General features: G+C 45.0%; 1 protein-coding gene and 2 long non-coding RNA genes across 3 annotated transcripts; 2 read left to right on the top strand and 1 right to left on the bottom strand.

Moving 5' to 3' along the window:
* Positions 1–58,235: 58,235 nt before the first annotated feature.
* Positions 58,236–89,524, top strand: LOC115300391. The gene is made up of 4 exons (XR_003912632.1): positions 58,236–58,300; positions 62,665–62,703; positions 72,164–72,253; positions 89,389–89,524. It is a non-coding gene; the product is annotated as an uncharacterized LOC115300391 (long non-coding RNA).
* Positions 89,525–93,973: 4,449 nt separating this feature from the next.
* On the top strand, positions 93,974–95,258 carry LOC115300392. Its single transcript, XR_003912633.1, has 3 exons — positions 93,974–94,051; positions 94,667–94,788; positions 95,233–95,258. It is a non-coding gene; the product is annotated as an uncharacterized LOC115300392 (long non-coding RNA).
* A 14,088-nt stretch (positions 95,259–109,346) lies between these two features.
* LOC115297530 lies at positions 109,347–142,309 on the bottom strand. Its single transcript, XM_029945718.1, has 3 exons — positions 142,207–142,309; positions 141,661–141,782; positions 109,347–109,968 (listed from the first exon to the last, which is right to left on the bottom strand). The coding sequence occupies exons 1-3, from the start codon at positions 142,307–142,309 to the stop codon at positions 109,441–109,443; spliced, it is 753 nt and encodes a 250-aa protein (XP_029801578.1). The 3' UTR covers positions 109,347–109,440.
* Between the last annotated feature and the right edge of the window lie 1,870 nt (positions 142,310–144,179).

The following is a 144,179-nucleotide window of genomic DNA, read 5'->3' as shown; positions in this document are numbered from 1 at the left end:
GCTTGGCTGCAGACTTCCGGTGACGTTCAGGTCTGCCCTGTGCATCTCCACCTGTCTTTGGACAAGCAACTTAGTGAGACAATGTCTTTTCATGGCCGGCTTTAGGAGTGCAAAGGGCAAAGAGAAACACACAAGGCCTCCTGAAGGCTCAGACTAGGGCTCACCATTGCCAAATGTGTTTGGTTTTCCATTGGCCAAACCCAGTGTCAGTTGGAAGGAAATTGACTACCCTCACTGCAGTTGAAACTAAGTGAACTCACTTTAAGAAGAAAAAAAAGAAGAAGAAGAAGAAGAAGAAGAAGAAGAAGAAGAAGAAGAAGAAGAAGAAAAAGAAAGAGAAAAAGAGAGACAAACTGAAGAACAGAGAACAAACTGGCAGTTGCCTGATGGGAGGTGAGGGTTGAGGGGGATTGGTGAAATGGATAAATGGGATGAAGAGGTGCAAATTTCCAGTTACAAAATGAATAAGTCACAAAAATGAATAGTACGGCATATATATGGAGAATATATTTAATAAGATTGGAATATGGCTCTTTGGTGACAGATGGTGACTACATTTATTGCAGTGAGTGCTGAGTAACATATAAAATTGCTGAATCATTAGGGGTGCCTGGGTGGCTGAGTCAGTTAAGCATCAGACTCTTAATCTCGGCTCACGTCATGATTTCACGGGTTCCTGAGTTTGAGCCCTGAGTTGGGCTCTGAACTGACAGCACAGAACCTGCTTGGGATTCTCTGTCTCCCTCTCTTTCTCTGCTCTTCTGATGCTCATGCTCTCTCTCTTTCTCTCTCTCTCTCTCAAAAATAAAATAAACATTAAAAAAAAGAATTGTTAATCACTATGTTTTATGCCTGACACTAATATAACACTGTATGCCAACTATATTTTATTAAAATAAATAAATAAAGTCACTCAGCAAAGGGCAGGAATGCAGGTGATCCTTGAACAGCTCAGAGGTTAGATGCTCTGAGTCCCCCATCCCTTGCACAGACAAAAATCCCCATATAATTTTTGATACCTCCAAAACGTAACTACTGATAGCCGAATGTTGACCTGAAGCCTTACTGATAACATCAACAGTGAGTTAACACATATTTTGTATGTTATCTGTGTTATATACCATAGTCTTACAACAAAGTAAGGCAGAGAGAAGAAAATGTTATAAGAAAATCATAAGGAAGGGGGCAGGGGGAAGGGACCACACTATACAGTATTTATCAGAAAAGATCCGCATCACTGTGCACCTGTGCAGTTTGATTCGTGTTGTTCAAGGGTCAGCTGTCATTCTCATTCAGGCAGGACTTGAACTGTGAATAGTGATCCTATACCTCACAGACAGTCTTCCCCTTTTTGAATCCTCTGCTTCCCCACGAGCAATTCACAAGTCATAGTTTTACAAAGAAGCTTTTCTGGTGACTGACCTTCTCTTGTCTATGAGTGCACACTGAATGCCCATAAAACATCCCATTAGTCATCTGGGGGCTAGCCAGGGGTGCTGTTCTAAAGAAAAATTTAGTAATGGGAACAACTGGCAAAAACACACTTGGTTTGCGTTGGTTGACAATGTGAAGTAATGCATGACTCAGAGCAAGAATTTGGCCCGGTAGGAAGGATTTTGAGAGACGCAAGGCATTTTCAAAAGGAGAGGCACATCTGAAGGAGAAAAAGGTTTTCTATGGGAATCATCATTCCCTTACCTTTTACGTCATCCTAACTTTTTAAAAGTTTTATCTATCTATCTATCTATCTATCTATCTATCTATCTAACTATCTATCTAGTAATATCTACACTCAACGTGGTGTTCAAACTCATAACCTGGAGATCAAGAGTCTCATTCTCTTCTGACTGAGCCAGCCAGGCATCCCCTCACCCTACCTTTTATAAGGTGAAGTATGAATGATCATGTTTATCCAGTCAGTAGGATGGTCGTATTTCAGCCCTGTTTTTTAATCCCTAATTTCTAACTGTCTTTCCATTATTTGATTTTAATTAGAATAATGGCACAGCACACATAAAGATGTCTTCAGAATGCTTTTGTAATATAGACATTCACAGCAACCAAACAACTGATAAGTTTCCTAGATTCAGGTTTCCTTCTTCAAAAGTAGAAATACACTCCCTACAGAGGCTTGTATTCGTATCTGAAGAAATATCACCCAAGGAAACAGTAACCAGAAGATTTCATTCCAGGCAAGAGGAGACCTTGGTCACTGAGGTCTGTGGTCTCCTGGCAAATTGCTGTAAGTGTTTTGTCCATTTCATATGAAAAATGGAGGAGCAGGCATTTTAGCTCTGAACTGGGCTGGATCCAGTTTCCAAGTTTGTATCCCAGACCCAGGAACTCTGGCCATTGATCTGAATTAGATTCTGATAACTGGATGTTCACTGAGCCTTTCCTTATTTTACAGATGCTGAACAAGGAGCCCAGGGGCATTCTTCAAATAAAATTGAATGAGATTGGGACTGAAATCTAGGTCTCCTGATTTCCCAGATGAGGGCAAGATTCTGCCAGTCACCTCCTGGGCCCTCCTTATGCTCCTAGAGTGTTTCCTGTCAGCCTCTGTGAACCCAACTTCCCAGAACCAGCATAGGAACCTTGACTTCAGATAGAACTTGTTTCAAATCAAAACTGCCACTTATTTGCTGGGTGTCCTTGGGCAAATCACATGACCTCTCTGTGCTCCTATTTCTTTCTCTTCAAAATGAGGCTAATGCTATCTAACATGCAGTGTTATTGGAGAAGCATGTGGAGTAATGTATTGCACAGAACCTGACATGTAAGACCAGGGTAATAGTCATAACAATTAAGTGACAAATGACTGAGGTCTGTCCAGGGAGTATGTGTGCACAGAGCACTTGGTGGAGGGCTGCGGCATGATCTTGCCTGAGACCCAGGTGGGCTTCTGGACTTTTTCAGACCTGGGACAGCAGGACACAGTCTGCTCAGTGAGAGAAGATATGGCGGCTCCCAGCCCTGACAAACACCATGTTTGGGGACTTGGAGAAAGCAATAATTACCCTGCAGCACACCCTCACCCACCCTGCTCAGGCTGTTGTCATTAATTTAATGACTCAGACTTGGATAAATGTACTATTTGGAATGGAATACGGAGACTGATAATGGATCTTGAGATTCAGAGATTTCCCTGGGGATGGGGAGATAGATTTCCCAAAAGGTAAATGGAGCTGCACCCCGTAGAGATTGGAAGAATAAGATGCCTGATGGAAAGGGACCCTGCAGGTGGGGCACAGCTGGGAGAGGAGAGTATGCCATCAGGACCCTGCAGGCAGCAGCCTGGGGGCAGGGAGGTGTTTGGGAAGACTATCTTGGCCAGTTCATTTCCCTCTCCAATGTCCCCTGAATTACCCCCAAATCCATCTGGCCAATCCGACCCAAGCTTGAGGGGTAATACAATGGAGAACGAAGTGTAAGGAGAATAACAAGAAGCAAGACATGCCTGAATTGTCCTGGAGGTAAACAGTGGGCTCTACACACATGCCCACCTCCCAAGGGTAAACACGCACTATGAGAGTTAGCACTGCTGAAATCCAGGAAGCAGACAAGTATCTTCTCCTGCTTCATCCTGTCTCATGGTTTGAGAAGTTCTTCTCTTGCAAAGTGGAGTCCATCCTCCATTGCTGTGGAATCCTACTGGGGCCTGTCTTCTGGCCCCTCTTTTCAAATGGCACCGTATTTCCCACTGGAAATAAGGAAGACCACTTATTCAATAACACTGCTTTGTTCAGTCATGGCCATACCTCTCCATGACTACACAAAGAATGCAGAGAAGCCTGGAATTACCATCTGTTAGTATATCATAACTCTCTCTTAAGGAAGAATTACTATAACCTTATTAAGCCTCAGTTTCCCCAACCGTGAAATGGAAATAATAGCTCCTATTAATGGTTATCAAGGGGTTTAAATGAGCAGTTCTGGCCTCACTAACACACCTGTGCAGTACCTGGCACATGGGAAGGTTACTGTTGGTTTCCCTCTTTTGTGGCTGAGTGAATGCCCACCAAGGTCAACTCTCTCAGTCTACCTATAAAGAATGAGTGTTTCCAACAACATTATGAGAGGAGCTCAAAGCTGGGGGCCCCAAGGAAATCTTTGTCCAAAAGTACCTAATGGAGGCTCTTCAGAAAAGATATGTGCCCAAGAAACTGTGGGAATAAGGCAGTGTTGTTTCCAGAAAGAAAAAGTCACTGGTTGGAAAACCAAAGTAGTTGGATATTGTTCAAATTCCCCCAAACTGTGTTGGTTTCTACCACGGTGCAGAGCCCTCAGCAGACATCTATTGTGAGCGATGGATTAAAACAGACTGAATGAGACCTTAAAAGAAAAGGAACCCCAAAGTAGCTTCCAGAGGGGTGTAAACAGCCTTACCGCCAGAGCTTGGAGATGGGGAGGGCTCCCAGAGGGTCAGGGGCTAATGGAAGAATAGCGTGTGCTCCAGCCTCTGGAGCTCTTTTTAAGAAACTATTTGCAGGGTGACCTTGGTATCTCCAACTCTAATGAGCCCTGACCTCAGGCCAGTAGATTGGGAACTCAGGCAATGACCTCCCCCAAGGCCAGCCAGTGCTGCCCAAGTGGTGGGCAGGTGGCTCCAAACTCTCAGGATTCAGCCTTCAGGTGTCTCTCTTCTGGAACAACTCCTGATGGGCTCTGCTGTGGATCTCAGCATGTTGTCCTCTCTGTGGATAACTGGAGGTTGTCAAAACACAAGCTGGTCCTCCTTGGCTGCTGAGTCCAGGAAAGGAAGGAGCAGAGGAGTCATGGACATGGCTCTGAGGGTTTTTGCATCATCTAAGAGTTCAATATTTAGAGCAATATTGATTCGATTTATCTAGTGTTGTAACGTTCCATTGGTTGCTAGGCAACAGAGTTCTTTCTTCTCTGTTTTCTGGGTGGCTCATGGGAGTTTAACTACCAAAGAGATTACTTTGTGTATATGAAACTAAATGGACCATAGATGCCATACATAAGTGGAGGAATACTGTTTTACCGGGCAGTGCTAAGACCACGTTTCCTATCACATCTCGGTAATTGCGATTCACCCTCCAGAACAGGACCATTCATATTCACATTCCCTTACAAGATACCCACTGAGAACAATTTAACACAAAGTTGGGCTGATGCATAAAACCCTGGGTTGTGTGCTTACTATTCCATCCTCATAAGGTTCTAACCCGTGCTGGGACAAGGATAGATTTATCCCTCCCCGTTCTGGTCCCCTCCCCATCCCTCCGTAATAACCAAAAACAGCAACCTGGATTATAAAGGGCAAATTCAGGTTTGCGCTTAAACCCTGGCATGGCTGGATCTCTCCTCATTTCTCGGATCCCATCTTCTCCCCAGCTCAACCTGAAATCTCCTTCCCTTGTTCAGATGCTCTTTTGTAAGTCCTTCATACTGACGTTCACGGTTCCTTTAAAATCCCCAAGCAGAAGCAGCAGGCAACTGAGGACTGTCAGCTTGGGTTGTATGGTTCAGTGACTTGGCATTAATGACGTTTATTTTGGAACCTGTGTGATGGCCTGACCTATTTTAGGATCTCCGCTTCAACCATACCTTCCTCCCCCATTTTTCTAATTAGAAATGAAGGCAAAAGAGATTGTGGGAGAGGTTGGATGGGAGAAGAGGGAAGAACGTGGAGCTCAGCGGTCTAGTTGTGACATCGGAAACTGCCCAAGTTGGCCATAGCATTGTAAAGGTGATCTGCTGGAAAGGCCATGTCCACAAAATGGGAAGAGGTTCCAGGGGCACTCCTGTGCTCAGTTTCCTGGGTGTGGCCACAGAACACAAACCAAAGGCCACATTGGGTATTTTTCAGCTTTTTCCTCTCTGGAAAGACCTGTTAAGGAGAGGTATGGTCTTATTCTTCCAAAGAGAAAAGCTATCTGGCATAGAGAAGCGGGGGCGGGAGGGGGGCGGTGAAGCACACACAGGCAAGTAGCCAACTCTGCACATTTACGGAGAGTAGGAATGTAAAACAGATGTTTTGCAGGAAAATAAACCATTGCCCTGGGAGCATCATCATCGGCCTCTGGAGAATAAGGTTTCTCAGATCCAGGCAAATAACACAGTAAGTCACTGAAAGCTGCACACTCATCATAACCAGCTCTGAGGAATGGCCCTTCTGGGTCCCCTGGTCCCCTGTCTCCACATCGTTTTTTTTTTTTTTTAATTCGGCTTTGTAGTAGCCAGGATACCTCTGAATAGATGTTATTCTGGCTCCCTAACTAGGAACGAGGTGTTCTCACTCACATCAGAGCTTCTTTCGTGCCACGGAGGGTCAGAACAGCAAGTCCTGGCCCCCTAAAAGGGAGGAGGTGGCTTCACGAGCCTTTTCCTACTGACTCCAGTTGAATAACACTGAGAGTTATACCAAAGCAAAGGACCCGAGCCACTCTGTGGAGAGCCTCACAAAATAGTTGAAACCCTCATGGAGCCAATGGGGACGTGAGGGTCATTTGGTATGAAGTACCCATGCCAGGTGCTGCTGTAGGCAACTCAGGAACCCTTCAATGGCTATCAAAAGATTCTATGCTTAAACAAATAAACCAACAAAAAAGTAGAAACAGACCCATACATACCGAGAAGGAACTGATGGTTGCCAGAAAGGAGGGCTCTGGAGGAAAGGGCAAAATGGGTGGAAAAGCTGGGTACCAGCTTCCAGTCATGGGGATGGAAGGCACAGCATCGGGAATACAGTCAAGGGTATCGTACAAGCGTTGTACGGCAACAGATGGTGGCCATGCTTGTGGTGAGCATGGCGTGGTGTCTACACGTGTCTAATCACGCCCTGTACACCTGAAATTAATGCACCCTGTCAACTATACTTGAGTTTAAAAAAAAAAAAAGCTTATGTGCTTGAATCACCTGGGACCTGCCAAGGGAATGAAAAGAATTTAGAAAATGTGGGGGGGGGGGGTGCGCAGCATTGCACAAGAAAGAAGTCAGACGTGGGATGTCTCCTCCCACTGGGCTGGGATCTTGGAAACATGTGCATGTTCCTTAGAGTCAACAGACCTCAGCTCTATCTAAGGACGGCCATAAACATGAAGGGCCAAGCAAGTCTTAAGAGAAATAAAATACAGGAACAAGCGTCCACCATGATAAGTCATTAAAGCTGAACACGTGACACGTGCGCACAGCAAACTGTTCCCTCAAAACCAAGCCCACAGAACACATCTCATAATTTATTTAAATGAATAGTTCCTGTGACCTGTGTAGTTTATTGACAAAATCAGAAACAGTACTTTTTCTAGACACTCCACTTTGCCTTTCTAAATCTTCCCTTAGAATTTCACATGGCAGGTAGGCACTGATATATTTTGGGTCCCAAAATATTGTTTTAGAAAAGCAAGCTCAAAATATCAACTTGTCAGACATTGTCTAAAGTTATTAGCCTATCTGGTGGATGCTTTGTGGAGGCTGGCTGGAAATTTGGTCAGATATTTTCCCCTCCTTTCCTACTTATTTCTTTTCTTTACTGAATGTGTTTTCCTGAGACTGTGATGCACATATTTATAATTAGAGCAGGAAAAATGGGGAAGGAGGTGATTAGTGTTCTTTCCCTATTCTGGAAAATGCTTTCATCTCTAGCTTAACAGTGCTACATACTGAGAGTCTGGAGAGAATATTGAAGAAAAAGGAGAGAAAGTACAAGAAGAAAGAGAGAAAGGTGGAGCATGAGGAGAAGGGGAAGAGGAAGAAGAGGAAGAAAAGGAGGCTCTTGCAAATTGGAATTCCAGTTCTCAGACCAAGAAGGTCATCAAAACTGAAATGGCTTGCCCTCCTGTAATTCTGTCCTGCTGAAAGAACAGACCTTTTTCTACATGGAATCGGGTTGAACCGAGGAATGTTGTGCCTTGAAATTAATTAGAATAAATTAATTTCTTAATATAACCTACCATCAATCGTGAAAAAAACTAAAGGCTGCTAATATTACTGTGCTGATTACAAAGAGTGATCAGAGGGACATCCGCAGACGGAGCCTACACGCAGGTGACTTTAAAAGACATGCACCCTTCTGATGGTTGGATCACAGCCAACCAGCTAGTAACTGCTTGGTTGCTCAACGGAATTCAGCTGGTTTGTTGTGAATATCACCCATGCTCTGCCTGGCTAGCGTTGTCACTTTGGAGCCAGTTTGCTGGGTGCAATCTTCACTGTTCAGCCTGAACTCAGATGGTGGGGTGGGTGACTACCACTGGTTTAAGCTGGGCTAAGGAAGTCAGTGGAAGGAGAAAGTTCACAGAAACTCCAGCAGCCAGGAGAGGATCAAACGAGGGCTGCCTCCCAGCAGCTAACTCCAATTTAAGTGGGAAACTGGATTGAGACAGTGGAACCGCCAGAGAGAAAACCACGTGATTCTAGAAAATTCCATCTTCAAACATGTCATAGGAACGTAGTTTTTCCCCAGGCCCCAGTGTTCTGGATTCAACCCTAGAAAACGGGAAGGAAGCGAGGCGGCCTGATGCCTCCGCGTGGGGATCTGGAGAGGCGGGATTATTATTCAGTGACATGTCAGCGCTCTCCTCCACACGGAATGCCATTTCTATTTTTGTAATCCTGAGGTTTTCAGGAAAAGCGCTTGACTGACCTTTTGTGAGGGCCAGGAGAAGGGCGGAGAAGTCCATTGAGAGCTGGCTGCTTATTCTGAACAGCTGGGATAGGGCAGGAGTGACATGAATGTCGACGTCCATTTCTGGCGCCTCGCAACAACACGGCTCCAGGGAGAGGTAGGGGCAGTGACTCTTTTCTAATTAGTCAGAGAAGCTTTGGATGGCAACCCCAGGAGTCCCTTATCCCAAAATATCACTTGTCACAGGAGCACACCAGCCACGGATGCATCCTGCGCGAGACGGATGGGTGGTGCCTCGTTCTCACTCTCCTGCGGGGTTCCCTTGTCAGGCTGCTCCAGTGATTTAGGGCACCATCGGTGGTGGCCCTGATCTGATTCACCACTTGGTGATTCATCTTTCCCAACAAGTTATCGCTCCCGTTTTGTAACGCCCTTCCATTCTTCTCCTTTGAAGAGAGACAAATAGGTGATGAAAGCCAGGCTTGGAAACAGAATTCTAGCTTTTGGGCTGCCAGAACTAACCCGTAGTAAGAAGGAGAAGTGAACACACTATCAGATCAATTTCAGGGAAGACTATGCATATTGACAAAACAATGCCCTTTTGCATCTAATGTGTTGCTTTTATCATTTTTCACATTGGCATAAGTCCAGTGAACATCCATGGCAACATATGAACAAGTAAGTGGATTTCTTAATCTGAACATTATGATTATTTAAAGGTAAGAGCACTTTTGGGGGGTGCCTGGATGGCTCAGTAGGTTGAGCATCCAAATATAGGTATCAGCTCAGGTCATGATCATAGGGTCATGGGATTAAGCCCTATGTTGGGCTCCATGCTGAGCATGGAGCCTGCTTTAGATTAATTCTCTCTCTCTCTCTCTCTCTCTCTCTCTCTCTCCCCCTCCCTCCCTCCCTCCCTCTGTCCCTCTCTGCTCACATGTGCTCTCTCCCTTGCTATAAAATACAATACAATAAAATAAAATAAAAGTAAACACATTTTTCCCCATAATATTTTATTGTCAAATTGTTTTCCATACAACACCCAGTGCTCTTCCCCTTAAGTGCCCTCCACCATCACCACCACCTCTTTAAAAGAAAAATTATATTTGACCCTTAAGCCTATACACATATCAATATATTGAACAATGCATTTCTTTTCTAAAAGGTATTACTTCCTTTTTGAATTCTGTTACATATTGTCCATTTTGGCCATTAGAATTACCTATGCTTCTTATTTTTACAATATTTTTAAGCAATTTATATTGTGTTTTTACAGCAAAAGCAATGCACATGCATTATAGTAAACTTAGAAAAAATGAAATTTCTGGCTAATATAAAGGGAAAAACGTATATACTATCACACGAAGATCTTCATGATTCCTAACTTGTTGAATTTTATGTATTTATATATAATGTAGATATTATTAAAAAAAAAAGTGACACCTGGGTGGCTCAACCCATTGAACCTTTGACTTTGGCCTAGGTCATGATCTCATGATTCCTAAGTTCAAGCCCCACATATAGCTGGCTGTTGTCAGTGAGGAACCTACTTGGGATTCTCTCTCACGCGCTCCCTCTCCCTCTGCCCCTCCTGCACACATGCTCTCTCAAAAAAATACTTTTTTAAATAGAGAAAAATATATGTATATATACATACATAAATTAGGATCATCTAATACAAGGGTAACACAGTAACATTTTTCCTTTGTCTATGAATGACCTTCATCCTGGCCACCGCTAATCAGCCTGCAATGCGGATCTATCTAGAAGGAGTTTCTTAGAAGAAAATAAGAACAGCGCTGTAGCAAAATTCAGCTTCTGGAATTCAGAATGAGGGCTTTGCCGCAGACAATACCTTGCAATCCCAGGCATTTTCTTAAGTAAGTTTTGCCTAAATCTTGTCCTCTCCTCTATCCCCACACATCCCAAACCAACGGTTTTAATCATCCAGATTAGAGATCTTAAGAGAGGTCTAGATGGGAAGAGAAGAGGGGAAATCCCACCCTCCAATGGAGATGTGCCAACGCCCCCCCCCCCCGGCCCCGTCTCCCCCCCTTCAGCCTGAGAAGGGCAGGTACATAGATAGATGAAGGTCATGTGAAGAGCACAGAAGACTGTGTTAGTCTGTTTAGGTTGCTCTAATAAAAAATACCACAGCCTGGGTGGAGGGACAAGGGAGCTCCCTGGGGTTTCTTTTATAAGGGCACTAATCCCATTCATGAGCTTTCTACCCTCATGACCAATCACTTCCTAAAGGCCCCACTTCATACTACCATCACCTTGGGGATTGGGTTTCAACCCATGGATTACAGGCATTGAGTCTGTCACAGAGGCCCTGTGCATTATTCCTCATTTAGGCCTCTTAAACATGTTTCCCCTGAGGCTGCCCTTGCGTTGCACTGGGGTGCAGTCTCGTCTATTTAGCTGTAGACCATTCATCAGGTAGGGAGACACCCCAGGGTTTGGGTCTCCTGGGCTGTCCTGGGTTCCCGAATAACAAGGACACAGAGTAGGGGGCCAGATGCCAGGGATGTGGCAGTGCAAGGTGGGCTAGCATGGGCCTCCCAGGCTAGCAGGCTGGATGGAAAACGGGGGTCAGAAGTCCGGAGATCATTTTTTATACAAAGGGTATCAGAGCACTGACTTTTTCGAGCTCATAATATTGGCTCAGCTCTAGGTCAACTGGACAATGTCTGTGAAAACAAAAAATTCCCACAAAGGGCAAATGGTTGGTAAATTTCCTAGGTCCTTACCTGTCCTAGAATATTTTGAGTCTCTTTTCACCCATGAATTAAAAGTCAGCCAGGTTTAAAATCCATGGATCAAAACATTTTTTCCTGTAAAATTCTGTTTATTCCAACATCTTTTGATTATTATTTCAACACCTCTCGGCATTTCATATTAAAGGGTAAAAGTCTGAAGCTGACCTTATTTTTTATTATCTTGAGGGGAGTTTTATTTCTTTTCTGCCTGGATATTTGTATTTTATATGGCTTACTTTAATTCTTAGAATTAAGAATAATTTTTTTCCAGGCTATGAATGCATGGGGATTGCCCGTAATACAGCAAGGCATTTCAATCTTTAAATTCAACGTTTGTTTTTTTTTCAACTGGCATATAGATTCATATAGATTCCTTAAAAACCTTTCAATGTTTACACTTTATTCCACTTGTTCTGTTTCTTTCCTCTAGAAAATTTAATCTTATCTTTGTTTTGTGTCCTCCATCTCTATCTAATTCTTCTTGCTTTTATCTATGACTTCTTTTCCCCTGAACTCTGAGAAAGCTTCTCAAGTTTGCCTTCCACATTCTTGAGAGATCACTTGGCCATGTATATCAGTTTCTTTCATTTATTCCTGTAATTTTTCTTTCTCCTTTTTGTTTTCTTTTATCTCTGCTAGTTAAATCTGAATTTCATCCCATTAGACCCTTCACCTGTACCACCTCCTTCTTAGGGCTTATCAAGACCATGCCTTCTTGCAACTGTTGCGGTTGCCAAATGTTTTCTAAAAAGTTCTTTTTGTCCTTCCAGTTAATATTTCCAGAACTGTATTTCTATATTGAGTTCACTGAGCAAAGCTATCCTTTCCTTACCTGCAGTGTGTTTTCCAACTGGGCTATGTTGCTTTGTTCTAAAGTTCTCATTGTGAAAACAGAAGAGTATAATCAGAGTTTCTCAGTAGATTTTGCATGAAATTCTTTGAGCCCTACCCACAAGCTCCATAAATGTCAGGAGATCTCCTTCTTTAATCTTACCCTAGAAGGAACACTGGTTTGTAGAGCTCTCTACATTTTTTAGGATCTGATATACATTTATCTCAAGTCTTGTGGAGTTGGTTTGTTTGTTTGTTTTGATGTTTATTTATTATTGAGACAGAGAGAAACAGAGCATGAATGGGGGAGGGGCAGAGAGAGAGGGAGACACAGAATCCAAAGCAGGCTCCAGGCTCTGAACTGTCAGCCCAGAGCCCGATGTGGGGCTCGAACCCACGAACGGTGAGATCATGACCTGAGCCGAAGTCAGACACTTAACCGACTGCGCCACCCCAGCACCCCATGATATGCATTTATCTAGTCCTAGCTCTTGTTTTCTCCCATCCCCACAGCTCAGCCCTATAATACTGAGAAACAATGAAGCATATATTTATTGATTAGAAAGTAGAGACAGTAAAAATGAGACCCAAAGTTTATAATGGCTCAAATAGAGTGGATACGCATTTCTAACTTATTTAAGAATTCAAGAGTTCCTATGCAGCACTCGGGTGGCTCAGTCGGTTAAGCATTTGACACTTCTGACTTAAGCTTAGGTCATGATCTCATAGTCATGAGGCTGAGCCCCACGTTGGGCTCTGCATGAGCATGTAGTCTGCTTGGAATTCTCTCTCTCTCTCCCTCTCTCTCTGCCTCTGTCTCAAAACTAAAATAAGTAAATTAAATAAAATAAAATAAATAAAATAAAATAAAATAAAAAATTCAGGAGTTCCTGAAAAACAGGAAGCTCTCCTCCACATAGTGACTCAGAGATTCAGGCTCCTTTCATTGCTATTCAAAAAATAGAGGAAGAGAAAGAGAACAAGGAAGAGGCATCATCTTCTCTAAAACGTCTTGGCCTGGAGTTAGTATAATTCATATCCACTCCCATTTCATTAGAAATAACTAATTCTTGGGGCACCTGGGGGGCTCTGTCGGTTAAGCATTCGACTTCGGCTCAGGTCATGATCTCACGGTTTGTGGGCTCGAGCCCCATGGTGGGCTCTGTGCTGACAGCTCAGAGCCTGGAGCTGCTTCAGATTCTGTGTCTCCCTCTCTCTGACCCTCCCCCACCCGTGCTCTGTCTCTATCTCTCAAAAATATATAAAAACATTAAAAAAAGAAATAACTAATTCTTGACCATATTAACTGTAGGGGAAGCTGGAAATGCAGTCCAGCTGTGTGTTCAAGAGAAAGGGAACACTGGCTTTGGTGAATGAGTCCACCATGGCATTGAGACCAGGGCCACCGGCACACAGCCGGGTAGACTGCTCCTGCCTCCCTCCCCGTCAACTCTGCTTTTCTTGGCTGCAGAAGCTACAACTCTCGGCGCAACTACTGTGACTTCTTGTCCCCTTACTTCCTGGCTATTTTGAGGAAGACACTCCTCCTATCCCAGTCTGAGGCCCTGGAATGCAGACTTTATAACCAGGCCAGGCAGCCTGAAGACATGCTAGAAATTAATCAGAGAAAATAAACAGGAGAAGAGGACGAGCCCAACACAAACGAATCCCTTTTCTTTAATTACTTGGGAACACACTTCCATCTTTCTCTGGCGGCTGAGGCAGAACAAACGAATCTCACTGAGCTAATGTACCTCTAGCTTAATAGTTCTCAAAATGTGGTCCTTGGGCCAGCGGCACCAGCACACCTGGGTACTCATTAGAAATGCAGGTCTTCAGGCCCCACTCCAGACCTACAGAATCAGAAACTCTGGGAAGGAGACCTGGCAATCTGTGTTTTAACCAGCCCTCCCGGTGATTCTGTTATGACTGCTCTGACTAATGCGTGGCTGTGACCTGGGCCATAGCAAAGTACCCATCATCAACTCATGGCACTTTAGTCGCAAACAAAACACTTAAGAAGGTATATTTGGCATTCAAATCTTGCAAAACTGAAAGGATAGAACAATGATAGTAAACCTCACTCTTCTGGTTGGACTGATGGGGGAAACGTAAAACTTAAGCCTTTGTTAAAGAGGAAAGTTCCAGCACACATGATTTATCACCTGTTTGTTTTCTTTGACACTAATCAGCTAATTCTTTGTGCCAGATCAAAATGATCATCAATAATGGAGTCATACAATATCTGATGTGAAAGGATCTCATGGATTGTCAACTCCATCTGCCCATTTTATAAATTGGAAAACTGAGGTCCAGGAAGAATAAATGGCTCTTCCAAGGCCCCACCTCTCATCAGAGGAAGAGCCACAAGTAGAACCCAAGACTCCTAATTCCTGATCTGGCTCCCTTTCTGCTAATATCATCTTATGAGATCCTGTTTGGAAAGCCCTCCGAAACACATCAAGTATAAAAAGTGGCTGTGTTATATTAATATTGAATTGGGTCCAGATAATTTGAATTCCAAATCTTAAAAAGCCAAAGTTAAATGTGTGTGCAAATTTGTTCTGTAAGCCTTGTCCAAATGCAAATAAAAAATGAATGAACAGTATTGCCTTAGAATTATAGAACACTTCGGGACATTGATATTGATATTAAGAAATGTAATGGAAAAGCATCAGACAGCAGCCTCTGATATCTCCTTTTCATGGTTTCCTCTAAAATGCCTGTGATGTCATAAAAATCTGAGAGAAATGTCCACCAAATGTAAGGTCGGTATTTCTGCATAGAGGAAAACAGTGTGCAGATTCCTATACCTTATTTCACAAAGAGAGAGAGATACCCATGCATCATAGAAGAAAGTGGGGAGCCTTCTCGCCCCCCCTCATCCCTCACTGTCTATCCCAAACTTATCGCAAAAGCAACAAGGTGAACAGCATAAATACTGTTGTAGATGACAGTAGACAGGACACGTCTTCCATGTCCTCCTGCCCCTGCCCCACCCCATCGTTCAACACCCCTTGGGACACTCCGACTCCCACGAGGCTGACTGAGTCCGAGACTTTCCCTTTCTTAGCCCAACAAGAGCCACACACTGCTCCTAGTGTCCTTTCCAGGTCACTGATCAATGGAGTTGAGTGCCCCTGGCTTGGTTTTACTGGGGGTCTGCTTGCTGGGGCCAGTGGTCACGGCAGCCCCACATGGCTGGGGCGGCCCCTTCCTAGGAAGAGCTTTCCTCCCAGGTTATCATTTAGGTTGTTAGCTGGAATCGACTTCTTTCTGCTTTAACTTTATCACTGGCTTAGCTGGGTCATTGAATTGAGAATCTTTTTCTTTTAACACCTTTATTAATTATATAACTCACATACCAACCAGTTTCCCTATTTAAGGTGCACATATCAATGGTTTTAGTGTATTCACAGATCTGTGGAATCATGAGCACAGTTATTTTAGGACATGTTCACCACCTTAAAAAGAAACCCTATGCTCTTCATTTATCACATTCTCAACAACCATTAAACTACTCTGTCTCTACAGATTTCCCTGCCCTGGAAATTTGATAGGAATGGAATCATATAGTCTGTGGTCTTTTTGTAATTGGGTTTTTCCACTTGGCATCATGTTTCGATGGGTCATCCGTGCTGAAGCATGGGTTTATTCCTTTTTATGGCCGAATACTATTCCATTGCATGGATACACCACCTTATTCATCTGTTCATCACTGGATACACATCGGAGTGTTTCTACCTTTCAGATATTATAAATAATCCAATTGGGAATATTAGAATTGTCATCTAGTCCAAGGGAAAAGAAATTTTGCATAAGGGAATTACCTTAATAATTGGCCACGTTTACATTGTTTAGCATACTCGCTCAACAAATGCTGAGCACCTGAAAGATGCAAGCCAAGGTAGGAGCTACCGTGAGGCTGTAGTTTTGAAAAATATTTGTAACAGTAGCAGTGAGAGGACTATGTTTTCCAAAGCCTTTTGACATTACCCAGGTGACCCTTGAGATAGTGCTCTGAAGTCAGTACTGCTAGTCCTGTTTTACAGAAGACGTAGGCTCTGAGGACTCAGAATAACCCATCTGGTGAGTAGAAGACAGGTCGGAGAATCTATCATTCAGTCTCATGTTAAGATATGTTTTCACCTAATTTTTATAGGGAAGAAATCCTTTTAGGGACATTTTCTTACAATAGTAGAGACTTTGGCATCTCCTGGTTCTTGATCAGCACATCTCTTCTCAATTTCAATTGCTTTGTTTATACTTTTATAAATATACTGCCTTTTGACTTTATCATCCAGTTTGTTAAGGGTTATCCCCTCTGGTAGCTGTTCATGGCAGAAAGACTGGACCAGAAGTCCTCTGAGAAGTCTGCTATAAATCAGTCATAAAGGTTCTGAGGCTTTTCTTCAGTGATACAGAGTGATTCTACCATTAAAATAATGTTTCTGGGGGCCTTTGGGTGGTACACTTGGTTGAGCATCCAGCTTCAGCTCAGGTCACGATCTCATGGCCTGTGGGTTCAAGCCCCGTGTTGGGCTCTCTGCTGACAGCTCAGAGCCTGGAGACTGCTTCCAATTCTGTGTCTCCCTCTCTCTCTCTACCCCTCCTCCACTAGCACTCTGTTTCTCCATCTCTCAAAAATAAACATAAAAAATTAAATAATGTTTCCGGGTTTTGTTTAAGTTCATTTATTTATTTTGAGAGAAGGAGTGCATGTGAGAGGGGCAGAGAGAGAGAGGGAGAGAGAGAATCCCAAGCAGGCTCCATGCTCAGCACAGAGTCCAGTGCAGGGCTCCATCTCACAACCATAAGATCATGAACCAAGCCAAAATCAAGAGTCAGACACTTCACCGACTGAGCCACCCAAGTGCCCCAGTGTTTCTGGTTTTCTTACCAGTGACTCCCTTTCCATGAGATTTTCCATGGCAAATCCAATAGAAATGCTGATTCTGGGGGTTCATGTAGGAAGACTTAGAATGACTGGAAGCCAGGGGCCCACGCAAGTGAACACCAAGGAGGGTGGTGTGTTTGCTAACGAGGTACTGTCATGAGGTACTGTCATGAGAAAGGTACCCACCAGAGAGAGGAAGTGAGTAAGAAGTCAGGAGCCAACGACATCGGGCCGAGGTTGGAGAGAATGTCAGATGCATCCAGTGGGCTCACGACAAGACCCGTGGATGCATCGAGGTACCTGAAGGTTTATTTAAGTGTGTCCTTATTCCCTGGTAAAAGGCAGAGTTGTCCCGCAGAAGAAAACAGGGCACAACTGAACATCCTAGAGTATTACTGAGTCTAGTTTTCCAAGTTCAGTTTTTAAGGGTATTATTATTACCAACTTCGGTGCAGAATTGCTACCTTGTCGGCTGAAAAAAAAGAAAAGAAAGAAACAATCTAACTGTCCATTATTTGGGAAAGGTAAACAGTAAGTTCATACACTGGTTAGTTGAACTATTGGTTCTTCAAATGATGGTGGAGACCTACACGTTTTTCTGAGAAGATACTCATGATACAGTACTGATTTGTTTTTCAAAGCTTGTTAAAAAAAAATGTCTGTAAGAAAAAAAGTTCAGAGATACAGAGAACAGATTAGTAGTTGCCAGAGGTGAGGGATGGAAGAAATTAATGAGCTGTATTGTTTTGTTTAAATAAATAGAATAATTTATATATATTTTAAAAGGTTACAAGATGCCATGAATATTATGCCATTCAGGTAAAAAAAAAAAAGTGTGTGTTTGTGGATATGTGTGTTTACGAATGTGTGTGTATATATAATTTTATGTCTCTAAGTATAAAAGGAGTATTGAGACTTCTTGAAATTTAAAATTATATTTACCAGGACACCTGGGTGTCTCAGTTTGTTAAGCATCTGACTGCGGATTTTGGCTGAAGTCATAATCTCATGGTTTATGAGTTTGAGACCTGCATCAGGCACCATGCTGGCAGTGCGGAGCCTGCTTAGGATTCTCTCTCTCTCTGTCTCTCTCTCTCCCTCTCTCTGAAAGTAAATAAACTTTAAGTTATATATACCAAAATTAAAGTTACTTTCAGGATAAGAGGGTTTTCAATGAGTTTTTTAACTTTTAGTTTTTTTATAATATTTCACCAGTATTCTTATCCTTAAGACTTACTAAAGGCTCACAATTCATAAAATAGTTTGCTTTAAGATAATACTATTTATTGGGCACCCACCAGCTGTACATAATTTGTCTTTTTTTTTTTTTAGTTCTTTTTAAGTTTATTTATTTTGAGAAAGAAAGAGACAGCATGTGCAGAGGAGGGGCAGAGAGATAGGGAGAGGGAGAGAGAGACTCCCAAGCAGGCTCCATGCTGCCAGCTCTGGAGCCAGATGTGGGTCTTGAACCCACAAACCATGAGATCGTGACCTGAGCCAAAACCAAGAGTCGGAGGCTCAACAGACTGAGCCACCAGGTGCCCCACATGATTTGTCCTATTGGAATTTCACAGCAATTCTTGGAAGTATAATACTTTTTACCCCCAGTTTTTAAATGAGGCAACTAACCCTTCAAAATGTTAAGAAATTGGCCCATGGCCCCACGGCAAGCACAAGGCAGAGCAGGGACAGTAGTTCAGGACAGTCATGCTCCCGGTCACTGGACTGAGCTGCTGTGAAAGGCAACCAACCCGGGCCCTATGCAGGAAGGACTAGCACAGCATCTGCGAGCATAATTTCCTGTGCTATTTATTCTCCAAAGCCATAATGAGCAAATCATTAGGAACTCAGATCAGGCTTGACAAGAAATGTTCAGCACTCACAGGCCTGTTCAAAATTGAGTCATTCAATCCTCTTTATGTACGGATATCGGATCCTGAAGTGTCATCATGTCTGTCAATTCTTCGACCTTCTTCCCATAGAGAAGCAGTATCTGTGCCTCCTTCCCCTGAATCAGAACTGATCTTAGTGATAGAACAAAGAGAACACACTGGAAACAACACCCTGTCACGATACCCTACCAAGGCTTCCATCTTGCTCACTGGGACGCTCCCTTTTGAGTCCTGAAGCACCTGTGGCCACCCTGATAGAGGAAACTCAGGCCACGAGATTGGTCCAGCAGATGTGCCTGCTGTGAACCCAGCCAACAGCCAGCAAGGACAACCACACACTTGCGTGAGGATGTCCCCACACGATGACAGATCATCTCCTGCTTGGAGTCTTCTGGCTGAAATGGAGACACCGTGGGTCAGAGACAAGCCATCCCTCTCTACTTCCTGACCCACGGCTTTCATAAGCATAATCAAACAGCTGCCCATGCCTCTGAGTTTTGGAGCATCTGCTGTGTGGCAGTAGCTGTCAACACACACATCAGCTTCTGTGTCAGCCGGTTCCTTCCACAGCTGTCCATTTTACTGAATTCTTACCAGGTGGATTTAAGGCTTGGGGACTATTTGGACAGGAGTTATGGGCTCTGATTTCTTTTTCCATAAAACTGGGACAAGCGGCAAGCTCCCTGAAGGCAGGAATGAGTTTGTCATTTCGACAATTGTGTTTCAACAACAGCCACCGTGCCCGGAGCCTACGGGTAGGCTGCTTCTGCTATCTATCACGTTGGTTAAAGCCCCTCCAAAACTTAGTGGCTTAACATGAGGGTCGGCAAATTATGGTCTGCAGGCAAATCCAGACTGCCAACTCTTTTTGTAAATAAAGTTTTATGGGAACACAGCCACACTCATTTATTTACATAGTGTCTACAGATGCTTTGGCTGCCGAGGCAGAATTGACTGGTTGCAACAGACTATAAAGTCCTTCTTCTAAACCTAAACTCTTCACCATCTGATCCTTAACAGAAAGTTTGCCAGCCCCTGGCTTAATGCAGTGATGATTTGTTATTTCCCCCAATTCTGTGGTTGGTTGGGCTCGGCTGAGCAGGGTTTTTGTTCTTGTTTTTGTTTTTCTTTGCATGGTCACTGATGAAGCTGCTTTCTTCTAAAGTCAGGATGGTGCTAGAACATTCCAGGTGGTCCACTTGCATGTCTGGAGCTTTAGCACTGTCAGCTGGGGCATCTTGATTTTCCACCATGCAACCTCTCTCTGGCTTCTCGATGTTCATTCATCTATTCCAAGTGTCTTCATTGAAACTTCCAAGAAAGAACAAAAGCAGAGGCTACTAAGCCTCTCAAGATGCAGGTCCAAAACATACTCTTGCATTCTGTTGGCCAGGGCAGGTCACAAGTCAGTAGAGAAGAAAGGAGAGCAACCCTCCACTCTTGCTTGGAAGGAGCCCCTTGGAAATACAGTGCGTGGCCATCTTTGGATCTACCACATAAGGCATGCAGTCAATATTCGCTGAATGAATGCAGGAGAGCTCACAAAGGCACAATAGTAGAAAGAAAAATTATCTATCTAGGAAGGCCAGGTCTCCACCAGCTGTCGGCGCTAACAAAGGGCCAGTGGAGTGGAAGAAATGCACAGGTACTGGGTGAGCACAGAAAGACAGCAAGAGAAACCAGGAACATAGTCAGTAAAGCCATCTGGGGATGGGAGGCTGCAAAGGAGAAATGGAGGGGAGATCAGATACCAGGTCTACATGTCAGGAGACATCAAATATCCTCAGAACAAGCGAGAGAATCCGACTCTGCCGGTCAATGTCAGACAAGAGCTAGCACGGTGACTGACGGGGAAGCAAAGGAACAGACTTTTGTGGGTTTCCGCAACACGCAGACGAATGTACAGGATGGCCTTCTACCGTATTGGTGCTATGTCAGACCAGAGGGCTGAGCTCATAGATGCAATTGCACAGGCTCATGAGTTGTAGCATCTGACAAAAAACAATCTTAACTTAGTTAATAGGCTTGAAAGAACCTGTTACCACCCAAGAAAAGAACATAGCGTCTTCAACAACCATGAAAAAGCATTACCTTTCAATGGTGGATGTAGGGTTGCAACTAACAGGGCCAACAGCTCCGCTGGCACAATGATCGGAAGAAGAAGATAAATCTTGTTGTTTATCTCACTTAATTCTGTGAGGAGGCTAAAATGTCCCCCATTTTACAAAGAAAGAGACTGAGGCTTGGTGAGATTAAAGAATTCTCCCACGTGAATGTAGTTAAGATACAGAAGAGGCAGCATTTGGACCTGGTTCTGCTGGCATCTGAAACAGTCACGTGGCTTCCCCATGGAATACAGAAATTCCCATGTAAAGAAAAAATTAAATATGGGGCTCTGTCTGCATAGAAGAGTGTGTTTCAAAATATGTCCCGAGCAATACTAGTACTTTGAGATGATCCCCAAAAATAGTGATGCCAAGGTAAGTGAGTGCGAGAGCTGATACAAGGTAGAGTCCCCTTTTGAAAGTCACATGATCACCCATGTAATTAGACAGAAATCTAACATCTGAATCTCTTTATATTGTCCACTAATACCCTGAAGAACTGGTGTTTTTAAGGAACACATTTTGAGAACACATCTGCATGGTTCAGTCGGTTAAGTGTCCAACTTCAGCTCAGGTCATGATCTCGCAGTCTGTGAGTTCAAGCCCCATGTCGGGCTCTGTGCTGACAACTCGGAACCTGGAACCTGCTTTGGATTCTGCATCTCCGTCTCTCTCTGCCCCTTCCCCACTCATCACACTCTGTCTTACTCTCTCTCTCTCTCAAAAAATGAATAAACATTGAAAAAAAGAAAATAGAACATGCTATCTAGGAAGAAGCAGTGAGACACCACTATTTTTATAATCTCATTAGATATGTAACCGTGGAGAACACATTTTTGGCAACCACTAGAATTTGGAGTACCCAATGAAGGCTGAAACGGTTCTAAGACAAATAAAAAGAGACCTCATTCTTCACAGTCTAAAATAAGCTTATAAATCTTGCTGCTACACTAAATTAAAATATTAAAAAGCCATAATCAGGTTATTAAAGAATAGACCTTTTGGGCCTCCCAAGAGTGGCTGTAGGTATCAACACTAGAGACACAGCATTGTATCCAAAGGACCACCACTCCAGCATTTTGCAGAAACAGAGAGCCGATCTGACCCAGTTGATCTGGCCTGTCGCAGCTGGCATGAAGTTCATCTCTCCTGTCGGCTCTGTGAGGACACATGAAAAAGTCAGGCTCTTTCTATCTTGCCACATTTACATAATCCCAGGAATTTAGAAAGGGCAAGGTAATTCCTGGTGCATTGCTGGTGGAAACATACATGTTGCAGCTGCTAGGAAAGACAGCGTGGAGGTCCACCAAAAATAAAAAACAGAATTGCCATGGGATCCAGCAATTCCACTTCTGCATATGTGCCCAAAAGAATTAGAAGCAGGGACTCAATGCAATATCTGTACATCCGTGTTCACAGCTGCATCAGTCTCAGTAACCAAAAGGCAAAAGTAACCCGTGTCCATGACAGCTGAATGCATGCAGAGAGAGTGGTATATACATACGATGGAATATTACTCAGCCTTAAAAAAAGAAAGGAAATTCTGACACCTGCTCTGGTGCATGAACCTTGAGGACATTGTGCTTGGTGGCATATGCCAGTCACAAAAAAACAAATACCCTATGATTCCACCCCCATGAGGTGCTTAGAGTAGACAGATTCATAGAGACAGAAAGCAGCGTGAAGGGTGCCAGGGGCTGGGGGAAGGGGAACGGGAGTTCTTGTTTTGGGGGTAGAGAGTTTGAGTGGCATAAAATGGAAAGGGTCATGAGATGGACAGAGATGACGGCCACACAGCAGTGTGAACATATTTGATATCCCCAAACGGTTCACCTAAAAATGGGTAAGGTGGCAAAGTTTTTATTATGTATAGTTTACATCATAAAAAAGAAAGAACTGATGTGAGGGCTGGATTGCATTAAATTGCAACTAGCAAGGGAGAAGGGAGCCTTTCTCCGCAGAGGCTGAGCCCTAACCCCTCCCTCGGTGCTCCTGGCTATAATCAAACAAGGGCAGTACAGAGACCTTCCATCCAGGCCCCGGAACTGCCCTTGCAGAGGGCGGAGGTGGGCAAGTCCATTCCCGTGGCAGTGGGCACACGTTAGTCACCTGCCCATGGATCCCGCATTCACACCCGGCAGGGGGTAAGGGTCCCACACGTCTAACTTACCGCTAGCCTTACGGTTCTCTTCCTGCAAAGAGGGAGGTTTCACGCTGAACAAAAGAACCAGTTTAAACAACAACAAAGAATTGCTTCAAACCTAATGAGGATCAGGTAGTGAAAGAAATAAGAAGCTGGGTCTCTCCTTTCTATTTCCTCTTTTTGCCATGAGAACAAGGCTGCGCTCCTGACACCTGGCTCTGGAAGGGACCCAGGATGGATCAGCCTTTGACAAGGGCTCGTATGCACCAGCCTTTGGGCTAACTGGTCCTTGAAACCTCCTAGGCCCTGTAAGGTTTGTGTTAACCCCACTGATCTTCCCCCGCTGCCATTTGTTTGTCATTTTCTTATAGATTTTCTCCTCTTCAGACCAGCCTGGAAGGAAAGAACACTTCTGAAGTAATGGCAAGGGAAGGAAATGGTCATCAAAGCGGCACCAAAGTGCCGTTTTACCACTACGTAATTGAAAGGAAGGAAAGAAAGAAAGAGATGGTTTTATGAAACTGTGTTGTAACTAGAACACTCAAGCATCCCCTGATAGCATTTTATGGAGGGGCAACCACTCTGACAGCACGGTGGCGAGCGTCAGGAGCAATACAAATAGGGACACCTGGGTGGTGCAGCCTCAGACTCTTGATCCCAGCTCAGGTCTTGATCTCAGGATCGTGAGTTCAAGATCCAATCTGGGCTCCACGCTGGGCACCAAGCCTACTTAAAACAAAACAAAATAAAAAAGGAGTAATACAAGTTAATACACCTTTTCACTCAAGGGACTAGTTTTCAAGAAATTACTTAGAAACAAAAATCTATATGCATTAGAATAAGGATCTCAGAATAATAGCCAATTTTTTTTAATTTTAATGTTTATTTATTTTTGAGGGAGGGAGAGAAAGCGCAAGCCAGGGAGGGGTAGAGAGAGGCAGGGGACAAGGATCAGAAGCAGGCTCTGCTGCCACCATGGAGCCTGATGTGGGGCTTGAACTCACAAACCACAAGATCATAAACTGAGCCAAAGTCAGACGCCTAACTGACTGAGCCACCTACATGCCCCAAATAATATCCAATATTGAGAAACTGCAAATAATCTAAATACCTAATGATATTAGAATAGCTAAATAAGGTATGAGAAATTAGTGTGATGGTATATTATACAGCCACTAAAAATAATTATGAAGAACATGTCACATAGAAATTTTCTAGTAAAGCATTAATTAAGAAATTCAGAATTTGCATTTATGTATATACTCTGATTATAAGTATATAGTATATAGAGACCTACTGGAACAGAACTGAAAATTGAAAATTGTTATCATAATGAGGATGGTAGAATTATCACTGACTTTTCTTCCTTTTCAAGATATTTTGTTGAAATTTCAAATTAAACATTATTATCAGAATGACTTCAGAGCCAAGAAGCACCACCAGATTTACTATCATTCTCCATCATGAGACCCAATTTTCAAAGATTTATAACTCAGATCTTTCAATATGTGTGGATCACACAGACAGAGAGAAATATGAAGCAAATACAGGCCTTGAAGGATTCATATTTCAAGTACTGTGTTCTAGACTCAGCCAGGCATTGCCAGGAAGCACGAGAATGTAACAATGTGGTACTTTGGAGCAGAGTTTAGTACTCTTCAATAAGTTGAACAGCATTACCACGTGACCCAGCAATTCCACTCCTAGGCATATGCCCTGAAGAACTGAAAACAGACGGCCAAAGAAAAACTTGTACAAGTGGGTTCATACAACACTATCTGCTGTAGCCAAAAAGTGGAAACAATCCAAATGTCTTTTAACTGATGAATGGATAAACAAAATGTGGTTTAGCCATTCGTGGAGTATTACTTGGCCATGAAAAAGAGTGAAGAACTGATATATACAACAACACGGATGGACCTTGAAAACATTATACTAAGTGAAAGAAGCCAAACACAAAAGGCCACGTAATCTGTGATTCCATTTATATGAAATATCCAAAAGAAGTAAACCCACAGATTGAATGGAAATCAAATTTGTGGTTGCCAGGGGCTGGGACAAGAAAAAGGACATGACTGCTTAATGGGCATGAGGTCTCCTTTAAGGGTAATGAAAAAGCTTTGGAACTAGATAGAGGTGATAGTTGCATGGCATTCAGAAGGTACTAAATGTCGCTGCATATACACTTTAAATTGCAAATATGGTGACATTTTTTGTTTTGTATATTTTACCACAATAATTTAAAAGAAAAAGGCAATGCTGGTCCATGTCCTCAAGTTCATGACTCCTTAGCCAGGAGGTAGGTCCATAAGAATAGTAGCTTTAGGTGTATTCACAATGCCCAGAACAATGCTTGGCACACTGTGGGGCCTGGGTAAGCACTTGCAGAGGAACAGGAGGGAGAAAAGAAAGATAAGACCTGAGGGAGGAAGAGAGGGAGAGGGTGGCCTGGCGTACATGTTTATTGAATTAAGCACCTTATTACAAACTATACCTTAGAGCCACATGTTCCTTCCGAATAGTTTCAAGGTTATATTCACATCTCCTCCTTCTGGAGTGCCTTCATTAAAATTTTAACATGCTACAGCCATACTCTGTCCCTGGAAGTGCTGGGCACTCGCGTTGAATAGACAGGTTGCTGTTCCCCCAAAGACATGTGACAACTATAAAATGCAGTTGCTGGTACTGAGCCAGGTATGACTTTAAGCAAATCACTCACCTACTCCCTGACTCGTCCATCCACGGGTAGAGACCGTTCTTTGAAAATGACCTTAATACCCCTTGTAGCCCTCGTGCAATTCATCATCTAGTGGTTAAGAACGGCCTCTCCTGAATCTAGTTCTAGCCCTGACTTCCCCTAGAAACCCCAGGCCTTCCCTTCATGGCCAAACCAACATCTCAAAATTAACGTGATCAAATGAAACTCTTGACCACCACCCCCCACCAGCCTTCTCCTCCCGACTTCTCCCCTTTGGAAATACTGCCACCATCTACCCACTTGCTCAAATCAAGAGTTTGATGTTCCTCTAAATCCTCAGTTGGTCTCTCTTTGTCTCATCCTTTCCATCCATCATCAGGATATCTGTGTACATTTTCCCTATTGCAATCCATTCTCCATACCAAGGTCAGAATTTTACTTTAATAATTAATTCTGGTTGGACCACTTACTTGCTTCCCCAGCTTCCCATTGTACATATAAGAAAATCCAAACTCCTAAAACAGGAAATTCTTGTGCACTGTTAGTGGGAATGTAAACTGTACAACCACTGTGGAAAAATGTATGGCAATTCCTCAAAAATTTAAAAAGAGACATATTGTTTGACCAGTAAATTCCACTACTGGGTTTTTATCCACAGAAAATGAAAATACTAATTTGAAAATATATATGCACCCCTATGTTCTTGCAACATTATTTACAATAGCTAACAGATATTTGGAAGCAACCTAATGTCCGTTAATAGATTAATGGAGGAGCGTTTGGATGGCTCAGTCAGTTAAGTGTCCAACGTTGGCTCAGGTTATGATCTTCTGGTTCATGAGTTCAAGCCCCACATCAGGCTCTGTGCTGACAGCTCAAAGCCTGGAGCCTGCTTCAGATTCTGTGTCTCCCTCTCTCTCTGCCCTTCCCCTGCTCTTGCTGTTTCTCTCAAAAATGAATAAACATTAAAAAAATAAAAGTAATAGATAAATGAATGAAGAAGATGTGGTATGTATATACAGTGAATTATTACTTAGCCATAAAAAAGAATGATATCTTGCCATTTGCAACAACATGAATGGACCTAGAGTTTTATGCTAAGGGAAGTAAGTCAATTAGAGAAAAACAAATACCATATTATTTCATTTATATGTGGAATCTAAAAAAGCAAAAACAAAAAGCAGATGAATAAACAAGCAAAACAAAACAAAAGATTCTTAAATACAGAGCACAAACTGGTGGCTGCTGGAGTGGAAGTAGGTGGGAGAAAGGGCACAATAGGTAAAGGGGATTAAGAGTACACACTTCCACTTATGAAATGAATAAGTTCGGGGCGCTTGGGGGCTCAGGTGTTTGAGCATCTGACTTCGACTCAGGTCATGATCTTACTGTTCGTGGGTTCGAGCCCCGCATTGGGCTCTGTGCTGACAGCTCAGAGCCTGGAGCCTCCTTCGGATTCTTCATCTCCCTCCCTCTCTGCCCCTCCCCCACCCATGCTCTGTCTCCCTCTCTCTCTCAAAAATAAATACACATTAAAATAAATAAATAAATAAATCACAGGGACAAAAAGTGCAGCACAGGGAATATAATCAATAACTTTTTAATAACATTGGTGACAGATGGAGAATACACTTATTAAATTGATCATTGAGTCATGTACAGATTTATCAAATCAATATGTTGTACACCTGAAACTAATATAATATGGTATGTCAAATATATTTCAATTTTAAAAATCCAAACTCCTGACAATGCCATGGGCCCTTTATGACCTGCCTCTGTCTCTTCTTAGACCTCATTTCCACCCTGCCCTCCTCTTTCTACTGATCAACCACACTGGCCAACTCCTTCCTTTACTTGGGTCTTTCCACTAGTCATTCTTTCTCCCTTTATGCTCTCCACCTTCTTGGCTCCTCTGACTTGCTGATCCCAACCTAAATATTACCACTTCAGAGAGTATTTCCACCACTTACCCAAATTATATGACTTCATCAACTCGCTGTACTTGAATATATGCATAAAGCTTATATTTCTTCTTAGATTATTATTTATTGGATTACCTAGCCTTTATTTATTGGTGTATTAGAGTTCTCCAGAGAAACAGAACCAATAGGAAATAGATATAGATGATGATAGATAGATGATAGATAGATAGATAGATAGATAGATAGATAGATAGATAGATATACAAATAGAGACAGAGATATAGGTTTATTTTAAGAGACTGGCTCATGTGATTATGAAGGCTGTGAAGTCCCACAATCTGCCATCCACAAGCTAGAGACCCAGGAAAACTGGTGATTCAGTCCAAGTCTGAAGTCCTAACAGCCAGGAGAGCCAATGGTATAAATCTCAGTCTGAGACCAGACAAAGATGAGATAAGATGTCCCAGTCCAAACAGTGAGACAGAAAAAAAGGGTAAATTTCTCTTTCCTCTGCCTTTTGTTTTGCTCAGGCCCTAAGTGGATTGGATGATGCCCACCTACATGGAGGAAGGCAGACCTACCTTCCTGAGTCTGCCAGTTCATATTCTAACCTCATGCAGAAACACTTTCACACACATACCCAGAAATAATATTTAATCCAGGCACCCCATGTGCAGTCAATTAACACATTAAATTAACCATCTCTATTGGATTATTACCCTTTTTCTGCACACAATTTTAAGTCCCATGAGAGCAAGAACTTTGTATTATTGACTTCTATGTCTCCAACGTCTATGCCAGACACATACTAAATGTAACAGTTATCTATTGCTGTGTAACAAATTATTCCAGAGGTTGTTGCATAAAATGACAAGAAATGTGAATTATCTTATACAGTTATGTGTGCCAGAAATTTGGGAGTGGTTCTGATTCTAGGTCCCTCATGAGACTGTCCACATACTGTTATTTCTATGCTGTCTTCTTGGTTATGTAGTTTAGTCTTATTCACTCTGGTAGAGGACTACATTCTGGTGAATACCAGGAGGCCATCTTGGAAGCTGGCTACCACACTAAGTGTTCAATTAATATACAGTTTGACCCATTGAACAACACAGGTTTGAACTGCATAGGTCCACATATACGTGGATTTTTGGGGATAAATATGGTGAATTTTCTCTTCCTGATGATTTTCTTAATAATATTTTTTCTCTAGCTTACTGTATTATGATAATACAGCATATCGTTCATATAATATACAAAATACATGTTAATCAAATGTTAATATTATTAGTAAGGCTTGCTATCAACAGTAGGCTATTAGTAGTTACATTTTGGGAGAGTTGAAAGTTATGTGCAGATTTTTTTACTGTGTGGGGGGTCGGTGCCACTAACCTCTGCATTGTTCAAGGGTTAACTAAGTGCATTTGATTGTGATTCAATAGTAAAAAAAATAATAAGTCTAAGTGCTTGGATTTATGCTGTGGTTCTGACACTGGCTAGCTGTGTGGTTTGGGCAAGTGATTTGACTCCTCTAATCCTCAGTTTCCACATCTATAAAATAAAATTGCTTTAAGTATTAAATCACAGATTCGATGTAAAAGTGTTTCACGTAATGTGAAGCATATAATAAGTGCTCAACAAATGTTGGTTATTTTTTATTAGAGTTACTATTAATTCTTGGCCATAAGACTCCTCCTTAATAGTCCTTGTGAGGATTCCTTATTAGGAATTAGGAGGCCATAAGACTCCTCCTTAATACTCCTTATGAGGAGAGAGAAACTCATTCATCTAGAGAAAAATGGTCAAGTCAATTTACCTGGGTGAGAAAAATCCAAAATGTTTTCAAGATTGCCCTGGAAGCAAGATAATTGGCAACAGACTATTTTAAAATTTACTGGGAGATGGGGTGCCTGGGTGGCTCAGCTGGTTAAGCATCTGACTTTGGCTCAGGTCATGATCTCATGGTTCATAAGTTTGAGCCCCACGTCAGGCTCTGTGCTGACAACTCAGAGCCCGGGTCTGCTTCAGATTCTACGTCTCCGTCTCTCTGCCCCTCCTCTGCATAGGCTGTGTCTTTCTCTTTGTCTCTCAAAAAATAAATGTTAAACTCTTTTTTAAGATTTACAGGGAGGAAAATATCAAGGCCACTGGTGAAAAATGATATTTGGGGAAATTGGGTTAAGAAACCAGCTGAACACATGCTTGGGTCCTTCCTGTTACACAGGAAGAAACAGAAAATCAATACGATCACTGGATATGAGAAAGTAAAGTGTGCCATTGGCAGACCAGAGACTTTCAGGGATTCATAAAGAAAGAGAAAGCATATGGGTTTTCTGTGGATAACAGAACATATTTATGTTGGTCACTGCCCCCAGTTCTTGGCACAAAACTCCTGAAACCCTTGCAAATCCCTAAGTGATAAGAGCACCAGCAGCATCTTTTGGTCTAATGAGGTGACTCTGGGTGGGCTCCTGGATGGCTTCTGGTTGGGGATGGTCACTAGAAAGACTGAGCTGTGATTAGAAGCTTGGCATTTTCAGCCACACCCCACATCCTCCAGAGAGAGGGGAGATAAACTGGAAGTTGAGTTAATAACTGATCATGCCTACATGAGACAGTCTCCATAAAATCCCGATCCTAGGGGCTTCAGAGAGCAGCCGGTGAACGGACACATCCGGACAGGGAGTGGGGATGCACCCCAACTCCACAGGGACAGAGACTCCATGCTCAGGACCCTCCCAGACTCTGCTTTATGTATCTCTTCAGCTGGCAGTAGATCTGTATACTTTATCATGTCCTTTAATAAACTAATAAACATATGTGAGTATTTCCATGAGTTCTGTGAGCCACTTTAACAAATTAATTGACCCCCAGGAGGGGATCATTGGAACCTCTGATTTATAGCTGGTTGGTCCAAAAGACAGGTGACAGTCTGGGTTTGCCACTTGCCTCTGAAGCATGTGTGTATGGGGGAAGGGTAAAGGGACAAGCTGGTGAACTGAGTCCTTGACCTTTGGGACCTGATGCTATTTCCAGATAGATAGCGTCAGAACTGAGTTAAATTGTAGAACAACCAGTTGGTGTCACAGAGAATTGCTTGGTACAGGAAAAGCTCCACACAATTTTATGACCAGAAATGTCAGAAGTGTTTGTGTGAGTGGTAAAACAAAAAACAAAACACACGGTATGTAGACTGTGTTTTTCCCAGATAGTAAAGACTGGATTTTTCATTTGAGGCACAGTCATATATATTGTTGGTGGTAATATTAAATGGTAAATAAAGCCTTTTTTGAGGGTTCTGAATGCATGCACTACCCCCAAAAATGTTAATATGCATTTTATTTAAACTGTTTCAATACTAGGAATCTATCTTAAAGATATATGCTAAAAGATGTGCCAAAGAATTACCTGTGTGTGTTTGTATGTAAGTATATTCACCAAAACATTTCCTTATAATTGCAAAAAATTTAGAAACAACCAAAAGGTGTAGGAATGGGTCATTATTAAAGAAAGAAATTGTGAACAGACCCCTTAAATACAAAGAACAAACTGGTATTTGCCAGAGGACTGATGCGTGAACGAGGTGAAGTGGATTAAGAGTGCATCCATTGTGGGCTCCGGGCTGGCTCAGTTGGTTGAGTGTCCAACTTCGGCTCAGGTCATGATCTCACGGTTTGTGGGTTCAACCTCATATCACACTCTGTGCTGACAGCATGGAGCCTGAAGCCTGCTTCGGATTCTGTGTGTGTGTGTGTCTCTCTCTCAAAAATTAAACATTTTAAAAAAATTAAAAATTTAAAAGAACATATCTATTGTGATGTGCACTGAGTAAAGCACAGAATTATTGAATCACTCTATTGTACACCTAAAATGAATACAACACTGTATGTTAATTTTATCGAAATTAAAAAATAATTTTAAAAAATGAAATTATGAAATACCATGCATACATGAAAAAATATAAAGAAGCCTCATATGTACTTGCAAAGAAAACTCTTCAGAATTTAATATTCCTTAGTTCTTACTATTATTTCTTATTTCTTCATATTTAAAATCAGGTGAAAAGGGCAAACTGTGAACAGTGGACAAAGCATGTAGTGCGACTTTTGTAAAAATAAAGTCACATACATAGGACTAAACATAAATACATGTCAACATGTTCCCAAAGTTGACAAGGGGAAAAATTCAAAAACTTAAAAATCAACCTATTGGTAGTGGTGTATTAGCCAGAATCCAGTCAGGAATCAAAAATCACAAAAGTTATTTCAACACAGAGAATTTAACAAGAAGAAGGTGTTCACTAGGTAACTGCAAGTTTTGACAGAGGTAGCAACGACAGAAAGCAGATACCACCTCCAGGGCTGGAGGAACAAAGAGAAGAAAGTGGAATTATTAAAACATCAGAGAACTTAAGAGGAGTAGCCATGAGGCCCCCAACCCCTGAGGAGGGGAGCCAGCTGATGCTGGTGCTTCTGAGGGGGAATACTGAAGCTCATCTTCAAGACCTGGAGAAGCTGCAAACTGGATTCAGCCCCGACTTCAAGAAGAAACCACCACTGCTGGGGGGCACTAACAAGAAGGAAGTCCACAGGGCACAGACAGGAAGTCCACAGAGAACAGACAGGAAGTCCGTAGGGCACAGACAGGAAGGAGCCGTTCTCTACTTCCTTCTTCCCCTTGTAGTTCCCCTCTAGTGCACCTTTGGCAGAGCCTAACAGCGATTCCTGCTCCAGGATCACAAAACTCTGACTAAATACTGGAGTCAATGACTCCACGGAGAATCAGAATGATTCCGGTAGTGAAGGGTCTTCCTGAGATGGTGTTGACAAGGCTTTGAGACTCAAGGCAGATGTTTTTGCATTCTCTGAGATTAATGAGCAATTCTCTTCAGCAATGAGTGAAATGCATATAAATCCATGGACCATTATTCAGAAGCAAGGTAGGGCTGGAAGCTAGTAATTCAATTACTAAAGGTAACACTTCTCCACTCAAAACAGTACATATTTCCATTTCTGTGGGAGGAAGAGTCTTTTATGTTTAATTTTTATCAAGCTGTGAAATGAGGTTTTAGCTGTGGGTGTCTCATCGATGCCAGCCATGCTCAGGAGGCTCTGTCTCTCCAGTGTCTTCAATAGTATGCCCCCACAGTGTCCCCCGTAGGCAAGAAAGATCACACGGCCTAAATGAGAGAGCAACTTTTTGCATAAAAACTTCCCAAAGAGCGTTTTTTCCTCACAATTTTTTTCAATGTTATTCATCCTAACTTCTCAGAAAACCCCATTCAGTATCAGTAATCAGTATTAGATACTCACCAAAAGCATATCTAAATAAAGGCTCCAAAAGGGAGCTGACTTTACTTTTACATACTATGCTAATGGGATTATGGGGTGTGTGTGTGTGTGTGTGTGTGTGTGTGTGTGTGTGTGAGAGAGAGAGAGAGAGAGAGAGAGAGAGAGAGAGAGAGAGAGAGAATAAAGACAAGGTTCATAGTTTTGCTTTTCCAAGATACCCCAAAAAGCCAACTGAGACTTGAAAAAATGAATTAAACAGCTCTTACAAATTTCCCTTAAAACAAAGAAATTGATGTGCATCAGAATAATATCATTCTATGAGTCAGCCCCTTGAGTTTCAGTGTATTGGGTTAGGTCCATTTTTTTTTTTGTTTGTTTGGTTGGCTGGTTTTTGTGGGGTTTTTTGTTTGAAATCAAAATAATGGTAAATTAGTGCTATCCACACCTCCAAGCATGGAACCAGTGAAGAACTAGGAAGGGCAAAGGTCCTCTTGTGTTTTCCACAGACCCTCTTGGTCTAAACATTGTATGCTGACATCCAGAGAAGTGAAGCAATCTACCCAGAGTCATACAACTGCCAAGAGGCTGAACTAAGCATAAACTCCAGGTCTCCAAGTTCCCTGGTCAGTGCCACATCCAGCGCCACACAGGATTTTCCATCTTAGTGAATGCATATGGAACAAAAAGAACATGAAATGTTCACCCTGAGTTCCTTTGGGATCAGCAGACTACGTGTTAAGAAAGAAATAGAAGATGCATTGAGACTACAATTTAAAACCCTAAAGGTAACTCTGAGGAATTAGAGATGGTTTCTCAACTACTTTCAAAGAATGGGTCCTATTAAATGAAGATTTACTGACTTCTTTGTCGAGTTCAGGAATGTCATTCAGTGTCAGGAACTGTGATAGAATAGCTATGCTTCAGCGAGTAGTCAGCAAAATAAAACTCAGAGTAGAAGGTCATAATCTTGTGGAAGGGAAGAGAAACTAGCAAAGCTGCATTGTTTGGAAAAGAAGGGAGGACGTTAGCAACTTCGGCGAAGATGAACTTTGGGGAAGAAAAATGTCTCAGGGGATACTTAGATCACTGGCTAAGTTGCATGTAATAGAAACTCCTGCATTGGTTACAGGAAGGTTACTGGTGAAACCAACAGACACCAATAGTTCAATGTTGAACATCATTTCTCACTAAGGTAAAATTCCAAGGCAGAGGTTCCCAGTCAGTGGATGACTGTTCTCCATGTGGTGTTCAGGAACTCAGACTTTTTTTACCCTGTGGGTCTGCCACCCTCTAAGGCCTTTGAGGTTTTTGTTTCCAGCTGATGGCAAGAGAATAAGACACTGGAGAAGGCACACCCACTTCTTTGAAACTCAGAAATGATACATGTCACTTCTGTCCACATTCCAATGGCAAAAACATGTCACTGGATTCACAGGGGTTTGGAAAGGAGACCAAATTGTGGTGTGTGACTAGATATGCTGTAACATCCCTTCCCCCATTCCTCCTACAAAATCTTCATTGACATCTGTATCACTTCTTAAACTTCTGAGAGGCTGGATTATCTGGGGAAGAACTTGAAATCCTGTGACTGGAGTGAGGTGGGAAAATCAGTCTGTCCAAGAGACCAAGGAACAAAATAACAGCTGACATCTGGCTCACACGTATGTGCAGCACACATCTCGTGGACACTTTTGTGTGTACATATCTGTAGCAGCTCTTCCAAATGAGCCCAAACTGGAATTCAGAGCCTAGCAATTTCGGGAACTGGTTCACTGGACATTGATTATACATGAGTTGCCATGTAGTTGTGTAGGGGTTATAATTTTGACAGGAGAAGGAGGGAGAACTTTTGTTCAAGTTCTCCTGTGGAGAAGTAGGTGGAAAGGAGGATAATGAATAGGCTGATATGGGAACTGGCCCAGCCAGGCCATGTGGACATGTTTTTAACCCCTAGAACAAGAAGACATAGGACCTGAAGCTGAAGATGCTGTTTCTGTAAAGGTTGTGTTTCATAATGAATGGTAGGAATGCACTTCCTGGACCCCTTTTATCTGAGTCTAGTGATGTGACTAGTTTTGACCAACAAACATGGGAGTAGAAGTGATGTATGTCAACATCAGGGCTGAGCACTTAATTCCTGATGAAGATGTGCCCAGTCCCGTGTTCCTTCTGTCACAGTAACCTGCAATCTTCAAGATGGTAACCACCCATCAGCCTGCGCTCTTGCCTGATTACATGAACAGGGCACCACTACTGATCTGCAACAGTCGTGTAGTTAGAAAAGAGTTAACCATTGCCATTTGGGGCCTCTGGGATTTTGGAGTGTTTGTTATTACAGCATAAACAAACCTCCTTTTCCTGGTACAAAGGTCCTTGTGAGACTGTGGAATTAAAATGTGCCATTTTCACAGCAGAAGACCAAGTATAACACAGAGTAGATGAATGGGCATTCTTCCTATTTTTACTTCCAAAGACACCAGTAACTCTACAGTAGCAACAGAACAGTGGTATTGTTTCCACCATGCCCAGCAGAGTGGAAAGAAAATCATATCCTCAAGGATCAAGAAACAGGTAAAACCACCATCTTTGATGATGATGTGACCAGGATGTTTCCACTGCTCGTTGAGCTCACTGCAGCCACACACTCCCACAGCTGCTTCCAAGCAGGAATTCCAGTGATCCTTATCTTTGTTTCACTTGTTTCTAGAGGCAAAGGTCCAGGAGAGAGCATCCAATTGGCTGAGCAGAAGTCATATTTTATACACAAGAAACAACAGGTGTTGGCAAGGATGCAGACCAAAAAGAACCCTCGTGCACTGTTGGTGGGAATGCAAACTGGTACAGACACTGTGGAAAACAATATGGAGGGTCCTCTAAAAATTAAAAATGGAACTACCCGATGATCTAGTAATCACACTGTTGGGTATTTCCCCAAAACTACGAAAACACTAATTCAAAGAATACATGCATCTGTATGTTTGTAGCAGCATTATTTAAAATACCCAAACTATGGAAGCAGCCCAATTATCCATCGACAGATGAATGGATAAAGAAGATGTGATGTACACACACACTCTCGCACATGCACACACACAGTGGAATATTACTCAGCCATAAAAAAGAATGAAATCTTGCTATTTGCAACACCAATGGAGTTAGAGCACAAAATGCTAAGTGAAGTAAGTCAGCCAGAGAAAGACACATACCATATGATGTCATGCATATGTGGAATTAAAAAGCAAACAAACAAATGATCAAAAGAAGAAAAGAAAGAGAAAAGACAAACCAAGAAACAGACTCATAGCTATAGAGAACAAATAGAAGGTTACTGGAGGGGAGTTGGATGGGGCTTGGGTGGATGAGGAGGATTAAATAGTGCATGATAAGCACTAGGTAATGTATAGAACTGATGAATTGTGATATTGTACACCTGTAACCAATATGACACTGTATGATAACAGTACTGGAATTAAAATTAAACACTTAATAAAATTAATAGATAAAGAGACAGCGGGGGAAGGGAGAAGGGAAGTCACATGTTTAATATTGGCACCAAGGAGCCAAGAGATAGTGTGTCCCCATTTTCCGTAGACAGTACCCTTTGATCTTCCAACATCACACTCAATAAGAGAGTTCTCCAACACAGAAAATGACCCGGATACTAGAAAGCAAAAATAAAGATGACAAATATGTTTACAAAGAGATTCCATAGGTTTGCTTTGACCTTGACCCTGCCCCTTCCCACCCCTGCTCTATTTTTTTCACAGTTGGAATTCTCAGCCTCAGATTCTCCTACCATAGGATTTTTTTCTATAACAGCCTTTGTGGTTGAAAAGAGACTTGTGTATTCACAACGTATAGAGGAACACAGAAGACCTTTTGACTGGGAATTTCATGACCCACCTTAAAGATGCCCATTGGGTTCAAACTATGCCAACATGTAAATACCTTCTTTCTGTAAGGTGGATACTCCATGTATCATTCTGCCCTCAATTCCTTCAGCTATAGGCCAAACAACTTTGAACAAGTCAACTTTCCAAACACTGGATCTTTGCACCTGCAAAGGAAGGTTAACAATCCCTGTCTTACGAGGTTGTTGTGAGAAGTAAATGTACCACATGTAAGAGTGTCTGGCAAGGTGCCCGGCACATAGGAGGGTCTCAAATATGGTAGTTCATTTATCCTCGCTAAAATTTTACAAGCTAGTTAGAAAGACCAGACGCATCTTTTCTGTGAGCTGAAAAGGAGTTTTCAAATCATGCTTTTTGGGAGTTTTAAAAATGGATTCAGCTGCACAGTTCCTCTTTGCAAACACATGGAAGCCAAAAATGTAAAACAAATAAGGCCAAGCTGTTCTGGATGAAGCTGTGGAGAAGCCAAAAGCCTGGCCTGCTTAAATGATCTACATCACCTCATACTGTCCTCGCTGTATCCATGTAGCAGCCCTCCTACCTCCCACTGAGCTGGAGGGCTCCATGAGCACAGGTAGAAAGCCAACATCTACCCAAAACATTTATTCTACAGATGTGGAAAATGAGGTTCAGAGAGAAGTAATTTGCTCAAAGACTCCATAAGAAGATTGTCGCCTTTTGAAAGTCCGTCACTGCTGATACTTAAAAACTCATCTGGATGATGGATAGATAAGTTATAAAGCAAGTACAATAAAATGTTAATTGTAGAATCTAAGTGTGGGTATATGGGTGTTCACTGTAAAATTCTTCCAGCGTGGCAAAAATTTCTATCATACAGTGTTGGGGGAAATCTAGAGGAGAAGCCTAAAACTTCGTGGTCAAGAGGCAAACTGGGTTTCTAGAAAGTAAAAAGTTCACAATTATCTACTTAAAGCTATTTAAATATTTATGTCTCTAAATTATGCAGTCATGTGTGGGTAGATTTAAGATTTTTCCTTGGGGTGCCTGAATGGCTCAGTCAGTTAAGTTTCCAACTCTTGGTTTTGGCTCAGGTCATGATCTCACAGTTCGTGAATTTGAGCCATGCATTGAGCTCTGTACTGATAATGTGGAACCTGCCTGGGATTCTCTCTCTCTCTCTCTCTCTCTCTCTCTCTCTCTCTCTCTCTCTCTCTCTCTCTCCACCCCTACCCTGCTGTACACATGCTCTCTCTCTCTCACTTTCTCAAAATAAATAAACATTAAGAAAAAAAAAAAGATTTTTCCTTATCAGGACACCCAAGAAGAGAGTAGAGCATATGCTGGCTATGAATTTCTCTTGGAGGCCAAAATTACCAAAGGAAATGTGGAAGCACTTTTAACAGAATGAATTTACAGAAGATATCACATGAGCAATTTAGAAAAGCTGCAATTTTTAGACAAAAGAATCAACTGATTTTAGAAACGTAGTCTTATTTGAGGAGAAGGGAATCTTTCATAGATTTGTATTGGTCATTTCTATCTGGAGTGTAATCTTTCTATACACATGCACAGCAGACAAACAGACACACACCAGGAGTGGGTCAGGATAGGCCAAACTCAGAGGTCCTAAGACCGCACTGTGAGTGGATTATGGAATAATGAATACAGTAAAAAGGAAAGAAAGAGGCAGAGAGTGAGAGAGAGAATGGGGGAAGGAAGGAAGGGAGGGAGGGAGGGCGGGAGGGCAGGAGGGTGGGAGGGAAGAAAGAAAAGAAGGAAGGAAGGAAGGAAGGAAGGAAGGAAGGAAGGAAGGAAGGAAGGAAGGAAGGAAGGAAGAAGAGAAAAGGAAAAAGAAAAGAGAAGAAAGAAAAGAAAAGACACCAGTAATGTTAGAATGGAAATAACACTTTCAATGACAAAACAACAGATTTCAACAAATAGCTCTCCATTTTCAAGAGTGGGGGGAAGAGTGGTGTGGTAGCCCTAAAAATAGATCAAGATTATCTCAACTCTGAATAACAAGAGTCCCTGAAGGAATAGGGAAGGTAAGTAAACTTGAAATCTTAATTAAGGAAATAAATGGGGAAATGTTTCTCAGATCTATTAAAGGGACCTCAGCAGACAAATGGAAAGAATTTACAGAATTCTGGCCAGGAATGTCCCTAAAAGAAAAACCCAATTCATGTCATTATAAACAGGGTAACCAGAGGAAAAGATACAGAAAGAGAACAAACAGGGTGCCAAGAGTTAAGGATAATTAATTGAGAAGGAACAAGAAACCAGTACAGAGGATAGGAACCCGGATGTGGAGTCAGCAGAGGAATTGTCACTTTGTGGCCATGTGGCTTATTCATCCTATCATGTTTTTGTAGCCATTTTACTCTATCTCATTATCCAGTCCATCCAGGGAATAGGGGTAACTGTGTCTCCCTTCGAAGGTGGTTATAGGAATTGATTTTGTGATAAGCCACCATGGCAGTGTTCATACCTACTCAGGGGTTGCCACTGGGAAGCGAAGGGTAAAGGGGGCTCACAGTGATGGGAGCTTCCCTGTGCCAGCTCTCCCTTTCCCAATCAGATGACTCCAATGATACCAGTTTCCCATATTCATCTTCTTCATGAGACTTTGGTTGCAGAGAATCTGCTATAGTGGGAAAAAGTGTGAAGACTGTTAACCAGAGGTTAAGGTATTTGATGAACGGAAAGTACAAACCTATGAGGCTCTACTCTTTCTTATTTTCATCAGATACACCCTTGGCCTGGAGCTGTTCTGAGCACTAAAGAGGTAGTGGTGAGCAATACAATGGGGAAGACAGTAAACACAGGAACTGATGAATACAAAGTGAGGTCAAAGGACTGGATGGTTGAGGGTGTTCTTTGAACAGGGTGGTTAGAAAAGACTTTGCCGATAAGTGATGTTTGAACAGACCTAAAAGGAGGGGCTGAACCCTGCGGGCATCTGGTGGAAGAATGTCTCAAGCACAGACAACAGTGAGGGATAAGAGAGATCAAGACGAGCTCCATGAACAAGATGACAGAGGGCCTTGCTGTCCATGGAAAGGACAAGCCATTTCTTTCTGAGTGACAAGGAGATGCCAGGGGGAATCGGAACAGAGGAGGGATGTGATCTCATTTGCATTTTAGATGGACCATTCTGGTTGCTGGGCAGGAGACGAGATTGCAGAGTGAGAGTGGAAATGAAAACAGAGATGGAAAAGTAGAGATGTTGATGATGAGCAGTGCTGTATTTAGGATGTATTTTATTTTTTATTATTTTTTAAATGTTTATTTATTTATGTTGATGGCGGGGTTGGGGCAGAGAGAGAGGAAGAGACTCTCAAGCAGGCTCTGCACTGCTGGTGCAGAACCTGATGTGGGGCTAGAACTCATGAACTGTGAGATAATGACCTGAGTGGAAATCAAAAGGTGGATACCTAACCAACTGAGCCACCCAGGCACCCCTCAGGATGTATATTTAAATAATACCTGGCAGGATTTGTTGGTAGATTGAACATGATGTGAGAAAGAAGACTGTAGGGCAATCCTAAAGTTTTTAACTAGATGACTGATGGAATGGACTTATTGAGATGAGAACAGGGGAGACATAATACAGGGGAATTTGGGTGGGAAAAGAAGAATCAAGAGCTCTGCTTTGTTGCCTTTAGCTGTAAGAAGTCCTTTTGACTTGGGAGAGGAAACCTTTGCCAGACAGCTGGACATGTGAGCCTGGGTGTGGGGAGAGGCTGGCTAGAGCTCAACTAGGTGCTACTGAATCCTGGGGGCATGAGGGACCAGAGAACTCTCTGGGGACAAGTGGAGAAGGGATCAACAGAAATTATCTAAGACTACTCAAGAAGTATAATCTTGGGGCACCTGGGTGACTCAGTTAGTTAAATGTCTGACTTCAACTCAGGTCATGATCTCACAGCTAGCTTGTGGGTTTGAGCCTCGTGTCGGGCTCTGTGCTGACATCTCAGAGCCTGGAACCTGCTTCAGATTCTGTGTTTTCCTCTCTCTCTGCTCTTCCTCATGCACTTTCTCTCTAAAAATAAATAAATAACTCAAAAAAAACCTTATACTCTTTAGCCTATAGCACCTGACTACACACTAAAAGGATGACGGTTACCTACACAGGTAATTTAAATACTGCACTGTGTCATCTTACTGTATGAAGTTGAAAAGATAAGAAGGAAAGAAGGGGGGGAAATGAAGGTGCAATTTCCAAGACACAAGAGTATAAAAAAAAGTAGGGATTAGGAAGATGGGAGTGACTTTAAGTACATCTCCTACCCACTATGACATTTGGGTTCAAAGCAGAGTTGTAGGTTCAAATGTATCAAGAATAGAAAAAAAAGACACCACAATTTGATCTAAATAGGTTTATCATGAAACAATAGGAGATAGGTGGGCAAAGTAGCCTTCTGATTATATTCAAATAGAAATAGAAAAGTTCCAGGTATTCAAAGGAAATAATATTTGTGATGAGAGAAAACAAAGAACTTCATTAAGTAGAAAATAAGGCAGGTTGAGGGAGAAAAGGATAAATATGATTATGCCATTAAGCAGTAATAAGCTGCATTCAGTTTCTAGTTTTAAATATCCTCTATTTAGCAGCCCTGAAAGAGCTTTTCCCAACTTTTAATTAAAAAGTCTTTTAAAACACAGAAAAATTAAAATTCACAACTCCACGAAAAACTAGAACCAATAGCCAACCAATTTCTCCATAGAATTGGGGATATCTTCCTTTCTGAAGATGGTTGTGGAAATGGAAGGGAAAACACAACTGAGGGCTCCTTGGGGGTGAAAGCAGATATATATCCTCCTCCCTTCTCCCCTATTTGCTCTCTGGTTCAAGATCTGTGTCATCTGAAACCTAGGCAGTATCTTCTCTCCTGCAAGAATGCTGATTTTTCTTCAAACCATCAGAGTGCAAGTCCCCTTCCTCTAAACTCTACCATCCTTGCCTAAATTGAGGGCTCTCTTCAACATTTGGTTAGAAGCTCCTAGAAAATAACTGGTCATAGTAGGTGAAATGGCTACGGGAGCACAGAGGTCCAAAGCATTCGAGAAGGTAAAAGCTTGGGGAAGGAGGTTCCTAGGAAGAGTCATGAAGAGCTAGCTGTTGGAATAGCATATTCTGGGAGGGAAGGATTTCACTTTCTACATGTGTTAAACTGCAGGCTATGGGACTGAAAACTCCTTCCTTCTCAAACAAAACCTCCGGAGGAGCCAAGATGGCGGAGAGGAAGGGAGCTCTGTAAACTTCATCTGCCCCATCGATCGAACTGAGGAGGACATTACTCTCATCTGCAAGAGCGGAAGGAGAAAATACGGACTCCAGAAGGAAGAGAACCTGAAGGATACCTGAGTGAGTGAGTGCGAACTGGGGAGATTGGAAAACGGGCTAGCCCGAGACAGGCAGGGGAGGTGGGAGCCCCAGCCCAACGCGGGGCAAGTGCGTGGAGCCCGAGAGACAAAGGGAAGAGACAGAGAGACTGAACACACTCATAGTACTGTCTCTGGGGAAGAGGTAAAGAACGCTTAACCGCGCTTGGAGAGAGAAGCTCACTCCATAGATAACTGCTGGGTAGCCTAAATCCCGAACCCAGGTGGAGCAAAAGGGAAGGAACAGCTTCCAGCCCTGCGCCATCTTGGCAAGGAGTCGGCGGCTGGGGCAGCGGCGGTGTCAGAGGTGCTCACTTCAACCTCAGTTTTGGGAGTGGGAGCACACACCTCATTTCCACGGCGCATCTTGCCCCCAGCATTGGCCACGTGAAACCTGAATCCCGGATGCCAACAGGGAAAAAATAGCCCCCACCTCTGTGCGATCCCAGCAGGGAGTTGGCGGCGGTGGAGACCTGGGTGTGTGCGCAGGCTGCAGGAGCTCCCAGCTCATTTCCAGCAGCTCCCAGCAGCTCCCAGCGCCTCCAGCAACAGCTGCGCACTCATTCCTCCCCAACGCAAATGCGATCCTGGCTGGGGATTGGGTCTGTGACAGTGCACACGCACTTCACCTCCTGCTGAGCATCTCGCCTCAGGTAGGGGAAGCCGAAATCCCTGCCTGAGCCAAGACAAACTGATTCCTCCCCCTAAGAAGCCAGCCACCAAAGCAAATACATCTCATCTGTGGTAGCATAAAAGTGCATGAACTGCAACTTTGAACCGAGGCAGGCCTGGAAAATACAACTCGGCTCAACCGCGGCACAAGGAGATCAGACTCATTAGAGTGGCCTACAGTTCCTAGTTCAGCGGAGCTTGGTGTGCCGCCTATCTAATCTGCAGACACCAAGGTGGAGCCTCTGAGAGCAGCCTCCAAGACCTACCACATTAAACCACGCCTATCCACGAGGGGGAGCTGCTGGGGTTTTTGGGGGGGGTTGTTTTTTTATAATTTTTTTCTTTTTTTCTTCATTTTTTTTCTTTTCTCCTTTTTCTGTACGTATTTTTTATTATTATTACATTTTTTTACTTAAATTTTTTAAAAATTTTACTCCTTATTTCCCTTTCTCCTTTCTCTCTTTTTTTTTTTTTACCTTCTTGCAATCCAGATATATTCTCCTGTATCTCATCCCTACATCTCCCCTCAACTGGTCATACACTTTTAGACTGTCCACTGTCCTTTGTTGTCTCTGACCCCCACTACCACCACCACTACCACCACACATTAAGTAAATATAATCATCACCATCGAAGACCGATTGAAATAAAAATGTAGAACCAGTGGGAAAGGATTTCATTACCTAGCCTAAAAAGAAGTAAATCACTAAAGCACAGAAGGGAATTTTGGAAAATCTCAACAGGCCACGTCTGATCTCTATGTCCCAGGAATGGGAAGAGCCACAAAGAAGAAGAAGAAGAGGAAGAAGGAGGAGAAGGAGAAGGAGATGGAGAAGGAGAAGGAGAAGGAGAAGGGGAAGAGAAGAAGAAGAAGAAGAAGAAGAAGAAGAAGAAGAAGAAGAAGAAGAAGAAGAAGAAGAAGAAGAAGAAGAAGAAGACGATGATGACGAGGAGGAGGAGGAGAAGGAGGAGGAGGAGGAGGAGGAGGAGGAGGAGGAGGAGGAAGAAGAAGAAGAAGAAGAAGAAGAAGAAGAAGAAGAAGAAGAAGAAGAAGAAGAAGGAGAGGGAGAAAAAGTAGAAGAAGAAGGAGAAGAAATGAAAACACAATAGAATAAGAAGGGAACTACATGAGATGAGAAAAACTTGCTGATAAATTTGAAATGTCATTGCGCAAGGAACATAACTGCTTTGTTCAACATTACATCACCAAGGCCTAACACAATGCCTGGTGTCACCCATCTATGTTCCAAAAGTCACCAGCAACTCAGCAAAAGACCCGGAGGACCACTATTTCACACCACAAATATTAGAATATGTTGCTGTTTGTGAAAAAGTAGTTATCTATCTGTAGGTTATAGACTTTGATCTTTTCTCCATACTCTGATAATCTAATCATAATCTATAACAGATTAATGATCAACAGTTCACATTTCTGTATAAAGTGGATGTAGTTGGGGAAATAGGAACGTACACACAACAAAATAAAGTCAATTAGATCATATGGACTGTTAGAAACTGACTGTGTCCCCCAGAACTCATATATTGAAACTGGATCCCCAACCAGATGGTATTTAGAGGCAGGGCCTTTGGGAGGGGACTAGATAATAGAGTAAACCATCCTGAATGACATTAGTGCCCTTATAAAAAAATAAAGGGGGGGGGACTCCAGAAAGCCCCTACCAAGTGAGATTATGGCAAGAAGACAGAAGTCTCAGAACCAGGAAATAGGCTCTTACCAGACACCAAATCCGCCAGTGCCTTCATCTGGGACTCCCCGGCATCCAGAACTATAAGAAATTAATTGCTGGGTTGTTGTTTTTATATATAAACCATCGAGTTTATGGTATTTTTATGGCAGCAGCTTGAATGCTCTTAAACATGGAGGTTACAACGTGACTCCATGCTGGGAGCCGCACCAGCCTTGCTGGATGACACAGTCACAGTAAGGAAATGGTAGACGTAGCACGGCTCCTGCCACAGGGGTGGAAGCTAGCATCTCCTTCTGTTAACTCATTGCTCGTGTAAAATTAAGCCTGTTGCTATTGATTAGGCCTCACAATGTTCCAAATCAGACCGATATTCCCCAGAAGCCTCATGGGAGGAAGCATATTCCCACCTCTATGAAGAGGAAGTTAAACAAGGCACTGCAGATGTTTGTCGAAAGGCTCTTCTATGGAGCTTCACAAACTTAAGACATGGAAATAAAGGGGGTTAAAGAACACAAAGATAATATTTACCCTGGCCTGGAGAGAAAGCCTAACTTAGGAAATAGAAACCAACAAGAGCCAGGCACAAGTTACTGCGCATACATATGCTAATTGGGTGCCCATTGTGAGGATGGGTAAGAGTAGTTACAACTTAAAGTCATATGCAAAGGCCGGCTGGTCTAGGGGCGCGTATGGGGCTAACACCTTCAACATCAAAGAACAAGGTTGACAAAAGGTTTCCTTACTAACCATCACGAATGTATTCTTCCTCTTGTGAGCCAAATAGAATGCCTCCTAGCCCTGTCTATGACTGAATTTTAGCATCATTGTTATAAAATGTGTTTGCTTTCTGCTTCTCACTGAAACATCTTGCTATCTTCCTAGTTGTAAGATTTACTACTGGTTCGAACAAATGTGTATGTTATCTGCTTTTCACTGAGAATATCCTGTTATCCTGTGATGTGTAAGTTACCTCATTGTAATTAGAACAGTTCTGAAGAAATGCCTCTGTAAAACCTGTTTCTGCACCCTTTTCAAAGCATCTTTATCACTGAGAATTATTTGTAAAAGTTCCACCTTTTGATGTCATAAGTCTTTAAATAAAGGCCCAAGACCTGGCTAAGGAGGAGTTACATGGAGGTATAAGAGGAGTTAGATGGAGATATAAGAAGATACAGGATACAGGAGAGGGAGGAGATGGAATCAGAAAGTCGGGCTGGGCCAATTAAGAAACTGCGCTGCGTGAGTGTCTCTTCTTTGCTTCTCGTCTGCCGCTACCCCTTCAGGGAGCCCTGGACCTGCCGGAGCGGGCCTCCGGCAACTCCAGCCTTATTAGGCTGTACCCTGAAGAGTTAAGTTAATGGCACTTCTCCAGATTCAGAGAACCATTTAGGGCCATTTAAAACCATTTGGATCAGTCCATCTTTTGGTTTGGATACATGTGTACTTGTCTTTCTCTTGTTCAAAATGACTCCCTGTGTTATCAATGTCTCCCCATCACATTAGGTAAGGGATGTGATAATTGTCCAGTACTTTATCCTGCTCAAAGTATCTTCACATCCATTATGTCATTAGAGCTTTGCTGCACCCCAGAGAAGCGGATCGGTGTCCGCCATTGTCCGTTCCGAAGAGGTGAAGAGCAGAAGGGAAGAGCGCGCAGTGGCTTTCCAGCTCACGGAAGGAAAACGACAGTAGATTCTTGTCCCTCCTCACAATGTTTAGCTCCCCTTCCAGCCACAATTGCACTTCAGGACACAGTACTCAAACTGAGCACCCAACTCATGGAAACCTTAGCTAACAAGCATACTAAGGACTTCCTCCTAAGAGATAGCTAAGAAACTTCTAGAATGACAAGTGGCAAAGACCCTTAAAAACTATACACAAAAGCATAAGAGATACTGGTCACTTTGGGGGAGTAAAGCATGCCAGGGGTATGGAAGGATGGGTCTGCACTATGGGTATGCTCTAGTTCTTGGCCTGGGTGCTGGTGCACAGATAGGTTCACACTGTGACAGTTATTGGACCATATGTACCCTTGTGATTTGTGTACTTGTCGAGATTATGCGTTCGATAAAAGTGGGAATTATTTTAAGGCCCAGATACCTTTCTAATTCCATGCTTGCCTTTTCCTCTCCATCTCTTGGTGTTTTGTATTCTTTTTCTCTCCTCTCCCAGGGTGAATCACCCTACTTGTTAAAACTGCACTACAGCAAATGTTGGTAAATGATGTGCCTCGTGGTAGTGATTAAGTCAAATCAAACACATTTGTCACTGAAGAGATGGCCTCCAGCTGTTTATCTGGGAAATATAATTGAATACTAATGGGATAAACACCAAGTTGCCAGTTTTATTTTCACTAAAGGTGTGGGCTAAAAGAAGAGAGGGTGAATTTCTCTATGTTTAAAATGCAAAGAGAATTCTTTTTAAAAATGCACACAACCTCTTCCAAATTTAACTCAGGTGATTTCATCATAACTTCATGTCACTCCCACCAAAGAGAAACGAACAAGAAGATATTCTTATTTACAAGGGACAATTGGTACTTTAACCCCAAATTTGCTATGCTCTTGACTTAAGGAAAAACCTACGCATACATTTCCCACTGCATTTCCTCAGTTTGCACTGCCTAGGAATGCTTGTTATATCCCTGCCCTTGAAGCGTACTCACTATCAAATAGCAGTGATCGAGAGCTGGGCAGAAGTGTAATGGGCTTTGAAAAGATTTGTTAAATACCCCTAAAAGTAGATTTATGATATAAAAGACTGTGATATTGCAAATGGTTGCAAAAAGTTTGAACAAAATTGTTTTACAAGGAAAAAAATTCCCAATGGCATTCTATAATATTTCTGAAATATCCTAAGCATTCTCCAAACTAAATCACAAACTTGAGCTCCCCTCTGAGGATGCCTGCTATCTGAGAGAGGTGAAGTTCACTCTGAAAAAACAGCAAACACAGACTCAATAAAGACACCAATAAAGTGTGGTTAATTTTCATCAAGCATCTTTGGGCTGGTTGGTCTTCCAGGTTGCAAAGGTGTAAGTTGCAGCCTCCAGCATCCCTTTTCTTGGATGAAATCATAGACTCAGAGCAGTTATGAACATGCCCAGGGTTCCAAAATGGGAGCCCAGGGTCCTAGGACAGTTTTGTGACTGTCCATGAAAATAGTTGGAAACCATGCAGGACAAGCATTAGCAAGGGTTGTGTAACAGGAAACAAAGTAAGTTTGTATTCAGGATGCTGGCATAACCATGGACCATCTTTTAAGAATGGACTTGGCCAAGACCCAAGGACTTGAACAGACCAACAGGGGCAGGGATAGTTGGACTGGGTTGCAACGGAATAAACAGTCAGTTCATGCAGGTGGCAATTGAAAACCTAGGAAGTCTGGCAATAAACTATTTCATCAGAGGTCTTAAAGAAAGGCAGTTTCCATGATCTGGAAAGTCCATCAGTAGGCATTGGGGTCAACTTCCAGAAGGACTACAAGTGCTCTGAGCACAAGAGACCTCAGAGAATTCCAGGACCATCCATGCTCAGAAATGAGAGATTATATTTCATGCACACATTCAGGTCCTTGCTTTTCTACTCCCTCTTGTGTATCTTTGCATATGATCCATTGCCTCCCACTATTGAGAAAGGTTTCCCCAAATAAGCCAACACCATGAAGGGAAAGAAGAGAATCATTAAGGAACCCCCCCTTCCGGGTGACCGTTCACCTTTGTCTCTCTGGTCAACATGAGTGTATTCACTGATCAACAATTTTCATAGGCTCTCCTTGAATAAGAACCAGAGAAAAGCGCCATTAATAGACATTTTTTTTTGTTCTGTCAAACCATTTTACCTCTTCCCTTCAACTATATTTCCATTCAAAATTCTTTAACAATACACACAAAGGGGAAAAAAGTGGGTCGGCACACATGCTAATAACACTGTGTTCGTTTCTCCTCAAGCACAGCGTGCTAACAGAATCGTGTTACACTTTTGTTTTACTCGGCTGTATTCTGTAGCACACAGTTTCATGCTCTCCCTTGGCAGGCACAGCGGAACCAAAGGGATTATACACTTAGCATCTGGAAATATTCCACTATCATCATAGACCAAAATCTGTACCCTGCCTCTTCCCTCCTGCGCCAAGCCAGTAAAGTAAGAAAGAGAGAAGGATACGTCTGCACGTCCAGAGCAGCCCCATCGGAGGAAGCCAGCAGGCTAATGGGAATCACATGTTCCAGGAGCCAGTGACTTTGTTCTGGAAGTGAAACCTGCATGTGGCATGTGAGCAGGGAGGGGACTTGGAAAGATTTAGGTGACAGGCTTTTAACACTGTCAGGGGAAACATTCACATCCTCAAACTCATGAATATAGCACCATCACATCATTTCTCCAGAATGTGGGGCATAACTCCAGACTTTTCATGAGGCAGGTAAATAAAGACCAATGGAGCCGTGCTCAAACCCGGGGGAGTCTGCCCGCCATCACCTTCCCCCTGCAGGTCTCACAAAAGGTAGGTTTCCAACTCCTGCCTCCACAAGGGTTTCTGCAAGCCAGGGGGTCGTGGGGCCTTTTAGGGGTAATCAAACCCTCAGAAGTAAAACTGTCGTGGGCAGGACGTTATTACCTTCATGGCTCTCAGTCTTTGATGGCATGAGAACTACCTTTGGATGCCCGGTCCCCACTGCAAATCTACCCAGTTAGAATCTCTGAGGAGGGGACCCTGCCTGACTCTTAACAGCGCCAAATGTTAGATGTGCCCCTGTCCCCAACTTTGGCGGAACAGCAGGTCTGCAGCAAATAATGGTTTGTGGGTTCATTTATCTTTACGTCTCCCTCTGCCATCTGTGACAGTGACTGATTTCTTCTTTAGAGAGGTTTCCATCACAGAAATATTCTATGGGAGGACCTCTCATTGTAAATTAAGAGAGAGAAAATACAAGGGTCGTGTGTCCATAAGGAATCCATTAGCCCTATTACCAGTCCTTTTCTACCTCACCTCAAGTCCGGATGACTCGTGCCAATGTGGAAAAGGCAATAGCTTTACCAAATAGAGTGTCCAGGTCTTGGGTGTTCACATAAATAGAATTTTCCCTACCAAAGGGGAGCCAAGATTGTAGGAGCCTTGTAAAATATACACACGTGGGTGCAAGCCAAATGCAAATCATGCCCTGGCCCAGTTTGGAGAGCTGGCTGTGTGCAGGGGAAGAGCCCAAGCCAGGGAGTTCAGAGACCATGGTCTGTTTCTGCCTTTGCCACAGTAGCTCCAGGAGTCTGGGCAAGTCACCTCTCCCCAGATCTTCACCAGTGAAACAAAGTTGGAACAAAAGTAGTTGGCTCATCCGTAAGTGAATATTCATGGACCCATCTTCCCCCATCCATGACTTCACCTACTCTGCTTGGTCCTCAGACTGGCAGCCTTGACCAGCAGCATCCAGAGAGCCTGTGGGTGAGGCAGAGCTTGGCCTCTGGCTGCTGTCTACCCCAGGCTCTTGACCTCAAGTCCCCCTCCCTGGCAGGCCCCACACACCCCTAACATGTGCTGCCCTCCTGCCAACCCCAGACCAGAATTAGAGCAGGAGAGAAAACCTACCCACTCCGAGCCAGCATCCTGACAGTCTGCCTTGATTCCCATGCCCTGGGTTCCCCTGCCTGCCCTTCTCTGGAGCCTATTCTGAAATCCAGACCAGCACCATGGTTCACCCAAACCAGATCTACCTAGAATCTCACTTTTCCTTTGTTTTCTGCTTTAGTCCAGCAGCTGGACACCTATGACATATGTCAGGCCCCGTCTTGGACTGAAGCCCTTAACCTGAACCCCATCTCGGTCAGTCACTTTGCATGTTTCCTACTGAGATGCATTATTTTTTTAAGTTATTTATTTGAGAGAGAGAGAGGCAGCGAAGGGGCAGAGAGAAAGGGGGAGAAAGAGAACCCCAAGTAGACTCCCCACATCGTCAGCAGCACAGAGCCTGACACAGGGCTCAAACTGACGAACCATGAGATTATGACCTGAGCCAAAATCAAGAGTTGGACACTTAACCAACTGAGCCACCAAGGCGTCCCCGAGAGGCGTTCTTGATGCCAAGAATCTGCAGGGCGTCCAGCTAGGAGAGCCCCGCCCCTTCCCAGGTGCCTACCTGCCAGAGCTTCCTGGGAGGCAAGCAGGGATTGCCCGGCCTTTCTTCCCTCTGCCCCTGCGGTCCGTGCGGCTGGGCTCGTGGCTGACCCTAGCAGATAGCCTGAGTCCCAGCCTCTTCCAGCCCAGCTCACCGCCCGGACCCTGGGTAAATGAAGCCCCACCCGCCACCTTGAGCCTGGTCCTCTAACCTGTCGTCTCCGTCCCATTTAGGAAATGTATGTGCTACCTTGACTTGGAATGACACCCATTCTTGCTGCCGCCCATGCCCCTGGGGTGTGGACAACGTTGAACACTCCCACCTCCACTGAGCACCAGAAGACTATATTAGTTTCCTTTTGCTCCTATAACACGTTACCACAAATGTAGTGGCTTAAACAATATGTTTATCTTTATTTATAAGTGAATCTTTATTACCTGGAGGTCAGAGTCTCTCTGGGCTAAAATCAAGGTATTGGCCAGTTCCCCTGGAACTCTAGGGGGAATCCATCCCTTGTCTGTTCCAGCTTCTAGGAGGTGTCCTCATTCTTGGTTTGGGTCCCTCTTCCAGCTTCCGAGCCAGCAATCACATCACTCTGACCTCTGCTCCCTTCCTCACATCTTTCTCTCTCTCCTTCCTTGCCTCCCTCTTTCCTTATGAGGACCCCTGTGATCACACTGGCCCTACCACAAACAGACTCCTCATCTTCAGATCCTTAATCACATCTGCAAAGTCCTTCTTGCTATGTAAGGTATCATACCCACAGGTTCTGGGATTAGGTTCAAGGTCTCTGTGGAATGAGACCTTAACATGTCTCCAGTTCTTTCTCTCTCTTTGACCATTTATTTCCCTTAAGTGTTGGTGCTCCCAGAACTGCACTGTGGTCCTGTTTCTATCATACACACTCCCTGTGCACTCACACAGTCATGGGTTAGGTCTTTCACCCACAGATTCCCAAGTACAGGTCCCCAGCCGAATCCTTTTCTCCTTAGATTCAGACCTATACATCCAACTGTCAGACTCTGGTCCTCTGCCTGGGTAGATGCCAAGACCAGTGTTCCCAATGGGTGCTGGGTCCCAGAGCCAAGTCAAGAGCGGCCAGTGTCAGAGCCTTGACCAAGGGACCTCTGGGGGGTGTTCTGTTCCCTTTGGTGCAATGATTGAAGAGACAAGCTCATTCCTGCAGAAGAAAGAAACACGGACAGGCAGAAGGAATAAACCACCCTCAATTTATTAGTCTTACTCTATTTGTACAAAGTCCCACTTTCCACATCTTGCTCTCCTAGAATCTTATCCATGAGAATACAAATAACTTAAAAATAATAGAAGGAAGAAAGTTCACAAGATAACAATGGAAATGACTATCCTTTATCGAGCATTTCCAGGAACTGTGTTAAGCATAATCCAGTAAAATATTTTATATCATTTAATCCCCATGACAAGCCAAGGTCTTTTTCATCTCAAATGAAGAAAGTGTGGTTTGTGTGGTTCATTAACTCACCAAGTTCATACAGTTAATGAGAGACAGTGCTGGACTTGAACCGAGGTCTGGCTGACACCAATGTTCATGCTCTTAGCCTTGGCTTCCCTTCTTCCATAAGGCAACACTCCTGCTTCTGGTGTGCTCTGTCCTCCGTGGTCACTCCAGAATTCTGCAGATCTAGAGAGAAGAATCTCTGGCTATTAACCAGCACACATGCCACCATTTCTTAGACTCGGGGGTCAGATCATCCAAGAGGGTTGGAATCATGAAAGCGCCCCAGGGACAGATTGCCTGAGAACTGCCTGCCCAGTCACTCCAGGCCCCCAGCACGCCTGTGTATAATTTGTACTGGTTGGAGGAAATCATTGCTGGGTATTGATTCCGGAAGGAGCGGAGACAAAGGGAACAAATACAGCCCAGTAATAATGCAGTGAGGGAGAAAGCTGAGAGGGGAACCCACAGGTTCACTTCACTCCTCGGTGGTCGATAGGCTGTTTATTGAGACTCATTATTCTTCTGCTCCTGGATCCTAACAGCGTGGGCATCACTGGGAGCCTCCTCACTGCTGCGTTATCCTAACAGATACAGTCTGAGTCTGTACAGTTTGGAAGCAATGGTAGTCAGCTGGAAGAGGTAATCGAGAGGATGTGTTGGCCTGCAAGCTGGCCCTGGGCAATTGGAGGCTGTACATTTATGTACATCCATCAACTTTTAAGATGCAGTGGGCAAGTGCAGACCTACTCATCCCGTAGCCACCCAAGACAAGTCTTGTATGTAAATCCCCTTGCTTAGTAAACCTGTCACATAGCAATCTGGAGTGAACTGCCTCTTCCTATGGTCCCTCCTCACCCTCTATGAATGGAGCTGGATTGTGAACCAACATAGGCCCCCAATAAAGTCCTGAAAATCCCAATAGAGGGAGGTAAGCTCCATGCTGCAATCCTCCAACGGGGGCCAGATGTGCACCTTCTAACCTCCCATCCCCCACCTCTTCCTCCTATCCACACCACTCTTAGATGATTCATTCTGCTTCATAAATGTTCTAAGAGAAGACAGAACAAGAGAAAGTGAGACAGAGAAGGGCAGTGAGAAGGAAGGGAAAGGTGGGTGGGAGAAAAGGGAGAGAGAAGGGCGGAGGGTAAAAAGAAAGGAAAGAAAAGAGGGATGGGGCGGGGGCAGAACACTCTTTCCCTCTGCTTTGGTGTAAGTTTTTCATTATTCAAACACCCACTGAAGACTGTGAGTACCTTGTAACTCGAAATGGATGATCAGGAAGAAAGAGCACATTAAAACATTGCAGAATCTGAAGCTATGTCTGCCAATCCTTTGCCGCAGATGAACTTTTGTTACAATAAAGAAATTCTAAGGGGGGAATGTGGTTGTGAGGCTCAGGGCTCAGCCCAGGATGGGGTTGAGAAATGCCAATGGTCAACAGCCAAGTTTCAAAGCAAATTTTACCTCTTTCACTATGAGCATCAAGCAATTACCCCCACCCCAGGCTGTACCCCAAGACATTATTTGATTGCTGTCTAGCAGTTCTTTAAACATTGAGTTCCAGAAAGGTTTGTGGCAGAAGGAAATGCATAATTTGTTCCCTTGCTTTATTTTTCTTTTCCTTCTTCTCTTTTCTTCTCTCTTTTTTTTTTCTTTTTTTTAGGTGAGGCAACACTTTTGTGATTCCCATGCATTATTTGAACTTCCACTACAAGTAATTGCTATTCCGGGACACCTGGATGGCTCAGTTGGTTGAGCATCCATCTGACGTCATGATCTCATACTTCATGGATTTGAGCCCCGCATGGGGCTTTGTGCTGACAGCTCAGAGCCTGGAGTCTGCTTTGGATTCTCTGTCTCCATTTCTCTCTGCCTCTCCCCCATTTGGTCTCTCTCTATCTCAAAAATAAGTATTAAAAATTTTTTAAATATTGTTATTCCTGGCTGCTTATGTCCAAAGGTGTTCCTCCAGAAATATCTGGAAAAACCGTGAGCTAACCACACTACAAATTCAACCATACACACAGGAATTGAATGAGTGCCAGTGTGCGGCAAGCAGGTAAAGCAGTGGAGAGCAGGTCGCTAGATAAGAATGGATGGCACAGTGCTGACCTCTTCGTGGTCTTCATAGGTGATACCATGAATGACTAAGAATTTCCTCCCCGTATCAGAACAATGATCTTTCTGAGCCCATGTTCCGCCTCTGAGAGGGCACCAAGGAACACTCGAGCAAGAATAGGATAATTACAAGCACTACCTTCACCATTCTAAATTCCCTTGAGTGACCTGGTGACACCAGGCTATTGCACCTGCCATAATGCCTGGCACACAGTGGTTCTCACTAAAAGAGACCAAGCGTGGAAGACAGTGGAGGTAGGCATGGAAGGCCACCGTGTGGGTTTAAAAGCATCACATGCCCATTCTATGCCAGGCACTGGAAGATATGCTTTTGAGAGAGAGAGAGAGAGAGAGAGAGAGAGAGAGAGCATGAATGGGGAAGAGAGGCAGAGGGAGAGAGAGAGACTTCAAGCAGCCTCCGTGCTCAGCACAGAGCCTGATGCAGGGCTTGATCCCACGACCATGAGATCATGACCTGAGCTGAAATCAAGAGTCAGATGCTCAACCAAGGAGCCACCCAGGCACCCTGGAAGCTATACTTGATACACGTTAGTTCCTTATTGTTTGGCCGCAGAGGTGGGTGTGACCTTCAGGCGCCCAGGTAACAAGAAGCCACTCACTACCTCAACACTCCCCACCTGGAGACCTTCAGGGGATCCATTCATCAAATCTTTCCACCCTAAACAATGGACATGTTCTCCCTGGAACAAGAAACAGCTACCAACAAATCACCTTGTCAATACCTCATCCACCCCTCACCCAGCCAACGCCATAAAAACACACTACCCCATTCCCGGGCATGACTTCTCTGGCCCCTCTCCGTTTGGACCCATGAACCTCGCCCTGGAGAGCTCCCAATAGAGGCCTTTTTACCTCCATATCTGGCCTAGGTTTCTGCATCGTGTTCGTTACGTTACACTTATAAATCCCAGTGGGCCCATGGTCACTTTACCATGTGAATGAGCACAAGATGTAAAGAGACTCATCATGATCTCTGAGACCCTCATACTCCTCTTGGAAACAACACTGATGCTTCTGCCTGACTTTGGGGAACCTGGGTGCACTGGAGAATCGTGCAGCCGAGCCCTGAGAAAGAGGAGCACTGAGGTGTCTCCTGTATCTGTTCTTAGGAAATCCCTGAAGAGCTTCTGGGAATGATCGTTTTTATCAAACCAATGACACAATAAGGTTGACTTTGCCCCCAACGCTCCATCCAGCAAGGGCCCAAAGGAGTCTCATAGTTCCATCATCGGCTAACTATGGGCAATTAATTTTTATTATCAAGTCCTAGACTCTGGTATGTAGAAAGAACCTGTTTCCTGCCCTGGAGGACACAGTACTTGAGACAATGTTACCCAAATGCTTCTTCTTTTAGTTCAGTTAGTTAACAATTGTTGATTATACCAGTTTACATTCCCACCAACAGTGCAGGAGGCTGTCCGGTTCTCCACACCCTCGCCAGCATCTATAGTCTCGTGATTTGTACATTTTAGCCTCTCTGACTGGTGTGAGGTGGGAAAGAGCCTAAATGTCCATCACCTGATGACTGGATCAAGAAGATGCGGTTTATATATACAATGGAGTACTACATGGCAATGAGAAAGAATGAAATCTGGCCATTTGTAGCAAAGTGGATGGACCTCGAAGGTGTCATGCTAAGTGAAATAAGTCAGGCAGAGAAGGACAGATCCCACATGTTTTCACTCATAGGTCTAACAGGAGAAACCTAACAGAAGACCATAGGAATGGGAAAGGGCAGAGGGAAGAGTTGGGGAGAGAGAGTGAGGCAAATCATGAGAGACTTTTGAATGCTGAGAACAAACTGAGGGCTGAAGAGGGAGGGGGAAAGGGGAAGGGGGATGATGGTCATGGAGAGGGGCACTTGTGGGGAAGAGCACTGGGTGTTATATGGAAACCAACTTGGTAATAACAATTAATAAAAAAATAATAATGAAAAAAATTGTTACTTAAGAGCAGGGCAGTACCAGGCACTAGAGATACAATCGTAGACAAGACAGACAATACAGACATGCTCTCTGCCCTCACAACTAACAATCTGTTGTCATTTCATTTCAATAGGGACACTTGGCAACCTAGAAAGTTCCCAGGAGGAAGGCGGATGGGAGCAGCTCAAGAAAGCACATGACAAGATTAGCCAAAATATTGGTAATTTCTGAAGCTGAGTCCATGGTGAACATATGATCATGTTTTTCTATTTTTGTGTTTAGAAACTTCTGTAAGTCATCTCAAGAGTTGGTCGTGTGGAAAACAAAGTAAAGGTATTGTGTGTTGCCCAAAAGGCTAATGAATACCCTTTAAATTGCTTAGTGTTTTTGAAACCAATGTGGTCCCAATCAATCCTCACAGGAGTGCCGGAAGGTAATCAGGGGGAGTAAGAACTACCCCTGTTTTATGAACAAGGAAAAGACTAGACTCGAAGAAACTCAGAGGCAGGAGAATTCAAATCTCCAGCCTAATGTTTGACTTGATTACAATCCCATCCACCACAGCACAGTCAAAGTTACAGGGAGTTAGTTCTGAGCCTAATAGGAACAAGAACTTTTAAACTCAAAGGATGATACAGGCCTCCTTGAAAAGTAGTGAATCTCTGGCCCTGGAAATATCAAGCAGAAGGTGGAAGTTTCTCCCACTAGAAATGACTTGGAAAGATTTCTGGTCTAGGTGGGATCATGAATTGAAAGCATCAAGGGGGCCTTTCAACTAGTAATTTCCTATGGTGCGGAAGATTCCAGAAGGCTTCTTTGTATTCCCTTATTGGTTTTGCTCAGGGGGGTATGGCAGAGAAGGGTCATCAGGCAGGACTTTGGTCAACACTTGTCTGTTAAGAGTTAAGAACACCGAATAAAAACAGCTCCCATTCAATGAGTAGGGACCCTCTGCCTTGCACTTGCTGAGTTTATATGCATAACCTCATCTAATCTCCACATAAACCACATAGGTAGATACCATAATTACACCCGAGGCATGGAGAAGTTAAACTAACAGCCAGCTGACAAAATATTCTAGGCAGGAATCTCGATGGCAAACCTTGAGTTTATGGGGAGAGACAGCCCCGCTCCTGGGAGGCTCTGCTCCCTTTTCCTTGCTTAGAATTTTCTAGCACCCAGGGAGGCCAGCTCAAGACCAACAAGGGCACTTAGGAAGTGGAAAGGAAAAACAAAGGCACCTGCAGAGCCAATTAGTGAGTTGAAATTCAACTCCAAAACCTAACTGTTTGTTCCTTGAGCTAAAGTCCTGAGCTTTGATCACAGCTACTAACTGGTGAACAGCGTGGACAAGCCTCGGTTCCCTGCAGGGAAAGGTAAACATTCTTGGGGAAATGCAAACATATCACTAATGGTCTAAAATGGCCAGTAATGGAGGCATCTTTTCTTTTGGGAACAACCCCCCTAGAAAGGTAAAAGGTGGTTATTTTTACAGCCAGAATGCAGGATCTTTCCAACTGCAGCCGGAACTCTTCTTCGAGGACTGACAGCACCCGCAGGGCAGATAAAGAAAGAAATACCAATTTCCCAACCAAAACCGCTGCTCGCTCTGCTTAAGGGCTTGGCGCCTCCCCCACCGCGGAGGTGAGTGTCACCCACTATAGTTTTCCTCTGAAAGGGAGGTGGATAGGTGAGGCTGAGAAGGTATAATTACAGGTGGAGCCTGGAGCTTCTCGGATTGTGACATCAGGCGAGTCTTTCTCCGCCGAGTGCGCCTCTGAAAGAACTTCCCCCCCCCCCACCACACCTTTATCAAAACCGCTGCCAGGGGAGCGCCCCTGCTATTAAATGCACGTCTGCACGGAGGCATAATCACAGGTGGGAGGCCTGGAGGGGAAGCTGTTCACGGGCAGGGAAGAAAGAAAACACAAGGATGAGCTGACTAAAAACACATAAATGAGGTGTAAAAATTCGATTAGAGACATCCGGAAGGGGAGATGTAGGCAGAGGGACAGGACGCTGAAGTTTTCTTTCCTTCTCCTGTGGGTGGGTCGGAGTCTTTTTGTTTTTCAGTCCTTGGTGCTGGCGGGGGGTCGGGGGGGGGGTGCGAATGGTTCTGGAAAGGTAAGAAACATGGGAGGATGTGGTCCTGGCATGGTCACATCTCCCAGACCCACCTGCTAGAACGCCAGTGGAATAATGAAACAATAAACTAGAAATGATTAACTCATTCATTCATTAACTAGAAAGCAGTGTGCCTGACCTGGCCTTTGGCAGGTGCACCAAAAACACAAGTGACTTCACAGGATCCAGGCACTAGGACATTAAGTAGGGTTTGTGACCCCAGAGTCATGAGGACGACTGGCAGTGGCTAGGAGCATCTCAGCAGTCACCAAATAACAGAATGATCTTGGAGCCATAAGCAAACCCGGCTGCCTACCGGAGTCATGTTGGGGGTTGGGGGGGGTGGCAGGGATCAGGTCCCCATTCCTCTTAAAGCTCTTTCAGATGACGGAGCGCCTGGGTGGCTCAGTCTGTTAAGCATCCGACTCTGGCTCAGATCATGATCTCATGGTTCATGGGTTCGAGCCCCACATCGGGCTCTGTGCTGACAGCTTGGAGTCTGGAGCCTGCTTCGGATTCCATGTCTCCTTCTCTCTCTGCCCCTCCCCTGCTTGCTCTGTGTCTCTCTCAAAAATAAATCGACATTAAACAAATGTTTAAGCTCCGTCAAATGATTATAACATCTAGTCACTACTTTGGAGCACTGCCGTGGAAGAAGTAGGGTTTGTGTTGTTTCCCACAAACTCTCCCCACTCCCCCCTATCTAGCCCGCCCCAACCTTCAAGGCACAACTCAAATGCCACCCCAGGAAAACAGCCATTCCTGAGCCTGTAGTGAGTGCACAGTAATGGGCCAAGTGCTCTAGGGAACACACATAAAGTAAGACAGCCTCTGCCCAGTTCATAAATGCAGTGAGGGCAAAAGTTCATGTCCAGTACAGAGAGGAGCTCAATAAGTATTTAAGAGAGAAATAAATGAATGAATATGTGAGCAAACTCACAACGGTAAATGCACTTGGCACACAGGGAAAGCAATGAAACAGGTGTAATGTGCAAAGTAGGGACACCTCAGTGGCGTGGGGCTGGGGGACACTTTATAAAGGTGGCAGCATTTGAATTGGGCTTTGAAGGATGGGTCATCATAATATTGAACATTTGTTCGGAGCTTGAAACTGGATCAATGTTTTACATACGTTAACTCATTTAGTGGTCTTTCATAGCCCTTGAAGTTGGCATTTTGATCCTTACTGTAGAGGTGAGGAGAGGTCCAATGATGTAACCAAGCCCAGGACTCTCATCTGGATTGTCTGACCCTTGATGGCATGTCTGAGGGATCACTGTGTTAGTCACTTATGGGTAAGGACCTTCTGGGACCAAGAACACAGTCTGAGAGAAACACCAGTGTTCTATTCCGAGCATGTGATCTGTAGAGGGTGGGGTGGGTTTGTTTGGTTCTTTTAAGAAGGAAGACAGTTGTGAAGCCCAAGATAAGGGCTGGCGTGAGAGCTGAGATGCGTGCTGGAAAAGGTGTCCCCAGGGACCCTGGAGCCCTCAGAGCAATTGGTTCATCTCCCTTGAGGTTTTTGTCACATTCTCCATAGTGTTCATCCTGTTCCAGCTCGTCTCCTCTCCTTTTTTTTTTTTGAAAATTCATTAAAATTTATTCATCTATATACATACACACATACACACTTATATCTGTTACAAAATATGTATGTACATATGTATCATGGGTACAGTTTTTTTAAAGTTGGAAAGTCAATAGTTCCGTGTTTGCTTCTGTACTTTGTTGTATTAAAGAGCATAACTTTTTTTATATACAGTTTATTGTCATGTTGGCTTCCATATAACACCCAGTGCTCTTCCCCACAAGTGCCCTCCTCCATGAGCATCACCCTCTCCCCCTTCAGCCCTCAGTTCATTTTCTGTATTCAAGAGTCTCATGATTTGCCTCCCTCCCTCTCCCTAACTCTTTCTCCCCCTTCCCCTCCCCATGGTCCTCTGTTAGGTTTCTCTTGTTAGACCTATGAGTGAAACTCTTTGGCCAGACACTGGCCACATTCATTGTTTGAACTTCTCTGAAACCCGGCCAGCGTGGATCCTATACTTTATCCAATTCAGAAGGCCTTTTTTAAGAAAACTACTGTAAAATTATAAATACCAGATTAGGTTCACAGCGAATATGTCTTCAGAATGAAGAAGGAACTTGGGGCAAAATGGAAACTTTAAAAACCGACCAAACCAGAAAATCAGCATCTATTTTTATTCCTTAACTGCCCAATAGCCCTCTTGAGTACTTTTGACCTCCAATTTTTGTGGCTGCATAATCTTTAGTTGTCTTTTCATATGAAAAAAATTGGTAATATTTTTTGTAAAAGTAAGCATGGTTAGACAAAAGTTGTTTGGGATTGTTAAAGAGATGCTTCTTGACACATCACAACTTGTTAACGGTACTGTTTAGTTATCAAGTTATTTCCTATAAATGGGGTGTCCGGGTGGCTCAGTCAGTTAAGTGTCAGACTTTGGCTCAGGTCATGACCTCACAGTTCATGGGTTTGATACCCATGTCGGACTCTGTGCTGACAGCTCAGAGCCTGGATCCTGCTTCAGATTTTGTGTCTCCCTCTCTCTCTCTCCGTCTTCCCTTGCTCTTGCTCTGTCTCTTGCTCCTTCAAAAATAAAATAAACATTAAAAAAAAAAAACTATAAGGCCTAGGGGCATTTCAGTTCTCACTCAGAGGCAAATCTTAAGTACTTGATGACCCTCATTTACAATGTGTCATAGACTTGACCTCCAAATTGCAGAGGTGTGTTTTAGGTTACCTAACAGGAAGGAAATTCTGTTTTGTCTAAACATGGATGAGACTCAGTCCCCCATTTTCAGCTTTACTTGTCTGATACTTAGGAGAACTTTCCACAGACTAGATTATGACTCTGTACCCTTCAAATCTTGTTTCTCCTCCATCGCCTACTTGCTTCTGGTTCTGGGCTCTGTAGGGTCCACTCCTATCACTCTATGACCCTGGCCTTGCACCATTTTGTCACGACACCAGGTTAAGTTAGTGCCATGGTGGCTAAGAGTATTCCTGGAAGCCATACCCACACCAGGAAGGCTAGCAAACACTGAAATATGCTTAGGAATGGCAGCCAACTACACACATCCATGCCATTGAGCTCAGTTCTGAAAATGCCACTCAACTTCCTCTTCACAAGGTCAAAAATCACTGCCACCATCCCCCCTTCAAGAACACCCACCATAAGTGTGAGGAAACATGACATAATGGAAGGGAGGTCAGAGCAGAAAGAGGTAACAGTCTTAACTAATTAGATACAATATCTTAGGCTCACGGATTTAGTAAAACATACAACCATACAAACACTTACCTGGGCTCATCCACTGCCTTAGGAGGGGCCCAGGCAGGAGAGGAGCTTAAAGCTTAAGCTTCATAGGATGCCTGGGTGGCTCAGTCAGTTAAGCATCTGACTCTGGCATGGGTCATGGTCTCATGGTTCGTGAGTTTGAGTCCCACATTGGGTGAGTCCGCTTCTCTTTCTCTCTCTCTCTGCCCCTCATGGGATTCTCTCTCTCTTTCTCTCAAAGCTTAAGCTTCATCAAAGGGAATTGAAGTCTGAACACATTCCCATGCTTTGCAGAGAGTAAGTACCAAGTTAATAAAATGCCTTTTTTCCTTTTCTTTTTTTCCCCCCAAATTTTTATTTAAATTCTTATTAACATATAGTGTAATATTGGTTTCAGGAGCAGAATTTAGTGATTCATCACTTGCTACAACACCCAGTGCTCTTCACAAGTGCCCTCCTCACCCATCTAACCCATCCCACACCCACCTCCCTCCATCAACCCTCAGTTTGTTCTCTATTCTTAAGAGCCGCTTATGGTTTAATTCCCTCTCAATAAGGGAGGGCTGGGAGCCAGAATTCTAGAACATCCAGAAAACTGGGAGTGAACTGCAGCAGTTCTCTCCTTCACTTGTGCCCTAGAATGTCAGGCCAAGCTCAGAGCCCTGCCTAGAACTGAGTGCAATTTTCCAGGACAGATCTGATGGACACAGGGCAGGCAGAGTAAACCCAGCCCCTTGCTCATTCCAGACAGTTTGCCTCTATGAATAGAATCTAAAGCTGCTATATTGTGCTTTTTTTCTTTCCTTCTCTTTTTGGCAGACTGCTCATGACATTGACGCATACCAAGATTGTGGTCAGGTAAGACCTTTTTTTAGTTTCCACACTGGCTACACCAGTTCTCCGTCCAACCCCTGGCCCCCTTACCCCTGAGCAATTTAATGGTCAACTTGACTGGGCTAGGGGATGCCCATATAGCTGGTAGCACACACACCAAAAAAAAGTTATTTCTGGGTGTGTCTGTGATGGTGATTCTGGAAAAGATTAGCATTTGAATCAGCAGAAGATTGTCTTCATCAATCCAGATGGGCTTCATCCAATCCCCTGAGGGCTTGAATAGAACAAAAAGGCAGAGGAAGGGTGAGTTCATTCTCTTTGCGTGGGCTTGGCCATCCATCAGCTCCTGCCCTCCGATGCTGGCACTCTTGGATGTTAGGCCTTTGGACTAGACTAGACGAAACCACCAGCTGTCCTGGTTTTCCAGTCGCAGATGGCAAATTCGAGGACTTTTTGGCCTCCATAATTGCATGAGCCAATTACTATAATAAATTTCCATTCTATTCTAGTCTAGTCCAGTCTAGTCTTATAATCTGTCCTATTGGTCCATTCCTCTGGAGAGCACTGGCAAACACAATGCAAATGCACAACTCTCCAATTCCAATCAATTCCCGTCTTGTGTTTAGCCCAGCACTGGCCTCAGGGGATGGAGCTGATTCTATCGGTTGTCAGGTTGTCATCTAGCATACTGACTGCTGCTACCCTCTCCAGAACATCCAAGTCACTGATTCCAAACCATGGAATAGGACAGGAAATGGAACCCTGCAGCTCATTCTCCTGAACCCCCGCTCTGGCCTGCCATTAATTTGTTAATCAACATCTTTGGGGGCCAGAAGTTCAATCTATTTTTAATCCAGCTGATTGGAATGACACCCAACCCAAATAAAGCTCACAGGAACAACCATTTCCTTGGTAGAACCCATGTGTCTTCCAGATTTTCACAATCCAATGCTTTCGGGAATCCCATCAAAAAAATTAAATGAAGATGGTATAAGATCCCTTTTTTCTTAGTGCATTTGTGTATTTTTCCCATTGACCATTTCTCTTTCTACAAGCTCATGATGCTTCCTTTTTTTTTTTAATTTTTTTTAACATTTATTTATTTTTGAGAGACAGACAGATCATGAGCAGGGGAGGGGCAGGGAGACAGGGACACAGAATTGGAAGCAGGCTCCAGGCTCTGAGCTAGCAGTCAGCAAAGAGCCTGACACGGGGCTCAAACCCACAAACTGTGAGATTATGACCTGGGCCAAAGTCGGACACTCAACTGACTGAGCCACCCAGGCACCCCTCATGATGCTGCCTTAAAATGGTGTGCCTATGCAGCATCTCCCTAGCTCAGCTGACTCACGGCTCTCTGCAGAAAGCAGGACTGTGCCATTGGTAAGAATACATCTGGCAGTGTTTTTAGAGGTCAGCGATTTCCAGAATGTATTTGTATGCAATTATTAAAGTCATAATAATACCTTGCACTTGATATGAGGCTGTGCAAGTTTACAAAGCTCTTTCTTGTACAATCTCATTTAACAAAAACCCATGTTAAGAAAAAGGCAAGAATTCGGCTTTCTGGAAAGAATAATGAACTCTAATCATTAATCCCCCATTCGGCTCTCAGACAGTTGACTCTGAAAAGCCAGTGAGATTGTACTTTCCACCTGAGCATTCTGAAGCCCAGGTAATATAATACCAAGATGCTAAAAGCCATCATCTCTATGTTACAGTAATCACTAGAGCAAGGAGAAAGTTCTATGAGGCATTGATCCCCAACAGCATGGGCAGCCTCTGTTATGACTTCAGATATATATTGTAATAAGTTTCAGAAACTCTGGGGGTGGGGCCCAGGAATCTGTTTCAACAAGCCCTCCAGGTGATCGTGATACGTGTTCACGTTGAGAGCCTGACCTAATAGAAGGTCAGTACACATTTACTGTCAGCAAGGAGGTGGTGCTCTCTACTACTGAAGGTGCAGGACTCCCAAAAGTTAGAGCCCTGTGAGAGGTCTGAAGGGCCCATTCACAGATGGTGTGGCCAAGGTCACTGGCAGATTACTTAGGAGGGCAAAGAAGAGAGTCTTGTGCACCGTCCAAAGCTACGTGGAAGTAGCTGACCGAACCCTGCCTGCATCGATTTGCTGGGACCCTTTCTGCCCCCACAGGCAATGTCACAGCAGAGAACGAGCTGATTCAGCTCCTCATTCTGGCCCCCACAATGAGTGTACACTGTGTCAGGTGCCCACCCAGGGTGCCTGCCTTCCCTGACTCTTTAAGTCAAGTCAAGGCAAAAACTCAAGTATGTAGGGTGACCAGTAGCCTCAGTTTGTCTAAGTCCAAAGGGTCTCCCAGGAGATGAGTCTTTCAGTGCTAAACCTGGGCCATACCCAAAATTGGGACAGCTGGTCACCCTACTGTGAGGTAGCTCACCAGGAGACAGACCTGGGCTGCTCCAAATGTGTTGGCCACCCCCATCGCCCATGAGCCCTCTCTCATCTTAACATTCACTCCATCCCAGTTCTGTTCCCAGCCTATTTCTAATTCTCTGCACCTGGCTGCCGAACTTGTTCTCATTGGCGCTTGACCACAGATTTCCCCTCTTGCATTTTGAGTAGATCCTTCGCTCTAATTCTTGCCAATGCACCCGGCCTCACAGGATGCAACCTGGTTGTCAATCATTAGGTCAAGCACTCCTTCTCACTCCCACGTGTCTACAAGAGGGATATTTTGGCACTTGCAGATGAATGCGGAGGTCATGGAAGAGAAGCGTTTCAATCCAGATTCCTTTACAAGGAGATAATGCATAATTAGCTGTTTCGCTTTCCAATTAATAGTCTTACCAAGCAGTTAACTTCTTACCCATGCCCTCCAACCTCCAACAAGTTTGCATGTATAGACAGTTATACAAACTGACTCCTTAAGGAAACTGAAAAATGTGATTCAGGGCTCATGTCTTAGAGTTGTCAACCAATCGACAGCATAAGACTCATGAAGCAGAATTATAGGATCAGGATGTCACCTGCCCTTCCCTGAGAGCCTCTGACATATGGTAGGAAACCAGGTCAGAGAATAGGCAAGCAAGGGAGCCTCAGGGACCTGAGATGGATGATGGGGGTGGGGAGGGTACGTCTTCTGAAGCTGTGACACAGAAACAATCAACATACATCTCAAGCAGAGAGCCCTCTGAGGCCCATCACCTTTTCCAGCCTACCAGCTGGATTACATTTCTAAGCATTCTTAACCTATAAAAGGACTTTCACAGCACGATCTCAAAATGACCCCATAACTCTGATACTACTCCTACTACCCCTATGAGACAGAGAGAAAGGTGCCATTGTCATCCTTCTGATGAACCAAGTGAGGCACCAAAGGAACAAGGGATGGACTACCAGCACCTAAAACAACCTTTTACATTGCTCACAGATTTGTGGGCAGGGAGTCTTGGTGACGGTGTACCTCCGCTCCATGTGGCACCAGCTGGGGTGGGGGTGGGCAGCAAGCAGTGATTCCACTCCCAAGATGGCTCCTTCACTCACCTGTGTGGTGCCTTAGTGTTCCAAAGTCCTCCTCGCCCCGAGAGTGTCACATCCTCCAGGACGTCTCCATGTGGCTTGGACTTTTCACAGCATGGTGGCCTCATGGTAGACATACTTGGATGGCAACTGGCTCCCATAGGCAGAGAGCGAAGAGCCAAGCCCAGAACCGGCAGAGTCACTCCCATTGTACTCCACTTGTTAAAGGGGGAGAGAGGGTGCCTGGGTGGCTCAGTTGGTTAAGTATGGGACTTTGGCTCAGGTCATGGCCTTATGGTTTATGATTTGAGCCCCACATTAGGCTTTGCACTGATAGCCCAGAGCCTGCTTAGGATTCTCTTTCTCCCACTCTCTCTGCCCTTCCCCTGCTCTCCCTCACCCAAATAAGTAAATTAAATTTTTAAAAAGTGAGTGTGGGGGACAGTACACTTTTTTTTAATGTTTATTTATTTTTTTAGAGAAAGAAAGAGACAGAGCACGAGCCAGGGAAGGGCAGAGAGAGGGAGACACAATCTCTGAAGCAGGCTCCAGGCTCTAAGCTGTCAGCACAGAGCCCAAGACAGGGCTCCAACCCATGAACCATGAGATCATGGCCTGAACTGAAGTCAAATGCTTAACCAACTGAGCCTCCCAGGCACCCCTACACTTCTTGACAGTGTAGGAAAAGTCACATTACCTGGAAGTGTGTGAGATAAGAGATTGTTCTGGCCATCTTTTCCACAGTGCAGAACTTTGACTTCCAGAATCCCATTCCCCTGTGTTTTTCAACAGACCATAGTTGTGAATCCATACCAAGCATAAATGGTGTGCATCTACTCACCTGAGCAGAATCTAAGTGCTTTGTGCACAGCTACAAGCCTCTCTTGCATTTTTCCCCCAAGAAAACAATTTGAGCATAATGCCATTTTTGGCAATTATAAATACACAAGTTGATAGTAAATATTTTTTTTTTTAAAGCCAGCAAAACATACATTCAGAATCAGCTCGTTTGGGATTTGTAGTGATTTTAGAAATATGTTTGCAAATCAAATTATCAATCCAACAAAATTGGAAGGGGGATGTTTAATCCACTTAAGAAAATTAACTCTGGGTATTTGGCAACCTCTTTATCAGCATTGTTTGTGTGTAAACATTGCACTTATCAGTGATTCCTATCTAGTCATTAAAGTAGGTCTTGTAGTTGGCTAAACGCTTGTCATAATTCTACAATTTTCTCTCACTAGGGCTGGCCACCCTCCAAGATCTTCCAATTAAGAGTTTATTACTCTGTCACACTTTCAGGGGCCTGTGTCGACATATAGTTAAATTCTATCTAAAGGACACATCCTAGGCTATCGCTGGTCTGCTTCTGTGGGATTTTTTTGGGTCTTGTTTTTCTAATGAAAATAATCTATTGATCCTGTTTGTAAGAGAAGCACACAGCTCCAAATCATTACCTCCTGGCAGTAACTAATTTTTGAGTCTTCTTTGCTTCACCACACTCCTTAATGGCAGTTGAATAAATATCTAAGATGCAGACTTCTAGTCCTTTCCGAAGGATAGCTCCTTCCAACAAGGAGGCCAAAATCAATAAAAACCAACAAATATTTACCGAGCACCACACTATGCACTGAACGCCAAGCCAAGTGCTGTCAGGCACTCTGTCCTCAAGCTCCCCACACAGCAGCCATCTGTCCTCACCTCTCGCCCTCTCAAGTGACAACTCACGGGGCCAGGGATGGACACGTGACCCAAAGACAGCCAGGGTGCCCCACAGCTGTGTCAACCATCTCAGGCAGAGAGACTGGTCCGATCTGACACTCACCAGACTTTTCCCTAAAAGACACGAAAGCTTCTGCCAACACAAGTGATAAGCATGAGGGCAGAAAGCTCATATCGATTAGGGATTGGAGCCGACATATTTTTTTCCCCAGGAAAAGCCAGTCTGCAGAAGGAGTAGCGTTGTGCAAACCAGCACCGTGTGGCCACAAAGACAGAGAGAGGTAGAAAGAGAACAAAACACCAGTTATCTTTCTGGTCCCCAGTCAGAGTTCCTGAAAGGCTGGTTCTATTTGGATTTTTTTTTATTGGATTCTGGGATCTCTCCTTACAATACAGTAAGCATCTTTTGTATTCGAGCTGGTCTGCCTATGTTCTATGCCTCGGAACCCAAGGCCCTGAAAAGACGCTTGTGTCCTCATGTGCTGAATGCCACATGAGTGGTGTTGACAAGTCATGCACTCAGTGTCCATCTGACAAAGGAAAGGCTTTGGGTTCCAGGTAAAGATTCCAAGTTGAACACAACTTGAAACAATGCCCATAAAACTGGCTCTTTCTGAGCCATGAGACCCTTCTGATCTTTTTTTTTAATGTTTTTTTAAATTTCTTTTTGAGAGACAGAGACGGTGCGAGCAGGGGAGGGTCAGAGAGAGAGGGAGACACAGAATCTGAAGCAGGCTCCAGGCTCTGAGCTGTCAGCACAGAGCCCGATGCGGGGCTCAAACCCACGAACCGTGAGATCATGACATGAGCCGAAGCTAGACGCTTAACCGACTGAGCCACCAGGCTCCCCGAGACCCTTCTGATCTTAACAAATCTCTCAAAACAAGAACTCCTAACAAAAGTGGCCAGGAGTGGTTGTCTAGGAAGAATTGGATAGCTGGCTGGGGGAGGGGTGGGGGTAAGAGCTGGGTGGGGACTTAATTTGGACTATATGCCTTTTGGACCTTTCAGGGGTTTGTGACATACATGGATTGAAAAAATAAAGAAGCAATTTAATTGATTTTTTCATAGAACACGCCACCATAAACAAATCAGGCAGCACTCCTGTGTTCTCCTGAAAACAACATCCCACCCGGAAAAAGGTTTTGTTACTTGACCTGGCTACTAGGTCTATTCAATTTATCCAGTCGTGCTGCCTACTACCCACCTTCCAGAACCCTCCATTCCAGCCACTCTAGTCTCCTAGTCTCTCTCTCTTTTTTTTTTTTTTAAGTTTTAGTTATTTCTTTTGAGAGAAAGAGAGATAGAACACAAGCAGGGGAGAGGGAAGGAGAAGGAGAGACAGAATCCCAAGCAGGCTCTGCACCATCATGACAGAGCCTGATGCAGGGCTCGAACTCATAAACTGTGAGACCATGACCTGAGCTGAGATCTAGAGTAGGGCACTTAACCAACTGCACCACCCAGGTGTCCCTCATTTTATTTACCTTTTACAGATAAATCAACATAACAAATCAGATTGGGGCCAATAAATACACATTTCAGAAACCCTGAAAAAAAACCCAAGTAGACACAAATGTAAAAAAAAAAAAAAGCAAATACCATATGATTTCACGTGCATACGGAATATTAAAAAAAAGTGAACAAACAAAAAAATGAACGGGTCTTAAATGCAGAACAGAAACTGGTGGTTGCCAGAGGGGAGGTGGGTGGGGGATGGGCACAATAGATAAAAGGGATTACGAGGCGCAAAATTCCAGTTATAAAATAAATAAGTCACGGAGATGAGAAGTGCAGCATAGGGAATACAATCAGTAATATTGCAATAACGTTGTAGGGGGACATATGGTGACCACACTTACCACGGTGAGCAGTGAGTGATGCATCGAACTGTCAAATCGATATGTTGTGTGCCTGAAACTAATACAACACTGTATGTCAATTATGCTTCAATAACACATTAAAAAAATTTTAAAGTGGACTGATACTTTCCCTGCTCTGAGGTTCTGCTCCTGTTGCTCTACCTACCTCTGTGTACTCTTTCCAATACCTCCTTTGCCCTCACCCCCTGCACTGCCCACCTGCTCTTCAGGCTTAATGCAGGGGTCAGCTTTTCTTCTCCAAAGCACTCCCAGACTAATCCAACCCACTTTTCCCATCACTGCTATAGATCCCACAGGCCATTTGTCAGTTTTTTACGCCTTTCCAACTAGTTCACTTTTCCCAGCCCGAACTCTTCCTCCCCATGCTGTGTGATCTCAACATGCCTCAGAACTGAGCCTTCTCAGGCCAAAGGAATGAAGCTAACAGAAAAGGGCACAGTTTTGGTAGCACCCGGTTTTCAATAAATGTGGATGCAATCTGAGGGTTCACAGATGACAAGTAAGACAGCTGGCGTAACGTCGAAAAGGCACTGACATTGAATCCTGCCTCTCCCGAGTGCGGCATCGTAGCCAAATCACTTAACCTTCCAAGCCTTGTTTCTGTATCAATAGAATAGAGGTAATCATCTCTATCCTGCAGATTAGGGAGAAGAGGAAAAGGAGCTAAATATGTGGAAGGAAGAATCAGGTACTGTGTGGCCATCCTTGGCTTCAACCATCGTATCAAGTGGCCACTGATTCTTTGTACTGTGATGCAGGTTTTCATGTGTAGATGATGGCTTTTTGGGAATCAAAGACCATGCCCTACTTCAAATTCCAAACTTCATGTCGTACATTGGATGTTCCTGGTAGATATTAATTGATCAATTGAAGCTGTATACTGAAAACTTTTATTAGTGTGCGCATGCACACACACACACACACACACACACACACATACACACACAATCAGAAGACTCATGTTCCAATTCACTCTGCTACATAAATCATTCACTGTGTTTCCATAATCTTTTCAAAGCGCTAGTATAGTCAATTTCCAATTATCTGTGTCAGTGGGGAACAGGAATCGTCTGAATAATGAAACCCACAAATAATCTATACATTTAATTTTACTAGTCGCTTCCAGCCAGTATGAAAATTTCCCACTGTGAATGTGACTATTCTTCCTGCCCCTCCTTTCTCACTGGTAGGGGCTAATCTTGCCGAAAGGCACCGTCAGCAGGAAGAAGGAAAACCCAGGGTCTGGACAATCTGCAGGCCGGCTAATCAGCCTTCAATAAGGAAGCCTGGCTCTGCTTTGTAGGAAGGCTTGCCTGACACAGTGCAAAGCGCACAGTGGTATCAGAGGGCCCCACCCGAAATGCCAACCATAGGGACATCCTGACTGCACATGGTCACCAGCTCTGCATGACCCTTGGCTAAATCGGCCAAAGCAGAGCCAACTCCTCACTGTGAGACCCTGGAGGAGAAAATCACAGGACAAATAGCACAAGAATCACACGGTACCAAGTTGACATGTGCCAATTACACATATATGTGTCTGAGCATATTATGTGTATATACAAAGCAAGTAATGTGACTTTGAAAAATGAAACAGACTCAGGAAGATATAGGCCCAATTCAAGAACCTCTCCATAAAGCCATGACTTACCAGCATCTTGAATGCAAATGAATAAAAAAAGAGGTGAGGTGCCCAGCCACTGCTCAGTCAGTTGGACTTCGGACTCTTGATTTTGGCTCAGGTCACGATCCCAGGGTCGTGGGATCAAGCCCCACATTGGGCTGTGCTGAGCATGGAGCCCCTTAAGATTCTCTTTCTGTCTCTCCCTCCCTTTGCCCCTCTTCCCTGTGCTCCTTCTCTCTTTCTCTCTCTCTTTCAAATAAAAAAAAAATCTTGAATGCAAGTGTACTTGGGTCTACTCATCTCAGATGACTTTCTTAAGGATAGCCAAAAAGCAATCTGTTATGGTTTTAACCGGAATTAAAAGCCGATGCACTTTGGGGTGCCTGGGTGGCTCAGTCAGTTAAGCGTCTGAATCTTAGTTTCGGCCCAGGTCATGATCCCCAGCCTCCAGCCACATCATCCCAACAGACACAGCACAGAGCAAGTGCTGGACCCTTCTTCCCAATGCGAGTCGCCAGGAATGGAATCCGAGAACACAAAATGAGTTGGTTATTAGGTGTTTATTTTAGTTCAGCCGAACGACCCCTCCCGAGTAGGTGTAACTCAGAAGAGCGCCCTGCCCAGCAGAAGCTCAGGGTTTATCTAGGCCAGAGTAACCAATCACTGTCCTACAGTATTTGATGGTAACTAATGATAAGATACCACGGGGGCAGTGACTAATTGACTTTCACCTGTTGACTTTGCCTTTTCCAGGTGGGGGTGTTTAACAGAATCTTAAGAAACAGGTTTATCGAGTTACATTCCTAGGGCTATCAGAATGGAAGTGGACGAGTGAAAACAAAGGTTGGTATTTTAAGGTCTAACACAAGGACCAGCCTTCCCCACCATCTCCCTGCAGACTTATGCACAAAATTGCATGTTCACGAGCATCTGTTAGGGTCTGAGACGCTTGCGCAGCAGCGCTAGTGACCAGACCACAGTCCCTGGTACCGAGGAGGAGCTCACTCTGCCCTTTCACCCGTGGCCCACCAACCTTGCTCTTCCTTGCTGGTCCCCTCCGTTTCACATCTTACGGCCACTTCCTGGTATCATGGCTGACATCTTCCCCTCAGAGAAGTCCAGGATCTCTGCCCCTGGCTGCTCACGGCGGCATGGGCTGGAGCTAGTCTGAGACCGGAGTCTGGGGCTCTGGATCACCCTAACTGAGAAGTGCGTACGGCCGGCAAAGCTGAAACTGGGGGGGCTTGACTCTTCTGTACCCAGAGCTGTCATCTGGGATGCCTTGTTCCTGGGGGCTGCCAGGCACCTGACATTTTAGATACTGCTTAGTTAGTGCTACTTGAAAAGTCTCCTTCATTATCAGAATTACTGCGTCTACTCCACTTCCCATAACTCACTCTCACACCTTTGTGGTGGCAGGACAGCGCTCTCTAACTTGCCATTGTGTTTCTGCCCATGTGGGGGTTACATCACGTCCCAGAGACACACAGTGAGTGAGTAAGGTCGTCTCTTTGCCTGCAAGGACCACAGTCGACTGTGTGTGCATCCAGGGGCTGGGAAAGGCTTCCCTCAGTCTGGGCTTTCAAGTGGGACTAAGAGTTTATTTGGCAGGGAGAGGGAAGAAGGAGAAGGGGAAAAAGAGGGAGAGGATAAAAAAGAAGAGGAGATAAGAGGAAGAAAAAGAAAGAAAGAGGAAGGAAAGAAGGACAGACGGAAGGAAGAAAGGAAGGAAAGAGGGAAGGAGAGAGGGAAGAAGGAAGGAAAGGAAAAGGAGGGAGGGAGGGGTGAAGGAGGGAGGAAGGAGGGGTAGGAGGGAAGGAAGCAGAAAGGTTAATTAATTCCAGGCAGAGGGGAAACTTGGAAGGAGGCAGACTGGCAAAGAGTGAGGATCAGGACCTCATGGAGCACAAGGCACACAGGTAGAGGGCCCAGAAGGTGGGTTGGGGTCAGAGGAAGGGTGCAGTGTGGGGTTGCTGCAAATAAGACAAAAATGACATGAGCTGATTTGCATTTCCTAAAAATAGCCCTCTTGGAGGCAGAGTGGAAAGGCGCTCAGAGGTGGACTTAATTGCCCATCAAAGGAGGCCAATCTGAGGACTATTTCTAGGCAAGAGGTGATGAGGGCTAAGATGACATATGACAGGCTGTGGCAATAGAGGAGAGAATGTACTTACAGAGTAGAAATGACAGCATTTGCCAAGGGCTTGCCTCTTGAAGCTAAAGGGAGCTTTCCAAGGACGGAGGGTTTGCCCTAGACTCAAAATAATGGAGTGGTAGCAGCAGCGCCGGCAAACATGTGGCACTTACTGTGTGCCGTGTGTTATTTTAAAGACTTTACTATATTAATTGATTTAATTCTTACATCAATCTTATGAAATGGATATGACGATGATGGTGATGGTGATGATGATGTCCATTTTACAGATGAGCAAACTGAGGCACAGTGAGATTAAATCGCCTGCCCACTTGTATCACAGGGCTGGGGTGTCACCTCCTTGTTCTTTAGTGATTACCCAGCCCTGCCCCTCCTGGGAAGGACTCTGAGAAAAGGCTGCACAGGACATGAGTCCGCAGGACACGACGCGTTGGGTCTGGTGGCAGAGTGGGGAAAACGGAAATGAGGAGGTGAGGGCAGCTCAGGGCCTTTTAAGGAGGAGAGAGCTGAGTAGGAGTGAGTCTACTCCAGGGACGCCAGCTGGGATTCATGTGGCAGCCTCAGCTTCAGACTCTTGGAGTAAGGGCCCCAAAGCTCCCTTGGGGGGGGAGGGGGGGCAGGGTTCAGCAAGTCAGGGCAGCCGCCAGTAACCTCAGTGCTATGCCCTGGGAAGTCAGCCTGAAGTCCCTCTCTCAACCCTGGGACCCAGCCCCTGTCCTGGGAGGCCCTGCCTCTAGTTCCCATAGATGCCGGCCACACCCTCCAATCGGATCCCGCGGGGAGGCCCCAGGAGCAGCCTTGCCTCCATCCCCCTCCCGGGCGGTGTCCTGCAGAGCCCGCCCTCAGACCCCATCCCTGGCTCCCATCACAGGCCCCTAAGGGATTCCAGGGCGGCCTCCGTCAGAGCCCGGCCCACGGGCCGTCATGCTGTGCTGCCTAACCCAATGGCCACATCCTGGCCACCCCCGAGCCGACCTGCCGCTGGGCAGCCCTGACTGCTGGGTCTCCAGAGACCATCCCTGATCATGACACAGGCAGACGCTCTCGAACCTCATCCGGTACCTCGCTCGGCTCTCGCCCCGCCTGCCGGATCCTAGGTGGTGGGCCCTAGGTGCCCAGTGCCCGTCAGGCCCCACCCCGGCCGGTCCGGTGTTGGTAAAGGACATCAGGCTCCAGGATAAGGCCGTGTGGAGGTCCAGCTGTGGGAGGCAGGCAAGTGGTGGCAGAGCCTGGAGAGGAGGAGGAATAACCACCCGCAAGAAGCAGGGCGGCTGGAAAGGCGTGGAGACGCTGCGTTCCCCGACTTCTGGGAGGGTGACAGCCGAGGCGTCGCCGCTCCTGTCGTGCAGGCAGCTGTGCCTGTCAAGCCATCTGCCCCGCAGAGCGCCTGGCTCACGCAGGGCTCGCATCTGCTAGGGGGCGGGAGCCCAGGCGTCTGTGACTCCAGGGCTGGGGCCCAGCGCCACTCATTCCAGCTCATTCCAGCTCATTCCAGTTCATTCCAGTTCATCCCAGCTAGCCTTCCTGGAGGGGCCAGTGTGGCACCACGCAAAGCCCGGGAACGACTGATCTGAGGCCTTGCATGGGTGGTTCCCAGTTGTCAGGAAAGCTCCCCTGCCTTCCACAGCCGAACATGACCACTGCCAGGAATTCTAAGTGATTTTCCACCTTATTTCACGACATAGCTTCTAAATCACATTACAAACTCTTAAGTGTTTTGGGGGCGGAGTGCAAGTAGGGGAAGGGCAGAAAGAGGGGGCAGAACACCCCAAGTGGCCTCGCGCTGACAGCAGTTAGCCCCATGTGGGGCTCCAACTCACCAACCTTGAGATCATGACCTGAGCGAAAGTCAGAGACTCAACCATCTGGGCCAAATCTGAGCCACCCAGGTGCCCCCAAGTTGCAAAATCTTTTTTTTGTTTATTTTTTTACATTTATTTATTTTTGAGAGACAGAGCATGAACAGGGGAAGGGCAGAGAGAGAACGAGACACAGGATCTGAAGCAGATTCCAGGCTCTGAGCTAGCAGTCAACACCAAGCCGGATGCGGGGCTCAAACCCACGAACCGTGAGATCATGACCTGAGCCAAAGTCAGATGCTCAACTGACTGAGCTACCCAGGTGCCCCCCAAGTCGCAAAATCTTAAAGCATCCAGGGCTCAGGACGCAAAGGCTGGGCTGTTAGGGGTGTTTCTGACTGGTACCAGGGATTTGACCTTTGCAGGTGCAGCTCCATACAGAGAACGAACAAACACTCCTTACTCCATGCCTTCTTTAGGCTCCTGCCTTCCACCGTCATGGGAAAGTCTGACAATGCAGGGTCAGCCCCAGATTATTCTGGACAAAAAACGTCATTAACAATGATGAAAGTGGATAGACTGTATATGTGTATTGGTGTGTGGGTAGGTGACGGATAGACCGATTGATTGGTTGATCGATCAGTAGACATATAAAAATCTCTATCCAATAGGTCAGAACTTACCATTTGGGAAGGGTAAAAGGGATCACGTTACAATGAATCCAGGCTCCCAGAGGAAGAGTAACCCTTGTCAAGGGATCCTGTAGCCATTTCTTACAGCCCACGACGGGGTACAGAGTAATGTCCCTACAGGCCTGTAATGTCACCAATTGGAACAAATGCAGGTTCCCAGGCGTTTCGTTGGGAAGCTCCCAAAGTTGCCATTCCTCAGCCTGGCCAAGGGTGCTGGGCGTTGTGCATTACTCAGGGCCCCCACTAAGGCTCAGAGACCTCTGTGATCTCTAGAACCTTGCCACTAAAAGTATGGTCCCTGGACCTGGTGCCACAGCATCACTTTTTGCTAATAATGTTCAGGCCACACCCCGAGATTCTTATTCAATGGAGATGGGGTGCATCAAGGGGTGCATCTCAAATTTTAATGTCTGAGGGATCACATGGGGTCCAATTAAAATACAAATTTTTGTTCTGTTAGGTCTGTCCTGGGGCCTAGGATTCTGCATTTTCTGCAGATTCTAGGGCAATACTGTTGTTTCTGGTCCCTGGACAATTCTTCACAAGAATGTGGAAAACAGCTTTCTTAGCCTCTGGTCCTGGACCCTCCTCCACTCGAAGGCCTCAAACCCAGTAAAGGGCTTTCATTCCAGCACTCCAGACAGTCTCTCCTGATACCAGAAAAAAAAAAAAAAGTGAATTTTTTTCCAGGATAAAACTAGACCAAGAGTTCAAACTATGCCCGTAGGCACTCTCAGGATCTCAAGGAAGCTTACAGAAAATTAGAAGAATATTTAATAATCCCAAAGGAGTTAAACCATTCATTGGAAATCAAAAGTCCCAATCCAAACACAATTCGGAATTGACTAACGGGCGGGGATGGATTTTAGACACAAAGTTGGCACGGGCTTCATAGCAGCACAAGTGGAAACTTCTAGGTGCACTGAGTTGCCAAAGCGTGCCTGTCCTCACATTCAGTGACCCTAAAGGAAAGCGCGTGTCACCTCCATGCCCTCCTTCTGCCTCTCTGGCCCATCCTCCCTGCAGTCCCCTCTTTCCTGATCTTGTACAAAAGTCTCTAATTCCTCCCCACCCCAGGCCCGCTCACTCCAGTGCACAGTCCACCTGCCCAATGCTTGGCGCCTCATCACCTCCTGCCCTAATCCAGGCCTTCCCCCGGGTCTTCACGGCCTCCAGAATGAACCCTGAGCTCCTCGGTCTGACACCCAGAGTCCTGTGTGCCTTGACCCCAAAAGACCATATCCCCCCAGAGCTGCCTCCCTCCTCTGGATGTTCCATGACAAGCCTGGAGTCTGGACTGGCTCTAGCCAATCCCAGGCATCTGCTCGTTCTATTTCCTGCGCCTGAAACGCCCTCTGTCCTTCCATCTCCCATTTTGTTCTTTTGAACCTGTCAGAGAGAGTCATCTTTGTTCTGAAAGAGACAGAATGAGTGGGGAGAAGCAGGAACCAGCGCTCAAGAGAATGGACTCTGTAACCGAACATTCAGGCAGTGGAAAGTGCAAGTGTCCTGAACAGAATGAATTCCAGAGGGAGTCCAAGATCCTATTGATTGGACTGCTGAGCCAGTAGCAGGAATGGCAGAGAGCAGCCCTGAAGACGGACACGTTGAGTTATGCTTCCTCCAAACGCAAAAGCAGTTTGCAACTGTATTTGAGAAGCTGCTGTAGGGCAAAGGTTTTGATCAATCAGAAGGCAGCCCTGGCCCAGGGTCCTGGAGGCCCCCCTAGGAGCTCGGGCAGGGTTAGGGAAGCCAAGTGGTAGGGACAGGGGCCCTCCAGGGGCCCTCTGTGGACAGCTTCCCTGGTTCCCACCCCTAGAACTGAGGATGTGTCTCGCTTTTGCCAGTTTTCTGAGGCAGACAAAAAAAGATTGGAATCCTGCCGCTAAAACCAAGAGGAATGCAAACAAGTATGCTTCGTGTCGATCCAGGAAAGATTCTAGCAAGGATGGTTTCTGAGCACTTAAAAAGGAAGCAGCAAGGATTTGTTAAGAACACGCTGTGCCAGGTTAGCCTGGCAACCGAGTGTCCCAGTGGGTACGGGACATCTTGATGTCAGGCTGCACGCGGTCTTTGGCCTTGCAAACGTTCTTCTCCACACATCTGAGTCCCCTTTGTCCCCCACATGCCCCCTTCCCTCTGCCAGTGCCCAGAACCACTGCTGCCCAGAGGCAAGAGCCTCGCCACCTGGGGCTCAGCAGTGAAACACTACTGTCCATTACTTGTGCCTGACCCCATGCTCAAGTCCACGTAACTGTCTTGTCCCCTGTGCTTCCGCTCAGGAAGAGGGACCTCAGACCTTGACCTGAACACCTACTCTAACAAGCTGCCTTGGCTATTCTAGCAAGTACCTCGGCCCCCTTGACCTCCTCCCCAAATTCAGGAGCCCTGACTCCAAGCCCTAAATTAACTGCTAGAGTTCTTTCAAATCGAAACTCCCAAGCCAACCACCTTCCTACCCATCAGGATCCTCCTATCTGGCCCCTCAGTTTGTACCCCCTGTCTGGTCTCTTCCCCGAAGTGATCTATTATTACCTACTCACCTAGACTGCGGCACTGGGAAGATGCGTTATGTGCCCGAAGAAAACCTCCTTCTGTTCCTCACATGGCTCTGTGCCCAACCTGGGTTCTGCCTACTCCCCCAGCTCTTCTGCAAGTGACCAGGTCTGATCTGGCCAAAATCTGAGAGAGGAGACAGATCAGGGGAAGGTGGTCAGCATGAGGTACTGAATTCATCAAGGTCTCTTGTAGTCTTCCAGTGCATAAGAAAGGCCAGGTATTAAAACAAAAGGTAGGGGCACCTGGGTGGCTCAGTCAGTTAAGCGTCTGGCTTTGGCTCAGGACATGATCTCACAGTTCGTGGGTTCAAGCCCTGCGTCAGGCTCTGTGCTGACAGCTCAGAGCCTGCAGCCTGCTTCGGATTCTGTGTCTCCCTCTCTCTCTGACCCTCCCCTGCTCACACACTCTCTCTCTCTCTCTCTCTCTCTCTCTCTCTCTCTCATAAATAAATAAAAAACATTAAAAAATTTTTTTATTTAAAAAAAAAGTAATTTCTATTCTCACTGAATAAGTATTGAAAACATAGTGAGCAGTTTTATTGAGATACAATCCACAGAGCACACAATTTGGGATTCAAAGTATACAATTCAAAGACTTTCACAATATTCATTCATAGTTGTGTGGTCATCACCAACAATCAATTTTAGAGCATTTTCATCATCCCCCAAAGAAACTCCGTACCTATCAGTTGCCAGTCCCTAACCTCCCCCATCTCTTTCAGCTCTAGGCAACCACTAATCCACCTTCTGTCTCTATATAGTTCCTTGTTCTAGACATTTTATGTGAATAGGATCATAGAATTTGTAGTTTTGGTGAGTGGCTTCTTTCATTTGCCTTAATGTTTTCGACAGCCATTCATGCTGTAGAATCTATCAGTACTACTTTCCTTTTTGTGGCTGAACACTAGTCCCTTGTATGGATATTGCACATTTTTTTATCCATTCATCAGCCAATGGACATTTCTACTTTCTGGCTCTTATGAATAATCTGCTACAAACGTTCATGTACACGTTTTAAGGGAGCATATGCTTTCATTGCTCCTGCGTGTATAACCTAGAAGTAGAATTACAGAGTTATATGGAAACCCTGTGTTTAGCTTCTGCGAGAGACTGCCAGACTCTGGAAGGATATTTATTTCTGAATTCAATCAGTCTAAAGGAACACTCTGGTAAGTATGTCCTTGGCTTTTCCTATCCAAAGTACTTGACCTGACTCAGCTAGGAATGCTGGATGTGCCTTCACCAGTATCTATGCTTTTCCTATTCTCCTACCCTCACCACGTGTCAAACTCCACAGAATGAAAACTGCACCTCCCTTAGATTGTGGTCCTCATTCAGAACTGGACCCGTGGTCCCTCTCTTCTATACTGTAGACTCTCTTCTCCACTCCTTCCCCCTGCCCCCCACCCTCTTCCCCTTTCCTGCTAGGAAATGGCTTTGCTTGCTAACCCCAGTGAAACAGGATCCATCAGCTGATACTTAGTCACATCTCTATCCATCCTTTGCCCCTTCCCCTCCGTCCCAGTGAGTGAGCTCCCCGCCACACACACTCTAGGAGGCTATCCTACCATGTAGCTCCTGAACCTCCTTTCTCCCATTTCCTCAGAGCCTTCATGCTGTTGTCATTCCTCTTTTCAATCTCCTGACACTTATGTTCCTCCCCCACCCCATCGTTCATTTTCGCTAACCTTAAGTAAGCTCAAGTCTCTCTCATAAAAAAAAAAAAAACAGTACTGTTGGGGTGCCTGGGTGGCTCAGTTGGTTAAACGTCTGACTCTTAACTTCATCTCAGGTCATGATCTCAGGGTTCATGAGATGGAGCCAATACATGGGGCTCTGTGCTGACATCGCAGACCCGGCTTGGGATTCTCTCTCTGCCCCTCGCCCACTTGCATGCACATGTGCATTCTGTCTCTCAAAATAAACATACATACACGCATGCATGCATACATAGACAGTACTATTTTTAGAGTAAGTCCTTCGCACTTAGTGCACCTCCCTTAGCTACTATCCCATCTCTCTGCTGCCCTTTAGAGTAAAGGCCATGGAAAAAGATGTGCAATAACTTCTCCATATCCTCTCTTCCCTCTTACTCTTCAACAATGTCACCAAAACATCCTGGCAAACATCGCCACTGCCCTGTCTTTTGCTAAAGCCGGGGAGTATCTTCTGCTCCTTGTTTGAATTGCCCTCTCTTCTTAAACTCTGCTCTTACTGCCCCTGGATCTCCTTTCCTGGTCTTCTCAACAGACCCCATCCCCTGCTGGTCATTCTCTCTTCTCTGTCTCTCTGCAGATTTGCATCCATTCCTGTTTGTTCATAGCTTTGAATTTTGCCTCGATGTGACCGCAACATTCAAATGTGTTGGATGGATGGATGGATGGATGGATGGGTGGAATGGATGGATGGATGAATGGGATGGAATGGATGGATGGATGGATGAATGAGTGGATAGATAAGTGATAGATAGATGGATGGATAGATGGGCAGATGGATGGATGCTGACCTCACAAGACTCCATCTCAGTTTTCTCTTTACTCTACATGCTCTCCCTAAACATTTTCATCCACTCCACAATCAACCGTTGTCTCTGGGCTGAGGGTCCTCAAATCTGTATCTCCAGCTCTCTCTGGACCACATAGACAGATGCCTTCCATGCTGGTCTCTAACCAGACGCCTCACAGTGGATCAACCTCAAATGCCCAAACTAAAACTACCCCTCTTCTTAATCTCTTATCCAAATAAAGATTGCCATTATGTACTCAGGTGCCAAGGCTGGGATTCTGGGCATCAATCTTCACTTCTTCCTTCCAAACACCACCATGACCTTTGATCCAATCCCAGATCTATATACTTTTTTCATCAACACCACCCCCATCAGTCCTCACCAGGGACACTGCAACAGCACCAGTGCCTTCTCCACCTCTAGATGTGCTCAGTCCCCTCCACTTGCAGCCTGAGTGGCTGTCCCTCAGCTCATATCTATGGTGTTACACTGCCATGAGGATGAAGTCCAAAGCTCCCAGTCTTTCATGACCTGGTCTCACTCTTCCCACAAAACGTTATACTCCCACTATTTGAACTGCTTTCAGGTTCTTCAATGCACCACACTCTCTCTTGCCTCTGAGCCTTTACCCTCTGCCTGAAATGTCACGTGTCCACCATCTTCTGCTCTCCTTTTCATGCAGGATTTACTGAGGGCGCAACTCCTGGTAGGGAGTCTTCCCTTCTGCTCCATGCAGACCCTTCAGGTCTAGATTAGGGCTACCTGTCATCATCAAATCCAGTGCCTCTTTTATTACACCCAAAGCATTGCATTATATTTGCCTTTTTACATGTCTGTGAGCTCTCTGAAGGCAGTGACAGAGTCTCAAACATCTCTAAATCCTCAATACTGAGAACAGAGCTGACACAGAAAAGGCATTCAAAAATGTGTAGATTGATGGATGGAAACTTGTGGGAGTACAGCATATATTTTGGAAAACCTAATAAGGGCTCCAGGCGTTTTTGACAGGATAGAGTGATGAACTGGGTTTAACAAGATAAAATTTAATTGGAACAAATGTAAGGTTCTGCCCTTGGGTCCAGAAGGCACGTGTGTAGGAAGCGGGAACGGTGTGTCTTTGCAGTTTATGTGAAAAGCCTAGGGAGTTAGAGTTGTCAGTAAGCTCAGTGCAGGTCAATAGTGTGATCTGACTGCCAAAAAAATTAACACAATCCGAGTTTGCACTAGACGTGTAGCTTCTAGAATGAGAGAGGTGATGGGTGTATTCCTGTCAGACCATGCTGTGGATCTCAGTTCGTTCTGAACTTCATGTATCAGGAGCCTGACTGTAGCAGGTTCCGAGGCCCAAGGTCAGGTTGGTGAGGGGACTTCAGGCATAAGCCCAATGAGAAATGGCGAGAAGACTGGGGTCTGGGCAGCCTCCAGAAAGTGTGTAGATTCATACTAGTTACCTCTAAACATCCAAAGTCACACAGCCTATTATAATGAATTACTTTCTGACCCATAGGACTTTCACAATGGACAGCTAGGGAGTCTCCTGTCAATGGAAACATTTGAAAATCCCACAGAATCACAGGTGTGGTTGTGTCACACACATATACACACTCACGCTCACAATCCCTATATCCCACCTATTTCTCTCCTACTACCCAAACTCTACTCAAACACTGGCTTTAAACCCTTCCAAGGCTTCCCAATGTCCTTGGGATACAAAAATACAATTCTCCGTGCAGTCTCTGATGCCTTGCCCATTGCTGGCCTCCCCTGCCCATCCCACCTCCTATCCCTCTCCTTGCCCCCTCTACCCCCTTCATAACCTCTCACCAGACTCTCCTGCCTCAAGACCCTAGTCCAGGCAGCTCCTTTTGCCTGGAATGCTCTTCCCTCCCTTCTTTTACCCAGTTCTTCCCTCCGATCCTAATGGGTGCAGGCTCTGCCCCTTCAGAGAGCAGATCATTGCCTTTATTCCAGGCTGTCTCAGCATCAGATGATTCCTTGTTCTGGCACTCGGGGCAGCCTCAGAATTTTACATCTTTACATTTGCTACCTTGCTCTATGTCTCCCCTGCTAGACTGTAAGCACCGGGAGGGGAGGCACTGTGTCTGGGTTTGCTCCTCAATCTTGGCGTCGTTAGCACTTGAACACGGAATCTGGTGCACACAAGAGCTTAGTCAGATACTTGCTAAATGAGCAAATGAATAAATAGATAAGACCAGCAGATACATTAATTATTTGGACAAATGCGGGCAGCCATGAAAAGCTTCAGGTGGGAGGTTGGACTAGTGGACTTGCAAGGCTCTTTATAATGCCAAAGTGTCTGATCTGCTCTATCAAAACCCGCACCCATACTTGAAGGGACCCTCAATGTTCGCCATTCATTTCAATTTACTAAGTGTCTGCTTCCCCCGAGTCTGCCCTTTTGTTTTCTGTTTTTTAAAATAGGCTCTGTGCCCAGCGTGAGGCTTGAACTCATGACCCGATAGATCAAGAGTTGCATACTCTATGGACTCAGCCAACCAGGTGCCCCTGGTTCATTTATTCATTTATTTTGAGAGAGAGGGAGAGAAAGCAAGTGGAGGAGAGGCAGAGAAAGAAAAGAGAGAGAGAGAGAGAGAGAGAGAGAGAGAGAGAGAGAGAGAGAATTCCCAGCAGGCTCTGCAATGTCAGCACAGAGCCCCATGTGCGAGGTCATACTCATGAATCATGAGATCATGACCTGAGCTGAAATCAAGACTCAGGCGCTTAAGTGACTGAGCCACGCAGGTGCCCCTGTAAGGCCACTTCTCATGCACTTGCCTTATCCCACCTAATCATAAAGACATTTGTGGATTTATCTCAATCCCTCCACCCAAGGAACTTAGAATCCATCCAGGGAGATTTCACAGTCTCCTCTGCACCCTCCCAGCACACCTCAATGTACAACAGGGGCACATACCCACACTATTTACTTGGCATCCATTTACTTGGCATCCATTTTGCCGTGTTTCACCAAGCCTTGTCTTTCAGTGAGGAATGTGTGTTTGTGCACATTGTCACATAATACAGGTCAAACCCTACCGTAAAGAGAAGCACAAGTAGTTTTTATTATACGGGCATTCTGTGGTTATCAAATAGTTTGACATAGGCTTGGGACTGTGAGGTCCAAGTTACGAAGAGACCCTGTTGCAACCCTTTTCCTGAATTTGACCTACACGCGCTTTAATGAATTTTGAAGCCATCCTCCTTCAGGCTGCCAATTACAGACAATTTTCACTCATCTAAAAATCATAAACAGTAAATTAAATTGAACATTATTCATTTAATACTTCCCTGTGGGCTTTTCATTTTTCCCTCCCCAAATTACGACCCTACTGAATCAGTTAAGTATAAATTCTCAAGAAATTTTCACTTTAGTTTTCTAGGCTGAACTTAATTTCTATCCCAAGCCCTCCGTTCTTCCCTGTAGCTGAAAACATAATCTTGCTAATGCACAGTGAACTCAGTTAAATTAGCATTCCCTCCCCCCACCCCCACCCGGGTTTCTGGACACAACACTTAGGCTCTAACACTTCACTCTCATTAGATTTACAAAACCATCTTTCAAGACGAAGCACTGTGCCAAACCCTCAGGTGTGTCAACCCTCCGTGCCATGAGGTGTCCCTGGTGGGTCTCAGATGTCGCCTGGGGTAGGATTGTGTTCCACGGCAAGTAACTGTGGTCCTGACTCGCAGCGAGCTGAAGCCGTGCTTCCTACAGTCTGGTGCCCGCACCAGCAACATCCGGGTCCCCTGAGGACTTGTTAGAACTACAGACCCTCGGGCTCCACTCCAGCCTCTGCATCGGACCCAGCAATCTGTGCGCTAACAAGCCTTCCAGGTGGCTCTCCCACATGCTCAAGTCTGAGGACCGCTCCAAGGGAGCTTCTTGTCCTTGCAAACGATGAAGTCTTGGAGGTTAGCGGTTGCCCATTGGTGACATCAGGCCCACTGCCGGCCACAGTGAATGCTAAAGAAACACCATTAACACTCCAGTCCCCTGTAGGGGAAGGTGGCAGGGGAATGGGGATGGCAATGGCTGCCGGGTCAGCCAACCATGAGTTTCTGCCCCAGAGCTTTAGTGCTTCCAACGTGGTTGGCCCTCTGTGTTGGTCACTCACCTTTGGGGTCCCCAACCTCCTGCTCTTCTCACCCTGTTGGCTCTGGGCCACCAGGAACTTGGATTCTTGTCCTCCAACCAAGATGCCACCTGCCATTATTCTTGCACGACGCCCTGGGAAGCTGCTCCTGCAAAGCAGCCCCCTACCCCCCCCCCCCACAGACTCAGGCTCATCCGGAATTCTGTCACCCCCTCCCTTTGGCAACGGAGCCCAAGAACAGTTGCGGAGGGGCAGGGTACAGTGCCAGCACCCTTCTGGCTGCTTTACCACCCACCTCCTCCACCCCAGGGAGGAGGAGTCCCCTCTTTCACGATCTCATCTTAAATAGACGGAACAACGCTGGTACAGCCTGAGTTCTCCCACGTCTCTCTGACATACTCCAGGCGTGCATCTTAAAAGCCGTGTGTTGGAAGTCTTTTTTGTCTCCCTCTGTTCTTGGAGCAGTGGAAGGCTCAGATACACTGGTCTGTAGGAGCTGGGGGTGGAGGGAGTGGTTCAGAGGAGAAGAGAGAGGGGGAGGGAGGGCGGGAGGTATTGAATATTTGACAGCATCCTGTCAAATCCGGAATGACTTCATAAACAGTAGCTGATGTTTTCAAAAAAGCACATCTTTGGAAGCGAATATTGTACAAATGTTGCAGTGTGTTGGTGGGGGGTGGCTCCCCTAACGCTGTGTCTACAATGTTCAAAATAGCAGTCTGCAAAGAAATCTCTCCCAAACCCCGTTATTTTGAGAGGACTGTAGCAGAGTAGAAGAAATAGTGGGGTAAGAAATGGAAAGAGTTGCATTTTCTATCCCGATCTGTCACTTCCTAGCTGGGTCATCGTAGACAAGTCACTTCATCTTTTGGATCTTGGGTTATAAAAACTATAAAACAGAAGTGAAGACAGCTGGTCTGCCTGCCCAGTGTATATTTTTATGCCCATTTTACAGATACTGGTTGTAAAGAGTCAAAGAAACAAAGGCACAACAAAGTCATTTGAAACAATGCAGCAATTATGCAAATGAACATGTACAGAAATATCGCTATCTTCCATCTTATAAACTGAAGGGGAGATAGTTATTTGCTTTAATAGAACCAATTTTTTTAACCAAATTAAATTCCAATAGCATTTCAGATTTACCCTGTGGTTTCTCTTCAGATGTTTCGAAGAGGTCAATGAAATAAAGACAACAAAATAAAGAGGTTAAAGAAATGAAAGACAACAGAAAAGTTTGCTTCCCATGTAGCCCAGCGGGCTACTTTAGGTCAGGTATCCTTACTGATTTCCTGCCTGCTTGATCTACCAATTACTGAGGTTGATGTCTCAGCTGCAATGGTGGACTGGTCTACCTCTTGGAATTCTGTCGGCATTGCCTCACGTATTTTGGCCGGGTATTTGGTGTATACCCTTCAGGATCCTTACATCCTCTTGGAGAACCAACTTCTTCATCGTGATGCAACGCCCCTCTTTATCCTTGGTAATTTTCCTTCTTCTGAAGTCTGCTTTTGTCTGAAATTAACAGAGCTCCTCCAGCTTTCTTCCCACTGGGGTTAATAGGGTGCATCTTTCCCCATGCCTTTATTTTTTTCTCATGTATCTTTCTTAATTGAAATATAATCGATATACAATGTTTCACAATGTTCAGGTGTACAACGTGGTGATTCAATGATCCTATACATTCTCAAAGCTCCCCACTGTAAGTGTGGTCACCATCTGCCACCATACAATGTTATGACAGTATTATTGTATTATAGACTTTTCATCTCCATGATTTACTTATTTTGTAACTGGAAGTGCGCATCTCTTCATCTGCTTCCCTCATTTCCCCCATCCCCCATCCATCTCTCCTCTGGCAACTTCCTCTCTGTATTTAAAAGTCTGTTTCTGGGTTTTTTTTGTTTGTTTGTTTGTTTTTATGTTTCACATGTAAGTGAAATTATATGGCATTTCTCTTTCTCTGGCTTATTTTCCTTAGCATTATACCTTCAAGGTCCATTCATGTTGTCACAAACACCTGAGCCTTTATATTTAAAGCAGATTTCTTGTAAACAACATAATTGAGTCTTGGTTTTGTTTTTTTTTTTTAATCCACGCTGACAAAACTGTTTCTTTTTCATTTTTTAAATGTTTATTGACTTTTTAGAGAGAGAGACAGACAGACAGACAGAGTGTGATCAGAGGAGAGGCAGAGAGAGAGGGAGACACAGAATCTGAAGCAGGCTCCAATCTACAATCGAGCCCTACACAGGGCTCGAACTTACGAACTTTGAGATCATTACCTGAGCTGAAGTCAGATGCTTAACCAACTGAGACACCCAGCCACCCCAATACTCTCAATTGGTGTGTTTAGACCATTCATATTTTTTTCCAGGCAATGGACATTTTTATTTTCAAGGCTCTTGGAGTCCATTGCCAGATTTTTTCCCCCAAAGACTTTTGCCAATTAATACATGCATCAGCAATTCAACATAATAAGTGCCCACCGCCAGCTGGTCCTTGGGAATAAATGGCAGGTCCTCATGTAAATTCCAGTTTCTCCACCTCCACATCCACATCCAGCAGTGGGTTTGTGTTTTCTTAGACTAAACAAATATAAGCTCCGTTTTGGTTTACATCCCTCTGACATTAGGAAGGCAGAACATTTATGTGCGTCTGTTGACTACTTGGAGCACCGTTCAGTTCTACGTATGTATGAACTGTCCATTTGTATCTTGGGGAGTTGATGTTTTTCTTACATTCTTCATATTGTAGAGATAGTCACCCTTTGTCATTTTTGTGTCGGAGACTGAGAACTGAGCGAAGCCTGGAGTTCATTTGGTCTAAACCCCGTGTTGAATACTGGCCTCAAGAAAGAAATGTCCGTGACCTAACCCCCACGACCTGTGACTAGGACTTTCCTTGGAAAAAGAGTCTTTGTACACATAATTAAGTAAAGGTAGACCATCCACATTGAAAGCGATTATTGATATAGTTGGATCACTGCCCCACTTATAATTACTATTTCCTGTTCATCACATTTGTTCTGTGGGGTTTTTCTTCCCTTTTTTTCTACCTGCTCTGGTTTACCAGAGCATTTAATATGATGTGATCTTATCTTTAAAATAAAAATCATAGTGATTTCCCTAGAGTTTCCCATACACATTTTAAACTATTCTAAATCCACCGTCAAACAACACTATACCCCTTCTCATGTAGTACCGGCACCTCGTCACAGAGTGTGCCCAACTTGTCCCTCACATCCCTCAGGACATCGCTGGCTTTAGCCTCACTTCCCTGTATGCGTTATTCACCCTGTCCTGACGTTCCTCACTCTCAGGCAAGTCCACACTCAGCCTCCAGCAACTCTTCAAAATTACCATGGAAGTGTCCCCTTTCATGGCTCTGGTGGCTTCAGGTTCAGACGGACAGGCGTTGTTGATGACCCTCCGGGCTTGCCTTTCCCTCCGGATTTCAAGGGGACAGCGTGACCTGCAGCCTCAGTCCTCTGAGGGATCGGGGAAAAGGCACTGATTTTCAGTTCCTGCTGCTTTTCCTTGTGGTGAAGGACAGGAGCAATGACCCCCAAGCTCTTAGCCTTCAGTGCTGAGCTAAGAGGAGCCTAGCAGATTATCCCCATCACAGATGTTAGAATCGTGTTTGCTGGTTGTTGAAAGCACCCAGCACCTTAGCTCAGTCACACCGTATCCCGCTGGCCAGTTCTGTGCTAAAGACAAAGAGCGGTTCCTAACTCAGACGCGGGAGCTCGCTCCATCTTCCTATCTGATCTGAGGACCCCTCGTGCACAGTGCTACTTGCACAGAGCAAGAACAAGGACGTCCCTGCCCTGCACGTGCTTACAATCTTAGTGAGGCTGCTGTGGTTGTTCCAGGACGCAGCTGACGCTCTTCCGTGCACGAACATCAACTGTCCAGCATACCGACAGGGGCAGGGACTGGCGGGCAGGGCTGCTCTCTCAGGGAATCTCCATTAATCATACTCTCATTCACCCAATAGCTCACCAGAACTAAGCTGCTCTGTCCAACACACACACGCGCGCGCACACACACACACACACAGAGACACTTTAAATCAAGGATTTGATTATAATATGTACTTTTAAAACACTTAGCATATTATTGGTTGTAAAATAGAATTCTCATTTCTCCAGAACTCTCTGCCTGAGCTCCCCCGACCGGCAGCGCCACACAATGAGAACGATGCTTGTCAGGATGATCTCGCAGCCCTACAGGATTCTGGAGAGCTTCTGAATCATCCGAGAAAGATTAAATTATGTTCAGGAGTGATTTAGCATGAAGTGCATCTTACTTGCACCATATTACACAATGATGGGGCTCTGACCATGCGTGAGGCACAAAGTGACTCTCTTCTTGCCCACAAGCCAATTCATTTTAGTTCAATTTGAATCACAAAGGTTTACGAAACACCTACCGCACTTCCTGCACCAGGGTACCTGAGGAAGATCTTTTCCATCTATTCTGGAGCTCCCAATTTCCTGGTGGAGGAAAGACAAACAAGCAACCAAATAACAAAGGAACAAAACGGACTGGACAGTAGGCACCTTATTACCCCAGGGCTCAGTGCATGCAAAAAGGCATTGAATGATTCTTTACTCAATGACCCGTAGACAAAGGCTCCCTACAGACACCAAGACCTGAGCAATCAGGGACTGTGATTGAGCTCAGCTACTGCAGAAACTGGCAGTGGAGAAAGGGAAGGAAAGCATCTAGCCATAGGGAAAGAGATGAGAACTTTCAGGAAATGGAAAGAAGTTCAGTATTTCTGGAATACGTGGGTGGAAAATGCCAGGAGATGATGCCAAGAAAGTAAATCACAGAGGGCCTTGAATGTCACGCTGTGAAATCTGGGTGGTTTTCCCGGCGACATCGGGACGGTGGCGAGGGCTTCGAGCACATGTGTTTGGATAGGTGCGCTTTTGAAAGATCACTCCAGAAGCACCAGGGAAGGTGGCCTGGGTGAGAAGGGGCCATGGGAGACACGGAGTCCAGTCAGAAAGCTAGCGCACAGGTTTAAGCGTGAGATAAGGAACAGGAGTAATGGAAAATGGAAATAGGTACAAAGTTTGGGAGAAAATCTGCAGAGGAGTCAGTGGGGCTTGGCAACTAATTGCATGTGACAGGTAGGAGGAGTTGAAGACAGCCCTGAATAGTCTGCAGAAAGAGCTGTGTTTCCCACCCCCACCCCTCCATCCGACATCCTCTGCCAGGTGACTTCGCAGCTCCCACTAGGATCAAGAGGTGGAGTCTATTCATCCGCTCCTGAAAACCGGCTCCAGCTCCACACTGCTTGGGCTCTGAGCCAGAGCCAGGCTGATGTGGGGGAAGAGGATGCTGAAACCTGGTAACTTAGTTTGGGTTCCCCCAGCAACAGGCCTGCTGCAGAGATTCAAATGCACACGATCCCGTTAGGGGGTGATCTCAGGAAGCACAGGGAGGAGCTCCGGAAGTAAGACTGGGAGAGAAGGGAGCCCGCAAAGGACACACGTCATCACCAAGCTTGGGCGCTGCGCAACTGAAGCTTCTTCCTGCTGAGCAGCCCCGCGAGAGGTCTCAAGTGCCCCTGCCCCTGGGCTGACAGTCTCTGGGCATCTGGGGCTTGCTGGGGAGGGCAGCAAGAAGTTCCTAGGCCTGCCTGACACATGGTCCAGCCTGGATTGCCCCCCGATGTGAAAACTCTCAGACGGCCACCTAGGGAGTGCCTTCATTTGGGGCCACCGTGCCCAGAAACGCTGCAAGCCGTGGGAATAACTGTGTCTCTCGCACCAGGGAAAGGATGGCAGGATTTCGGACCGGGGAGCGGAGCAAGGAGGAGGACAGATGAGGTGCCAGAGTGTGTAGATACACCGTCTGGAGAAGGAAGGAGAAAGCTGGCTCCATCTGGGGGCGCCCACGCTCACCTGAGCGTAAGAACTGGAGGGTTGGGGGGCCGTTAACCCCTCAGGGGGTGTTAGGCACACACGGCCACACACGCACACAGCAGAGTCAAGTCTGCCATTGGTCTCAGTGTCCTGAGTCCGCAAGCGTGGGCTTACCCACCTGTCTCCCCACAAGCGTTCTCCCTGACCCCTGCCCCTGTCCTAGCCCAACCCACGACTTGTTTTTTTAAAATACATTTTTTTACATTTATTTATTTTTGAGAGACAGAGCACAAATGGGGTAGGGGCAGAGAGAGAAAGAGACACAGATTCTGAAGCAGGCTCCAGGCTCTGAGCAACAGCACAGCGCCCGACACAGGGCTTGAATTCACGAACTGCTTGTGAGATCATGACCTGAGCCGAAGTCGGACACTTAAGCAACTGAGCCCCCCAGGCGCCCCAACCCACAACTTGTTCTTATTGCCAATATGCTGATCAGCAATGCGCTTCCCCCATTAGGACCAGACTGGTCTTAGTCAGTAGGGCTGCTATCACAGAACCCCTCACACTGAGGGGCTTCAACAATGACTGCAGCTCTTCTCAGTTCTGAAGAACCGGGAAGTCCAAGATCAAGGTGGCAGCAGACCAAGGTCTCGAGAGAGCACTGCTTGTTCTTTATTCGCAGACGGCCATCTTCTTGCATCCTCATGTGGCAGAGACTGATTTCCTGTCTCTTTCTCTTCTTCTAAAAGCATTCATCCCACGATGGGGGCCCCACCTTCGTGACCTCACTTAACCTGTTAAAAAACAAAATCCAACCAAGTGAAAATGAAGACTGAATAGGCTTCATGAAGCAATTCATGAATCAGGCAGCATCCCATCCAGCAAGCGGAGAGAACTCCAGGGAGGTGTACCAAACGGAGGGTTTTTAGAGGAAGGAGGGTGAGCCAGACTTTAGGAGCCAAAGAAAGGACTGCTTCATCATCCTGTTAGAGTAAGGGTAACGCAGGGTATCTTTTTAATGTTTACTAATTTAAAAAAATTTTTTAATGTTTATTTATTTTTGAGAGACAGAGAGAGAGAGTACACGTGGGGTAGGGCCAGAGAGAGAAAGAGACACAGAATCTGTAGCAGGTTCCAGGGTCTGAGCTGTCAGCACAGAGCCCCATGCAGAGCTTGACCCCATGAACCATGAGATCATGACCTGAGCTGAAGTCAGACGCTTAACCGACTGAGCCACCCAGGCGCCCCTAATGTGTACTTATTTTTGAGAGACAGAGAGAGAGAGAGAGAGAATAAGTGGAGGAGGGGCAGAGAGGGAAGGGAACAGAGGATCCCAAGTGGGTTCTACCCTGACATCTGCAAACCTGATGCGGGGCTTAAATTCACGAACCTCGAGATGATGACCTGAGTCGAAGTTGGCCACTCAGCCAACTGAATCACCTACGCAACTTCGAGAATGGAGCGTATTTTATCCTGCAGATGACCTCACAAGCAGACGAAAATTTCAGATCGAGTGCTACAAAGTCACATTCCTGGAGAAACTGGATCTGTAATTAAGTCTCGATTCACTCGTGTGGGGGGGGGGGAATGACTCCAATTTGGGCTTGTTTTTTCTTTTCCAACAGACCCTAATCTTATATCCCAAAGGTCCTGCCTCCAAATGCCATCACCCTGGAGACTGGGGTTTCAACATATGAATTTAGGGGACACACACATCTAGTCCGTAATAAGCCTTCCCCTTGAACTCCAACCACCTTCGCAGGATCCTGCCCTCCTTACCTCACTCTTGCCAGACCCATGTTTCTGAAGTCGAGACTCTGCCCTGAAACTCTGGTGCCACTCAGGCTCCTGCAGGTGCAAAGCCCCAGCAGTCACCCAACTTTGAGAATTGTCACTCTGGGGAGATTCCTCCCGCAGCCACACATCCCCTGCATTTAGAGATTTTCCAGAAACTAGAGGCAGCTGGATGGAGCCAGAGTTTACCCAAGTCCCTTAGCCCCTGTCATTTGAGCAGCAGGTCCTCCCTCCCCCATCTCCACACCCCTACCAGGACCAGTACTGCTCTTGGATTCACCATGTCTGACCCTCTTCCTCCAATGGTCTCCACCATGTCCGTCTCCAGTTTGGTCCATTTGTGCACTCATTTGGTTTTTTGTGCACTGATCTATTCAACCCAGGGTCACCAGCACCTTCCCTGTGCCGGGTACCACTTGGGATTCAGGAGTAAGAGGGCAGAAGCCCCTGATGTCCGGAAAAGGCAACGTGCTTTTGCAAACAGGGAGAATGCACACAGCAGCACTTTGTTCATGCAAGAGCGCTGCAGGCTGCCCCTGCCCTTCGCTCTGCAGCTGGCTCTGGGCAACTGCATCTGTGTCCTTACCCAGCAAAAAAAAAAAAAAAAAAAAAAAAAATTAAAAAATAGAAGCCTTTCCCCAACCCAGGATTGTAGGAGACAAAAGGAGGGGGGGAAATCAGGCCTTGACTTGATTGTGATTCCCTTCCCATTAGTGGTTCCAGGCGACGCTGAGCTGGTAAAGCAGCAGGGTCCGGCATCCCGGCGCCCAGGATCTGAGCATGGGGCACCAGTGGGGGGCTGCTTGCCCATGGAGAGGCTCTGGTGAAGTGTTCACAGCATCAGAGAGCTCTTAAAAATGCCCAGTTTGGGAAGCTGCCGGGTCTTATCTAAAGAGCCATGTGCGTGGCGCTAAGTCTGGTGGGGCCTGATTCACAGGAGCCCCTGAGGGCTGTGGACAAGGGCGTTTACAGACCTAGCAAACCCTACATGCTCTTAATTTATTTTCTCCTCTCCTGAGAAAAGCAGGAGTGAAGAGATTTATGGGGCCTTTCCCCCATTCTTCTGGCAGTCCCACTGGCTCTGAAGCAGTCCTCAGCCCTGCCCCGGAGCAGCAGCCCAAGTGTGAGGCTCACGGGGGAGGTAGGCAGGTTTCCAGACCCCCTGCCCTGGAGAGAAAGAGGGCACTCCCCTGAACAAGCAGGCAGGCTTTGGCCAGAAATCCTACAGCGGTTCCTACAGCCACAAGCAATAAGAGACACCCTTTGAGCTCCAACCATCCAGGACCCATCCGCCGCCTGCACCAGTGTAGCCCAGCCCCTGTGGAGGGGGCTCCAGTTGGCTTATCGTGTCTTGAAGGTCCTGGCTTTCCCCACCTGCCACCTCAGCCATGAACAGTATGTGCTGGATTTGCCTCTTCCCAATCCCTTAACAATTAAACAAAGGGAATTGAGCGACAGTTGAGGTTATTCCTGAGGAGCAAAGAAATTTACAATCTGGGACATGCACACTTGGGGAAACTAAGGCACGTTTGGAGGACAGACGAGGGTGGCGTCCCTTCACAGAGGAGAGGAGGAAGCTGGGAAGGGTTGTTTGGAACAAAAGCAGATTGGAGGGAAATGAGAGCAACAGGAGGTGATGGCTTCTCATGGGCAGGAAACCTCTCTTCTTCCCGCGGGACCCTGTGGGTGGAGTGGCCGGAGGGCTCCCCCTTTCTAGCTTCCCTGCTGCCTTGTGAACGAGGTTTCCTTTATTCAGGTGCACCCAGAGCCGAACACCGGTGCAATGATGGTCCGCGGGTCCTACCCTCCCTCGAAGATGCCTGCTGTGACACAATGTTGGGTCCTGCCACCAAAGACCCAAGTGGGACTTCTCTGACTGTAAGGGCAAATGCACTCCTAACGCCTGGCCCTGCTCTAATCCCTTCTATACCATAATTCATTTATTCCCCCCACAACACCTAGCCAGGGGCGTGGGGCACCTGCTCCCTTCACAGAGGTGGGAAATGATGTGCAGATCGGTTCTGGTCCTGCCCAATGTCACCAGCTAGCTAGCACGGGGTGGGCATGCCTCCGCTTTTCCTCATTCCCCATCAGGGGGCTCTGTGCCCCGCACCTGGGGAGAGCAAGTCCCAGTGCCCTCACCTTGGACTCTAGTTGCTATGGCTCTGAGCTCCAGGGAGGGCGCGTGGGATCCCCTTGCTGAGCCCGCGGAGGCCCTGGCATGGAAGGAATTATGTTGAGCATCAGCATTTTTTTCTTGTTAGATCGTCCATGCTTGTCTTTCCACGCATACCCATTTCAGTCTTTCCTTTTCCTTTCCAGACCCCAGGAGCCAGAAACCAACACACACAGTCTTCACATTGATGTAAATAATCATTGGTTTTATTGAACCCATCTGCTCTGGCTATTGGTTGAAATCACAGTTCTGGAGTGTTCACCAAGCCCCCTGGGGGCCTCGGGTTTAGCTGTATCCCTCCCTGGGCACGTTTGCTGTGCTCCCTTCCAGAAGGACCCACACTGCAGAAGCTGTGGGTTCATTTTCTTGGTATCCTTAGAGCCCCAAGTCTAGCCTTTTTCTCCTTCCTAATAATCGCCTTGTCTTTCTCTCTCTGTTCCCTCCTGTCATCCCAAAAAGCTACCTCCTTCCTCCCAGACCCTCAGACTGCCTGGCCCCATCCTTCTGTCCTGGGACCTTAGGTTTGAAGGCAGACAGAGCCAATGTGGGCTGGAGCCACGGCCCCCGGCTCCCGCCAGCCCCATGCTGGCCCCCATGCAGCTGTACCTTGCCTCGCCACCTTGACCTGAGCTCCCTTCACTTCTAATAACTTTAACAGCATCAGCTCAATGTATTGAGCACGTGTTATGTGCTAGACGCTGGGTGTCTGTGCACGTGTTAATTTACTTACCCTCCTAACCACCTCCAGGACACAGAGGCCCACATAGAGGTGAATCATCTGCACAAGATCATAAAGTTGGAAGAAGAGGGGGACCATGGATCTGAACCCTGAAGTCTGGGTCTTGTGTGAAGCTTGTGTGGTTACTCTTTGGTCTTCTGGTTGAATCACCTTTCCCTTTCTGGGTTTTGTTGTGTTGCGTTTGCGTCTTTGCCTCATTTCTTCTATCACTGGTACCGCTCATGATTTGACCCTTTGTTACAGTCAGTGGCTTCATTCTCACTTCTCTTCTGTCTCCTGACCCCTACATCTAATCAGTGAAGTCCTGTGGACTCATTCATTTTGGAAATATTTAGTGAGCACCTACTATGTGCCAAGCACACAGTAGGGGAAAGTGATGGATGGAGTCCTAGGCAGGTGGTTCTTTCTGGCCAGTTGCTCTGCCTCTCACCCCTAAATCTTCCACGCTCTGCCTTGGCCCTCATTCAGGCTGATTTTCACACTCATCTGTGGAATCACCCTCCCCTCCCCACACCCCCTCCCTGCTGTGCATTTTGCCTTTCTCCACACGTGGCTGACAAATAAATCTTACATGAAACCACCTCAGAGCAGGTCTTTGCTAGTGCCTTCGCCTGGAGCTCAGACTTCTTACAAGATAACATGCCAAATCCCAGTTCCAGAGCTCTGGGCTTGCCTAGACCTGCTGGTTCCTACTTGTCTGAACATTCTCCCCGCTGCACTCCTGCGTTCAGGGGAAAGACAGCATTCCTTGGTGGACGCCCCCTCTGAGACCTGCATGGAGTCGCTTTGTGCGCCCTGTTGAAATACACCTTCCCCTGACCTTCCAAATCAACATCTGCAAAGGTGGGCTCCAGGAACCTGCCTCTGACCCGGCTCCCTGGTGACTGGCATGCACTCCACAGTCTGATACCCGCTGGCCCAGGGGACGGCTCCTGACCTACACACCACCACGGCCCGTGACCGGCTGTCCTTCCAGGCTGGGGCACGCACTGTTCCCACGTAGGACCCACATGCCAACTCTCCCACCAGATCATCTCCAAGTCCTGCCCATTCCTCAAGGCCCATCTCAGGTTCTTCCTGTGACTCTCCCTACCCCTCACCCCCTCTGAAATCCATCCCTTTGGCTTCTTTTGCTATGAGAACCATTAGAGGCTCTGAGTGTTTTATTGCATTTGCTACTTTTTAGTTTATGTGATTGTTATGTATGGGCCAGACTTAGCTCCATAAGACTGTATAAACATTTCAAAGAGCTATCTCTTAATCACCTGACCAGGATGTCCCAACACAGCAGCCAAACAATCTTGAAAAATGTCTCGGTATGTCACTCTTCTGCTCAAAACCCTCCGAAGGCTCCTCATGGCATTGGGAGTAAAAGTCACAATCCTTGTGATGCCCCGCAAGGCCCTGTGTGGTTCGGTCCCCTTTATCTTTGTGACCTCCCCGCCCACCGCCTGCCTGCCTGCCAGTCCACCAGCATGTTCCTGCCTCAGGGCCTTCGCGCTGGCTGTTGAAACTGCCTAAATGCCTTAATTCCAGATAGCAGTGGTCTACTTCCTTACTTCCTTTTAGAATATGTTCAAGTGTCACTTTCTCAGTAGGACCTACCCTGTCCACCCTATTTAAGCCTGCAACTCACTCCTACACTCTTGTTACCCTGGTGTACTTTATATTTTGTCCATAATAAGAAGCATTATTTATTATAAGTGGATTTACTTAAGATATTGACTGTGTTTTATGTTCACCCTCCACTGTACTGTGACTCCCTGCGAATCTTCATTTCACTCACTGCCGTATCCCATGAACCTCCAATAGGGCCTGGTAGCAGAAGATGCTCAGTACGAATTTGTGAAACGAATGAATGAAATGATGAGTCCTAAGTCCTCAGCCCTGGCTTAATGCTTTGCTCATCACAGATGTTTAATTATTGGTTCCTGATGGGAAGACTTTGACACCGATCCAATCCACTCTGGTGACAGCTGCCCGGGACAAACAGGTGCAGACCTCATTCTTTCTGCCTGCATTTTCCAGACGAAACCAGAGTCACGGATGGACCTCTGTGGCATCATCAGGAAGAAGGCATGTTCAGGGCTCACTTGGCACCCCGTCCTCATGCCCATCCAAGCCAGGAGGTGGGCCTGTTTCCTCTCTTCCTGCCCCTGCTCTGGGGGCGAGTCTCACTGCAGGCAAGGACCCCAGCTTGCAGCCCTCAGGTTGATCTCACTTCACATCCTGCTCTAACCTAAGCAGCCACACCTGCAGGTGTCTGGTCTCAAGCTGTCGGCCCAGTGTCTCAGAGCTGTCTCCTACCCCTTCCTCCAGTCTTCAGCAGCTGCCTCCGGCTGTGCTGTCTCCAGAGCGCACTTCCAGGCATTAATTCCAGCCTTCCAGGGCCTGCTTCCGCCTTTCTTCTTTCCCAATGCCTGCCCCCACCCCCACCCGGTTCCATTTGCCTAGCAACTGGTGTCTGAAACACCAAGACCCACAGCTCAATAGCTCCCAAAGAGAACCACAGTCTGATTTTCAGTTGGCTCCCTGCTCAGGCTTTTGAGGTTCAGGACTCAGAGCTGCCTGTCCCATCCCAGACAGAGGCCAGGGGAGGGACTCGGCTCCATGTTGCCCACACCTTAGCAGACATCCAGGTCCTGCCTTTCTTCCTCTGTTTATAATCAATCCACCACCGCTCTGCTTTCCAGACTCACCCTTTCTTTGTATCCTTACCTCCTGGTGTGCTCCCACATCTAGAATCCCAGCCTTAGCCCCATCCTGGGGACTCCAGATCCCTTTGACTTGGCCTCTATTTTATGCTGAGTTCACTGTTATTCAGCATCTCACCACCACATGGACATGGGTCCTGGGAAGCTGGAGGGAGGTGAGGAAGTGGAAAGCAGAGTCACAGGCCTGGGTGGGGCCCACTCAGTGTTTCTTACAAGCCCACACCAAGAACAAATAGAGTTTTGTGCACTGTTGGTGGGAATGCAAACTGGTGCAGCCAGTGTGGGAAACAGTATAGAGATTTCTCAAAAAATTCAAAATAGAATTAACATATGTTCCAGTAATTCTAATAATTTCTCAGAGAAATAGAAACACTAATTCAAATAGTTGTGTGCACTTCTATGTTCATTGCAGCATTATTTATAATAGCCAAAATATGGAAGCAGGCCCAGTGTCCATCAGTAGACAAATGGTAAAGAAGATGTGGTGTATCTGCACGATGAACATCACTCAGCCATAAAAAAATGAGATTTTGTCATTTGTAACAACATGGATAGACCTAGAAGGTATAATGATGCTAAGGGAAATAAGTCAGAGAAAGACAAACACCATATGACTTTATTCATACGTGGAATTTAAGAAAAACAAAGATACCAAAGAAACTCCCCCCCCCAAAAAAAAAACAAAAAGAAAAAAAAAGATTCCAGACTCTTAAATGTAGAGAACAAACTGATGGTTACCAGAGGAAGGGGGTTGGGGGGATGGGTTAAGTAGGTGATGGGGATTCAGGGGTGCACCTGTCGTGCTGAGCACTGGCTGATGTATAGAGGTGCTGAACCACTACACTGTACACCTGAAACTAATATAACACTGTATGTTAATTATACTTTGGTAAAAAAGAACACATGGAATGTAAGGGTATAATAGGAACCACATCATTTTAGTCCTGTCCTAATGAGTGAGGGAGAATGTGGGGGCAGGGGGGCAACTGTACCTGAAGTGGTAGAGATTATGGTTAGCAGCTTCTGAATCTGATGTCATTAGACTGGACCTCACCTGCTTCTGGCCAACTTCTGGCCATTATGTGTGAATACACATAATGTGGATTGATTCCACATAAGGAATCAGCACCAGGGAGGTGAGGCAGACAGTCATAGTGCTATCTGCATGGACGAGTTTCCTGTTTGCTGCTGTAACAAAAGTAGCTTAAGACAACAAAGTTTATCATCTTACAAGTATAGAGATCTGAATTCTGAAATCAGTCTCTCTGGCCTGAAGTCAGGGAGTTAGCAGAGATGGTTCCTTCTGGAAGTTCCAAGGGGAAAATCATTTTTGGCTTTTTGTTTTTTATTTTCTTTTTAGCTTCTATTGACAGTCTGCATTCCTCGGTTTGAAGCCCCTACCACCACCTCCAAAGCATCCTGGGGTCCAAACCCTGCTCCTCAATCAGCACAATTCCTTGTCCTCCAACTCTGACTCTGACTCTCACTTCCTACCTCCTTCTTGTAGGGAGTCTTGTGATCACATTGGACCCATCCTGATAATCCAGGATAATCTCTCCATCTCCAGATCCTTAACCCAATCACATCTACAAAGCTCTTTCGGCTTGTCAGGTAACGTTTTGGGGATCAGGCCATGGACATATCTGGGGGAGGGTCATTCTTCAGCCTCCCAAAGCTCACCTCACCATATCATTGGGCCCACTTATCCCTTCCTAGCTTTATCTAGGAAATTCAGGTCCAGGTGAACCCCCCAGGTTGGAGAGGAAGTGAGGTCTCTCGGGAATCTATCAATGAAGGGACCCATGAGAGGGACGAGCAGCCACCCTGGTCCTCCTGCTCCAGTTTAGGAAAATCTCCCATGTTCACTTGCCTCCCTCTTTGGAAAACCTTCTCTGGAAGGACTTTCTGTCCAGTCCATGATCTGCATTGGTTTCAATGTGATCCAGATGGAAGAGGAGGTGAAACAGCCATATCCTGCTTGACTCTGCTAATGGAAGGCCTCTCTGGGGAGGTGTTATTTGGAAAGACACCTAGAAGACCTCTCTGGGAAAGTGTTATTTGGAAAGACAGCTGAAGGAGACGAACTATCAGGGCTGGGGGTGGGATGCTCCCAATTGAGGGAATAGAAGCACAAAGGCTTGAAGAGAGAAAGAACTCAACAAGCAGAAGAAACAGAGGGAGGCCAGCATTACGTGTGACCTTGGGGCCGTAAGAGGAGTAGGTTGTCTAAGAGGAAAGCAGAGCTAACCATTATACACACAGTAACGCAAGTGTGTATAGTGAGACTTACACTTATAGTGTCAGGTACTGTTTTAGTACTTTATTTACATCAACTTAACTGTCAAAAATGTGCATGATTAGGGACCCTTCTCATTTTACAGCTGCGAAAACTGAGACACAGAGAGGCAAGGTAACTTGCCAAACACACACAGCTAACAAACAGGTGGTGGAAAGCAGAACTTGAACCCAGGCTATCTGGTTGACCAGTCTCTGTTTTAAGCACTGGGCTATGCTTCCTCTCCTGAGGACCTGATACAAGAAGATCACTCTGTGTGTGCTGGAGGGTGTGGGGAAGGCAGAGAGGTATGAAGAGGAGCACAGAGGATTATCATACCCAGGATGACACTGTGTGATGGATACATGTCCACATTTGTCCAAACCTATAGAACATACACCACCAAGACAACATATGGGTACTAATGACGTGTCCGTGTAGAGTCATCGGTGGTAACAAATACACCACTCTGGTGGGACATGTTGATAATGGGGAGACCAGGCATGGGTGAGGCCCAGGGTCAAGTGGGAAAATCTCTGCACCTTCCTGCTAATTTCGCTGTGAACCTAAAACTTCTTGAGAAACATAAAAACATCAACTTAAAAAAAACGTCCAGGATACACAAATTAAAATGACGCACTCCTTCAGTTCCTAGGTATTTGCCCAAGAGAAGTAAAAACACATGTCCACAGAAATACTCATATGTGAACGTTCTTAGCAACTTAGCAATTTGTACGGCGTGTCTGCCCTTCATAGTAGCCAAACACTAAAAACAATGTGAACATCCCGCTTACGGGAAAAGGTCAACAAATTGCGGTATATTTCTATAATGGAATATCACTCAATAATAAAAAGAAATGGACTACTGATATACAGCAAAAGAAAAAAGTAGATACAATCTCAAAAACAATCATTCTGATTTGGGCAGGAGGGTGGATCGTGGAGGGGTGAGCAAGAGGACAGACAGATGAATTAAGAGGGTCTTGTAGCATCTAGGTAAGAGATGCAGGTGCCAGGCCTGCCGTGGTAGCAGCAAAAATAGAGAAAAATGAATGGACTTAAGATATATTTGAGATCTGGAAGAAATCAAAGCTGATTCCTCGGTTCTGAGCTTGAGCGACAGAGTGGATGGTGAGGCCTTTACTGAGAGAGGAACAGGATTGGCGGGGCTGGTCCCCGAGCCCCGTATCCTTGCCCTTGGGTAGCCCCTGAGCCCGCGCCAGCCCTCAGCCCCACTCTAGAGAAGGCCCAGCACACAGATGCCAAGGTTAGCCTGCACTGGCGGGCCCATGCCAAGAACCACAAAAGCCTCATTTTATTTAAAACACTGGGCTTGGCAGAATTCCCTACCTCGACAGAGACAAGCCCATTACTTCATCTCGGGAGCTGCATTACAGCCTCTGTTTTCGTGTATCTATTAGCCAGGCCTCTCAGCCGAAAATCCGGCCAGTCCATCAATCACTCCCCCGCTCCCCCACCGGCCTCGAGGCAGCAGAGGCCGGGATCCCACAGTCCACATCCATAGATGTTTGCAACGTGGGACCAAGCCCCAAAGACTTTCCTGTTTGTGCACAGGAGGCCTCGTTGCTTTATATTTTTAATTAAAAGCAGATTTTTATCAACCCCCCCAAAATCTATTGGGGGAAGTGTAATTTTGCTTCCAATCTTCCTATTTAATACTCCCCTAATGCCCATAAAAAGCTTTGGAGTTTCAGCTCATGATTTGAATCTTTACAGATAATTAGCTGGTAGGATGACTTGGAGAGAGAAGCAGGTATATATTTTCACAACTTGGTCAGGAGTGGGTGGGTGAACTGTGGGAGAAGCATCCCCAGGCAGTCTTGGCACATCTCCGCTCCCAAAACATAAACACGCAATTCATTTAAAGGCACAATCATTCAGGCTCCTTAATTGCAGCCATAAAAACCGCTTTCCCCTCTCACTTCTGAGGCACCTTATTCTAATGCCTCTTGGCTCTCCCCGCCCTGACTTCCCCCTGCACAACCCCTGCCCAGCGTTTCACTTACCCTGCTCCCTGAAACATCAGCTTCCCATACTCACCCCTTACTCCCATGGACTCCTTAGCCATGGACAGGCCTCTCCTGCGTCCCGCTGCCCTCCTGGCTCCTCCCTCTTCTCCGCTTCTCCCCCTTTCGGACCCAGCGACTATTGCCTCCACCTTCCATCTGGGTCAGGAACTGTGTTTTCACATGTGTACTTATAAGCCTTACAATAATCACATGAAATAATAGGGTTACACATACACACAACCACACATATACTCATTCACCACACACACACACACACACACACACACACATACACACACACACACACACACATACACTTGGAGGTTAAAAAATTTACTCAAGCCTGTTTCCCCTTTAGTTTTTCTCCTTTTCCACTTCCCCTTCACATAGGATAGATAGATAGATAGATAGATAGATAGATAGATAGATAGATGATAGATAGATAGATAGATAGATAGATAGATAGATAGATAGATAGATAGATAAACAGACATCACAGATGCACAGATGGACTGACAGAAGGGCAGATATTAGCATAGGTAGATAGTAAAAGAAAGATAGGCATAGAGACACACAGACAAAGACATAGACAATGTAGAAATAGACAGATGGATAGGTGGTTTGATGATGGATGGATGATGGATGGATGGATGAATGGATGGTTAAATTATAGATGGGTAGGTAGGTGAACAGGTGGATGGATGAATAGATCTATCAATCAGTTGACAGATAGATGATAGATGGGTAGATGGGTGGATGGATGGATGGATGGATGGATGGATGGATGGATGAATGGATGGATGGATGGATGGATGGAAGGATGGATGGATGGATGGATGGATGGATGGATGGATGGAAGGATGGATGGATGGATGGATGGATGAATGGATAGGTGGGTGAGTGGATGGAAGGGTGGATAGAAGGATGGATGGATGAATGGATGGATGGATGGATGGATGGATGGATGGATGGATGGATGGAAGGATGGATGGGTAGATGATATATAGACAGACAGGGGGAGGTGGTGGGACTTCAGCAGCTGGCAAAAATTAACCAAATACCTCATTCCACCATTTTGTCCATCTTCTCATAAAGCCCTCTCAGTAACATTACCCCCTTCCACCTTTCATCCCTTTGCTGTTCTGCTAACTCAGTAAAAACTCCATGAGGTAGTTTTTAAAGGCTGGAAACAAGAAAGTAACGAAGAGGCCATTCGACTGCCCAAGTGTGAATCAGGACACACGAGTGGGTTCTTGATACACAGTAAGGCTCTCGAAGGTGGGGAGGTATCAAAAAATCACCCATAATTGAATAGAGTTCAAGGCCCCAGGGAAGGAGGCTCCCACCAGCGGCTCTCCACCTTACTGTGCTTTGGAATCACCCAGATGGCTTCTTAAAACACAGGCTGTTGATTCCATAAGTAAAGCCTGAGATTTCACATTGCCTACAAGTTCCCTGATGCTGCTGCTGCTGCTGCTGGTCCAGGGACCTCACCTGGAGAAGCTTTGCTTTTTGCAAATTCTTTGCAACGATCAAAGGTTAATTTGTCTATTATGTTGATGTTCCATCATGTCTCATTTAATTAAACGGTGTAATCCAGCACACTTGAAAATGGAGGAAACAATGGTGGTCGGATTGTTTTTCAAGGTTGGGTCAGGATTTCAGAGGATGACTGACCTGAAATGATCCACTGAACGCCCGGTCCCATGTTTTCTGACACTGTCTGAACTCTCATCCCTGCCCACTGCGGTCTTATCCACCTGCCCCTTGTCCTCCTGCATGATGAGAGCAAAATCTTGTCTGTCTTGCTTTCCATTGGAGCTCTGAGCCTAAAACTGTATCTGTAATTTGTGCGTGTGTGTGCCCCTCCCTACAGTGTCACATTCAAAATTGTTTCTCCCATCCAGGGCCTAATTTGCAGGGTCAAGGGCATAATAAAAATGGGGATCCTTGTGTTCAAAACTGATTAGGAATTTCAAGACTGTGACAGCGGAGCATGGAAGCACGTGTGGGCACCTGGGATCCTAAATACGTTTCTACCCAGAGAAGAGAGACTCCGCATCCTACCCCCCCCCCCCCCCAGCTCTCTGAGGAGCTGTGTCCTCCTCTGATGTTTTGCCTCTGAATTTATATCCCTTCTTCAGCTCCAGTACAAACGTTTCTTGCCCTCCAGTCCTGTGGGGTCCCTTTGAAGTAGCTTTTCACGTAGCTCTCCCTGACCTGACCAAATACTCAAACAGGTGGCTAGAAGAAACCCCTCAGGGAACTGCTTCCCCCTGCCTTCCCCCCTCAATCGCTGGCTGCTAGCAGAAATGGTGTTCATTCTCTCTCCAGAGCAGTGGACCCTGTGAAATGGACTTGAACAGAGTTGCAGGCAGGTGCCCGCGGTGACGGGCATTTCCTCTTCTGGGGAAGGAAAACAGATATGTCTTAGGAACCACACCCTGATTCTAAAAATGGGTCAGCTCAATAATGGCAGGCATCCTCAGAGCCCTCAAGGGGAAAATAAGTCAAATACAAAATGGCTATTAACTTCCTCAAGTTGCAAACCAGCAGGGGAAATTAGAAAAACTAATAGAAAAATAAATCTTACAACCCTGACACTGAGGCAACTCAAAAGTGGAAAGAGGAGATCAGGCACCGGGGAAGGGCCGTTTTCCTAGTATAGCGTCTCTCTCCTGGGGCTGAATTTCGAACCCCACTAGGGAAAGGTTAAGGAACATTAAACGGGGTTCTGGAATCAGGCTTCATTTTAAAATCACATAGGGGGCTATCGAGAAGGGCACTTGTTGGGAGGAGCACTGGGTGTTGTATGGAAGCCAATTTGACAATAAGTTATATTTAAAAATAAAAATAAATTAAACAAAAAATTAAATTTTTTTAATGTTTTTATTTAATTTTGAGAGAGAGACAGAGAGAGAGAGACAGAGAGAGCACCAGCAGGGGAGGGGAAAAGAGAGGAGGAGACGCAGAATCCAAAGCAGGCTCCAGGCTCTGAGCTGTCAGCACAGAGCCCGACACGGGGCTCAAACTCACAAACCTCATGAACTGGGAGATCATGACCTGAGCGGATGTCAAATGCTTAACTGACTGAGCACCTCAGGTGCCCATCAGATAGGGAGTTTTAAAACCAAAACTAAAGCAAAACTGAGCCCAGGCACTACCCTGGGCAATTCTCTATGAAATGTTACTTTTGTAGCTTTTTACATAGAACATTGACTATGACATAGACAGAACACTATGTTCAAGGTTCACTCACCTAATTTTCATAATTAATTAATCGGTCAGGACAAATCTTGCCCCCCAAAATACAATTCTTTGGAAGCAAATCCCAGCTGTCAAACTTCAGAATGTATCTCTGAAAGATGATTCTTTAAAAAAAAAAAAAACCATAATACCCTATCACACCAAAAAAATAAGCAAATAAACACTCTGTAAGAGTAATTCCTCAGATAATGTGTCAAAATCTAATTTCCCATTTGACATATTTTTTTAATGCTTTTAATGTTTACTTATTTTTGAGAGAGAGAGATAGTGTGAATGGGGAAGGGGCAGAGAGAGAGGGAGACACAGAATCTGAAGCAGGTTCCAGCCTCTGAGCTGTCAGCACAGAGCCCGACATGGGGCTTGAACTCACAAACCATGAGATCGTGACCTCAGCCAAAGTCAGCTGCTTAACCAACTGAGACACCCAGGTGCCCTGTCTCCTTTTTTTTTTTTTTCTTTTTTTTGAGAGAGAGCATGAGCAGCGGAGAGGACAGAGGAAGAGAGAGAGAGAAAGGGAGAATCTAAGCAGGCTCCACACCCAGCACGGAGCCCAGCGCAGGGCTCAATCCTACAACCCTGGGATCATGACCTGAGCTGAAATCAAGAGTCGAACACTCAACCAACTGAGCCACACTGGTGCCCCTCCTTTTTTTTTTTTTAATGAAGACAGGTGTCCTGTGTAGTTTCTCACCAGAAAACACATTGTCCCCTCTTTTCTTAAATAAATGTAGAATACCACACTCTTAGCCTTTTCTTATTGCAAGAAACTCTATGTCCAATGTGGGGCTTGCATTCATGATCCTGAGACCAAGAGTCACATGCTCTACTGACTGAGTCAACCCTGTACCCCACACACTCTTAGCTTTTTTCTCTGACCCCTGGAGTTTGCTCCCCCTGCTATGCAGAGAGGCTCACTCCTTTCCACAGGCGCCTGATACCCAATCATGGGGATGAGCCACAGCTCATCTGGGGCTATTTCTCGTTTTTTGCTATTACACACAGAGCTGAGGTACGGAACCTTATGTGTACGGCTTCTCATATTTCCAGTCTCCCTAGTGGATCTAACGTGCAACCAGGGTTGAGAACTTCTGATCTAGAGAGAAAAGCAGGTTGTTCAGAGACCTAAGTTTGCTCTACCCTTAACATCCCCCTTGTAAAATCTGGATAATAATATCTGGATAAAATATCTGGATAATATCCAGATAATAAGCTACCTTACAGATTGTGGAAAGAGTTGAATGAGCTAACGCAGGCCAGATGCTTAAATCGTGCTATGCACATTTTAAGAGGTTCGTGTTTCTGTTATTGTTGCTGTGAATCTTTAAATTTCTGACACAGCCCCCCTGCCGGGTTCCTCAGCCATCCCCACAGCCTCTGGATGTGGCCACAACAAAATCAGATCATCGCCGCGAAATTTCTTAAAATGGCTCTAATCTCCCGAGAGTGCAGAGAAGGGGCATCGTCTTCATCACCACAGTCCCCCAGGGGCCCACGGGGGACGTGGTCGCTTCTGTGAAATGACACCATCACCTCAGGAGCCCTGACCCAACCGAGTCACTGAGACAACCTGTCAATTCACTCAAACCACTAATTTCATTGATTTTTTATTTTCTACTAAATTGACAGACTGAGTACATTGACCAAATTGACTGGCTGTTTTGATATCATTTAGACCCAGCTTGAGTGGAGCTAATCACGAAGAGGGAAGTAATTATTATTGACATTGCCGCAACGATCAGACGCCCGGCAAGTGAGGGCCAACGGAGAAGTCCTGGGACCCTCCCCGCGCCAACCCCTTCCTGTTCCACCGGGTCCAGGCTCAGAGAACAAACCTGCTGTACCGCATTACACAGGAGATCAAGACAGAGCATAGACAGGGAGGGGGGGCGGGGAGCTTTGAAAAGGAGCAATGGATACGAAAGTGTGCGTTATTATCACTACCCAGTTCTACACTTATAGAAGAGCTGACAGAGCCACAGGGACTTAGACGCTCCCCCGGGAGCATGAATAATGAATGACCCCCAATCCCTAGAACCGGTGAGTGTTACTTAAGTTGGGAAAAGAGACTCTGAAGATGTGATTAAATCAAAGATCCTGAGATGGGGAGATTTTCCTGGACCGTGTGGGTAGGCCCACTGTACCCACCGTTGTCCCCATAGGAGGGAGACCGGGAGGGGACTTGGCCATGGAAAGACAGTGGAGCAGGTGAGAATGGAAGTGAGCCGGTGCAGGGATGTGAGAAGGCCCAGGGGCCCGAACTGCAGACAGACTCTGAAAGCTGACAAAGGCAAGAATAGGGATTCAACTCCAGAGACTCTGGAAGGAACCAGCCTTCCCACAGCCTCGACGTCAGCCCAGTGACACCAGTTTTGGGCTTCTGGCCTCCAGAACTGTGAGACAGCCATAGGGAACAGCACACTCACACCTGTGGTCTTCTAGCTGTGACCATCAGAGGAGATGCTGCAGGGCGGGAGGGGTGCCGAATGACTAAAATGGATCCAAAGCCGTTCTGTTCTCAATGTGAGTTCCAGGTAAGATTACACCAGGGGTAGACAGCAATCTGAAATACAGAAAGTTGGTATTTGCATATCCAATGCACAGAAAACACTTGGATCAGTGCCTGGCACATCATGAAATAAGACGCAGTCGTGGAAGGGGTAACGGTAGTTATTACCTGCTCTGATGCCTTCATTTCGCCGATGACAGACTATGGCTCAGTGCAGCTGAGTGACTCACCCAACGGCATCCAGCTCTTAGCAGGAGGATTGATGATAGAAGTTGGGTCTGTATAATCTCAGTGTCTACTGCAGCCCGCACCCAGGATCCCCTGTGGCATTACAATACTGTGTCTTACGTAAAATCAAACTTCCTCATAAAGGCTGTTTTCATTGTATGCTTTTAAAAAAATTTTTTTTAATGTTTTTGATTTATTTTTGAGAGACAGAGAGAGACAGCACGAGCAGAGGTGGATCAGAGAGAGAGGGAGATACAGAACCTGAAACAGGCTCCAGGCTCTGAGCTGTCAGCACAGAGCCTCATGCAGGGCTTGAACCCACGAACTGTGAGATCATGACCTGAGCCGAAGCCTGATGCTTAACCAACTGAGCCACCCAGGTGTCCCTTTTATGCTTTTTTTTTAAAAGCTTATTTATTTATTTTGAGAGTGAGTAGGGGCAGATCCAGATGGGGAGAGAGAACTCCAAGCAGGCTCCACACTGTCAGCACAGAGCCCGACATGGGGCTCGAACTCACCAACGTGAGAGGAAGACCTGAGCTGAATCAGGAGTCTGACGTTTAATCGACTTAACCGCCACCCAGGCACCCCTATTTTATGCCTTGTGTTTACAGAGCCATTGCCAAGTTCCAAGGTGGGGGGTGAGGAGGGGCTGGCCAGTCCGGGAGCTCCACGTGCCGCCCATCACGGTGGAGGCCCGGTCCCAGCAGGATCGTTGGAGGGGAAGTGCCTCTGATCCTGCCCCCACCCTGTTCCCAGCAGCTGGAGGGATGAGCGGCTCCGCCTGCCTAGCAGATTGCTGAGGACGGCGGGGCGGGGCCGGGGCAGGGGGGCAGGGACAGCGCGGCAGCGGCAGAAGCAGCTGCTGGCTCATTAAGGGCACTCGAGTGAAATCTGGGCCACACTGGCCCGGCCATATGCTCACGCGCAAGCCACAGCTGCTTGCCGACGAGTCTCCTCGAAACGGCAGCAGCAAAGACGACACGTTCTCCCGGCTGCGAGGCAAATTCTCTTGCTGCTCAGTAGCTTGCTTTGAGGTCCCTCCGAGAAGGTGTCCTGTTGGCCTGGCATCAAGTAAGAGGGATAGGATCTGCAGTCCGACCAGGCCTTCTCTGCAATTGCACTGGGGGAGAGAGGAACCCATGAGTCAGTGAGACACAGCCCGTTGTCCCCCCCCCCCCCGCAACCCCCCACCCGTCTTTACCTACAGAGGCATGGCCTGTTTTCTAAATAAAGCTCCTCACCTGCATTCAAGGTGCTCAACTACTCACCCCTCCAAGGCTTCTTTCTCTCCTTCCACTCTGCCCAAATGGGATGAGTTACTCACTGTCCCCAAACATGCCATCCCCTTAGAACACTAGCGACACAGGGGAAGCCACTTTGAGCGTCTTTTCAATACTGTGATCCCGTTCCCCATGGGCCTGGCATGCAGCGGGCCTTAAAAATATGTGTAGGAATGAATACCACTCATTCAGTATCTGCAAAGTACTAAACACAGTGCTAGGCAGGGACTGGTGTGAGGATTTTGCCAAGTTTCTAAACCTCTTTGTGTCTAAACCTCACTTACAGGATGTCCATAAGTTTAAAAACTAAGACAAATCTCCATAATGCCCTCCAGGACATCTTCAACGGGTTAAAATATAAAATAACAATATTTCTAGACTTTAAGAACACCCTAGGTGCACCTGGGTGGCTCGGTGGGTTAAGCTTCTGCACTTCGGCTCAGGTCATGATCTTGAGGTCCCTGAGTTCAAGCCCTGTTTTGGGCTCTGTGCTGACAGCTCAGAGCCTGGATCCTGCTTCAGATTCTGTGTCTCCATGTCTCTCTGCCCCTCCCCTGCTCACATTCTGTCTCTCAAAAATGAATAAACATTAAAAAACAAATTTTTTTAAAGAGCACCCTAGATAGCATTGGGTTAATAACATGTTTGTTTTTGTTAATACTAGATGTCAACTATACTTCAATAAAATAAGAATAAGCTCACAGGGTTGACGTGAAAATCCAATGAAAGGCTGTGGATAAAGCACAGTCACTGACACAGAACTCAATGGTCGGCTGTTATTATTATGTTGCTATTTTTACAAAGATTAATAAAACAGCACTCAATGCAGGAGACAAACAAGTAAACAATCACAGTCCAAAATGAGAGGGGCTGTCACGGAAGTACAGACAAGGCCCTGTGTGGTCCCAGACTCTCTCTCTTAAAATGTATCTAGAACATGCATTTAGAACCACAGCCTTTGCACACTGTGTCCACCGGGCCTATTCCAATCCAGGCTACCCACATTTCTCAGATTATTTCAGTGGTCCCCCCGACTCTTCTTTCTGCCCCCATGACCTCCCCCAACCCCTATAGTCTATTCTCAACCCAGCAGCCAGGGATCCTGCTAGAACGTAAGTCAGCTCATGTCGCTCCTCTGTTCAAATCTCCAGTGGCTCCCCATCTGTCTCCAAGTGAAAACCAGAGTTACAGAGCGCCCGGGTGTCTCCGTCACTTGAGCATCTGACTCTTGATTTCAGCTCAGGTCATGATCCCAGGGTTGTGGGATTGCACTCTGCGTGGAGCTTGCTTAGGATTTTCTCTCTCCCTCTGCCCCTCTTCCCTGAGTGTGCTCGCTCTCTCTCTCTCTCTCTCTCTCTCTCTCTCTCTCTCTCTCTCAAATAAAATAAAAATGCAAAACAGAGTTACATCATACTACGAAGATTAATTTTACGTGTCAGCTGGGCCCCAGGGTGCCCAGATGTTTCTTCAAACATCTCTGTATGTCTGTGAGGGTGTTTCTGGATGAGATTAGCACTGAATCAGTAGACTGAGTCAAACAGATGGCCCTCTCTAATGTGGGTGGGCCTTGTCCAATCAGTTGAAGACATGGATGGAACCAAAAGGCTGAATAAGAAAGAACTCTATCGGCCAAACTGATTTGAGCAAGAATATTGGTCTTTTTTCCACTTGGGACTCAAACTGAAATGCTGGCTTGGGCCTCCAGTTTGCAGATGTAGGACCGCAGGACTCCTCGACCTCCATAAGGCAATTCCTCATAACTCTTCTAATTATATATGTATTACATAGATTTATATTATAATATATATTAATTTCTTTCAATGTAGATATAGATATAGATCCTAATAGTTCTGTTTCTCTGGAGGACCATGCCTAATACACCTAGGGGCCATGGGTGGTCCCTCACCTGCCCCGACCCCAATCCCCTCCCTTGCACCTCCGTTCTCTTTCCTTTCCCCTCCTCTCTCCTTTTCCACCGTGTTGGTCTTGTCTCTCCCCAAACACGAGAAGCCCTCTGCCTAGAATGTTCTTTCCTCCAGGATATAAGTGTCTAATACTTTCACTTCTTTCTGGTCTCTAGCCAAGTATTAAGAGACTATGAAGCTTTCCCAGATGTACATACCTGAAATAGTACACACACACACACACACACACACACACACACACGTACGCACACATATCTTTCTGCTTTATTTCCTTTATATTGCTTTCATTTTCTCTATAGCATTTATCAATATGTGCCATACTATATGTTTACTCATCTTTTTAAAGTTTACTTATTATGAGAGAGAGAGAGAGAGAGAGAGAGCATGCATGGGAGAGCGGGGCAGAGAGAGTGGGAGGGGATCATCCCCTCAGAGCACAGAGCCCAATGCAGGGCTCAATCCCACAAACCATGAGGTCATGACCTGAGCCAAAATCAAGAATCTGATGCTTAAGTGACTGAGACACTGAGGCTCCCCAATGTTTACTTGTTTTATTTGTTTAACGTCTATCCATCTCTTCCAACCAGAATATAAATTCCTTGACAGTAGCAAGTTTGTCTTATTCATGCAAAACCTTGACTCCTACCCAGCATCTAGTACCTAGTAATGCTTTATGCCTATTTGTTGATTGGATTAATGAGTAGATTAAAGTTTTAAGTTTCCCTTTAGAAAGAGGGAAAGGTAGTCTATCTAGGTGTCAATAAAAGATATATAGACAATTGGTAGATGATGAGAATTTTGCTGAGTGCTGCTTAAGAAAGAGGCAGCAAAGAATTCAGGGGTTTGCCCTCTAACAAGGACCCAGAGGACACTCTCCATGCTGCTGATTAAAAGCTGATCTTTATGCTTTAACAGCCTATAGAGCAGAGAGCATGTGTGACATCCTTGCCTATAAATTAAGGAACCCTACCGGGATGCAAGCTTGAGGTGAGGTGAGTGAGTAGCCCCATGAAGGGCCAAGCTCCTCAGAAAACAGCTCTGGGTCAGCTCCAACACCGAGATAAATTAGAGGCAGAAGCCCTAAAGTTCAATGCCAATGAGAATAGCTCCGATATTTTTCATTGGAAATAGCCCACCAGCGCCATAAAACCTCAATGAAGAAATCAAACAGGGAAGGTCTAGTTTTAAGCAATGTGACATCCCGGTGACACCTGCAAGAGAAGTTGGGGGTGAAGAATTGCCCCAAATAAGTAAAGACGTGGTCTCACCATATATGGCTGTTGGGAGAAAGGTGAGAAAGCTCGAGTTGTAATGTACTTCATGGACAGGAAGGAAGGGACAGGAGGCTGGAGCTGAGGGGAGCTGGCCCTGGGCTGTGCTAGAGTAATAACCAAATATGCAACCCAACTGCTCTACCCTATTCCATCGGGTAACAAAAGTCCAGTGAGAAAAGTTTGCTGAAGACACTTAAAGAATGATAAGCCCCACATAAGTGTGAAATAATAGCAAGAAGCTATCAGCGAGGAGTTTTAAATGAGATGTACCACAGATGTTAGTTAGAGGCAGGTTCCCGGAATGATGAACTACTATCTGGGGAACAAGACTGACTTCCGCCGCAGTTTGTGTCCCTTGGTCACAGAGGGCCTTCCCTCCTTCCTGCCTGCCTCTCCTGCCCATCCTAGTGTTGCTTCAATCAACGTTAAGTTGTCAAGCTGGGCACGGACAGCAAGACACCTCCTGGAGCTCTGTGGACAGGTGCGATCGGCCATCACAGCCTGTAAACATCAGACATGTTTGAAATGATGTACGTTCCAGGTTATTTATCACAGCATTGTTTATAAAAGATTGTTTAAAAAAGATCGATAGAGGATGCCTGGGTGGCTTGGTCGGTGAAGCGTCCAACTTCGGTTCAGGTCACGATTGCACGGTTCATGAGTTTGAGCCCCACGTCGGGTTCCATGCTGACAGCTCAGAGCCTGAAGTCTGCTTCGGATTCTGTGTCTCCCTCTCTTTCTGCCCTTCCCCCACTCACACTGTCTCTCTCTCTTTCTCAGAAGTAAATAAACATTAAAAAAATAAGATTGATAACAGTTTCAGTGTTGATTTCAGCAAATCAAGATACCTCCAAAGAATGGAATTCTGGGCAACAATTCCTAAACTCCAAGAAGCTCTTTGTGTACTGATAGACATCATTGCCAAAGTAGATGAAGTTTAAAAAAAGAACAGAACGGTAGGTTTGCTACTATTTATTTAAGAAGGAGAGAGGAAAAGAAGATATGGGAGGGGTTACTCACATTGTACAGAACATCTCTGAACATATGTGCATGAACCAAATAATATTGTTGCCTCCAGGGAGAAGAACTAGGCAATAGAGGAATGAATGAATGAGACAATGGTTGGGCAATAGACTATTTACTATATGTCCCTATACCTTTTGTCCAACAGGAACGCATTTCCTAAAAAATTAAATTAGAAATAAAAGGGCAATATAAAATACATTAGATATGCTCATTGTAGAAAAATTCAAACACGGCAAAGTCTGCAAAGAAAATAAGCATGACTCCATAGTCTCATAACTGAAAATGATCATTACTTTTTTTGAAATGATCATTATGAATGTTTGATATATTTCTTCCCAGTTGTGTTTTTTGCATGTTTTGCATAACTGAGATCCGTTGGCCTATAGATTTCTATCCTACCCCAAAATAATATCATCAGCATTTTCTCACAACACTAAAATGTTAACAGAAGGATTGCTTTCAATGAATCATTTCTTCTCCATCATATGCACGAACCATGACTTAACCAGCGCCCTTGGACATTTAAGTAGTTTTCCATTTTTGGTAATCATTTGTGGGCACTGATCTCTGTGTCTCTGATTACGCCCATAAGCTGAATCCCTAAAAACAGATTTGCTGGATGAAAGGGTATGAATATTTTTCAGTGTCTTAATACAGATTGCCAGAGTCCCCCCAGGAACCTTGTATATGAGAGCATCCTTTGCACGGTGACCCAGGACTGTTGGACGTGTCCCAGTAGGATGCCAGAACGCCAGCCATTCTTTCTCTAGCTTTGGGTCAGAAACCAATAAAAAAGGATGACCTCTCTGAGGGCCTGCAGACATAAATTATACAAGTGTGCTGATTGTTTTATAAAACTGTCTTTTCTGGATCCCTGAGGAAGATAACCAGACTTGGTAGATATTCGTAAAGAACAACACTGTTCCAAGCAGTTTTGGAAATACTTGCTGAGAGAAAACTACATGTCATAAGGCAACTTTCTCTACTTACAATCAAGCACCCTCAGCTTTAAATTAAGCTGCACAACTGTGAGCCGAAAGAATCAACAGTACGTGGATTTCTAGTTCGTTTGGAAAGCGAGAACTCTGGTATGAACATGGCTATCCACTTCACCTCATTTTACTTCTTCCCTGGCTAGAAATCACACAAAAGCAAAAGGAGAATTATAAACGGCACAAGCTAGTTTCCACAGAATTCAGGGAGGAGATAATCCAAACTCCAAAGCCCAAGTGAGGGCCCCCCAGATTGGCTGAGATTGAGCTATGAATTGGGGAAGCAGAAAGAAGCAATAAGGGTGACAAGATTGCCCAGTGGGGGACAAAGTTCAGAAAGTGCCACCTAATCGACATGGTCAGAAGGTAAAGGCTGTTTACAAGGACTGAGTGAACAGAACTGGTGACTTAGACCTTTCGGCACCCAGACAGCTCACAGCAGCAGAGAGGAGGCAAGATGCACAGAGAATCCCAGGCTGGGCCAGGGCCAGGTGGGGATCTGTCTCTGCGGAGCAGAGGAGGAAGCATCAGGGCTGCCTGGGCCCCTCCCCACACAGGACCTTCTAGCAAAAGACTGGCTCAGAACCCCCAATCTATGCTGCGATGACTTACATGATGAAAACACAACAGCAGGATTAGTTGGCGTAGTCATTGCTGAGTTAAGCATAATGATACAGTCGACTCTTGAACACAGGTTTGAAACGCACACATCCCCATATGTAAGAATTGTTTTTACAACAAATTTAGTACAGTACTGTAAGTGTATTTTCTCCTCCTTGTGATTTTCTTTTTTTTAATTTTTTAATGTTTATTTATTTGTCAGAGAGAGAAAGACAGAGCACAAGTGGGAGAGGGGCAGAGAAAAAGGGAGACAGAATCAGAAGTAGGTTCAAGGCTCTGAGATGTCAGGCTCTGAGTTTGATGCAAGGCTTGAACTCATGACCGTGAGATCGTGACCTGAGCCAAAGTTGGATGCTTAACCGATGGAGCCACCCAGGCATCCCAACCTTATAACCTTTTTAATAACATTTTCTTTTCTCTAGCTTACTTTGTTGTAAGAATACACTATATAATATGTGTAACATACCAAATAGGTGTTCATCCACTATTTATGTTATTGGTAAGGCTTTCTACTGGTCAACAGTAGCCTTTTAGTAGCTGTTGGGTTGTTGTTGTTGTTGTTGTTGTTGTTGTTGTTGTTGTTTTAGTTTATTTATTCTTTTTTGAGAAGGGGAGAGAGAGAGAGAGTGCCAGTAGGGGAGAAGCAGAGAGAAAGGGAGAGAATCCGGAGCAGATTCTGTGCTATCAGTATAGAGCCTGACACGGGGCTCGATCTCACAAACCGTGAGATCATAACCTGAGCTGAAATCAAGAGTTGTATGCTTAACTGATTCAACCACCCAGGTGCCCCTAGTAGTTAAGTTTTTGAAGAGTTTAAAGTTATACGTGAATTTTTGACTGCCCAGCTCCTGCATTGTTCAATGGTCAAGGTGGCCTTTATAGTATATATAACATTATATAGATTATAGATAAATAACAACATAATGATAACAATATAAACATAATATATTTAAATAACAACATAAGTATGATAAATATAAATAATAATAAATACATAAAATAAATATAATAGATGACTACAAATAAAATTAAAATATATAATTATAATTATAATATAAATAATTCAGAACCTACACAGAGACTCCATAAGAAAAACTGTGGGCAAAAGGCAGAAAAATCACTGATTTCCAAATTTTCTCAATGAAATGTGGCTGGCAAAACTTGGGAAAGAAGCAGGAAAAAAAAGTAGAAAAAACATCACAGAAGTGAAAACAAGATACCAAGGTAAAAAAGGAGAAGACACTGCAGAAAACATAAAAAGGGACATGGAGACAGATTTGCAAAACTTGAATAAAAGCCACAAAATAAAACAGGCAGTCAGCAGCCCAGGAGAGATATGAGTACGGATGTAAAAGGCAGAGGAGAGCCAATACCAGATGCCCTTAATAAAAACTAAAGTGAGCCAGAACAATGAAGGAGAACAAATATTTAACAATACAACTCAAGAAAATTGTCTTGAAATAAAAGGCTTGACGCTGTCTGTGGAAAAGGACTACCGTGGTCAGGGAAATTGACTCCAAAGAGTCAACACCGAGACAAAGCCGCTGGACTAAATTTAAAGGTAAAGAATCCTTTGATCTGGCATTTAAAAGTTAGATTACAAGAGGGAAAAAAAAAAAACAAAACAGGCTGACTTCAGATTTCTCCCCAGCAATAGTCAGGCCCTGATGGCACAGGAGAAATAGCTAACACTCCCCAGGGATTCGACACCTGAGCCAAGAATTTTCTATTTATCCAAATTATCTTCTAAGTATAGTGACATGGACAAACAGTGGTGAACCCGCATACCTCAAGGATCACTGGCCCACACCCCTGCTTGAGGAAACGTCTAGAGGCTAAAATGCAGCCGTGTGAGCAATGTCTCAGGCTCCGGAGCAGAAGACTGGCAGAGGCTAACATGTGCACGCGCTCAGAGCAGAAAAATGACACACACACACAGATTTGGATGACAGAAGACAATGTGAGTGTCATATGCCCTGACAAGCTAAAAATGATTCAGGTAACGACACAGTGGGCAACAAAAGCCCAAAAAGGAAGAAGATAGAGTAATTCTGCTATTTGGCTCCTGGTCACACAGGAGAGTGGGAGAATATTACATAAAGCTAGCAAATCAAGTAATCGAGGTGGATGAGAGGTAATAAAAGCCTGTTGACGGTTCAAACATAAACTGCAAGAAACATAATGTTATTGACCAAATTTAGAAGAAGACTGAATTAAGGAGAAGAAAGGAAAGACGAAGAATATTCTTCTTTTCCTATGGTACATACTAGGAGATGATTAGATGCTGTGTAGAAAAATCGGGACTAAGAGAATTATATAAAAGCTATAATCAAGTCTATGAAGGTAAGAACTAGAAAAATACCAACCCTCCTAAATATCAGAACTACACACACACACAGAGCAAGGATCACAGGTGAAACACTTAAGAAGACGCAATTATAAATACTCGAGAAAGACACATAAAATACGAAAACCTAAACCCACGCAGACATATCAGTAGGCAAATGAGCCTCGATTATTATTAAAAGTAAAAGTTTTTCAGGTCATATCGCAAAGAAAATCCAAAGAGATTACAAAGAAGGGCCCTTTTTAATGCTAAAGGGTGCAATTCACAATTAAGATAAAACACTTAGGAATATTTATATATCCGATTACCTAGCAGCAATATTCCTAGAGCAGAAATTACCCCAACATATAGAAAAATAAACAAAAACCTGCCAACTGCAGAAGACTTTAACTTAATTCTCTCAGTCTGTGGTACGGCACATCAGCAAAATATAACGTAAATCTTTGGCCCTTTATGCCCAACCAAGGCACCTGTGGGATGTATCTTTCAGATATCCTGATACCCAGGCAAAATGACATGGGCACAGGCCATTGATTCCAGCACTGTTTGCAAAAAGCATGGCTTTCTTTTCACCGATAAGAGACTAGTTAGATATGACAATTCAGGTATAACAATTCAGTGAGCTGTACTATAGAGGAAAAGCAGAAAAGAAAAAGGATGAGGCTCTGTATGTAGTCATAGAAAGAAGTCCAATATACGTTTATTTTAAGTTAAAAAAGAAAAATCGGCAAAGTACTGAGAAGTGTGTGTGGTATGCTGCCTTCTGTGTAAAAAAGAAATAAGAAGAGAAAGTCACATTTGCTTATATACACACGAAGGGATTCTGAAAGGAGACCCAAGAAACTAGTACTAGTGATAACCTGTATGTGGTAGAGGTGAGGGGTGGGTCGGAAGTGGGCAGGAGGGGGACACTTTTCACTGCAAACCACACACACATATACGTATACACTTAGGTGTCTGGGTGTAAGCATGATTGCATTACCCATTTATTTAAAACCCACAGGATCAGGGGCACCTCAGTGGCTCAGTTGGTTGAGCATCCGACTTCCGCTCAGGTCCTGATCTCACGGTTCCTGAGTTTGAGCCCTGCATCAGGCTCCATGCTGGCAGTGCAGAGCCTTCTCGGAATCCTCTCTCCCCCTCTTCCTCTGTTCCACCACTTCTCTCTCTCTCCCTCTCTCTCAAAATAAATAAATAAACTTAAAAAACAGACAAACACAAAATTGGGTGTGCAAAAGAGCCCTCGCCATAGTTCCTGTCTATGACTAGATAAAAAGTCAAATCTGGTTCCATCGTCCTTCAGTTTATGTGAAATCAATGTAAGAGACCTTCTGCTCCGTTGATACACGTTTATCATCTCCCTTTGCAACAGGAATTTGGGCCCGATTACACAGCCCATAGCAAACAACCTATGGCATCCCCTTAACCATGTCAAAGAGAGCCAAGTCTTATTCTCGAAGCCTCTAATCCGGGCAGGCCAATGTGGCTATGACTCGAGCTGTGGCTAGGTCCAACTGAGATGTGCTGTCAGTGTAAAATACAGGCCAAAGTTAGAGGCTTTGGATGGAAGAAAGAGTGTAAAAGACCTCATTAATTTTTGACATTGCTTACATTGCTTAGGTATATTGGGTTAAATAAAGGATGCTATTAAGAATGTTTCCTTTCCCTTTCTTTTTTTTAAATTTTTTAACATTTATTTATTTTTGAGAGACAGAGAGAGTCAGAGCATGAGTGGAGGAGGGGCAGAGAGAGAGGAAGGCACAGAATCTGAAGCAGGCTCCAGGCTCCCAGCTGTCAGCACAGAGCCCGATGCGGGGCTCGAACCCACAAAACTGTGAGATCACGACCTGAGCCGAAGTCAGCGCTTCACCGACTGAGCCACCGAGGCGCCCCTCTTTTTACTTTCTTAACTGGGTTATGGCAACGTTTACCATTTCATATGTGGCCCAGAGGACGGCACTGCTTTTGTGGGGGAAACGTCAGCAAACAAGCTAGATGAGATGGTGCTGGAATAAGAAGGAACCCCAGACACCTGACTGACTACAGCAGTGTTTATTTCTCAGTCATCATGTGTGTGCACTGTGGCTCAGCAGGGGATTTGTTTCTGCCATCGGCCAGTACCCAGGCTGACACAGGCTTCATCCCAGCTCACATGCTCCTCGTCACTAGGACCGCGGGAAGCGCACATGGTGCATCACACATTGGCTCTCAAAGGGTCCTCTTGGAAGAAGGACTCACACCATCGGGGTTCACATTTTGTTGGCCAAAGTGAAGCCCTTGGAAATGCCTGATTTCACGGTAGGCAGGAAGATGCCATCTTCCCATACGCCCAGAAGAAAAAGACAGAAACACCTAGCAAACAGCGTAAGTGAACATGACCTCTCACCATATGTCCTATACAAGGCTAAAGCTGGTGTCTGATTGCCCATATGCCTTGATATTAACTATCTCTCAGACTTCTGAGGAGTCGACTTCCATTCAGACAGAACATGATTTGGGGGAACACACCATGAAATGAAGCCCTACTAAATCGTCTCATTTGACCTGCTCCCACCACCACTTAAATACATAACCCGCTCGACGTTTGGCAGCAGGTTTGCTAACAATTTATGCTGATGGGGGCACCGGGGTGGCTCAGTCGGTTAAGTATCTGACTCCTGGGTTCAGCTCAGGTCATGACCTCACAGTTTTGTGAGTCTGAGACCTGCGTCAGGCTCCGGTGCTGACAGTGCACAGCCTGCTTAGGATTCTCTCTCTCTCCCTCTTCTCTCTGCCTCTCCCCTACTTGAACTGTCTCTCTCTCTCTCTCTCTCTTTCTCTCTCTCTCTCTCTCTCTCTCTCAAAATAAATAAATACAATCTAAAAAAAGAATTTGTGCTGAGCCAAACCGCGTTGTGCTTTGTGCCCTCATTCAGAGCTATGCAGTATATGTTTCATCAGTCTGTCACCAAACAGCGTTCAAATATATGGAGACATCTCCCACTTCAGAAGCTCTCTGGGCTACATATTTCAACTGTTCCTCATGTGAACTGGTGCCAGATCTCCTCGTCCCCTCGGTTCTCAGACTAGAAGGCTGTATTGTTCTGTCATACAAACCACTGCCGTCACGGATAGGACATTGTGCATTCAGGGCCACCACTATGTGGTTTGTCTGGGCTCGGTCACATCACAGCCAAAGAGAAGCTTTCAATGTAATTGCAGGGGGTCTTCCCAGATCATGTGATCTTCCCTCCCGTCAAAAAGGTGGGCACATCCACATTGGGGCTACTCCTTCTGCCTGGGCTCCAGAGTAATGAAATGCATGGAGCAGAGATCCTCAGACCCACAGCAGCCCCCCCTAAAACATAAGCAAGAAATTACTATTTGCTTCTGTAAGCCACTGAGGTTTGAGTCTGTTCATTGCCTGGGCAAAGCAGGCCAATCCAGATATAATTGCAGAGTGGCAGTTTTAGGAGAGGTTGAATTTTTACTAACTGCCCCACTGTGATTTTCTCCAAATGATTCTTTACAGTGCAACGCCTAACTTTCTTTATTTAATGAATATATAACAATGCCTATAGGCTCAGAACTATCCCAAGCATTTTACAAAAATTCATTTCATTAATCAGTTAGGTTCTCTTATTATCCCTGTTCACAGGGGATAAAACTGAGGCAGAGAGAGTTCAAGATCACACAATAGGTAAGCACTAGATCAGAGTTCAAACCCAGGCTGTCTGGCTGCAGAGGTCATGTCCTTGACCACTATGTTATGCAATTGTCATAACCATTAACACTCATTGGGCTAATTTACACTAAGCACATCCAATCCTATTTGATTCCCATAATATCTCCAGGAAGCCAGGGAAACTGAGACAGAGAGATGCCAAGTTACTGACCCAAGGTTACCCAGGGATGGCAGTAAAGTCCATGCTCTATAAAGACAAGTCTTTTTCTGTAGAGAAGTAACCTCCAAATACTAATGGAATCAATCAGTTGAATTCTTCCTGTTCAGATCTGGCGGGAGGCACAGATGTATCCATCAAATCTTGCCACCTCTATATTTCCTTATCACTGTCACCATCGCTGAAACATGTTTGCTGGCTGTCTACCCAGGGAAGGCATTGTGCTAGGTTCCCTTGCCCCCGTGAAAACTGGAGAAACAAGCTTACGCTAATGAGGCCTGATAGGGTGAAAGATGAAATCAACAAACACCCCCGTGGGTGGGGGAGCATCCGGCATCCCGGTTGGGAGGCTGTGGTTTTCACAAGACTGCACAGCAGCGAGCTGCCCCAGACAGTAGCGGGAACAGAAAGCACAGTATTCCCATCCTCCTCCTGTGTCATTATCTCCAGGGAGGGCCTCGGCATTAAAGGAGCGGTGTGAAATGGACAATTCACACATCTTCAGAGTTTCTCAACAACATCGGTGCCCACTGTTGCCACAGCCGCCTCGAAGTCTTCTCACAGCAAGCAAAGTATTAGACACAGACCAGTGGGGAAGCTCGTGCAAACAGGCATGGGCGCGCGCCAGGGAGAATAAAATCCCTCCTTGATTCCTGCCTGAGCAGCCCTCCTGGAGCCTGCTGGTCCCAGGTGAAGGCTCAGCCCTTCCCAAACCTCTGAGCCACTCTTGCCTTTGATTAGGGAGAATGAGGGGCTCCAGTTCCATACTCTGAGCATTCAGCCTTCAGACAGTTCTGCCTAAATCCTAAAACGGAGCTGCTTCTCCATGGGTACCTATATTAGGGTTCTCCAGAGAAATAGAACTAATACACACACACACACACACACACACACACACACACACACACACACACACATATGGAGAGAGAGACAGAGAGACCCAGAGACAGACTGATTTATGCTGAGGAACTGGCTCACACAATTATGGAGGCTAAATCCGACGATCTGCCATCGCCAGGCTGGAGAACCAGGAAGCCAGGATATAGCTCTACTCTGAGATCTGGGGACATTGACAATGTAAGTCGAGGTCCAAAGGTAGGAGAAGACCAAAGTCCCAGCTTGGGAGGCAGGCAGGAAGCAAAAAGGGCTAATTCCTGTTTCCTCTGCCCTTTGGTTCTGTACACAGGCCCTCAAATGATCAGATGATACTCACCCACACTGGGAAAGGCAATTGATTGTTAAGTCCACCCATTCAAATGCTAATCTCATCCAGAAACATCCTCACAAACATACCCAGAAATCATGTTTAATCTGGACCCCTGGCGCTGTCAAGTTGATATATCATATTGACCACGATCGCACCTAGACCCCAGGCCACAACACCCTACAACACCAGTTCCTCCAGGAAAGAGACCAGCCATGTTTTTGCCAGTGTCTCCTTTCAAAGCCAAGTTCATGTCATAGAAATCCACCTGATTACTTGTTGCTCAGTCACTGATTGCCTGCCTGTCACTGTCATAGTATTTGGTTCTGTTATAAGACATTTCATACTCTAATAAAATTTTGAGGTTACATGTCCCCCCACCAAACCCTACCACCTCTGGGGCAAGGCCCATGTAAGTTCTGTGTCTTATTCACCTGTGTGTCCCTAACAACCAGCCTCCCCAGAGGAGGCCCCCAGCCAGTAGTTGTGAATGAACCTCGTTCGCCAGCCACGGTGGCCTGGCACTCTCGGCTGGATGGCTAAGACGCACAGGGCTGGAAGGCTCAGGTCAGCCCAGGAGAGTTACCATCAGAAGCCAAAGGACACTCACCTCAAAAAGCCCAGCTGAAAGAGATGTTAAGTTTTGCCATTTTTGGTCACTGTTGCCATGGGAATAGAATGCCTTTTATGTGGCATATCCATGTAAGTGGAATATCTCTTCCAAGCATCACCTTGAGTAGAATTATCTGGGTGGCACTAGATACCGTTATAGGAGCCTTTTAGTCTAAAACAGGAAGTACACACTTCCCCTGCCCCTTCTCTGCTCTTCTCTTTATCCCCCGCCCCCCCCTAGACTGTCCCCTCTCCTCTCTCCCTTCCTCTTAAGCCCAAGTGCTCAGAGAACCAACCGGCTTCTCAGAATCTTCTCTCCTAAAGATCAGCGTCTGATCTGTGCAAAGATGGGTAACTAAATCACCCCCAAGGTCAAGGAGACATTTCAGGCAATTTCATCTGCTCCAATAACAACCATGGAGTCAATGTTAATACAGATCCTCTCACTGGCTGTGGCCTGGATGATGGACAAGTGTAGAAAAGAAAGGAAGCAAACATTTACTGAGCAATTACTTTGTGTCACTCTGTCCAGGGTGCACTTCCTTAATTTGCTGAGCAGAGCCAGCCAGTAGGAATTACTACCTCCATTTTTATAGATGAAGCAGTCGAAGCCTAAAGGTCTCCAGTAACAGTTAAGGTATGAAACTAAGACTTGAATTTAACTTAGATTTTCTGTTTCCCCATCGGGTACTCTTCGCACTGGTACCTGAGTCTCATCTCACAAATCATGAGGGAACAGCATCTCCACCAACACTTTCCCCTTCTAGTCCATCTTCAGGGCCTCAAGTAGGTGACCTTCAGTTTAACCGTTGACCCCACTCGCTCCTTCCTTCTGTACCACAGAGATACTCAAAAGGGTTGGGAAGGCAACAAAGGAGGGGGGAAAAATTAGCCACATCACATTATAGGTCCCTTGGTCCTCACTTATTGACCTGTGTGGGGTCATGTTCCTGACCTAAGAGCCATGTCTGAAAGTTCTGATGTGCTCTCTGGGCCTCCCCAGCCCCATTCTCTTGTTCTGGTCCCTATTTCCACTCCACCCTATCAAAAGGAAGTGCTTCTCAAAGTGTGGCTCTGAGGCAGCCGCTTCAGCCTCACAGAAGAACTTGTTAAAAGTATACATTTTCCAGCCCCTCCCTGGACCCATTGAATCAGAAACCCAGGGGCAGGGGGCACCCACTAGCAAACTGTCTTTTAACAAGGGCTCCAGGTGACCCCACCGCACTCCCACGTTTGCAAACTCCTGACTTTAAAGGCTGTTCTCCTGCCCTAAGAACGCGGTACATTTTTCCAGCCCACCTTCCACCCATTTTATTTCCCATAGGACCCAATTTGAGAAGGGTGGCATTTCAGTGGCAGGTGAGGTTTAAACACTGCTAAAACTGACATTTTTCCTCATTTCCAGCTCTGTCAGATACCTGATTGTAATTTTATAATACTCCAGAGGCCCCACCCTCAGAAAATACCAATTCGGAATAAGAACAGATTATTTTGAAACGCTTGTTGGCACATTGATGCCACTGGCCGGTTTATACTGACTAATTAATCCTGATTTGACCTGAATTAATGCCTAATCCATGTAAAATGATGGAGATTTGCTGGAAGGCAGCAAATTCGAGAATTAACAAACCAAAGGCATGTGGGAGAGGATCCGGCATCAGACAACCATGAGGAGTAAAGTCCTTCTTCAATGGGAACGTTATTTGAGGTTTGATATTTCTTCCTTTCTCCTCTCCACCCCCACTTCCTTCAAGGGAAAAAAAAATTGCCAGAAGACTCGAGCATATTGTCTCCCCTTCTCCCCAATAAAGGTAAACTGACAGGGCTTTCAATGAAAGGCTCGGCATGATTGGAATTAAATGTCAAATACGATTTTCTGTTGGCAATTCAAAGCGTTGGTGTCAAAACCATAACTGACAGTACGACTGCAGATTAGTATCTGTCTGGAATGGCGGCGTCACACTGCGGGGAAGGTTTATGATTTAGTAGATTAACACAGCTCTCTTCACGCTACCACTTAAGAGATAATTTGTTCAAGCAGGAGCCGATTAGATTGTGGCTGCCGATGAGCGGGAGTCCCCCTCCCCCGAAGCTCTGTCAGGCGTTTGACGGCTCACCCTGCCCCCTGTGGGGGTCTGCCATCATTACTGGTGACAGGCAGCAGAGGGGAGTGGGCCACAGTCTGCCAGCAGCCAGGCTGTCAGGAGCCACCAGTGACGTTGGCTGGCCATGTCTCAGGGAAAATGGAGTTCCTATTGATCCAACCAATATGAAATGGCCTTCCAGGTTGGAGATTTGATTTATTTAGCTTCTGCTCTTCGCATGGGATGGAGGGAGGAAGGCGGGGTGGGGTGGGGAGCTTCCTGACAAGTCATTGAATCATGCACACCACCACTAGGTCTCTTCCAGCTCTAGGGAACATGTGGAGAGCAGGGTCCAGTGAGGTCAGGAGACTTGCCCAAGATCACAGAGCTTGGGAGGAGGGAGAGGTGGTCCATATCGCTTGAGACTCACACTGTCATAGGCACTTTTATCTCCAACGTCTTGAGTAATATTCACAACGACTTTGATATTCACATTCATAGGCTACAGCAACTGCATTCCAGACATGATTAGGGCTAGACCCCTAACTCTCCACTCAGTGCTTTCTGTGACATCTTGTGAAGAAGTATCCCTAGAATAAATATTCCAACCGAAAAGGGGATAAAATGGCTTGGGAAACTGTGCTTCCGTCTTGCACATGTGGCGTGTCATTTCTGCAGAGTGACAGTCCACAGGACCCGGATAATAAAATAAATTAAATGGATGCTCTGTGTCTTTACCAGCCATAAATTGTAACCAGTCCTTCACAAGCCTGATTTAAGAGTTTCATCTCGCACAGACCATGTTTGCTCTTTCTTTTTTCCCCCCCTCTTGTCTCCCCACTCCTGAGGAAGAAGGAGGAACAGTGAAAGCGGTCAGTTCAGAGCAGCATTTATATTATCCAACAATGGCAGGATGTGACAGCAGAGGAGACTCACAAGATAATGTTGAGACTCTGGTTTTAGAATGTTTACTTTCTTCGGGGTGAACTCTGACATCCAAACGCATTAATGCACTGCCATTTGCAACTCTCATGCCAATCTCTATCCTTGTAAGTATCAGAATTTTAATGCCTGCATCCCTGTTTGAGTTATGGTAATTTATTGTAATAGTGTATTTTGACCTTTTCAGTATTTTGTATTTTTATTGGATAGCTGTTTCACCTCTTCCCTGGAGGGTTAGCCAGGCTGAAAATGAGAGAGAATGGTAAGACCAACCAATCAAAATACAGAATATTAAAAAGGTCAACACACAAGAGCAAACTAGTAATTTGGCAAACACACAAGCTCAAAGAGAATAAAAGCTCCAAATGGCATGGTGGCCAGAGCAAGAATAAGTGGGCAGAAGAAAGCTACGGGGTCTCTCAACCCACACAGAGCAGTTAGTTCAACCACTGAATGCAAACTCGTCCGTCATCCCAACCAAAGGAGGGTAGAAAGTCAGCGTACACTCCAAAGGGTGTAAACTGTACCGTTTCTGTTTCCACCTGGTCAGTGTAGATGGCAGGGAGAAGAGAATGGGTTGAAAGGTCTGAGCCCAGAGATGCCAGGACACTCTCAAATATAATGTGGACTCACCAAAGGATGCACCAAAGAAACCATGTTTGACCCCTACCTATGCGCAGATGAATGTGTCCGGAGTCTGGAAGTGGTGTTCATCTATTTCTTTTTTGAAACTCTCAAGGGAGGGGAAGTCCTCAACCTCTCCCATTGACTCTTTCTAGTTGCACTAAATTAAAGAATAATAATAAGCATATCTGACTATGAGGAAGAACAGAATCATTAAAAATTCAAAGCATACTAACTCAAGTGGTCTTTCGGGTCTAGTCTAGTGGAGGCCATGGCCATCCAGTAACCAGGAACCACACTGAACAAATTACCAGGGTGTGGCCCCTCCCCCACCGAGACTTACACTGCTGTTCGCAAAACAGAGCAACACACACAGAAGGTGTTCAGTATCCCAGGATGACTGGCACCGGAACACAGACACGAGAAGGGAATCCATGTGAAACAGGGACCAAAATCTCAAGGTAAAGAGGGAGACGCTTTTGACTGCCTTTTCTTCTCGAAAAATAAAATGAAAATTTATGAAGAGGTCATTTTGTTTTGTTTTCTATTTAATAAAGTGGAGGTTAAAATTCTAATCATATTCTCAAAGTACAAAGGATTAAGGGTTGACTGGGAAGTTGCACAACTTTCTCAGCAAAATTTTATGTTAATATAGATACAGCGCCCTTCATAACACCTTGGGAACAATCACGAAAAGCATAACTTTTATGAAATATTCAGAGGGCTATTTTATAAGTATTCAGGGCACTAATGTAAGCGCCCCCTCTAAATTATTTTATAGTCCAGCTCTTTTCTGCCTCAACAGCTCGATCTTTGTTGTCTATGATTCGCTTGGTCAATTTCCTATTATTCAGTTGTAACCTGTGAGATCCTTGTTTGTTGAGATTTTCAAGCAATATGAACCATTCCACTATATGTATATCACTTCCGTTAAGCTCATGAAATTCTGTGTTGTTTACAAAATTTGCAATTTCCCCTTGCCTTTGATTTACACAGTGCTGCCAAAACATCTGAAAACCATCTGCAAAACTGGCCAAATATTGATGTCACACAGGTTTGTATTACACAGAGTTATGTTTGAGTTGGGTCTAAGTTCTAGTCTGCCAGTGAATATTTGAGGGCTGTTAATTCCCTATGTGAATTTTCAACTGCAGGTACTCTAACAATGAAAACTCAGTACGTGGAGCCCAGGCTTATAGAAGTGCAAACCAGAATATTTTCAATTTAAAGCACTCCATAAGAGACATGAAAAAAGGAATTGCTGAAATATATCCAACTATTAACGCTTTGTAGTCTGACTCTTAGGAATGGCGGCCTCAGCAGGTTACGTCGTAGGATAAGAATTTGCGGTTAGAAACACTATGTAGATGTGCAATGGCCATTCTTTAAGAATATTTAATAAGCACCATACTCAGATTACACTGTTAAACTAAAAAACACTCTTTAAAAAAACACATGTAGTACATGATCCCTGTTTTTACAAAAACTATCCTTTATTAAACATTTACTGGATACCACGAACTGTACTTTGCATTTTATATGCCTTACATTATTTAATTCTTATAACAGTCCAGGAGAAAGGCATCAATACCTACAAGTTGCAGGTAATGAAATAAGACCCAAGACCCAGAAGTGAAGCAACTTGCCCGAGATGAAATATGTAATGAGTGGCAGAGGTTTAACCTTGACCCCAGGCTCCCGCTTCTACTTCCTCTATCAGAGTACATAGGAAAGGCTTCTAGAAAAATTAAGCTACTGGGTAAGATTGTGAATGGCTTTATTCACTTCTTTGTCCTTTTCTACACTTTCCACATTTTCTAAATTAAAAGTGATTGATTTATACTCAGAGAAAAGAAAACTCATTTTTATCATAAGAAGTTAAAGTTAGGGCACTTGGGTGGCTCAGTTGTTTGAGCGTCCGGCTTCGGCTCAGGTCATGATCTCACGGTTCATGGGTTCGAGCCCCATGTCGGGCTCTGTGCTGACAGCTAGCTCAGAGCCTGGAGCCTGCTTTGGATTCTGACCCTCCTTCTCGCTGACCCTCCTTTGCTCGCACTATCTCTCTATGTCTCTCACAAATAAATAAAAACATTAAAAAAAAAAAGAAGTTAAAGTTAGAGGAGCACCTGGGTGGCTCACTCGCTTGAGTGTCTGACTCTTAATTTCAGCTCAGGTCATGATCTCATGGGCCATGAGCTCAAGCCCTGCATCAGACTCAGCACAGAGCCTGTGTAGGATTCTTTCTCTCCTTTGCTCTCTGCCCAGTCCCATCCTCATGCCGCGCTCTCTCTCACACGCTCTCTCTCTCTCTCTCTCTCTCTCTCTCTCTCTCTCTCTCAAAGTAAGTATATAAATTTAAAAAAGAAAAAAGGTTAAGTTAGAGACTAGAAATCACCATGTTGCCTGTGGCTAAGAGGCAAAGCTTTGTAGAGACAAAAGGAAGAAAGTCTGGCTCAGTTACAGCTTGAGGGAAGCCTCCCAGCTGGCAAGGCGCCTCAGATGGAGAGTTTGGCACATCCTGTAAGTGCTGCTGACACGGACACTGCCCACTTGACCTACTGAGCCGCTTAAAAGAAATGACTGTGTGTGATGGAAAAGAACATTGACCAGTCAGAGCCGGAGACAAGGCCGTCCCCCACATCCTACAGAAGCCCATAGGACTGCCTGTCCCCTCATCCCATGGGCCCCACCTACAGCCCAGTCCTCCCTCTGCTGTGAGGCTGACTCTGTCCCAAGTCAGAGCACTGAGCACCACAGGAGAATTGCTAACATCTCCAAGAATGGGGCCCTGCCTCCCTGCAGGCCTCGGAGACCGACCGCCTGGCGCTGTCCCAGCTACCTGGACCTTCTGAAGGCACCCCTGCACCAGGTGGCCCAGCCCTGCCCCCACTGCACTCTTGCACAACCAACCATACCGTTAGGGACCCCACTGACACTGCCAACCTGGTGTGTGACCCAGCCTTGTTGTTGGCCACCACAGCCTTTCAGCCAAGATCTGCATTCATGCTCACAGTCTGTTCCCAAGTCCTTACCCCAGGCTTTGTGCCATGGGGTACAGGGAGCTGAGATTCTGTTCTCTCTTCTGCCAGAGTGGCAGGTGGGCCCTGGACCCTTCCTCTCTGTCTCAAGCAAGCAGAGCGTGCCCGGTAACTATTACTGTTCTGCACACAATTGGGGCATGCACAATTGGGGGGCATTGACTTTGAACTACCTTGGTGGGTTTTCTTTGTCCACACACACCATCCTTTCCATCTTAGTCCATCTTAGACCTCCTGAGCCCCTGCTTTGTCCCTGGTAATATAAAAAATTATAATGGCATTGCTCGTTTACTGTCTGTCAGGCACTCTTACGATTGCTTTACATTTATACAGCTATGACATGAATTACAAGTTCTCTGGGCCTCTTTTGTTTCCCCTGAAAAATGGGGACAGTGGAAGTTTACCTGAGACCCTCTCCAGTTTTCTTATAGAGCTCCGGGAATGAACACCAGAATTGCCACACCCTCCTCTCCTTACATGGTTTGGGAGAGCGGCACCTTTCGAGGATAGGAGATCAATGCAGAAATACAGAGGGACACTTTCTCTAGGATCAAGTTTTCAAGCCCTTAACTTAAAAAAAAAAAAGTGTTGGGATTTCTAGTAGAAGTGGAATAACAGGAAGAAGAATTGGCATCTGGCTAGAGGAAGCAGGTTCATGGTGAAATGGAATCCAAGAGCTATGGATGGAATTGTGGAGGATGGGCCAGTTGGAAAATCAAGTCCAACAGTAAGAAAACGGCTTCCAGAGAATTGCAATCCCAGACCCAGGTCCAGCAGCATGACGGGGCCTCTCCACACGGCGCTAACCAAGAGCTAACATATAGTATTTATTCAAGAAAGATAGTTCCGGAGTAAGGAATGAGATTTAGTTACCGTAACACACATTACTTCTTGGAGCTCCCAGTTCCCCTATGAGAAAAGCCATTTTTCTTTTTTAATATATGTCTGATTTTTGCAATCTCTAGGGCTATCGTCAGTTGGTTTCCACTTACTTCAAAAGACGATTCCTCTGCCTCGAGGTTTTACCTATCAGAACACGGCACTGGGATCCATTGTGGCAGGCATTAACACCAGCTACCAAATTATGCAGGGAACGACAAACGTCCCCTGTCATCCTCACCCAGAAGCGGCTCAACATACCACATCCCGCTTCGCAAATATCGGTAAAAGACTCTCCTCAAAAATAGCATGAAAATCAAGAGTCCTCTCTCTGGTGATCTGTGGAGTCTCTTCTCTTTTTTCCAGGGTAAATAATCTGCGATTATTACCTCTTCCCCTTGACTCTTCGGTGTGATAGATCATCAAATCCACTTTTGTGCTAGGAATTTTTTTTTTCAGCTAAGTGATACCTCCCGGCTCACAGGTACTGAGCTTGGCCCTAAGGGTCTTTATTTTTATACTAATATACCACCTTGCTCTAGAGAGAGCTAAGCATTTGCAAATACCAACTCATTATTTATTACAGGTATTTCGCTGAATTCGACCGTTCTCAGTTACAGAAAAAGTAAAATCAATAACTGTTTCTTATGTAATTACTGTCCATGCAGAGCCTATGCATTTCCGTGCATTAGTCATACTCCAATTATGGTCTGAAGTAACTACTGACCAACCAAGGACAAGTAGTATAATTATAGGAGGTTTTAAAACCAGTACATGGAGGAAGACTAATAGATTGAGGGTCAGAAGCCCCGGGCGGGGGAAGGGTGTGAGCTGGTATCATGAACCTCCGCTTTCTCATTTGTAAAATGACAAAGTTGTAGCTCTCTTAAGTCAGCAATATTAGGCTGCTGTCCTAAGCCATGTAGGCTATCTGCTCCATAAGCAGGCCTACATCAGGAGCAGGGAAGACAGCCCCGCACGTCCTCTCTGCAAAGAGTTGTTTGCTGTCTTTCTCTTCTCCCTCTAAATCAAGGCCAATTCCTGTCTTGATTTCTCTAGGAAGACTTTTTTTTTAATTTTTAACATTTATTTATTATTGAGAGACAGAGCATGAGCAATGAGCATGGGAGGGGCAGAGAGAGAGGGAGACACAGAATCTGAAGCAGGCTCCAGGCTCTGAGCTGTCAGCACAGAACCCCATGTGGAGCTTGAACTCACAAACCGTGAGATCATGGCCTGAGCTGACATCAACCCTTAACTAATTGAGCCGCCCAGGCGTCACTTGATTTCTCTAGGAAGACTTATCTGACTCCTCTGGTTCACACTGAACTTGCCCCAAATGAACTGTGGTCCTATTTTAATACCATACACCAGCAGGGATCACATACTGCTGTGTATTTTTCTTATTGTTCTTTACAACTTATCTGACAAACTAAATGGTTAGCACTTAATTGAAGTCCTTATGTTTTCAAACTCTGATCCCCCAAATCAGACCATAAACACAGTAGGCAAGCAATTCTGTGTTACTTTATCTGTTTGTGTTATGAGTAATAAATTATGAGAGAGACCCTTTTTGAAAACCTAGGGGCCCAGAACATATCATTATGCCAACAGGTTCTCACTTACAACCACACAACTTATGTCTAAGCCAATACCTATTTTTAGTCTCATTTCCCCATTCCATTATCTCCTTCCTGCTCTCTCCCTTCACATCCCTCTAAGTATGCTGGCATTGCCACCATGATGTTCTGCTTTCCTTTGAAATTACTCCTTAAAATATCTCTGCATGAATAAGCAAGGGGCATACAGTGTCACCAAACTGATGTGAAATTTCAGATCAATACTTCCAGCTGTGATGGGAGAGAAAATCATCACAGAATGAAATAGGGGTTGGAGAGAAAGAGTTTTTTACCTTTCTCATCAAGAAGATGGCAGATCACTGGGTATTCCTAAGGACTATGTCTTACTCCAGACCTAATAGAAAAGCAAGAAGAGACAGAAGGAATGAGTTCTACCTATTTTCTCGGTAAAGAATATCTAGAGAATTCTGCCTCTGGCAATATGGTGCTCCTGGATATTCTGAAACAGCCTTCTGGTCAGATGATAGTCAGATGATGGGGGAATTACAATAAAAGTAATTCCTGAGCTCACAAGAAAATAAGAAAAATCCCCAAGGTCAAGAAAGGAAGAAAGGAAGGAAGGAAGGAAGGAAGGAAGGAAAGAAAGAAAAAGAAAAAAAGAAGTTTTATATAACATCAGACTCCCAAGCAAACACCAGAGTTGAGTTTCCTTGGGAAAACATTGATTCCAAGAATCTAAAATTTTGGAAATGAACAAGGGCAGTGTCCATGCAAAGCAAGGAAGGGGAACCTAAGAACCCTGAATTTACCAGAGTATCCCAAGGGCCACACCCTAAGTGAAAGGGATACAAAGATGTTAACAACACATGTCTCAAGTTTGACTCAATGGATAAACATTGTTCTCTAGAACACATGGAATATAAAAAAATAGATAAATATGTACCAGTCCACAAACAACCCTCAAAATATTTTCAAGAATTGGGTATCCTGCATACCATATTTGCAACTGTATTATTTTGCTACAGTACAATTGAGATAGAAATCAATTTTTAAATTAACTTAAAATAATGATAAAATGGAAAATTTAAAAACATGTTTCTCCATAACTCATGAATCAACATAGAAATCATAATAGAAATGTTTAAATAATTATAATTAAATAGAATGAAAATACCATATGTCAAAACTTGTGGCATACAGATAAAGGAGTAGATAGAAAGAAATCTATACTCAAATTCTGACATCAAAAAGGTGAGGCTAAAAATTAGTGAGTTAAACATCTAACTTAAGAACTTGGGTACAGTAGGGGGTTGGTAGACAAAAATATACATCTAAATAAAAAAAGAAGAAAGAGATGACAAATAGAAAGGAAGAAAGGACTGGCATTAATGCAACAGAAAGATAAGTAGAAGGAATGAACAAATCCAAGAGTTGATTGTTTGAAAAGCTCATTAAAGGGGCACCTGGGTGGCTCAGTTGGTTAAGCATCCAACTTCAGCTCACGTCATGATCTCATGGTCCATTAGTTCGAATCCACGTCAGGCTCTGTGCCCACAGCTCAGAGCCTGGAGTCTGCCTCGGACTCCGTGTCTCCCTCTCTCTCTGCCCCTCCCCTACTCATGCTCTGTCTCTCTCTGTCTCCTAAAAATAAATAAATAAATAAACATTAAAAAAAAGTTTAAAAAAGAAAAGATCAGTGAAATACACAAATTTCTAATGAGGCAGAAAGAGAGAAGTCACAAAGAAATAATAGAAGAAATTTTGAAGTGACATAACTAGGTAGAACAGAAGTTAAGAAAGATAATATGATATTATGGAAAAATAAATTGGGTTAAATTAGGATTATTCCAGAAAGGCAAAACTAACTCAATATGTAAAAACCCATTTATGTCCATCTTCCTTCCTTCATTCATTCAGATCAATTTAGAGCAATTAAAGTCTCACTGTAATGTCACATAGTTCTCTCTTTTCTTTCCTTTCCTTCGGGGTCCACTCAACCCCAGCCAAAGGAAGTGCATTTGGGGCCTGGTTTCTTTCTTGCAGACTGAGAAATTTCCCACAGGAACATTAAACACCTTCACAATGCGATTATCCCAATCTCTTGAATGTCTGATCTTTCCAGAATCTCAGGGAATCATGAGGAAAGAAACGTAATAGCATGGGGCCCATTTCCAGAATATTGAGAAAAATCATGTAATCTCCAATTCAAATACAACCATTAGAGCAATTTACAATGTTAACACCCATTCCCGAGCAGATGTAATGTTTCCTAAACCCAACATCTCATAGAATCTAGGTCCATGCTGCTACCACCAATCATCAGTAAGGAGCTCATATTAGTTTGATAAACAAACAACGCCAAAAACCCAGAAAAATGTAAAGGAGGAGCCAGAAAATCCCGTGGGCTTCAGCTGTGATGGAAACATGTCAGGTGGCCATGCCAGGTGTCCAAAGTCCACCCCCTCCAAAGTTAATGCTCATCTGAAAGAAGAATTTCTTCAAGACACCAAGTTTGCCATATCATGAGAAAACACCTCTTGAAAAGTGAATAAAGGACCTGTCTACCACCCAGTAAAACTTATTTCCCTCAACAATTTGTGCATGATTCCTTCCTTTCCCTCCCCAATCCTGCATACGTGGTGCTGTAAATGTCCCTGAATGGGACCCTGCAGCAGCTAGAAATTCTGTCCAAATCTGTGGCCATGTAGCCTTCCCACATCCCAAGAGCATACTACACCCTTCTCTCTGTGCTTCTCCAAATCGGAAGGCTATCAAGGTTTGCTTACTTGTATGACATTTCAATTTCTATGGCAACTGCCTCCTCCTTCCATTCTGGGTCACCTTAGCTTTGCCCCATAATGCCGTCCTCCAAGGAGAACATCCCCCTTAGTTTCCATATCTGTCCCAGCTGGAGTCATCCACTTGAAAACTTTCTCTTTTTAAAAATTTATTTATTTAAATTCAAGTTAGTTACCATACGATGTATTACTGGTTTCAGGAGTCGAACCCAGTAATTCATCGCTTCCATATGACACCCAGTGCTCATCCCAACAAGTACCCTCCTTAATGCCCATCCCCGATTTAGCCCATTCCCACACACACCTCCCCTCCAGCAACCCTCAGTTCGTTTTCTCTTTTTAAGAGTCTCTTATGGTTTGCCTTCTTCTCTGCTTTTACCTAATTTTACCTTCCCTTCCCCTATGTTCATCTGTCAGTTGATGGACATTTAGGCCCTTTCCATACTTTGGCTATGGTTGATAGTGCTGCTAGAAACATTGGGGTGCATGTGCCCTTTCTAATCAGCATTTTTGTATTCTTTGGATAAATACCTAGTAGTGCATTCCCAGGTCATAGGTTAGTTCTAGCTTTAATTTTTTGAGGAATCTCCATACTGTTTTCCAGAGTGGGTACACCAGTTTGCATTCCCACCAACAGTGAAAAGTGTTCCCCTTTCTCTGCTTTCTGAATGTCAGCTGCCTATGGGGAATTTCCTAAACCTGCTCTCAGTAATATCATAAGGTCCTAAATCCCATAACCTTTGTCTTCTTTCAACATTTGAATTCCCCAAGTGTTGACAGCTCAAACCCTACATTCCCAGAACACAGATTCAGATGAATTTTTAAACCTTTGAGCTGCCCTTAGATGAGCATCTTGTTCCTTTCCTATCCCTCTTGAGCTAAGACATTTTTGACCCCTCATCATCTTCCTCACCTCCTGTTCCTCTTCCCAGAGATCCCTCCAGGGCTAGGAGACTTAAAACTGTTTTAAGTTGATCTCATTTCTCCCTGAGTTGCCGCCCAAGATCTGAGCATTTTCTGTTCACACACCAGTTTCCAAATAATCCCACTCACTTACCTCCTTCTCCACCTTCAGTAAGAAACATGATTCCCAGCAGTAGGAAATTGCTTTATTGTTGCTTGTTTGCTTCCTTCTTAACCACTCACTTTTGGATAATTTCATTAAGTTGCTCCCCTGACTCAATCTAAAAAGATTACACAGCACCTGCATACAGAGTGCTCGCCCCCATTTGACTTAATCTGTTCCCAGATAAACCCCACCAATTCCCACTGCTTGACCTCATCTACTGTGTATTCTAGGAACATCATCTCTAATTGGAAAAAATATCAAAACCAAAAACAAACAAAACTAAACAAAAACAAGACAATAAAGTGAAACTGGAATCTGTTAATACTAAATCATGCCACAATCCAAATACTCAAGGCATTTTATACCAGAAGTCTGCTGATTTTAAAGTGAGCTTTTTCAAGAACCCAGAAGTTTCCATCTCTGCCAAGTCCAGATTCCTACTAATCAAAATCAAGGCGCAAACTCTCTCTCTCTGAGTTTTGCTAATGAAAACCAGAGCTCCTCTTAACAACACAAGTTTCTTCAGGAGGCTAAACCAAAACCCCCAACTTCTGTGCATACACTCACCTCTGTCTGCTGAAGAACAAATGTTGGTTAACATCAAGGGCAAATGGACCAGATCCAGAACCCTTGGCCAACACGGAGCATGGCTGCCTTCAACCCCATCCCTGCTGTATTCCCAGGGGAGTCCAGGATGAGCATTTGGCTTCAAATTCCTATTTTGTCAAAAGCCTGGTGATCTAGGCTGAGCCCTATATAGGATTCCAAAGGTCTTCTGGTCTCTCTACCTTAAGGTGTCCTTTGGAGCCCCGAGGAGCGTGTTCCATGTCCCCTTCACAGACATGGAACATGAAACAGGCCAGGGAGGGGTCTTAGTTTTTTGAAAGAGAGAGGGAGGGCGCACACATGAGTGGGACAGAGGAGCAGAGAGAGAGAGAGAAAGAGAGAGAGAATCTTAAGCAGGCTCGGTGTTCATTGCAGAGCCCTACTCCGGGCTCTATTCCATGATCCTGGGATCATGACCTGAGCTGAAACCAAGAGTCAGACGTTCAACCAACTAAGTCACCTAAGTACACCTCCCCCCAATGAACTTGGCTTTTGTAAGGGGAGAGTTGCTTCTCAGCCTGGCCCTCTCAGGCCCCGTCTTATCACGCCATCCCCAAAACCTTCACATGGAAGAGAGGAGAGCCACCCCGAAACAAACCCAAAGATAAGGAGACCTTAAACCCTTTTTCTCTCTCCTCCTTTGCATACTGGAGGTCCTCAATTTGTCTTCAGCCCACAGCAGACACACACCCCCCCCCCACCTCAAGTCCCAGATCGCTCCAGAGACGATCCGTGCAGCCAACCCACACGGTCCTCACTTTAAGCATCAAACAGCAAAAATAATGAAATAAAACCTCTGACAGTCTTCCCCTCTCAGGAGTTCAAAGGAAATAGAGATGAGATTACGGCCACTAGAATCTATCCAGCTGATTCCTGGTGCCAGTGGTGACAGGCTGCTGTTTACTGATTCACGGAGTGATAAGTAGCAAACAGAGAGAGGCCGCGGAGAGCAGAAAGCTATCTGTATTCCTGGAGCTCTGTTCTCCCGATGCAGCCACTTGAATCAAGCCATATGCACTGTGGGCTGACTTTGATTCTCAGGAACAACTGTTTAAAAGCGGACAGAGGCAAGGCTTACAGATTTGTTGACTCGTGTTGTTCTTGGGGAAGCAGGGGGAGTTAAGGGTTCTGTTTCCAGCACTTCCCATGGGAGGCTGTTTCCAAAGGAACACAAATCATTCATTGGAGGCAGAATATGTTAGTAGTAGTTTTGGGTTAGTGGTAACATATGCCAGGGCCTTCCAAGAGGTGTGGGTTTAAACAGAAGGAATCTTTTTCTTTTTTAACTCATATTCACCAAAAACGAACTCTTCCTCCTGGCTTATAGGAACTAACAGTACTGAGATGTAATTAGAACATATTCTGAAAGATTTATAAATGTCCCATGACCACAGGAGGAATTTCGAACAAAGAAATTCTGGAATAGGACCTTGACATTGACAAGATAAGCAAGACTGGCAACCTGGGCTCTGGTGATGGTGTTTTCCTTCACAGGCTCATATATTCATATATTTGTTCAACAGGTTCTATGTGCCAGAGCTGCCCCAGGTTCTAAGGATGGGGTGAGGGAAAGTTCTTCCTCAGAGCACGTGGTGCTTCTGCAGATAGGACTGGCCTTGTGGGGACTCCAAGGGTGTACAAACCATGCCCATCCCCATTCTAACTCTTCAGTCAGAAAAGAAAAAAAATCCTTTCTTCCTGTGGTTAAGAGACCACTGGTTCCTATTCTAGAGCCACCCAAAACTAAAGATCATCACATTTCAAATTAGTAGAGAACCTTTGGTCCAACTATTGCCCCATTGGTTGAGTCTCCTCTACAACAGCCCCAGCAAGGCAGCAACAACCTGTGCTTAATTAAATACCCCCAGTGATGGGGAGCTGGCTACCTTATTAGAAGCTCTTCTCAAGTGACCTGTGACTCTCAGGACTCTGGAGTTGAGCTCAGTTTGGCCTCCTTGCTGCTTTCGATCATTGGGTTCTACCATTGGAGCCATGCAGACCAAGACTGATCCGCCTTCCCCAAGACACAGAACAGGTGTCCTGAGCCCTCCCTCCCGGCCAAGGACCAGTCGCTCTTTGATCTGTTCACCAAACAACAAGCACCAGCTACTGAAGCTTACTGTGTGCTATTGCAGTTGCCTGATATGTTACCTCTATGTTCTCATTTAACCGTCATATCCATCCTCTGAAGGTTTTATACCCATTTTATAGATGGGAAAACTGAGGCTCAGAGAGGTTAAGTAGTTTGCCTAAAATTACTCAGCTAGTACGGCAGACTCGAAGCCATGGTTTTCTGACTCCAAAATTCACCTCAAGTGCTCCCTATCCTGTTGTTCTCTTATCCTTAAACTTCAGTTTGTCCATACAATTTGTAGGTCTGTCCATAAGTCTTCCGTGTTGCCTCTCCCTCTAAAAGCACACCCATGCTTATTAAGTTATCAGTAGGTAAAGGACTAGTAGAATTATAAAATGGATATTTAAAATAACCCAACTGTGTCCTACAAAAGTAAAACAAGGACTTTCACTTGACCGACTACAACCCCTTTGATTCTGCCCAACAAAAGTTGGAATGCTCTAAGCATAACACACTAACCTAGTAACAAAGAATACAAAGATGATTGCAAGAGTGGCCATCCCCTCAAGGGAGACAAGAAAGGAAATGAGTAATCATGAGACACGAGAGGCACTGTATGCAGAGCCCTAGGATCCTGGTGGAGGGAAGAGTAAGTCCTCTTAGGTGCCAGAATATGGTAGCAAAAGTTAGGGAAGACTTTGCAGACAAGGAGACCATCCTGCTCACTTGCTCTCAAGGAATAAAGCTTTTTAACAGAGATTCAGGGTTGAGAGGGTGGGAGTCCAGGCTCTTCCAGAATAAGCAAAGCCATTATCATGAAGTGACCTGGTATCATTCAGGGACACAAAATTTTCTAGTAAGACCAATGTATCAGATATACCCGGGGGAAAGTGGAACAGAAAATGAGCTCCTGGGGCAGGATAGACACATGAAGCCTTAGCATTTAGACTGAGTGGAGAGTCATCAAAAATATTTCTGGGGCACCATGATAGCTGAGTTGGATAAGCATCTGACTTTGGCTCAGGTCACAATCTCATGGTTCATGAGTTCGAGCCTCCCATCGGCCTCTGTGCTGACAGCTTAGAGCCTGGGGCCTGCTTAGGATTCCCTGTTTCCCTCTCTCTCTGTTCCTCACCCCTGCCCCCACCATTGTGCTCTACCTCTCTCTAAAAATAATAAATACACATTTTTGTAAAACTTAAAAAAAAAATTTCTATGTTAGAAGCCAATCTATGTCTGACAAAGATATCTCTGATGACTTTGCTGTGAATTCTAGAACCCCTGGGCTTGCAATAATGCCAGCCAAGATCACACTTACTCTTTTTCAGCCATAGTTTACTCTGAACTAACACTTCTTTTCACATATGGTGCTGTCAGGCTATGTCTTTCCAGTCGCGAGCAGTTGAACCTGTGCTTGGGATCTTATACTTCTCCAATGCATTGATTTTGTTAAATGCAGTCCCCTCACCCTCTCGTTTGCACCCTTCAGGATATTTTTTTAATTTTTTAATGTCTTTATTTTATTTTGAAAGAGAGAGACAGAGTATGAACAAGGGAGGGCCAGAGAGAGAGGTAGACACAGAATCTGAAGCAGGCTCCAGGCTCTGAGTTGTCAGCACAGAGCCCAATGCACGGCTCAAACCCACAGACTGTGAGATCTTGACCTGAGCCAAAGTCGGATGCTTAACCTACTGAGCCACCCAGGTGCCCCTGCACCCTTCAGGATATTGATTTTAACTCCATCATGGTTATGAGGCTGCCAGCTTCAAGCTGTACATTAGTTTAATAAACCTCTTTCTAAATATTCATGCAAATCACAGATTAAAAGGAAAAAAATCATAAGGCAAGGGCAAAGCTCCAAAGCATTCACTAGACACTTCCCACTGGATTAACATTTACTTTTAAATCAGTCCCTTTAAAAATAAAAGCTCTTTAATCAGTAGCTATTCCACTCACTTGTCCTTTCTCTTGCCAAATGGCGTGCTGACTGTCAGCATCCTGGGTGAAGTTAATCGCACAGAACTTGATCGTGGGGAGCCCACGCCGGCTGCTAGGTCTGTGGTTTCCTTTTCTAGGTGCTCACATGCCAGCCCTTTGATCTTCACTAGGCTGTCTTGAAGCCTCTTCGGTTGCAGACCCCATCTTCTTTCTTGGTTGGAAATCTGAACTCCATTTGCTTGTCTCCAGTTCTCCAAACCACTTAGGTTCTCCATGGTTCACAAAGACCACCCATAGCCATTAGGGTGATCTAATTGGACAAGTTTTTTACAGTAACATGGGCTATAATTTTCCAGCCTAGAATGCCACAAGTGTCTGTTTCATCATCTAGAAAATTGGAACTATAATAGCAATACCCCATATGGTGGTTTGCTAATTAAATGGCATCATGCACTTAAAGGGCTGCTGTCTAGCATGTAGGAAACATTCCCCCAAAATTTATGACAAGCCACCACATCATTTCCTCCTGACAGCACCTCCCGTTCAATTGGCCTAAAAACCCACCTCTTCTAAAATCTGCCTTTGCTTCTAAATTTCCTAACTCTTTACATGATGTCACTATTCTTACAGTCACTGAAGCCTGACACTCAGGAACATCTTTGACCATCACTTGCCTTCTCCCCCACATCAGTCAGTGTTAAGTCTGGTAGAGTTCATCTTTGCAATGCCGCAGACACCAACCCCTTATTTCCATTCCATGGTCACGGTTACGGACCAAATGTTCACATTGCTTCAAAGTACATACATTGAAGCCCTAATTCCCAGTGTGACTTATTTGGAGAGAGGTCCTGTGAGGTGACAAAGGAACAATGAAGTCATAAAGGTGGGGCCCTAATCCAGTCGGGCTGTTGTCTGTATAAGAAGAGGAAGAGACACAAGAGATCGCTCTCTCCACCATGTCAAGGCATGGTGAGAGCACAGTCATCTACAAGGCAGAAGCTAGCCTTCAGGACAATCAAACTGGCTAATACCCTTGGCTGGTCTGAGACTTGTCAGCCTCCAGAACTGAGAGAACTAAATTTTTAATGTTGAGGCCACTCTGGCTGCGGTTTTGTTATAGCAGCCCAAGCAGACTGAGATGCCACCATCTTACTTCAGGTCTTCTCTACTGGTTTGCACCAATAGCCTCCTGACTCTGGCCCCACCTACCTTTCTCCACTCCAACTCATCTCTCCCACTTACTGCCAGCTTATAATTCCTGAATTCTGCCCCGACATTACTAGCAACTTCCTATTGTTTACCACACAGAGCACAAAGTCACCAGTACTTTCAAGGTATCGCAGATGAGCGTCATATATAAACCCTCTTTATGATCCCAATCGAACTCTGGAAACTCCGGTTCCTTATTCTTGATATACTCTCTGCTCTGGTCAAACAAAACTTCTCATCATTCCTAAGAACATCTTTGATCATTTGCATTTTTTTGACTGATCTCTGCACTCAAACAGAAAGACTGACTGACTTAATAGTGACATAAAAAAGTAAGAGTTTATTATTCTCACATAATAAGTCCAGAGATAGGAAGTTGCTTCTCTTGGTTTGATGGCTCGATAATGCCACCAGAGACCAGGAATTCTTTTTCTTTGCCCGACCTCAAGATAAAAATATGGCTGCCATGGCTCCAGACACCAAATCTGTGTTCAATGCCTGAATACAGGAGAAGGAGAAGAGAAGGGGCCAGACAATCAAGTAAGTCCCATTTGTTAGACAAAGTCAAAACATTCTCAGAGTCCCCATAGATTTCCACATCAACTCATTGGCCAGAGTACTATCACACAACTGCCCTTACCTGCCAGAGAGCCTGGAAAAGTGAATATTCCATCCGAGCAAGGTATGCATGACAATATCCACAACAATATTGGGATACTGTTGGCAAAAAGTTAGAAGGCAGCTGATAACGGAGTGGGTGACTAGTCTAGTCACAGTATCTGGCACTCATGTGAGAGATAAGAGAATTTTTGTCTTTATTTCTCTTCAAACGTTTACCAAAATTTCCTGTGCATGCTTTGTGTTCAATAGACTGGTTGTATTACCAGTTCACAATTGCCTACAAATGGTTCCACATTCAGTAAGCACCTGCTGGTCTTTGCGAGGTATACTGGAAGAAAAAAGAGTAAAAGAAATTACATTTGTCCTCAAGGCAGACAAAGCATCTGCTTGCTGAATTACTTCCCCAAAACACATCCCTAAGAACATCTTCGTTTAGGGGGTCCATTTCACATCCCCTCACCAATGCTCACCTTGGCTCAGTTACCATGGGATATTATACATAATAGCCCTCAACCGAAGCTTGGCTGAACTGCTCTGACGTCTGCATTTTTCTGGCTTGACTGGACAAGATTTTCCTATAAATGAGTTGAGAAAACTTTGTTATGAAGCAATATCATGAAACATTGTTGCAAAAATAACATTAAAAGGGAGAAGGTAGACATCAGCTATGATGCTACAGAATAACTAATGATATATAAGTAAATATT

The sequence above is a fragment of the Suricata suricatta genome, chromosome 8 (genome assembly GCF_006229205.1).
Source record: "Suricata suricatta isolate VVHF042 chromosome 8, meerkat_22Aug2017_6uvM2_HiC, whole genome shotgun sequence".
NCBI lineage: Eukaryota > Metazoa > Chordata > Mammalia > Carnivora > Herpestidae > Suricata > Suricata suricatta.
The sequence above is the reverse complement of the archived record's forward strand: the minus strand, read 5'-3'. Positions and strand labels throughout refer to the sequence as shown.

Bases quoted from the DNA above. Each gene is read 5' to 3' on its own strand.
- LOC115297530 (XM_029945718.1), bottom strand. From the start codon at position 142,309: ATGGTCAAAGATGTTCCTGAGTGTCAGGCTTCAGTGACTGTAAGAATA. The intron at 141,783-142,206 runs GTGGGTTTTTAG...CTGGCATGTGAG, and splicing joins AAAGGCAGATTTTAGAAGAG to CACCTAGAAAAGGAAACCAC. The intron at 109,969-141,660 runs GTGAGTGGAATA...TCTCTCCCCCAG, and splicing joins TTTGGCAAGAGAAAGGACAA to TGCAATTGCAGAGAAGGCCT.